The sequence below is a fragment of the Bombus pascuorum genome, chromosome 8, assembly GCF_905332965.1.
Source record: "Bombus pascuorum chromosome 8, iyBomPasc1.1, whole genome shotgun sequence".
NCBI classification, from domain to species: Eukaryota; Metazoa; Arthropoda; class Insecta; order Hymenoptera; family Apidae; genus Bombus; species Bombus pascuorum.
The window spans coordinates 1,981-146,159 of NC_083495.1; the positions used below are offsets into that span (position 1 = coordinate 1,981).

Genomic DNA, 144,179 nt, shown 5'->3' on the forward strand with positions numbered 1-144,179 from the left:
CTGGCGCTCGCAAAACGCGATCGTTCGTCGATTTTTGGCGAAAAATCGCTATAATTTCCGTCCCAATGGAGATATTTCGACGTTTAAACGCTCATTTTGTTCCATTTTACACGCCGAATACAGTGCACGACAGATCCAACGTCGAAACAAGCCCTGGAGCTCGCAAAACGCGATCTTTCGTCGATTTCTGGCGAAAAATCGCTGTTAATTCCGTTTCCGATGGAGATATTTCGACGTTTTAAACGCTCATTTTGTTCCATTTTACACGCCGAATACAGTGCACGACAGATCCAACCGTCGAAACAAACCCTGGCGCTCGCAAAACGCGATCTTTCGTCGATTTTTGGCGAAAAATCGCTGTAATTTCCTTCCCGATGGAGATATTTTGACGTTTAAACGCTCATTTTGTTCTATTTTACACGCCGAATACAGTGCACGACAGATCCAACGTCGAAACAAGCCCTGGTTCACGCAAAACGCGATCTTTCGTCGATTTTTGGCGAAAATCGCTGTAATTTTCCGTTCCGATGGATTATATTTCGACGTTTTAAACGCTCATTTTGTTCCATTTTACACGCCGAATAGGGGTTGCACGACAGATCCAACGTCGAAACAAGCCCTGGGTCTCGCAAAACGCGATGTTTCCCCTCGATTTTTGGCGAAAAATCGCTGTAATTTCCGTTCCGATGGAGATATTTCGACGGTTAAACGCTCATTTTGTTCCATTTTACACGCCGAATACAGTGCACGACAGATCCAACGTCGAAACAAGCCCTGGAGCTCGCAAAAACGCGATCTTTCGTCGATTTCTGGCGAAAAAATCGCTGTAATTTCCGTTCCTGATGGAGATATTTCGACGTTTAAACGCTCATTTTGTTCCATTTTACACGCCGAATACAGTGCACGACAGATCCAACGTCGAAACAAACACTGGCGCTCGCAAAACGCGATCTTTCGTCGATTTTTGGCGAAAAATCGCTATAATTTCCGTCCCGATGGAGATATTTCGACGTTTAAACGCTCATTTTGTTCCATTTTACACGCCAAATACAGTGCACGACAGATCCAACGTCGAAACAAGCCCTGGCGCTCGCAGAACGCGATCTTTCGTCGATTTTTGGAGAAAAATCGCTGTAATTTCCTATCCGATGGAGATATTTCGACGTTTTAACGCTCATTTTATTGCATTTCACACGCCGAACATTGTACAAGCCACATTCATCGTCGAAACAAGCTCTGGCGCTCGCAAAACGCGATCTTTCGTCGATTTTGGCGAAAAAATCGCTGTAATTTCCTTACCCATGGAGATACCTCGAAGTTGAAACGTTCATTTTGCTTCCTTTCATTCAGGGCTTGTTTCGACGATGGATGTGGCGTGTACCGTGTTCGGTGTGTGAAATGCAGTAAAATGAGCGTTAAAACGTCGAGATATCTCCAGCGGGAAGGAAATTACAGCGATTTTTCGCCAAAAATCGACGAAAGATCGCGTTTTGCGAGCGCCAGGGCTTGTTTCGACAATGGATGTGGCTTGTACTGTGTTCGGCGTGTGAAATGCAGTAAAATGAGCGTTAAAACGTCGAAATATCTCCATCGGGAAGAAAATTACAGCGATTTCTCGCCAAAATCGACGAAAGATCGCGTTTTGCGAGCGCCAGGGCTTGTTTCGACGTCGGGTGTGGCGTGCACTGTATTTGGCGTGTATAATGGAAGAAAATGAGCGTTTAAACGTCGAAATATCTCCATCGGGACGGAAATTACAGCGATTTCTCGCCAAAATCGACGAATGATCGCGTTTTGCGAGCGCCAGTGCTTGTTTCGACGTCGGATGTGGCGTGCACTGTATTCGGCGTGTAAAGTGGAACAAAATGAGCGTTTCAACTTCGAAATATCTCCATCGGGAAGGTAATTACAGCGATTTTTCGCCAAAATCGACGAAAGATCGCTGTTACGGCGCGCTAGACTGTCAGTGCGACGTACCTTTCGGTCTGACCGCCGACGCCTATCTCTCTTCAAAACTGACCTGCAGTAACCTAAGGAACCACCATAAACCGAATCTTTTCAACTCAATTTCGATTCATACAAATATTATTCGGTTTATGGTTGGTCATTTGAACAGTCATTAAGTTTTATTGCACTCTCTTGTTAATTACGCGGAAAGCAGATGTGTCCCGTTATATGGCGGGTTTTTCCCAAGAACAAGGACACCCATGAGCCAAATATGCAGGAGTCTTTCTCCTCGCATTATGTGTATTAATATTGGCCAAAAACCAATGGGCATCGCGGATCGTTACCCTCACTATTCTACCGAAAAGTGTGAACCACGAATCCGCATCCTTAGTTCAGCAAGGGTACACCCACACCGAGCTTTCCTCCTAAATAAGACGAGATGGGTCACTCACTGTTCTTCAATCAATCACTCACTGTTCTTCAATCGGTCACTCACTGCTCTTCTACTCCTCAGACAGTCAAGTAAACTGTTCTTCTACCACGCAGACAGTCAAGTCCACTGCTCTTCTACTAAGCAGACAGTCAAGTACACTGTTATTCTACCACGCAGACAGTCAAGTCCACTGCTCTTCTACTAAGCAGACAGACAAGTACACTGTTCTTCTACCACGCAGACAGTCAAGTACACTGCTCTTCTACTAAGCAGACAGTCAAGTACAATTCTAGCCACCGAGGCAGTAACTTCAATTCACGCCAACGAGACAGTCGATTCTTGGCGTCAACATACTTCAGACGGTTCTTGCACTCATTCGGCAAGCTAGTCTAATAGTTTCACACGATATCGGGATTCATCGTGTTAACCGGTATCAATTTCAACATATTTCTATATACGTTCCAAGTGTTGTGAAAAGTGCGGAATAAATAAAAATATATAACTGGAGACTACAGTTATTTCAATATAACCACCCCTATTATCGTAACTGAAATCAGGGGATCGCCCTGCTCGCGGTGTCGATTCGTAGATCGTAACGGGAATTTACGACTCCCGTTGACGCGCCGAACGGAGACGCGTCTCCCCGCGACTGGACGAATTAACAATCGCGTTTTGCGAGCGCCAGTGCTTGTTTCGACGTCGGATATGGCGTGCACTGTATTAGGCGTGTAAAATATAACAAAATGAGCGTTTCAACTTCGAAATATCTCCATCGGGAAGGAAATTACAGCGATTTTTCGCCAAAATCGACGAAAGATCGCGTTTTGCGAGCGCCAGTGCTTGTTTCGACGTCGGATGTGGCGTGCACTGTGTTCTGCGTGTAAAATATAACAAAATGAGCGTTTCAACTTCGAAATATCTCCATCGGGAAGGAAATTACAGCGATTTCTCGCCAAAATCGACGAAAGATTGCGTTTTGCGAGCGCCAGTGCTTGTTTCGACGTCGGATGTGGCGTGCACTGTATTCGGCGTGTATAATGGAACAAAATGAGCGTTTCAACTTCGAAATATCTCCATCGGGAAGGAAATTCCAGCGAGTTTTCGCCAAAATCGACGAAAGATCGCGTTTTGCGAGCGCCAGTGCTTGTTTCGACGTCGGATGTGGCGTGCACTGTATTCTGCGTGTAAAATATAACAAAATGAGCGTTTCAACTTCGAAATATCTCCATCGGGAAGGAAATTACAGCGATTTTTCGCCAAAATCGACGAAAGATTGCGTTTTGCGAGCGCCAGTGCTTGTTTCGACGTCGGATGTGGCGTGCACTGTATTCGGCGTGTAAAATGGATTGGAAAGAGCGTATAAACGTCGATATATCTGCAACGGGATGGAAATAACTCAGTTTTTGCCCAAAACGCAGAAAGATCGCGTTTTTCTAGTTGCTGGGCTCGTTTCGACGTTGAAAGTGGCACGCATTACATTTGACGTATAAAATGGAGTGGAAGGAAAATTTATATGTCAAAATATCCTCTAGCGCGAAGGAAATTACTCATTTCTCGTCCAAATCGCAGAAAGATCCTGTCACACACTCGAGGATACCATCCGCTCAGTAACCAGATAGACCGAACATCCTGCATGCCACATCTTTAAGCAATAACTAAAAAGGCCCCTTCAAAGGGACTTGACCCTCGGTAGAATGACCTTCGTAACCAGCGCAGTCCGTTCTAGCATCTCGAGTCAGTCTGTCTTAATATTCCGAACCACCTGTTGTAACCGTCACTCTGTCCGATTTCTGCAATAAACCTCATTGTCGCATACGAAGCCTACTTTCTTTACCCTGTTTGTGAAAGAATCGTTTCGTTCGAACCGCGACGCGAGGAGATCACCGTCAATCCATTAATTCCGCGATCTTTTATGTCTTCGACGTGACAAAATTGGCGATCCTGCCAGAATCCATTCATCGCACCAAGAGGAAACTTCAACAGGAACTCTACGGATTCTGCAGTGAAGTACCACGGCCACCTCCTTGATCAAAAGAAGGATCTACAAAGAATCTCGGTAAGCTGGCTTTCGAATATTATCGAAACCCTAAACCCGAAATACGTTCTGAAAATAGTAACTCTTCTGAAAGTATCGTATCTATCAAAATGAATCCAACTGACATGAGTACGGCAAAGCAAAGTGAATTAATTATGACCATCCTCGAACAACTTCAAAATCTAACTCACGAGTTCAGAAGCTTTAGAAGTAATACGGATCAGAATATTAGCAGTATAAAAAGATTCACGGAAACTAGTGATAGAAATCGGGCCAAAGAAATACGGGGCCTTGCGAACGCTATGGAAGTGAAGTACGACACCGAAACTGACCAGCCGCTCACGAGCACTCCTTTAGGAACCGGTGTTGACCATGTGACAGACGACGAAACCGACGAACCAAGTATTTCACGAAGACAACAAATTAGTCACGTTACGACTAGACAAAGAAACGACTGCAACGAAGACCAGGTGCTCGATGCAGATAAGGCCATACAAACTATCGAGACACTACGGGGTCGAGATGACGTAGGCGTTGAAGATTTCATCTCATCGGTCCGCAAAGCAAGAGCCAGATGTAAGGCAAGTGATAGAGAGCTATTATTAGATCTTATACTGATCCAAAGAATTACCGATGATGCAAAACGAAATATGCGATATTTAAAAATTGATTCGTTCGAAGACTTGTATTCATGCTTGAGACAGTACGTATTAACACCAACAACTCTCGGCAATTGTAGGGACAAATTGAGGAATTTAAAACAAGGAGCAACAGAAAGTGTGCAATCTTTCAATTCTAGGTTCCGACAACAGCTCAATGAACTGAATTACGCAGTTCAAAACGAAAATCGCACACCAACCGAACGACGCATAGCTATAGATATCGAAGAACGCGAGGCACTTAAGACATATTTACTCAACCTACGATATGAAATAGGACAGATGGTAATAGTTAGCGACCCGAAGAACCCGAACCTTGCCCAACAACTAGCAGCCGATAGAGAACAATGGCTACGGGAAGCGAATCGTGTCGCCAACCACCAAAAAAACCAATCTCACAATACCATGTTAGTACCCAAGCAAAATACTACCGACCCACGACCACAAACTCTTACTCGGTCACTTAACCGACCATTAGACGACCACGTGAAACCGAAGTGTCCCAAGTACCTACGAATCGGACATACAGTCGGAGAGTGTTACGCCCGAAATTTTCCATTTGCCAACCAAGGAAAAATCCCACCTCGAGTAAACCAGGCAACCCAGGAGAACCCAGAAGAAACATTCCAAGAATCAACTGTACCACCGCCGGAAGATTATTATCAATCGTACTGCAACGAAAAGACAGAAAAAGAGCCAGATTTCTCGTCGATACCGGAGCAGGAATAAATCTAATAAAAGAAACCACTTCACTGAACGTCCAAACCTCCAGTCCAAAGACTTTCGTAATGGGAGACGACAAACACACCACAAAAAAAATTTGTAACCTACCTAAACATGTTCAAGAAGAATCATCAATTCCATATAGTTCCTGACGACTTTCCCCTAATCGAAGACGGAATAATCGGACTCCCATTTCTTACGAAATACAGATATAACGTCACTAACGATAAACTGATCTTAGACGAGATCATATTACCGTTCCAAAACACCGATAACGAGATAGGACCAGGCGAAACATTGACTTCAACCCAATACATCGAAGGAAAGCCCACCACAGTATGCTTTATCAACACTGGTAAGCGAGTTTGTCATATTACAAACGAAATAGAAAAACCCGATAGACTAACACAAATTAATAAATTCGCGCGAGTAATACGCACTAAACATATTGACCCAGAACTTCGAGAACCTCTTGAAAAAATCCTAATCAACTATTTAGACGTTTTTAACATGGAAACAGACTCACTACCATGCACTAACTTAACCGAACATACGATCACACTCAAGACAGACAAATCTATAAACATCAAATCTTATAGACCGCCCGAATGTCATAAAAAAGAAATTGAGACTCAAATCAATGACATGCTAAACAAACGCATCATAGAACCGTCGGACAGTCCATATAACGCACCAATTTGGGTAGTTCCAAAGAAATTAGACGCATCAGGTAAACAAAAGTGGAGGATTGTCATAGATTTTAGGAAATTAAACGAACAAACAGACCAAGACGCGTATCCTTTACCGAATTCGGACGAAATACTCGATCATTTAGGCAAAGCTAAATTTTTCTCAGTCCTAGACCTCTCATTAGGATTTCACCAGATAACTATGGAACAAAAATCAAAAAGATATACTGCATTTTCAACTCCACAAGGTCACTTTCACTATAATCGCATGCCCTTCGGACTCAAAAATCCCCCGGCAACGTTCCAACTCATGATGGACACCGCGCTACGGGGATTAGTAGGAAATAACTGTTTCGTATACTTAGACGATATCATAATATTCGGAAGCACCATACAAGAACACAACCGAAATTTAGCTATTGTATTAGACAGATTACAAAATTTAGGTTTAAAGATACAGCCGGATAAATGCGAATTTTTAAAGCCCCAATTAGAATATTTAGGACACGTAGTAACACAAGAAGGAGTAAAGCCTAACCCCGAAAAGATCCAGGCCGTGAAGGATTTTAAGATACCAAAAACCGCGTCTCACATAAAATCATTCTTAGGACTCGTCGGGTACTATAGAAAATTTATACGCAATTTTTCCAAAATCGCGAAACCACTGACCGACCTCACAAAGAAAGACACTCCATTCCACTGGACTGATAAACAACAGCTTGCATTTGACACGCTGAAACAAAACTCTGTGAAGCTCCTGTACTGCAATACCCGGACTTTAAAAAAACATTCACATTAATAACAGACGCAAGTAACGAAGGATTAGGAACAATACTCTCCCAAGACGGACATCCATGCTGTTACATATCCCAAACCTTGAACCCTCCTGAGAAAAACTATTCCACAACCGAAAAAGAGTTATTGGCGATAGTATGGTCGATCAAAAGACTGAGACAATATTTACTTGGTAGAAAATTTAAGATTCAAAGTGATCATCAAGCTTTGAAAGGGCTAAAAAATGTTAAGGATCCCTCATCGAGACTCATGCGATGGCGCTTGAGACTCGAGGAGTATGATTATGAAATAGAATACAAAAAGGGAAAGGAAAACACAGCTGCAGATGCTCTGTCCCAACTGTATCCTATCACCAATGACGAAGTTCAATCCGATTTAGAAAACCCGAACTATTACGACGAATATGTCGACTAGAAAACAAACATCACCCCGGCTCCAATAACTCAAAAGACTAACAGACCACACTTTAAACAAATTACAAAGACCGAATTAGGAGACTTTATCGAGCAGCACTGGTTGCATCAATTAACTAAACACTTTACTTACATATAGGGATAAATGACAATAGCTTTAGCATACTAGAAAAAGTGAACATTCAACTCATGTTAAGGTTTCTAATGACTAGATTTCCTCAAATTAAATTGGTATTTGGAGAAGATTCGCCGGTAGACTACGATAACAAACAAAAACAAACTATACTGCGCGAAAATCATAAGGAAATAGTAGGACACTTAGGTATACACCGCACCGTGAAACGAATACAAGAACACCATCACTGGACAAACCTAGAGCAAGACGTCAAAACTGCGAAACCTGCTAACGAGAAAAATTAAACCGTATTAGGGCCAAAGAGCAACCCGTAATAACTGACAAACCCGTTAACCCCAATGATAAAATCGCAATGGACATATTCGGACCCCTAACCAAAACCAGACGAGGCAACCAATTTATCCTATCTATCCAAGATCAATTAACCAAATATCTCGTTCTCATACCTTTAAAAGACCAAACAGCCAACTCGATCATTAACGAACTCCTGGATCACTATGTATATATATTCTCTGCACCGAAAAGTATCCTCACTGACATGGGACGAAATTTCGTATGTAAACTTATGGATACATTTGAAGAGGCTTTCAAGATTCGACACGTGAAAACCACTTCCTCCCACCCGCAATCTAACGGATCTCTTGAACGAACACATGCTGTGGTAAAAGATCTCATTCGAACTTGTACAACCGACCGACAAAACGACTGGGACGAAAATTTAAAACTAATATGCATGGGATACAATACTTCAGTACACGAAACGACCGGACATACCCTATTCGAACTAACATTTGGACGACAAGCTAACATGCCTTCCTCAATATCAAACACCCCCACTCTAACTAAAGATCAATTATTTAAACTCTGGAGAAACCGACATAACGCTTATATAACGAAAGCAAGAGAAATCACTGAATCAAGCAAGAGGCGGTATAAAAGGGATCAGATTCGAAAAATTATTAAAACACAAACTATATTCCGAGTAAAAGACAAACTATGGGTACATAACGATCACAAAACCAACAAACTAGATCACGAATGGCTAGGACCTGCAGAAATCCTCTTCTCCAATCCACCCACCTATCTTATCGAATATTCCAACGGCCACACGCAAAGAGTCCACGGTAACAGGCTAAAACCATATTTTTCAGGAAGAAGACCATAACATGGATCATTATAACACTTGAATACATTAAAAGCGATCTAGTAGTAAAACCACTAAATTACGCCAACATTTTCTTGGAACACATCGACGATTGCTATCTGTACAACGAACAAATAGATATCACCCTTATAGTAGGGCTTAACGACCCAATTGATCAAGTTAATAGATTACAACGCGTAATAGATTTAATAGACCGTCAATGTAAACCACTTTGCGCTCATACACCAGAAATCTAAAACAGCCTAAAATCTAAGTATAGAAATCTTCAAAACCTGACTCGGCAACTCAAATTATTATTGCATTATAGAAACAAACGCGGATTACTCAATGTCATAGGCTCAGCATCCAAAACTTTATTCGGAACTCTCGACGAAAATGACCTAAAACTCGTTAACGAAAACATCGACACATTATTTGACTCCAACAACAAAATGAAAACAATCCTTAGTGACCAAACCGCACTTATCAAACGCGTGCTAGACGACACCAAAACAGATCAACTTGGAAACCTTGCCAACGATACACACAAAATTGAAAACCACAATGATAGAAACGAAATATTTTTGTCTCCCTAGTAATTCAAACTGAAACCATATCGGAACTCCATGTTAACATCAACGAAATTTTTAACACTATCACATTAGGGAAACAAGGAATCATAAATCCACAAGTTATAGAAGCTGAACAATTCTTAAAAACACTTGACCAACTAACGAGACAAAGCTTTATAACTAATCGTATCGAACCTTCAGTTCAAAACTTTCAACTAATCCTAGATCTAAGTAAATTAAAATTATGGATAAGAAATAACAAACTTATATATACGATAACTGTGCCGGTTTTAGAAAACAACGAATGGAAAATGACTAAGATTTATCCGATACCTTCCAAACAAAACTCTGTATTCATTGCGCCTGTAATAGAAACTGACTTGATATTAAGCAACTCAGAACAATACACCTTTGTCGATAGTCACTACTTAGATAAATATTGTAAACGAACAGCAATCATCCACATTTGTAAAAGAACTCAACCAAGTCATAATAGAATGAACTCACCTGAATGCAGGTCAGAATTAATTAATAATCAACAGACAGTCAGGACTTGCCCGACTGCTGTCTTCAAATTGGAAGGATTGACGTTCGTACCTTTACAGACAGAAAACCATTACATTATTATCCCTACAGAAAATGTGCAAATCGACGTATTATGTAAGACACACAAAATCCTGGAAATTAGACGGCCAAGTTTAATTAGCAGTAAAGCCGGGTGCATAATCACATACGATCACAATATTATGAAAATAGGGGGATCGCATAAAAATATCTCTTACGAAACCAGATTTAAGAATAGTGTATACAGCTTCGAAGAAACAGACGTTCCAATATTAGAGAAAATATTAGAGACAGCTCGAAGAGTAACTCACAATTTTAACCAATATAAAGCCGACCTCGATATGTTGCAAGTGCAAATCAGTACCCTGCGATTTGAGCGACGCATGAATTCTTTGAAGGGATATGGCATATCCGCACTACAAATATTAGGAATCGTAGCCCTAGGACTAGGAACAATATATGTAATGTACAAATATAAAGTTTTCGAATGTCTACGCCGATCACTTCCCAAAAATGTATGTATCAGGATGCTCTGTCCTACCGCTCGCGTAAACAGGATCGATCAAACATCAACAGCACCAAGGACGGTTACTTACCAAAACGTTGCAGATGATAAAGATAACAGGATCATCCAAATCAGGCGACCTACCAGAGCCATACGCTTCAGCGGAGCAAAGCGAATCTAAGAAGGGGGGAATGTCACACACTCAAGGAAACCATCCGCTCAGTAACCAAATAGACCGAACACCCTGCATGCCACATCTTGAAACAATAACTAAAAAGGCCCCTCCAAAGGGACTAGACCCTCAGTGGAAGGACCTTCCTAACCAGCGCAGTCCGTTCTAGCATCTCGAGTCAGTCTGTCTTAATATTCCGAACCACGCTGTTGTAACCGTCACTCTGTCAGATTTCTGCAATAAACCTCATTGTCGCATACGAAGTCTACTTTCTTCACCCTGTTTGTGAAAGAATCGTTTCGTTCGAACCGCGACGCGAGGAGATCACCGCCGATTCGTTAATTCCGCGATCTTTTGTGTCTCCGACGTGACAATCGCGTTCCGCAATCTGCTGGGTTTGTGTCGACTCTAAAAGTGGCTTGCATTACATTCGACGTGTAAAATGGAGTGAAAAGAACGTTTAAACGTCGAAATATCTCCAACGGGAAGGAAATTACAGTCAGTATTTGTTATTTCTTTCCTTTTTATGTGACTGTTTCCCTTTATAAGACGGTTATTTCTTTCCTGCTAAAGATATTTCAACGTTTGAATGCTCTTTCCGCTCCATTTTATACGCCGAATGTAGTGCACTATCTTTTCAATGTGGAAACAAGCTAAGCACTACACAAAATGTAATTGGTAACAACTTTGCTTGTGATACACTGTAATTTCGCTCCTGTGTGAGATTTTTCTACATTCAAACGCTGCTTTCACTCCATTATACGCGCCGAATGCAGTACACCGTCTTTTCATCGTCGAAGCAAGCCCAGCAGCTCGCAAGACACAATCTCTTAACGATTTTGACGAATACTGGCAGTAATTTCGTTCCTGTTTGAAATATTTCGATGTATAAACGCTATTGTCATTCCATTATACACGCCGAATGCAGTACACGACCTTTTCATCGTCGAAACAAACCAAGTACCACACAAAATGCAATTGTTAAGAATTTTGCCAGTGATTCATTGTAATGTCGTTCCTGCTTGAGATTTTTCGACATTGAATCGCTGTTTTCACTCCATTTTACACGCCGAATGTAGTACACGGTCTTTTCATCGTCGGAACGAGCCAAGCAGCTCGCAAAACGCAATCTCTTGACGATTTTGACGAAAACTAGCTGTAATTTCGTTCCTGTTTGAACTATTTCGACGTTTAAACACTGTTTTCATTCCATTTTACACGCCGAATCTAGCACACGCCTGTTGTAGCGTCGAAACAAGCCCAAAACCGCACAAAATGCAATCTTTTGAAGATTTGGCTGAAATTTGGTGTTACTTCGCTCCCGTTTGAGATATTCTGACGAAGAGTCGCTGGTTTCACTCTATTTTTGACGCCGAATGTGGTGCACGTCACTCCTTTCCCATCGGTCTACTCGGAGATCCGTAAAATTGAATCTTTCTGAAAAATATGCGATTTTAGTTATTTTCGTTACTTTTAGAAATATTTTGACTGATAAACGCTCATGTTCTGTCTCCGCATCTACGCATATAGAGAACTTGTATAAATGATATCGCCAGCAGGTATTCAACTTATTATGGAATTTCAAGTATCTTCGCGGTTTTATGACATTCTCTAACAGATAAACATACATTTCACTCTTATTTGGATGCCGAATGTATCACGCGTAGGACCGTTCACTCAGGTATTGGTAGAACTCCGTGAAAGGCAATTTTCAGGAATATTTTATTGAAATATACGATTTTGCATATCTATCTGTTTGAGATTACTCAACGAATAAACGCTCGGTATGCTTTATTTTAGATGCCAAATGCGGGGTACGACATTGCTTTTACATGGTATACATAGTACTTCACAAAATGCAATCTTCTGAAGTAATTCATTGAAATATGCGATTTATATCTTCGCTCCTGTTGAAGTCATGCTGACAAATAAACGATAGTTTTACACTATTTGCAATGTCGAAAGCAGAACACGTCCGTTCTCCCCGTAGGTATACTCGGAACTCTGTGAAATTGAATCCTGAATAATTGAATGACATATGCGACTTCACGTATTTTCGCTTCTGTTTGATATTTTTTGACGGATAGGCGCTCATGTTACTCCATTTTTGATGCAGTGTAAATCCTTTCACACATAACATATGAATGCTTACTATAGTCAAATGCCGTTCGCTATCTATGAACTGGTGTTAGAAATATAATTCCGCGAAAACACAGAACGAATTAGAAGTTGAAGATAAAGTTTAAATTTGACGTTACAAGAAAGAAATCATGGTTCCTGAGAAAGCGAGCCTCACGTTTTCGCCTTACGATTTCATATCCCTGTTTGTTCCAGATATCTCGAAGGAATCATGTGTACTCAGTTCTATACTCACATGTAGTTCAATTTTCTTTTTAAATGTCTGATATCTTGAATTATGCCTTATTTTTTCTCGTGGAGGAAATTCGCACGGACACCCGCCGCCTCTAGGGGGAAGAGCGACGTGGTAGTGTCGGACTCCAACCGACTAAAACCTCCACAATGACCGTCCCTATTGCGACCGAGGAATGCCCGGGAACCGCTGTGGCGACACACCGCCCCCCCCCTCCCGCACACGCTATTCCGTCCATACTACGTCTCTCTCGCCCTCTCCCAGGGACCGTCGTCCGGATCCCCAACCGGACTCTGCTTGGTGCCTCCCGGATGCTGGAAGGTCCAGCACCTAAACTTCATTCCCCTTCGGAGGTCGCTGCGGCTCTGCACCGCCGCGCCCTCGTCGGCCAGGTGGTGCACGGAAATTCCCAAGGGGCGATCACCAACCATCTTAGTACTTCATCGTGCCACGCGCTGCTTAGCCCTGGCGATCGGATGAAAACCAGCATTTTCAGCGCGCTATCTTCGTTAGCATCTTGAATTATGCCTACAAGAAATGTAACTAGAATGTCACATCTTTGTAATTAAAATTTACATTCAATTGCAATACTTATTGCGAATTACAATACAATGAAATCGTACACATTCTAATAATCTTCGAGATCCTTCCTGTAGTTCGTTGGTTAATTTTCATTTTTAATGTATTAAACATTTTCTTGCAGATAGTACTTCAAAATTTATTAACGATAACTTTCTACAAATTCACCGTTTTTACCTGATTTTGCATCTGCTGTGAATAAATTGGAACCCGAACTGACTAGCGCAGTATAAATCATGTGCAAACCGAAAACGGGGGAGTAGAAAAGAAAGTGTGATAAATGTGTGTACATAGAGTATGAGAACAACATCCAACTAAAGGCGTGCAGCTAGCTTGGCTCATGTGAATTTACTAAATACTGTTTATTTTACACCTTCATGTTTGAATAGTTAATCTTATCAGAATACATCGACTGTAAGAACAAGGGACAAGGAAAGCAATTGAAGAAGTACAATAAGACACCTCATAGGATTTATATTTAACAGACCAAATTAAAAAAATAGAAATTAATTTAAACCTCATGTTACAATGCTTGTCTCTCTTTAGACTAGTCGGTAATATTGTTCACTACATTATTATTGAACAAAATTAAAATCTAACTAAAAATATTGAAATCATTACAAGAAACATCGGGGGAATCCTCACTGGGACACATTTACCATATACCAAGACCGTACGATGGGCGAAACTCCTTCTTGTCCTGTGAGGTGATGATGCACATGGGCGCTCAAAATCTCCTCGGGAACCTCCGCAGGCAAACGAACCTTCACAATTATTAGTGATTTGTAGCGGCACTCGACAACAAAACTTCCAGCGGTTTCTGTCCCGTGGCTCGTTACACAAAGACTCTATCCCTCGGACAAGATGATTGCCAGATGTCCAAACATCTTCATGGCATACTTTCAACTAGCTTAAGGACCCGCCATAAATCTTAGGATTTCTCTAGCCAAGCTCCTTCAAACTAAACAAATATTTTTTAGTCTTTGCATTTTCCTTAATTTATTACCTACTATGGAAAGATACGGGAAATCTGGTTAGAATCCTTCCTCAACAACCAAACTAGTATTAGGTTGTCCGAAAAGTTTTTTTTGTGGAAAGATGTGTTCTTATGAGGAAATAATAGACGCACAACGTTTTTTGTTTTATATTATTTTGTCGAATTACGTACAATCCATTTTGTTCTGTTGAGATAAACACTGCGACATTTCACAGACTTGGCTTCACGTTTGTATGAAGGTGCATAGTTATAAAAAACACGTTTGCACAGCTCACTTTCCTAACGAAAACTTTCCTTAACGAATCCGATTATTTCGTATCCTTAGACACACCCATCACAGTTTTCCTCCACAGCATCATTGTCACAGAAAAGACAGTTCTTCGACGTACCTTGAGCAGTCATCATCTTAACCTATACTGCACACTCTGCTCAATCACTACTTTAATCATCGTCTATCATTCGAGTTGTAACCGAGAAGTGCGAATCGTCAATCGCGAGCTCTACGTAAAGTGCCGAAAGCGAGAATTACTAATAAATATACTGTTTAGATATCTCCGAGTGTTTTTTTGACACCTATCACGTCCTATCCACCTCAGATTAAAAACTCGATAGAGGGTGGACACGGCGGAAGCTCCACGGTATCCTCATCAAGCAAAGTCAGATCAATGACTGGAGGGGCATCAGAGCACGACGTCGACGGAAGTTCTGGATCATTTACCCAAGCAGAGAGGAACTCCTTAAACATATTCGCTCTTCGTTTTCGTTCCCAGCACCTTACACCCGCACAGCACTCGCACTTCCTCGAAATATTTTATTAAACCTCTTTCTATTTTTCTTCTTCTTATGCTAGTAAATCACCAAAGATCACCAAAAACGGGAGACAAACCTAAAATAAAATTATTTACTTGCACAAGCGGATCAGAAACCAAAGGAGTCGGTTTCTCTGCACTCATGATCAAGAATAACTCGAAATAACAATTAAATAAACTCATGAAAATACTCGAACACTTAAAGAAATTATGCTAAAGAACACAGAGATGCGTATTAGAATCAGCCGAACAATAAGATGCCCACTGATACGCGCAGCCTTGCGGGCGCTCTCCCCACCACAATATACAGTACAATACGCAGATAACGAAAGTTGAAAGGCTACGACCTTCTCACACGGCATAATTAGTGACAAACGACTGGCACGCACCAAGGAATCAAGTATCGGTATCAGCAAAGATAACCACGTGTTCTGCAGAGTACGACCTATCATCAACTGAAACTAATACTTTTGAAAGTTACACCGGCGAAAACGAAGATTGTCACATGCTCAGAAACAGTAATAAGATAGGCTAGACATCCTGCATGCCACAGCCATCGAAACAATAACCAAATAGTAACGGAATAACCACTTCTGAGATACACCAGACGACAACCTCTCCAGAGAGACTAAAACCTCAATATAAAAACCCTCCCAAATAAGCACTCGACATCAGTCTGTTGTAACACTTTGAGCCGTCACTCTGTTAGGTTTGTATAATAAATTCTATTACCATATACAAAGTTCAATTTCTTCACCTTATTTGTGAAACGTTCGAACCGCGACGCGAGGAGATTGTGACATCAACCACATCTCAATCCGCATCAGAGACCAAGCCACACACCGCGGGCAAAATAGCAGCCAGATGTCTACACATTCTTACTGGGTACCCTCAATAGTCTTAGGAACCCACCATAAATCTTGGCATTTTCATAGTTAAGGTCCTTCAGACCAAACAAGCATCTTTTATTTCAAGTGTCCTTTACATTTATTGTTTACTACTGGAAGATACGGGAAAGTTGGTTTTTCTCACGTTCGGTATCTTCCGTTAGCAACTTTCTCTCCAGGGCGGCTAAGACCCTTCCTAGTCTACCAACCTTCTTATTATCCAATCAAAAAATGTCTATTGCCCTCACTTTCCTAGCCAAAATTGTCCTTAACGAATCAGCTCATCTCGTGTTCTTAGACACTCCCATCACTAGCTTTCCTCCGCCACAACATCGTCGCTAAACTTCACTTATTTTCTATCTTTAGAATAGTCAACATCTCTTTACCGAGTTTCTACCCTTAGACCAGTCGTGTACTTAACTTATATATACGCACCAGTGTAACTAGCTTCTCTATAAAGTTGTTGGAATAAACTGTGATTTATACGTATCAATTCAGTGTATATTAAATTGTGCTTATTAAATTCATTATAAAGTTTGATAAAAAGAAAGTTAATAGTTGTGTTACGGCTCAACCCTCTTGTTTTTATAACTTAAGTCTTAAGTCTAACTTAAGTTTACGTGACAAGATCCCCGGCGATCTATCATTTTCGTGATTTCTTGTGTCTCCTACGTGACAATGGCAATATCGCTTCATAAGTAGATTCCTAAGCTATTTATATATAATTTTAGTTTAGGAAGTGTAGAAGATACCCCCTCAAATGGCTATAAGATCTTTTGATCTCATATTAGTCCATCATCACGGATCAGACTGCGTCTTCGGGGTTAGTCCGAACTTGACAGTCGTCGTGGTAATAGTAATATTACTTTCAAAGTTTGTGAGCCCTATAAGCATGGGATGTGGTAATGAAATCAGTCGAAATGAAGATGAATTTGATTTTTCGTTGTTGAACAACGAAATTATCTCTATTCATAAAGCACTTAATGATAGAGAGGCGGAAAGCAGTGATGAAGATAGCGATGAAGTAAGAGGTGTAAGAAGCTATTTTTGGCGGTTTAGAGATATATTCAATTAATTCTTATATTCTTTATAATTCAATAAAAAAACAGAGAAACGAACGAAGTATGTAAAAACTTTAGTTGAACAATTGTGAAGAGCTTCTGAAGAGCTTGTGAAGACTCGTAATCGAGCTTCTATCTCTAGTTTTTATGAAATCCGATTATGAATGGAAAGCTACATGTTATTCTAACAGGAATTGAAAAGGATTGTAAAGTTTACCCTCAACGAAATAATTCTGGCGAAAGACATCAAACAATATATTATTGTGATACTTGCACAGACAAGCCAAGGATCTTGGCGATTATTTTATAAAATACCATACGAAGAAACAAAATTTAACAAATTTACTTCTTTCAGATGTAAGGGTACATAAAATATTAAAATATAATAGTTTTATACGTTAATTTGTATATGAAATCATTTCAAGTTAGCTGTAAGAAATTCACCAAGTATACGAAAAATAGTCTCGAGTTGCCGAAACAGAAAGTCCTCAACTGTAAAGGATTATTACAGTCCTCGTGAAATTTCAAACTGTTTCGTGTAACACACATAATATATTTATTTACGGTTTCTATAAGTGCTTAAATACTTTTGTGAGTATAGTAATAACTATATAGGTACATTATATGTTGCATACAAAACAAACATCCAAAGTATTATGACGGTAACAAACGTTAAGTACATAATTGTTGTTCATATATTTCATCTAAAATTCAATAAGAATAAGCGATTTTTTTCAGCAGTATGTATAATCTCATACGAGAAACTTATGCAATAGAACTTGTTCACCCACATTGATTTTAATATAACTTTTCAAAGTTCAATATATAGGCATAGATTACAAAAATGTATCACAAATAAAATTTATGCAATTGATATATATTAAAACGTCGGGGAAAAACATCTGTCATATAAATAAAATTCCTTTTTCTTCTTCTAATATCGATTATACGAGCTAAACATAAGTTTAGAAAGTCAATATCGCTCAAACATGTAATCTTTATAACTAAACATTATTATTACAGTCTTTTAACAGAACCTAGCAAACTGAACACTTGACTTTACATAGAGTATTAGATCTTGAGCCTAATCTCTAGAACGTAAATTTGTTATGAATTTAAAAATGTTAGAGTTATAAATACATTTCATAATAAAAAAATTCATGCATACTGATTCAAAAATTATTATTATAAATGCGAGTCAATAATTATTACATCAATAAGTAATTATAATACAGTCACGACGTACACAGTATGTATTTTATATGTATTTCAGAAAGTAAATATTTATTTAAAATTACTACATGAGTTTAATTAAATTATTTGTAAATCATATTTATAATAACCACAAAGATTATTCATTTATTAGAACTTTGAAAATCAGTACTTGTAGAGGATCTATTTACTATATAATATATATTTATAATTTTAACATATTAAAGCTCTGGCAAACTTAATATCTTAATACCATCACTGATGCAGTAATTCGAATATGTTCCTTAAAGTATAAACATTAATGTAATAATTATTACCAACTCGCATTTATGATAACCATAAATGAATAATATGCCAATATTAAGACTAATCATTCCGATTCCTTAGTGGCGTCAATGGTTTATGTGGAGAAGGAATAGGTGTCGCAAAAGTGTTCTGTGAAATTCCTAACATGTTCTCTTTTCCTTTACTATGCACGCGTTTTTCTTCTGCTCTCAATTTTTCTATCATCTTGTGCTGCTGTTCTATTGTCCTCATCTTCGCATATAAATCCTAAAAACAATTTACATTTTATCACATTTATTTTACAATCAATCAATATATATTACATAAGTACCTAAGTACTTATGTATATAATTTAATACTTACAACTAAGAGAAGCAAAGACAAAATAATTAGACCAATGCAAATGAAATCGAATAATACCATTTATGCAATAGAAATAATTTATTTATATACATTTACTATTCTCAGTCAATATATACATATTCTCTCCTATTGTTTAAACAAATAATTCGGGCACACTAATTAGTGAATACTTAAACAACAAAGTGCTAGCATAATTCACACAAAATTATGATATATCATTTATGTAAAATAAAAGAAGCTAAATAGTCTGTCAAATTCTGTACATTATAGCAATGAATAAACACTTATTAATAATAACGCACACAAAAATAAACAGTGAGATGAATTAACATACTATAAATATAAACAGAAAATTTAATATTTTCATTAAATAATTTAACAATCAATATATGTTTCAATGTTCAATGTTTGTAATATTAAAAGATATTACTACTATTATGATAAGGATATCAATTCAACATGCAATATAAAATGATCACAATGCCAAGACAGATAGTTAAACGCACCTGTTCGAGTTGATTGATTTTATCTTTCAGTTGAGATACATGTTTAATTCTTTGCCTGTGATTATGATGACCAACAACTTCAGCGTATTTTTCATGAATTTCTTGATAATCTTTTAGAAGTTGCTCATTATATTTGGAAAGCTTTTTCACTTCACTAAACAGACAAAAATAAATTTATTATTTTATAACTTTCTTAGATTATTCTTATTTTTAGAGGAGAAAACAACGTACTCTTCAGCTGCTTCTCGACGGGATTTTTCTTCTTCAAGTTTTTCTATAATCGTTTTTTCTAAACTTCTCCATCTGTTCTGTTCTTCTTCGAGTAATTCATTACGTTTCTACACAGATACAATATTTTTGAATAAATTACATATATGTTACAAAATACAACAATTACTGTATTTTTTAAAATTCTTTTCTTTATCTTTTTAGATATAAAACATAAAGAAAAGATGATCGATTACCGGTATCTGGCTATCCTTTTCTTCAAGACATTTAATTTTATCAGAAAGTTCTCCTATTTTCAGACTTGCCTGTAAAAATAGTAAAAATAACTAAATTCATATATTTTATTATGTAAAAAGGAAGCATTAATATAGCAATTTCGAGATCATACTTCATTTAAGGTAACTTTATGAATTTCTGATTGATGCTCTAATAATTTATTTAAGTCTTCTATTGCTGTTTCACGTTCTTTCAACTGTTCGTTAAATTTGTTGTTTAGCATATCCACTCGAGAAATTTCGAGTTCTTGAGCATCGTTTCTTTCTTCCAATTTAAGCAGCATACTTTGTGCTTCGGCAAGATGGTTAGCCATTTCTTGAAGCTGATTTTTCATCTAAAATTCGAAATGAGATGATGAAGTAATTTACTTTCCTCTTTAAGCAATTTAGTCACATTATATCTAAATAATTATTACAATTCTCAAATTTTTCACTTGTTAAAATTTTTAATACTTTTGAAGCAAAAATAGAAAATAAAGAGCACCTCAATATTTTGAGCGGTCTTCGCATCATTTTCAGCTTGTAATTTCGCAACTTGTCTGGTTGCTATTTTCTTTAAGTCATCGATTTTAGCTTCGAATACAGATTTTAATGATTCCAATTCGCTTAAACTTTCAGCTTCAAGTTGATCGACCAATCCCTTTTTGGCATCTAATTGATCCATCAAAACATGTACTTGTTCATGTACTATTTGAGAGTTGTTGCGCATAATACTCAGTAAATCACGATGTTCGTTTATGCAATCTTCACCACGTTTTAATTCATGCTGCAATCTTTCCACTTCAGCATTACTTTGAGCCAAACGTTTAGTTAAGGCAGCAACTGATGCTTGATTTTCAGCCATTATAACTTCGAATCTAAATAAAATTTCGTACATGTATACATGTATACATGTGTGTACATACATATATATATAAGTACCTATTTCTAAAAATACATATAGTTCTTTCTGTGAAAAATGATGTACCTCTTTCGTCTAGCTACCATCTCTGCTGCCTCTGCTCGGATTTGATCTTTCAGAGCTCTTAATTCATCTTTCTTTTCTGCTAGTTCAGTTTCTGCTCGATCTAATTCTATTTGTAAGCTTTGGCCAAAACTTTCCTAAATTCGTTTAATCAATTATTACGAGCTGGTACTTTGAAATATTATCTTTATTTTTTATTACGTTTTACAACCCACCTGAGTTTCTGCAGAGTTCTTTAATTCTTCCAGAGTTGTGGAAAGTCTATTAATTTCAGCATCTTTAATCGCCAGTTTTTCGTCTAATGCCGTTCGTTCCATTTCTACTCGCGCTAGACACGCTTTATACCTTTCCGCGGTAAGTCGCATTTCTTCCTCTACAGTAATCTTTGCCTCTCTGATCATAGCATTTATCTAGATTAATAAGTTCATTTTAAAAACTATATGCATACGTTCTTGCAAAAGAGCATAAAATATTCGGCAAACATCACAGAAACTGGAAGAGAGAATACTAAAAGAGATTTCGAAAAAGAAATAGTGTCCACAATAAAAATTCTTTCAGTATAACTCTTTTTCTTCTCGGTATAGTAAAAAAGAATTTCTATTGAACGATTTTTTATTGGGTGTTAGAAGAAAGTACTCAGTCAGTGATGTTTTTTATTTTACGCACGTGTGACCCGCTTACTTTCGCGTCACTATCAGCAATCACTCTTTTTACTCTTTCCTCACATTCGGTACGGCAAGCTGCTAATGTTTCTCTCGTAACAGCTTCTGCATTTGCTACTAATTTATCGGCATGTTGTTTAATTCGTTTCGTTTCTTCTTCGATCTTTTTTCCCGCAGCTTCTTTTACTTCTGATACTTCTTTGTCTCTTGCTATCGTTAGCTACGCAAAAAATTAGTATATGTTATTTCACAAAAAGATTATTATATAACAAACAATGTATGTAAATCTTGTCTATGTTTCGAATTAGAATATAAAAAAAAAAGATAAAACAACATATGTATATACATTTTCTATCTCTTTTATATAATTCAATCTTGCATCCTCCAATTGCTGTTTCAGTTTATATTTTTCTTCATCATGAAGTTTTATTATATCACCTAATTCTTCCTGATGTTTTTTCAAAATAAGAGTATGTTTTCTATGTGAATCTTCTAATTCTTGATGCGCCTCACGTAAACGATTATTAACCTGAATTAAAATAAATGTAGGAAGTTAAGAAAATGTTTCTATTATTATTCAAACAGGTAAAAATTTTAATATTTACATCTTTGGAAAGATTTTGAACGTTTTCCAATTCTTTTCTAAGAAAATTATTTTGTTCGTCAATATCTTTCACTTTTGCTTCAATTTCTATCCTACGCGATATTTCAAATTCGTATTCATTGATAAGGATCATTTTTTCTTTTTCAAAATCGAGTTTCAATTTATTAGTTTCTTCTTCATATTTATATCTAAGATCACCCACTTTTTTCGAAAAATTTTCAACAACTTTTTCATATTCACCCTTTAGTTCGTCTAATTCACATTGAAGGGCAGATAGTTGTCCTTGCAGTTCAAGAACTACATTTTGTCGCTTTTGCAACTTTAACTCCAACTTATCACGTTCCTCCATTAAATCATTAACACATGAATTAAGTTTGGCCTTTTCTTGTTCCAGCAAGCCAACTTCATATTTGTGACTTAATGTTATCTCTTCTAATTTTATTGTTAGTTCTTCAATTTGTATTTCAAGAGATTGAACCTATGAAGAACAAATTTTAAAAATTGTAGCAGAGTTACAATGTTTCCAAATCATTTTAATTCTTCGAAATAAGCAAGTATTTACTCTTTTCACATTTGTGTGTTTTTTATCAGCCAATTCAGATTCTAACGCTGCTATTCTTTTCGAGAAATCCGTGATACGATTTCTAAGATCACCTTCCATAGCTTTTCTTGCTTCAATTTCGCGTTCTTTCTCCTCTGAAACTTCCAAAAGCTGAGAACGAAGACGCTTCACTTCGGTTTGATGTTTTTCTTCGTAACCATTTAAAATTTCTTGTTGCAATTTAGCCTGGATGTAGGAGTCGTTAATAAAATATTTGTTAGAAATAAAATTATACTTCTTGTTAGAAAGTATTTTACAACCATTATTTCTATGTCCTTTCGGTGTTGCTCCTCTACTTCTGTTTGTTTTTTATGCAACTCGTCGAGTTGCAATTCTAATTTCTGCACTTCCTCCTTCATGTCCTCGATATGCTTCTCAAGCTCTTGTATTGTCCTGTCTTTGTTGGAACATTCTACTTGAAGATCAGCGAGTTGATGCTCAAAATCGTACTTCAATTTTTGGTCGTTAGCAGTAATAAGCCCACGTGACTTCACTTTTGAACTTGATCTTGTTTGGTCTCGATTGTGTTTTCGTGGTGGTTGTGGCTGAAAATACATATTGTTACTGATATTAAAATATTTTCTAGAAAAAACATATATATTTTTTCATAATTCATTAACTCTCTGTAAGTTGCGGTATATCCAAGAGATACAGTAATTTGTGCCATAGTGCCAAGTTTTACATAAAAAGTATATGAATATATGAAAAAAATGTAAATTTATTAAAACATACAATCCAACTATATATGCATTTGTTGTGAAAGAAATATAAAATATGAACAATTAAATAATAATTCTGTACATATCTCTCAGATCAACTGCATCCCTTGCAAGATCAATAAAATTTTTTACATCCAATTAATTTCTATTTCGCACCGTTCTAAAAGTAACTGCCACATTGCTTGCATTTTTAGTGCACACTGATACATTACACTCTGCACTGGCAACGCTTTTGTTGTCATGAAATCTCTCTGACTTTTCAATAACAAAACCTTTTACTTTACTATCTAATTTTGGATCATATGCCCCTGGTGGAGGTACATCATCTGTAACAATTATTTCTTTTAAAATATAAATTAAGAAAAGAAGATATATATATATAGTGACTACAATAAGTATTTGTACATCGTTATATTTATTATAGCATATATATATTAATAATATATACTAATATAATAATTATTACACACTAATTAATAACATTCAAGTATATTAAATTTTTCATTTACTAACACTTACATATGATTACAAAAAATTGATGCTGTGGAAATGAAATAGAGGACCTACTAAAAAAACGTTTCATTGGAAAATAAGCTTATGTACAAATACTAATTGTAGTCACTGTATAAAATATATTTTTTGAAAGCTTCATATTAAATAATTTCATAAAAAAATATTTAATGAAATGTGATTCTATAGGTATATTCTTGTTTCTGCTTTCCTGTTATTGTTCATGTATTCATAAAGTGTAAAAGAATTATTTGTGATGATCACGATGATATAAACACTTTTGGACACTCATATATTGAAGCCTAGGGAAACTGTCCGACAACTGAACCGTAAATAGTCGTAAAAAAATCAACATGGAAGACATGAAGGTTTTCGTTCTGAGCACGCATGACACTTTACTCATCTCTGTTTGTCTCACAAGAACACGTACTACTTTGTTATTGACCTTCCATGTTAATTTTTCATGAGTAGACACGATTCAATTTCGAATGGTTTTCTCTAGCAAGTATCGAGACCTTCCTATATGAATGTGGTCATGACAAAAAATTTGTTTACATTCTATATGGGTATAAGTATATATGACTTATGAGAGTATTTGAATATTTACCATGGAGAACTTTCATATATGTATATATATGTATTATGTGCATTATATAAAACATTTTAAAATTTCACTAATCCTATAATGAAACACAATTGTCATGATTACACTGATAAAATTTTGAACTTATCTAAAAATGTACAGTAATATACTATTTATATGAATCTATTGGTGAATACACAAGTTTATATGGTCAAATTATTCATATAATAGAACTCTACTTAATTCTCTCCACTTTGTATAATTTATCACTAGGTTAATCAGAATTCGCATTTACATAAATGGATCCAAATATTTGCTTATAAATACATGTTTTATATGTAGAGGTTGAAATGATAAATAAAATTATGAAATTAAATTAATTTAATTAATTAATTATTAAAATAATAAGAATGCAAAATTCAATCAAAATATACATTTAGAAATAATAAAAAAAACTGTAAAAATCATTTGGCTAAATATAGATAAACAAATACATGTTAGGCATTATATAATCAAAGTAACACTTAGCAATTGTTAAGATAATAGAAGCACGATTGAAGTTCAGTTAGTCAGGCACTAAATAAAATTTACTTCATATAAGTACAATTCATATAAACTTACTATGTACAAACATGTATTTAGTACCTATTACAAACATATATTTATATATACACCATGAAGAGTCACTTTAAACATATAAGACACTTATTACTATAATCCTTAATTGACTGCTTACATACTCTTTTGTGATTCCTACCATATATATATATACACACACACACACACACTGAATATCTTGTAACTTGTACATATGTTTTAAGATTTATTTCAAACATTACCAATACAGCAATGACAGTCAAATATTACTGAAATGCTAATAAAAATTCATGTGTCATGTAAAGTTTTTATAAGTACTCAAATATTTGGATAAGCTACAATAAGTGAAATGATAAATATCAATAAGTTTGAATAAATAATTGTATAAAAATGAAATTCATTTATTTAATTTCCAAACATTTTTAGTTGATTTCATTATATATTGTGAGAAGTGGAAGGAGTAGTAACACAACTAACGTTAGTAAAAAGAATTCCCGTTTCGGTAGGTGTTAGTTTACATAGAGTAAGCACAAATGAAAGACAGCTGTTTCTAAATGCAAGAAACATGCTTTATGAGATCATCGAATTACCAGGTGTTCTCTCTAACGTCCAAACCACCCCTTCTTTCGTAGTTGCGTAACGAAATCGATCTTGTATCATACGCCTTTTATCCCTCTCTCTCTTATTCTTGCATGCAACACTTAATTTTAAGAATTAAATGGCTTCCGACGTCTCATCTTATTTCATTATCTTATATTCGTTTTTATTAAGATAATTGTAAAGTAATTTTATAATTACTATTATACATATACATATTTGCATCAGTAATGCGCGCACACCTTGTAGCAGATAAAAGTTTGAAACCACTACCTTTCTGATAAATTATCGCGCTATGTTGTACATAATAAATAACTAATTGTCCGAAATTATTCGTTATTGAACTCCACTTTATTATAGCCTACTAAATTTCGATACATCAGAAAATAATACTTTTTTTAAATATAATCTCCATACTTGTAATGATCGCGTGCTTCAGTGAAAACAATTCCCAGTTTCCGATTCTTACAATTGGGCATTGGATTCTTCCGAAACGTACGTCCTTTAATGACAAAATCATGACACGCTCATAGAGTTCTTCCACAAATGTTCAGAACATTAGTAGCATAAATTTCATTTTAAAAATCAGTAGCAGTTCGAAAATTATTCTTTTCGGATAACCAATGGATGCAATGGTCCATCTTTACTGTAATTTTTTGATTCATTCTAATAGCATCCATTTCTTTTCTAAAATTTTTAGGTATCATAATTGCTTGCACGCTATCTCAGATCTTTCAATAATATTTGCTATATTTCGGCAAATGGCTTTTTTCTCTTGCGTAGTGATGTAACAAATTTTTTATCTTTTAGGCGTACATTGTTATTATTATAAAGTTAATATGTCATGTTAAATAGACTTTATTATTGTTGGATAAATTCGTAGCACTGCTGTATTTGAATGTTCGTCTTAATGTTTGAACGTTCGCAGCAAATACAGCATCGAATTGTTTCATACTCATTCTTTCAAATACTGTTCATGTTTTAAAAGTCTTGTGGCCGTTCGTAGATAAATTTTGAGTGTATATGTAATTGTAAGGATAACTTTGAACTGTAGGTCATTAGAAACTATAATATAATGCAATAATCTATCAGAAAGGTAGTCTTAAACTTTTGTCCGGTATTGTATATATATATATATATATATATATATATATATATATATATATATATATATATATATATATATATATATATATATATATATAGCTCTCTCTCTCTCTCTCTCTCTCTCTCTCTCTCTCTCTCTCTCTCTCTCTCTCTCTCTCTCTCTCTCTCTCTCTCTCTGTGTGTGTGTGTGTGTGTGTGTGTGTGTGTGTGTGTGTGTGTGTGTGTGTGTGTGTGTTGTGTTGTGTGTGTGGTAAGTTAAATACTACCTTTCTGATAGATTATTATATATAATTATATATTATATAATATATATATATTTATTGTTTGGCTCCACAGCCTAGAAAAAGGATATATCATTAATAATTCTATAATAATTAAACGATCGATCATTCATTATTTTTGTTATGAGATTTTTCTGCTACTATATGTTAAGTTATATTTACAATAACATATATTTATAATTTAAGTTACGTAAAAGATAGAAATAAATAATGAGTTTAATTTTACCATTGACTTCGTTCAAGAAAATCAAGTGTTAACTAATAAAATTCTGTTAATCCATTGAATAAAAATTAATTTTTGAAGATGATATATAAAACACTGTTATAATATACATATATTACTATATAATATATAAAAATATTATCAAGCTTCTATTTTTATTACTATAAAATAAGATATAATTTATTATTTACATAAATTCATATATAAATACATAATACAAGTAATATTTAATACTTTGACAACTATTTCTCAAGTAAAAGACTCATAATTTAGAAGAAAAATTGTTTTCCAATACTGAAACATAATAGAATTTATTATATTGTAATGTCATATTATATTTATACTATAAAAATTATATTATATTTGTTAAATATGTATACTACATACATTATACTGTACTTTCTGATAAGTAAACTTAATTTGTTCATTATAATCAACTGTACTAGTTAACAATAAAGGATGTACGACACTAGAACCAATATATGTATATGTATGTACTTCTACATATAAATAAATAATATTTCATATTGATATTAATATTTTCTAACATATCTTCTATTTACTTCCCGCCAAGTACATATTGTGTAAATATAAAAATTACAAAACATTTGGTAATTTCGAAAAAGTAGGGAGGTAATGAAAACAACAAATTTATAAAATAATAACATTACTATCATTTTACATATATAAGAGAACATACATTATAATGGGCAATAAAGGAAAATAGAGTTATAAAGATATATGTTTACTTACTTTCAAATTCATTAAATCTTTGGATTCTGGCTTTTGAAAATGACATTGTGAAATGTTTTTAACGTATTTTGACAACAGAACACAACAAGAAACTAACAACTTTAAAAATAATGTTAATACTTATCACTGATTTTAGTACGAAGAAAACACTATTCACGGTGTTCGTTACACCACTTCCCTCTTTGAACTGTAATCTTTGAATGAGAGGGAAAGGCACTAGTCACGACATTAACTTCCTAGTCGGATTCAAACATTTCTTCACTCCACCGGTCCTTCTGATTTGAAATAACGGTTATACAAGTTGAACAATAGTAAAATGACGAATCAACGGACATGTGTTATGTAACTGACCAATCAGATAATAGATACATTTCTGCTATGAACCAATCCCGTACCAAAAACTTCGATCATTAAAAAATAAATTTAATGACAATTTACTGACGACATTTAAATGACAATTTATTTTATATATATAAATTGAATATATAATCAACTAACATATACAATTACAAATTTATATTTTAAACTACTTTATTATGATTATAATTAATGTTTATAACATTATATGTTATTTATGATATCTAAAATATTTGGAATTTTTAAAAGTAAATTAAAAATTAAATTGTGGTTTTATACTAGGATATCAAAATTTAAAGTTCAAGAATTTTTGTATACGCTCCTGACAAATGTTACATAAAATCTTAAAATATAGAATATATGATTTTAAAAATTATTATACAATGTATATATAAAATAAAAAATAAATTTATAAAAAAAATTTGGTTAGTGTAAATAATAAAGTTTTGATTTATTTATTTGGATAAAATTTGCCACGTTGTATTGCATAGACCAATAAGATTCGTACATTATCTGCTGTAACGTGCTGTGGTAGAAGATCATTTTTATTTGTACTATATTAATTTATGCTGTTTGTAATGGATTTTAAAACAAGTATTGTACTGTTGGGACTTATTTTAAGTTTAAATTATGTTTATGGCCAATACAGGATGAAAAATGTGAGAATTTAATTACTTTATTACAATTGTTATACATATGGAAATGACAAATTAATTTTTCAATTTCTTAAATTCTTTAACAATTCACTTTAATAATTTTACGCAATATACAAGTTTTCAACATAACAAAAATATGTTTAACCTTCAATCACTCAAAATTTACTTAAATTTCAGTTTTCTTATATTTAATATGAGTAAAATAATATATTTCAGACTCCTAGCTCTTCATTATCAGACCGAGTACAGCAGTTATCAGAATTAGCTCTGACGAGACCTGTGATTAAGTTCAATGGGGCAAAATTTAAAGAATATGTTAAAACTACACCAAGAAATTATTCTGTTGTTGTAATGTTTACAGCTATGGCACCTCAAAGACAATGCCACATATGCAGGTAATTTTAATATTAATTTATCTCCAAACTTTACTACATTTAATGTTAATTAGCCTTTTTATGTTTTTATTTTGTCAGGCATGCAAATGATGAATTTGTAATAGTAGCGAATTCATTCAGATATTTACAATCTCATTCTAAGAAGTTGTTCTTTGCATCTGTAGATTTTGATGAAGGATCTGATGTTTTTCAAATGGTATGTAATACATCTATGCTTATACAGGTTATTCCAGAAGGAAACTAAATAATTTTCATAGTATATTTGATAGGTTACTCTGAATCATAAAAATTATATATGTTAATAGAAACAGGGACCAATATTTAAAGGACTTATAGTACTTATAGTATTCATTAAGAAGAGTAAAAAATATCTAATCTGTCTCCTTTCGGTAGTAATGCTTTTAGCATAAAATCGATTTTTATTATTTATTAGGCTTCCATATCATGATCATATTTCACTTCTGACATAGAAGAATTGGAAATATCAGTACGAGATTGTAATAAGGTTGTATACAAGATTATTAACATCAATGAAGATTACTTCATAAACTGAAACTGTGGTAATTGATAATGTAGCAAAGTGAACAACAATTATCTCAAAAGAACATGAACCAAGTCTCAGTATATATGACCTTGATTCAGAATAATCTATTAAACACATGGCGGAATTTTTGCCTGTGACACACTATGTATATAGGAATATAATATGTGAGAAATAAATGTAAATGTATTTACAATAGATGCGATTAAATACTGCACCAGTATATATGCATTTTCCACCAAAAGGCAAACCAAAACCTGCAGATACTATGGATATTCAAAGAGTAGGATTTGCAGCGGAAGCAATTGCAAAGTGGATATCTGAACGTACTGATATTCAGGTATTTATATATGTATATATATATATGTATGAGTATTTAATCAGTAAGAATCATATTAACATGTTCAAGATGTGTTATAGATTAGAGTACTTAGACCACCAAACTATTCTGGCACAGTGGCAATAATAATGTTGCTAGTACTTATTGGAGGATTTTTATACCTGAGGCGTAACAATTTAGATTTCATTTATAATAAAACAATATGGGGTCTTGGTGCATTGGTAATAGTCATGGTATAAATATATTCATTGAAATGACAATTTATCTTCTAATGTTTTTTTAAAACAGTTCTTTACGCTTACAATGATATCTGGACAAATGTGGAATCATATTAGAGGTCCACCTTTCATACATAGATCACCCAGTGGAAACGTAGCTTACATACACGCTTCTTCTCAAGGCCAATTTATTTTAGAAACATACATTGTTATGATTTTGAGTATCCTTTTTATTAAAGTGTACAATTGATTCATAAAATAAATTTTAATCTAGTTTAACCCTTAGGCATTTGTTGAACAAATAGTATTATATATGGTACTTAATCAAGTAATACAAAAATCAAGGTTTTTACTAAATCATCAAACATTTCCTATTTTTGAAAAATGTTGGTCATAAAACTATATTAAATTTCAATAAGGTCTATTTCTTTTATTTCATAAAGGATTAATGCTAAAATTGATTTGTCTTTTCTTAAATCGTAAATATTCGACAGTGAAATGTTATGGTTTGTGTACTATACAGTTGTTATGACCTTGCCATGGCTTTCTCAATGCATAGATATATAGCTAATATTTTTCTTAACAAAATGTAATAAGATGGAGCAGTGGTACTGGGTATGATATTAATGACTGAAGCCGCTTCACGTAAAGGTGATGTAAAAAAGCGACGAATATTCGCAGCAATAGGCGCTGGATTAGTCGCTATCTTTTTTAGTTTACTGTTATCAATATTTAGGAACAAAGTACAGGGCTATCCGTACAGGTAAATAAAATATTTTTTAATTTGTATTTTATTCTTAATTGATAAAATATTTCCATGTTGGTGTATATTAATATATTTATAAAAACATTAATTATTGTGATGCATGCAAAAATTCTGAATAAATATATCAATATACTCCACTTTTTATATTTTTCTAAGAATTACTATTATCTCGTATCTCAGAGAGGATTAAATTATTTGTTTCAGCTTACTGTTCAAGTGAAAGAATAAATAAATATACAAGAAGTCAATATTTGTATATATTGCAAAGAAAATTTCTCACTTATTTGTCAAGATTAAAAATTAGGATACAAATAATGAATTGAATAAATACTTTAGCTTTAATTATTGTTAAAGTGTTGTATTTTAATCATAATTTACATTTGTTTGTACGTAATGTAAAATAAATTAATATTTAGAATCATATTATTTGTTTTATTATTGTCTTAAGTCACATCAATTATGCAAGATCATTAGCAGCTGGAGATATTATGAGGGCATAACATGTGAGAACTATGAGAAAATAGTGATGGTGTAGACTTACAGGTTTATGTGGACTTAGAATTACCAGAGCCACACTGAAGTATATATTGCTTAATATAATTTATTTCAAATGTTATATAAACATATACATTATTAAGAAGAATAACTATTTCACTCCTTTCGTTTAATTATAATATTGCTTGGTAAATATAATTAAGATTTCTGTAATAACATTATATGTATATAAAAAGAATTTTGTCACACTTAAAAAATATAAGGAAGTAAAATTCTTCGCGACATTGGATAATTTTTAAATGTTTGTATATACCATTTGTGAGTCAGTACAGCAGTAACAGTCTAAAATAAAAAAAGAAATTATTAATTCAAAGTTACATACATACTTTAAAAATGTTATATAATATTTTTACCTGATTAATTATAACCCAAAGTGTAATATAATGAAAATTAGTACTTTGCCATAAGATAATAGAAAGTAGTATATAAATAATTATCTCTGTAAGTTGCAATGCACCTGATATATACTCAAACAGACCACCATGTGGTATTTTATATGCTGTGGAAGTAATTTTTCTATCTTTATTATATCGTAAGTTACTAAGAATAAAATTTGTTCTGAGTTGTACATATGATGATAATACACAAATAATAGCACATATTAGTTGTAAATATGTAATTCTTCTCCAGGAAAAGTTTCCTTCTGAACCTATATGAGGAACATACAGCTTTAAAAGAAATTGGGCTCAATTGATTAAAAATAAATTTTAATCTGATATTTATAAGTGTTGAATTACCTTCAACAAAACCATTAGATTCACCTATGATACATACCAAAGTTCCTATGTAATGTATGTATCCCATTAAGTAATGGCTAATATTCATCGTATTATCACTAAAGATATTTACAAAATATGTTTCATAAAATCGTTTCCAGCAGTGTAAAGTTAAAAGTAGAGTTGCTATAAATGTACTTTCTGATGATACTGCAAACCATTTGTTAAAGGAAATGCTTACTAATAAAAGATAATTTTTATTAGCTTTTTACGCCTAATTTTTACGCCTAATGATCTACGCCTAAATATTCCGTCGTCATTCACATACCGATATACATATTTCTTTTAATCAAGTCAATTGTCGAATTTATTTCTCTTTCAATTTTCGGCGATTTATTTTTGAGCACTTATCCAGACTTTAATAAATAAATTTAAAATTCAATAGCATTTAAATATTTACCTAGTGCTTGTCTGAATGATCCCAAACATATATTTAATATCCATATAACATTTTTGGGACTATTGCCCGTCCATAAAAATTTACAAATTTCTAAATATAAGATATAACTTGAAACTGGTGCAGCCAAAACATAAAAATGTTTAAACCATCTACAATGTTATAAATGATTACTTTTCAAAAATATTGTAATTAACTAATAATATATTGATGAATTTGTTGAAAAGCTACTTTCTCAGTTGATGGGATTTTAATGGAACTTCTTCTAATCACTTTGTTGTGACATACATATAAGAAGAAAAATAATATGCGAATGCATCCGTATATTAATATTGTTCATGAATATGCTAACAATATTTCTTTCTTAATTAAATTATCGATTTTTAAATATCATAAATGTATATAATGTGCTTAATCTAGCTGACACCTATTAATATCAACAGTACTTTATTTTTTCTTAAAATCAATAGAATTCATCCAATCTTTTTTATTATTTCTCTTGTTATATGTACGTCACAACAAAATGATTAAAAAGTGTTCTGTCCAAATCCATGGGTTTTTCAACAAAGTGCCCAATATATTAATTAATTAACATATAATATTATTATTACTCACTTTTTAGGTACTTCTGCATTTTTAATTATTGATTGATAAGTAATAGAGTATTTACCATAACGAAAAGAACGAGTTATTAAAATAGGCAGGTAGGCTTCCATATAAATGATTAGTAGTCCAACAATACCCGTAAATAACGAAGCAGAAATAAATATAATAAGTATAATATTCACTTGCATTTTATTTTAATTCTTACTGACAAAGTAGATGTAACACTGTTTATATTCTGATACGTTTGCTACTACTTATTTGTTCTACTAAACCCACTTTTTTACAAGTTAATAGACTAGAACAAAGTACATAAGTATATTTTTGTATATATAAGTATGATGGCAACTATATACATATGTATGTATTATTGTTATCTAATCAACATTTTATAGCTATGTAATGTAATGGAACTGTTTGAATACTTATCGTATGTACAGGGAGTATAGGTAGGTATATTAGTAGGTATATTAATCTCAGAAGAAATTGTTTAAAACAAAGGATCAGTGTCGATTTGATTACAAACTACAATAAAAAAATTTGCTTGATTTTTGCAAATGACACTATATATTCTTAATTTGATAGAGTTATAGTTGACTCCAAAATGAATTCAATGATTCTACTAAACTATGATTTTCACATTATCTTGAGTTCAGAAATTTTGACTTCTATGATTAGAAACGTCAATATGGAAACTTATTTTATTTATTCATATCTTTTATTTTTTTATTTCTTGATTTTTCATTCATTCACAAATCTATTGGAAGTGTTACATATTTAATGTGCTTGATTCTGACTCGTATCTTAATTATACGGCAGACATACGGATGAAAAATAATGCCTGCTACATTTGCGAAATAATCTTTGCTTCGCATGACAACGCCATCGAAGATTCAGGAACTACAAAACTAGACAACGATAGGAAATGTTCTTGTATTTAAAGGGTTATGCATTTATCTTAGAAGCAACTTAATTACCTGTGTTCGCGAAAATATGTGGGTATGGCAATAGTGTAACATATACGCTTGCAGTGTTGTTAGAAATTTAATTACCCGAGAAGGCAGAGCGGTTTAGATGTTGACGAAAAGGTTTAAATTTGACGTCACATAAAGAGAACACGGTCCCTGAGAAAACGAGCCTCACGTTTTCACCTTCGGATAAAAAGAAGACAGATGTACTGGCTAACTAGTCAAAACTCTAAACTCAGCATGGAAAATAAATTAAAAATTTACAGAATGACAAACAAACAAAAACAATTTGGACGTACGGAATTGGTATTCCACTATGGGGGACAGCATTAATGAGCCACATAAATAAACTAGGCTCGCTACAATCGAAGATACTGAATCGAAGATAATTATAGTCAATGCCCCATGGTATGTCAGAAACAAAGATATACGCAAAGACCTAAAAATACCAACGGTCAAAGAAGAAATCGACAGGTACGCAGAAAAACAGAAGGAAAGGACGGCAACGCATCCAGCTGATTGTTGAAGCGAGCAAAACTCTGATATAAAGAAGATTAAAGAGAAAACACCTCACTGACCTCACTAAAGAAATAAAATAGAAAAACTCGAAGATGATATCTCGCTTAACGAACCACATGTTATTTAGCAATTAAGCTAGAAAAATTTACCAAATGTCCAGCTGGATAAATTGTAAAGTACAAATTAAATAATAAAAAAGAAAAAAAAGACGTTTTAACCTTACCATTTCATATCTCTGCGTGTTTTAGAAACCTAGAAGGAAGCGTGCGTACTCAGTTCTGTATCCACATTTCTTTTTAAATGACTGATATCTTGAATTATGCTTACATAAAATGTAACTAGAATGTTACTTTTTTAAATTAAAAATTACATTCAATTGTAATACTTATTAGCGAATTACAATACAATGAAATCGTACACATTCTAATAATCTTCGAGATCCTTCCTTATATTTCTACCTGTTAATCCCAAAATATGGGATATGTTATCCGTGTTTTCAGATTAAAATGACATAATTTGCTAGATCTGGCAAATCTCCTTTTTTGAACATAAGTACAATAAATAATTACGACAGGATTCAACTTGTTACTATATGCCATGAAATAAAGACAGCAAATTCCTAAGAGGAATTGATTGTAAATACCTTAAGATAAGATAAAAAAAAGTATTATCTAAAGTTAGTGTCCTACTTGTCCATTATAGCATACTATGCAAAACGGTATATTATTATTGTTGAATTTATTTACTACATAATTTCATTTGTTTCATAAAATAATTTTTAATAGCTACTAATCAATAATTTATAGGGATTAATTTAATAGGGACAGAGAAACTATACGTGATCATTACAGAGAAGCTCAAGAACGAATCTGCGATTTTATTCCAGTTTTACACTCCGTATAAAAATTGATGATTTTTCACTATGTCGTAAAGCTTTTTACAGTTTGAATAACTTTTTGCTATACATATAATTATAGACTCGACTTCAGAAACTTCCGAGACATTTGCAAAAAACTGCAGGTATCACTGTAGTGTATTTCTGCTTGTAATTGTGCGTCTATTTGACCGCATACGTCAGTTTGGTTGCCGCTTATCTTCTGTTTGTAACTGTGAATCGGACGAATATAAAGGAACCGTGCACAATGTATACATCCGAGGATGCAACAAATGTCTATTATAATTCACTTAACACGTTGACGCCGGCGGTGGGTCAGACATGTATTTCACAAAATTGGTATAAAATAGGTTTATATTATCTTATCTCAACATTATAAGCAGACATACAATAGTGAAAACATAACAATTGAATATTATAAACTTAACATAATTATTTCCTTTCATCATGCAATTTTTTAAAACAAGTTAGGCGGAGTGCCGGCTGGCTCTTACAACAATCACAATATGTTGTTATTTTTTTGGTTCTTTTCGCGGCATACTCTCTACCTTTTATTCTAGAAATGCGTTTACAACTTTCTTTACATCTATTTACAATATGACCCACTGTCGTCTCACGAAGTAGATAGTGAATTCGGGCGCCGCCCCACGGAGAAAACCATGAATATTGGCGCCGATGTCAACGTGTTAAGATGAAAATCATCAATATATTGGGTTTGGGGTAGATCTTTAAATCTATTTTAATATCATTTTATGCCGTTTGCATATAATAATAACAAATTAATTATAAAAATAATAGGCAAATGAATAATTGATATTATTTTACGAGATAAAGTAATCGTTATTATTTTACGCGTTTTGAGATATTGATAAGTATTGTCGGACGCCACGAGGCGGCCGAATTGGAAAATTTATCCTAATCATAAAATTAATACATTGATTATATTCATTTTTAATTGAATTTAATTGAAATAGACATTTCGTGCAGCCTCTCATATACATTGTGCACTGGATTTTTACGCCCGTCCAAACTTCAGTTACAAACAGAAGATAAACGGCCGGCGACCAAATTGGTGTATATAATACCACGAGCGGATAGCCATAGGTAGAAATATACTGTAGTGATATCAACAGTTCTTTATGAATGCTTGGAAATTAAACGGGACTGGTGGTTATGTGCATAAGGGAAAATTCACAAGGTTGATTTTTATAACATATTCAAAAATTATCGTCTTTGGGGAAGATGGAACAGTCCTATAAGATTACTAAATTTTTAATTAATTGGTATATTTAAAGGTATATGTCCGATACTGTATGTATGTATCTAAAATATATTGTTATATGTTTCCGAAATCTCGAGGAAAAATATTTTAAGTATAATACATATATATATATATGTGGATTAAAAGTTTTATTTCGATTAAATATTTATAGACAAATAGAATTAATTTTGATCACATTACAGGACGGATTACAGTTCCTTACAAAACACGCATAATATTTCATATGCATAAAAAGGCAACAGATTTTTACATTAAAATAAATACGTTTCTTTTCAGTACAACTTTAAGATATTCAATCGAATCAAGTGCGTACTTTTCGATAAAAATGCAAATTTATATGATTTCGAATGGATGCGTTTCGAATTTAAACTTTACTTTAGGAAACACAAAATTATAGTCTTTTTTTGTGTCATTTATTAGTTTTCGACCTTTAACTTCAGGAATGTAGCGGTTCAAGAGTTACTCGCATCTAAAATTAAGCGTTTTTAACGTAATTTACACTCTGAGTTACTTTGCCATTTTGTCTTCTATTTGACAATGAGTCATAATTCATTCAATGAGTGGAATTGCTGGTTCTATAAAAATGTACCTGAATGTGTTATATTATTCAAGTTCCGGGTTAAATGATACGTATTTGTGCCAAATCAAAGTTTTAAAGAATTGTTATCTGAATGATTGTATAATTTTATAAAATGTATTACAATACATAATATGAATATCATTATAATACTTAACATATTGTTATGTAAATTAGACATTTCATATGCTCAAATGTTTCTTATGAATTTTTACTTGCTATATTAACATAAGGATGGAAATTTCTAGTAAATTTCTTAAAAACGGCTCTAATTTTAGACAAGAAAAAAAACCAATGTCACGAACATTTTTTAATTATATTGATATTTTAAATTTATCATAAACATGAACTTCTATCCTGAAAATTAAACAATCATTTTCCAAAAAATCAGGTAAATCTCGTATTCGCACAAATTCTGTATAACCAAAACTACGCTTATTGAGTTCACATATTGGTTTTCTAAATGCTTCAAGATCTGGTCTTGATGAAGTTATTTCTCGGATATCTTTCTCCCGATTATCTGGGTGAACCAAAACAAAGTACATTGTTCCATTGAATGGCCAATCTAGACCATCATCATTTTCTGACTTCATTATATGCAGAAGGAGTGACAGAGATTCAGGATCTTTAGAAGATATGTTAATTCTAGCACAAATCTTGTAACCATTAGGACTCGTATAAAAGCCAGGACTATAAAACATTTTTAATGAATCATTCATCATGGTCTCAAGTTTCTCATGAAAACAATGTAATCTCCAAATATAAACTCCATTACAACTACGTAAAGATATTTCTTCCTGGCTAAATCGTAAAGAAGTTTGCAAAGTTGTGAGTTGAGTTTTGTAATTAGAAATGGTTATAGATAGTTCCTTGTTTTCTTGTTCCAGCACCACTATCCTTTCATATAAATTCCTAATAGAGGATAATATATTTAATTACAATAAAGTATTTAACATGTCCTATAGAAATTTTTTATACAATAGCATGCAAAAAGAATTTACTTTAATAAGTGTTGCCATTCTAATGGTGGTTCATTTTTTTCTATAGAAGTTGTATTTTTTGGTGGAGGATCCCATAATTTAGATTCTGCAGCTATAGCATTAATGTTATTTTTTGAAACAGATAGTTGTGTTAATATGTTCAGGATCATCTATGAAATAGATGGAAAGTCATTTCTATATTGTAACAAAATATGATTGTATCAAATAAAATAAACTAACAATTAAATGGATATTTATATTTCCTTCTAAATGTGCATGTAAATCCTCTTCAGTATGAAAAGTTTTCATGCAACCAACATTCTTAAAGGAACAACAGACAGTTTGTGAATCTGCCAGACTTCTTTTATATGAGCATCCATTTATATGTGCTTCCATATCCATTGGGGACATTTTAATCTCACAGCCAAATTGTTGATAGATACAAGGTATACGTTGTTGTGATATCTCTCTGCTTGTATATAAATCTCTGAATAAATCATTTTCAGATTTTAAACTTTTGCTATCAACTGGACAACAAGCACCTTCTTTTCTAAAATATAAAAATCGGATTCATAAATATAAAATATAAATATAATATGTTATATGTATATATACATATTTATGCATGTTACTTTATAACATCTTGAAATATAACTTACTGAAGCCAAGTGTATATACATTGCGAACAAAATTTATGACCACAAGATGTTAAAACTGGATCACGCAGCCAAGTTAAACAAATAGGACACTCGAATCTAGGTTCAAGGTATTCTTTCAAAGCATCACCACACTTCATATAATAGTTCAGTTACCAGAATAAATGAAACATAATAGGAGTGTTAACACAAAATGGAAAGCAAAGCCTTTTGAGATATACATTGTAATAGCAATGCAACAAAATCAGTTTTTTACAGTTTTTAACAACAAAGAAAATGAAATGAAGTAAATATTACTAATATCTATAAGTTTAAATTCAATAAATATAAATGCACATACGTACAACAATATTTTCTTCAGCTATCTTAACATGATCTTTAAAATTGTCCGACTTGGCCATTTTATCTGTAAGAATTTATAATTTACTATATACACAATAATTATAATCTGTAATATGATACAATTTTATCAGCATAAAAATATATCAGCAAATACGTTATTACTTGCAATTATTAAATTGTAAAAGCAATATAATTTATTTGCAACTATGAATAGTGAAGTTTATACAAGGTATTTCAATTAAATTAAACATCCAAATTATTCTTTCTGCTATTAAAGGTAACAAACAATTTGCTAAAAACTTTAATGGTTTTAAAGCTTGTATTTGATAATATTTGCTTCTTTATAATGCAATGTTATTAGTTAGTAACAAGACAAATTCAATAAATGACTATACCATAATATTGAAGTGATCTTGTACAAGTAAAATGAATTTAAATTGATACAATATAAAAATAGTAAATTAGCATATTTTGTTACATGTTCGACAGATCAATAAATTTCTACAGAAAGCCATGTATATAACTCTACCATTAATTAATATTATATTTATTTTTTCTCCTTTGTTAGCAAATATATAACAACACATTTCGTCATTAACAAATAATCTTTAAAATGATTTTAGGGACACGTTTTTATTATGATTAAGGTAATAATACATTGCATCTTATAAAGAAATAACCCAAAAATTTTCAATCTTTAATTTTGTTATGCATTTTTACATTTATATGTGAGATAGTAATTGTTCCTTATGTTATAAATGTGGTTTAATTGTAAGAGTCCAAATGCGTGCTTTAAATCTATTTAAATTGCCCTGAATTATCTCTTTTCATCTTTAACAGCAACAGAAATAGTTTAAATATCCGATTCAAGTGAGGTACTCTGTATGAAACAATTGCATTGTATATGTATATGTATGTATAATAATTTCTATGTACACATATTTCGAGATATAACATTATGAAGATACCTACAACTATTGTAAAAGATGATATATTTTCTTCTCTCTTTATAATACAATTTTTTCAAAGGTATTTAAGAGTTTGTGGGATTTGTAGCCATTTTTAATTAAATTATGAGTCACTTTTTATAACATGAACATGAGAAAAGCACTTCGATTATATAAATTCGTATCATTAGAGAGGAAATGGGTGTACTCACTTTTATGATTCTGGTTCTTTCTGGGCTAGTGCTGCACCATACGGTCAAGTGCTAAAGGTGGCACATGCAAGCATATACAAGAACCTATAAAAGTATGAACCTGTCCTGTTGAGTTGCGCGTTAGCATAGACAAGAACCTATTGAGTTCCGTGCTACAAGAACCTATTTTAATATTACGGTCTATGGAAAAGTTCATATTTGCTTTTCTGTCCGAGGTAGATAAGTATGAGATTGATCATATAATAATTAAACTAATTGTAAGTTGCCTAAGAAGGAGAAATTAATTATTTATTATATTTTTTTAGAGAAGAAAAGAGAATATTCTCTTTCAAACGATAATAGATCAATGGAACGATGCAATAATTTTAATACATTTTCTATTATACACCATTTAGATTCAATATCAACTCTTGGCACTCTGCATGTTAATCGTACTGGCATGAATATTTTTTCATCGTCGCATGGAACTATTATACATATCTTTTCTTTAGTAAGTACGATCGTGTTTGTTAAAATGAATTTAACGACCTTGCGCATGAGGACATTTACTGTTGTAAAATGTTATAAATTCGTGAATTCCTAAACAATCAAGTGAGTCAAAGTCCTAGTTAGTAGCTATTAGCTTCCTGTAAATGCTGTACACAAATATTGAATTTCTTATCTGCCATAATGCTTCTCAAATTGCCAAACATTACTTAATCGTAGAAACTCACTTTAGTTGATATATCTTAGTTGAAGTGTTTGAATAGTGATCATGTGTATGATAGTTTCATTTTATTTTGTTTGGTGTTTTAACTTTTTGACAAAACTTCGTTTCCGGACACTAATCTTTTTTAACTTGTTTTGTATCTTTTGATAGTATATAATATATTATATAATATATATATATATATATATATATATATATATATATATATATATGTCATAGTCTTTATTTATCAAATATTATATACTATCATTACATACTATTATATATATATATATATATGTCGGAGATGAAAGGACACCGGGCCCCCCCGTTGGAATTATTTGGAAAAAGCCTCAATACTGTAGCATTTACGAAATAACCCAGACACAGTCATTCGAAACTTGAGACAATGAGTTTAGGCTCGAGGCGACAACCGGTCGCCGAGCGTAGCCACGGTCACGGGATGAACGTTTCACATAACAGAGACATAAAGTAACATAGCTTTCCTTTAAAGAATTGGCAGTACAGACACTTGACAATAAGACATTCCAACAGCCCCGCAGCTCGCCACACACAGACCCCATTCTTTGGGCCAGATGATCGCCAGATGCCGATGCATCGTTTACAGTTTATGTTCAGATAACCTGAGGAACCGTTACAAATCTTAGGACTTAGTTAACTAAAGTCCTTCAGACTGACAAACAGTCTTTATTCTATCAGCCTGTAAATCTGTCACCTATTGCGGGAAGTTATGGGAAAACCTGATTTGGTCACGTACGACGTTGCCTGCTAGGAACTCTCTCTCTAGGGCGGCTAGCATCCTTTTCTAACCGCCAACATAGAAATTGACCAATTAACAGCAACGTCTATTTCCCTCACCCTCCGAGTGGAGGCTTTCTTTGACGAATCCGATGATCTCGTGCCCTTAGGCACACCCCATCATAGTTTTCCTCTGCAGCGTCGTCGCGACGGAAAGTCATTCTTTTCTGGCAATCCGATTAGCTAAGAGTCAATCAAGCGTTCCTAGTATCACGAGTAGTAAGTTGAGTCGAACTTAGACTTTGAAGCAAAGTATATTCGTTATCCCGTTGACCGTGGATTCGCTATATCGAACCTAGGGCCATTGTCATTAGCGTCCAGCTACCGCGTCCGATTGTCAATCTTGTATCAGCCATACTTGTGTAATAAATATCTGTGCGACAACCATGAACAACACTGGTGAAGATTCATTATACGCCCCTGCCGTCAACCCGACATATATATATATATATATAATAGTATGTAATGATAGTATATAATATTTGATAAATAAAGACTATGACATATCACATGTTACACCACACGTGTGACATCACATCCGAAATCTAACAGTTTTTAGTATATTTTAGAGACAAAATTCAAATTCATACAGATAAAAGTCTAGTACACATTGAAAATTGTCGGCAGATGTGCATTCACAATCAATCTACATATGTCGGTCCCGTTATATGATGTGATTTATGATCCAGTATTTGCTATTGTGGCAAGGAAAGACGAAAATAGAAAATTTGAAAATATATACTGTTTGTCGAAATATCGTTGACACGTCTCGCGCTTCATACGACCCGCAACGTGAGACAGAAAAGGAATCCGTCATCACTCGCGAATAGTACGAGCCACAACTATAGGCAAATAGAATTAGGAACAGAAAGCTTAAAGGAAACAAAGGATAAGGATTGCGTTTTTTAAATATTAAATATAAGAATATTGAAATCGAAACAAGGAATAATGAGACATCGGCAGACGCGCACCGCCTTGCGCGCCTTCTCCCCATCACAATACCGAGTACGATGAGCAGACAGCGAGAGTTGAGAGATCACGATCTTCTCACACACTATCAGCGGAAACAAGAACTATCATGCACTCAGGGGCAATATCATATACTATTGTAAGAGGAATTAAATCCTCCCAACCCTAGAAGGACAGTCTTTTACTTGTTGCTAGACTACAAAAGATCATGTGTAACGGGTCTCTTATGTCCGGCGCTTGTGCATAAATTTGCAGCATAAATTTGCAGCAAGCCTCAAGGAATTTTTCCTCGGACCGCACCTTCACGAAGATTCGAAGATTCGCTCTTCTTTCGAGAGCAGGGAAAGTCTTCGCCTGCCTTCATCAATGAACGATCGCCGCTTGAACGGAATCACTCATTTATCAACCACGTAGAACATATTATTGTATTCGCCTTTCGTACACTTCGTCTAACCAATATACAGTAGCGGACAAAAGTTTAAGACGATGATTTGTAAACCGGATTACAAACATCTTATACGCATATTGTTCTTCTATTCGGTTTGTCTCTTTGGAATAACGTAGCTGTATGTTTGACCTTCGTAACCTCAGACAGTCAGTTGTTAAATACAAACAATGTAGGAGTTACAACAGTTAGTTACCGCCTAGCACTTGGAAACAGTGGACATTAGTTTAAGACGATCTGTGTAAAACGTGAGTACGAGTACAGTTTTTGAACATTTTGATTCTGGAATGTCAAAATCATTGTTTAGTGTACCTTTTATTGCTTAAAATTCATTTAGGTAGGAACAGACTATGGGTAAATCAAAGAATTTACTTGAAAACGAAAGGGAACAAATCGTAAGGCTGCGAAAGCAAAGTAAAACCTTCACCGAAATAGCAAATATAGTGAACAGGTCAGAAACAGCTTGTAAACAAGCTTGGTATAAATGTTTAAAGACAGGCATGTATTGCGATCAACCGAAAAACGGAAGACCACGGAAAACAACACCGAAAATGGATCGCCGGATTCATCGATTGAGCGAAAAGGATCGTTTTCGTAGTGCAAATAATATTGCTGCGGAGATAAACTATGAAAACGATACACAAATTAGTGCTAGAACTGTTAGGAGAAGATTAGAAGACTTTAACTTAAGAGGACGAAAACCCCAAAAGAAACCACTGCTGAGTTCTAGGAATCGAAAAAGACGACTTGCATTTGCTAAAGCTCATAAGCATTGGACAAGTGAAGATTGGCAAAAGGTATTGTTTTCTGACGAATCGAAATTCAGTCGCGTCTCTTCTGACGGGGTACGGTACGTTAGACGTCGAATTGGCGAAAGTTTGAAAACACAGTGCGTTTTAAAAACTCTTAAACATGGTGGTGGCAACGTTATGGTGTGGGCGTGTTTTTCTCGAAGCGGCCCTGGTCCGATATGTCGTATCAATGGAATTATGGACCGTTTTCAATACAAGGACATACTCAAGAACACAATGTTACCTTTTGCACGCAACAATATGAGTGATGATTTTATTTTTCAAAATGATAATGATCCGAAGCACACGGCTCGGGTTGTGAAACAGTTTTTTCAAGAAGAAAATATCACCGTGCTGCCGTGGCCGTCCCAATCACCAGATATTAATCCAATCGAGAACTTGTGGAGCATCATAAAAAAGACAGTACAAGGTTATAAACCGAAAAATTTGAATGAACTTTACTCTACAATTGAAACAGCTTGGAGTAATATTACGGTAGATCAATGTAAAAAATTAATAGATTCAATGCCAAGAAGATGTACCGAAGTGATAAGAAATAACGGATATTGGACAAAATATTGAATTTAAACAAAAATTGTGCATATTTTTTTACCAAAACTTAATATTTTTTGTGTAGTCTTAAACTTTTGACCGACAAAATATTATACAGATTTCGTTCCTTTTTTTGTAACTTCGCTACTGAGCAAAATATCAAAATGAAATTTTTTTTGTAAGTGTATAAACAAATGCCTAATTAGTTAATACCAAATGTAGAACACTGTATTTATATTTTTTATGGAAAGTAAATCAATTATTTATTTCTTCCATTTCGTCTTAAACTTTTGTCCGCTACTGTATATGGAACAATATAATATATATGTCGGGTTGGCGTTAGGGGCGTATAATGAATCTTCACCAGTGTTGTTCATGGTTGTCGCACTGATATTTATTACACAAGTATGGCTGATACAAGATTGACGATCGGACGCGGTAACTGGACGCTAATGACAATGGCCCTAGGTTCGATATAGCGAATCCACGGTCCACGGGATAACGAATATACTTTGCTTCAAAGTCTAAGTCGGACTCGACTTACTACTCGTGATACTAGGAACGCTTGATTGACTCTTAGCTAATGAGATTGCCAGAAAAGAATGACTTTCCGTCGCGACGACGCTGCAGAGGAAAACTATGATGGGATGTGCCTAAGGGCACGAGATCATCGGATTCGTCAAAGAAAGCCTCCACTCGGAGGGTGAGGGAAATAGATGTTGCTGTTAATTGGTCAATTTCTATGTTGGCGGTTAGAAAAGGATGCTAGCCGCCCTAGAGAGAGAGAGTTCCTAGCAGGCAACGTCGTACGTGACCAAATCAGGTTTCCCATATCTTCCCGCAATAGGTGACAGATTTACAGGCTGATAGAATAAAGACTGTTTGTCAGTCTGAAGGACTTTAGTTAACTAAGTCCTAAGATTTGTAACGGTTCCTCAGGCTATCTGAACATAAACTGTAAACGATGCATCGGCATCTGGTGATCATCTGGCCCAAAGAATGGGGTCTGTGTGTGGCGAGCTGCGGGGCTGTTGGAATGTCTTATTGTCAAGTGTCTGTACTGCCAATTCTTTAAAGGAAAGCTATGTTACTTTATATCTCTGTTAGGTGGAATGTTTATCCCGTGACCGTGGCTACGCTCGGCGACCGGTTGTCGCCTCGAGCCTAAGCTCATTGTCTCAAGTTTCGAATGACTGTGTCTGGGTTATTTCGTAGATACTACAGTATTGAGGCTTTTCCAAATAATTACAACGGGGGGGGGCCCGGTGTCCTTTCATCTCCGACATATATATATATATATATATGTATTTAATCATGAACAGTCTATTGGTTAGATATGATTTTAGGATAGAGTAGTAGGTGTGTGGTAGGATTTTCTTTAGTTTGAACAAAAGTCCTTCATGCCACACTTTGTCGAACGCCTGCTGAATGTCCAGGAATATCGCAGAGCAGTATTTTTTCTTTTCTAAATCTTGGCTGATTTTATGAGTTAGACGACGAATTTTCTCTATCGTAGAATGTTGCTTCCGAAAGCCGAACTGATGATCCGGCATTGTTTTCAATTCCTCTATGAGTGGAAGGAGTCATTTCGTTCGCATCTTCTCAAATAGTTTGGACAAAGTGGGTAGAAGACTAATTGGGCGATAAGAGCGAGTTTCGTGTATTGGTTTTCTAGGTTTAGGGATAGGGATAATTAATAATATTTTCCAGGACTTAGGATAGTATTCAAGGTGAAGAATTGCATTAAAAATAGGGATAATGAGAGCAATCCCTTTTTTGGGAAGCTCCTCAATAACTTTGTTACTTCTAAGTCCATGCCCCGATACTTACCTGGGGTTTAGGCGACGTATTAATTCAATAACTTCCAGAAATGAGAAAGCTTCAATAGGAGAAGACATCTGGAAGTTATTTCGGCGGCAATAGTGGAGGAATGCGGTTTGAAGACATTAGTTAGGTGATTTGCAAACAAGTTGGCTTCTCGTATAGGGCTACGCGCCTATCCACCTTGCGGACAGCGAATTGGAGGGATTATTTGCGGAGGACGAGTAAGTTTCCTGGATGCCTTCCATAGTGAGTAGTTGGAGTCAGCTGTGGGAGACAGATTAGCAAGATATTTTTGGAAACAGTCATTTTTGTAATTTTTAATGATTTTGGTTAGTTTTCTTGTTACGTTATTTAGCTTACGCTTGTCTTCAGACGTTCTATGACTTCGCCATACTCTTCTAAGTCTACGTTTTTCTGCGATTTTTATTAATATGTAATGGGGGTATTCATGTTTATTGATAAATCACTTAGTAGGGGTGGAAGAACGGATCGCGTTTATTATGCTGGTGTATAAATATTCCGTGGCTGCTTCTTCTGTATCTTCTTTTGGTTTTAGGGTTATTGAGGCTGATGTTGAATGATTGAATACTTCCCTAAAGAGCTTCAGTTTGTGAGTTGGTTATGAATAAAACCATTAGGTTGGTTTTCGATAATTTTTGAGTTTATTGTTGCTATGACGGGTGAATGATCTGACGAAAGTTTCACCGAAGAGTTTATTTGGATGTATCTTGGCGAGATGTTTTTAGTTATAAAGAAGTCTAATAAGTCAGGTAGTTTGTTAGTATCAGTGGGCCAGTAAGTGGGTTCGTTTGTACTGAGGTAGTTAAGTCTGTTGGCGTTTATGGATTTCAAAAGATTTTTGCCTCTTAGTGTGATAAGTCTGCTACCCCATTGCGTATGTTTAGCGTTATAGTCTCCTCCAGTTATGGATCTATTGCCCAGGTCTTCGAGGAATTTATCGAAGTTTTCCGTAGAAATAGAATGTCTAGGCGGACAATATACTGCTGATGTAGTGATTGGACTATGCCATCTACTATCGCTACGTCTGTGGCTTGGAGATAGTCATTCTGGAATGATGGAAGCTCATAGTGTTTTATGCTGGTCTTGATGATAATTCCGGTACCGCCGTGGATCTTTCCGCTGGGATGTTGGGTATGGTAAAAGTTATAATCATTTATTTTCAGATAATTTTTATCGGTGAAGTGAGTTTCAGATATGAGCATTATGTCAATGTTTTGTTGTGTTAGGATGAGTTCTAGTTCGTATTTATGCTGAGCTAGACCGTTAGCATTCCAAAGAGCTATGCGTATTGGTTTTATTTTACGTCGGAGCATGTTAATTTGTCCACGATGATTGTAAGTAATGATAGCACGTAATTTATTTGCTCTGTTTGTTTCACGATTAATTTTTCAAGTCTATCGAAGTTATCCGTGTCTTGTGAACTGGGAACACTAATTTGTGGTTGAGCACTATGGATTTTCGGTCTGCTTTGATTTCCTTGAACTACCTGTTCGTAAGAGATTGAAGGGGTAGTGAATTTTTGTGGATTAAGCGCTTGGTTGGTTAGGTCCTTAACTCTGAGTTTGGGGTACTTATTATTATACAAGGTCTTGTAGGCTGTGCAACCTTTATAGTTCGCAGGATGCTCTCCTTGACAGAGGATGCACTTCGCTGGGGTTTCTGAAGATTTAGTGCACTGATCTGTAGGGTGAATACCTGCACATTTAACGCAGCGGTGGTTGTGGTTGCAATATTTTTGCGTGTGGCCGTACCTTTGGCACCTTTTGCATTGAACTATTTCTTTTTTTATAAAAGGTGGTTCAATTTTTACTATCGAGTTCATTAAACGATTGATGCTATAGGCTTCCTTGTTATTTGGTTTTTGCTTTAGGTCGATAAAGAATAAGAATAGCGGATTTTTTGTGATTCTGTATCTTATATTGCTAATGTTGGTTACTTCATGGCCATGATTTAAGAGTTCAAATTTCAGTTCATCTAAGTTAGCTGAGTGGTGGATGTTGCGTAGTACCACACGAAAAGGTCTTTCTTGTTTCAGTTGATATGTGTAGAAGTTTGCGTTTAGAGTTTTTAGTAACTTTTTAACAGAGTTTTAGTATACTTTTTTATTTTTTTGTAGGAGTCTGGATTGGCCGGCAGGATTTTAACCTGATTGTTTTTAATTTTTAGTATGTAATCCTCTTTGCTAATATCTTTCTCGATGGACTTTATCATTGTTTGAATGTCGATAACATCATCAATGAAGATTGGAGGGGGAGGAGGAATTTTTTGTGTGTGTTGAATTGTTGATGCTTCAACTATATGCATAGAATTGTCTGTAGATTGTAATATTGTGAATCTGTTGTGAGTGATAATGTATCTTGTTGTCGGTTCGTTCTGACTAGTGTTTACATTTTTTTTTTTATTGAATCAAGTTTACGTTTTTTGATGCTGTTGGTGTGGTTTGAAAGGTGGGTGATATTATCCTTTTATTATTATTATTCCTTATTATTATTATTATTTTATTATTATTATTCCTTATTCCTTCAAGCTAGTTAAGTCAAATTGAAATAACTAGTCGAGAGGCTACGATTTGAATTAGAGATGAGAAGTGTTGGATTTTCCACGAGTATGTTTAGAAAACACTTGGTTTGTTTCTGTTTCAACTCACTTTCGACGCAGGGTCGTCACTTATTGTGAACTTCACTGGGCACTAGACACACGTGTGCATGCTTCGACAGTCGAAAGAAAACTGAGGAAGTTCAAACATAGTACTTAAATTAAGGATAAAATAAAATCTCTCCTTCTTCTGATTTTGACCCATATATATATATATATATATATCTTGGTCCATATATATTGGTTAGACGAAATGTACGAAAGGCGAATACAATAATATGTTCTACGTGGTTGATAAATGAGTGATTCCGTTCAAGCGGCGATCGTTCATTGACGAAGGAAAGAAAGCTCTTGAAAGAAAGCTCTTGAAAGAAAGCTCTTCGCGAAGGTGCGGTCCGAGGAAAAATTCCTTGAGGCTTGCTGCAAATTTATGATGTACAAGCGCCGGACACAAGAGACCCGTTACACATGATCTTTTGTAGTCTAGCAACAAGTAAAAGGCTGTCTTTCTAGGGTTGGGAGGATTTAATTTCTCTTACAATAGTATATGATATTGCCCCAGATCTAAACTAATGACAGTAATATTAGAAATCGTCAAGTCCTTTGGATCCACAGTCAGTACATACATATATACTCATCACATGTTATGCACTGCATAGTACGAAGCACACTATCTTCATTTAAGTGACTTATACCATATTTCTCGTGATGATATACTCAAATGTTATTTTCGTTATTATTTTTTCTAAGTTTATTGGTTTATTTCTTTAACTGCTTTCGCTCATCGATTTTTATATTTTAATCGTTATTATCAAACGATTAAAGACAGCAACATATATGTATTAGAAAGTAGAAAGTAGTTTTTTCAGTAGACGATATTTTACATGATGATTTTGCTTCGTATGACAATGTTCCAAAACACACGAACATGATTTTACAATTAAATACGCAGAAAGAAATGATCATTAACAAGTTTTGAGATATAAAGCAAATAGGTACTATTTATATATTTTTTTATGTAATGTATCTACTCATTACTAAAATGCTGCATGCAATACATTTTCTAAAATTGTCGAGTAAAATTGGAACGCTTGAAAACACAAGAAACTTAATAACTTATTGCAGTGTACGTGTTTTGTAATAAATTTCTGCTGACGTACACTTGGACATGGTGGAAATAGTCGCCAGTTTTTTTTAATTAGTTACGAAAATAAAGATGATCTGTAAACTTCTATACAGTTGTTTTCAATATTGTGGTTAAAAAAGAGAAATTCTAAATACATTGCTATTTTGATGACTAGGAACTGCGTATCTTGTTAATAAATTGACTGAACAGTTTTTTGAGCAAACTTTCTGTGTACGTGCAGTGAATTCGCGAAAGTATTCAAATTAATTAAATCTATAATAGTTCCCGATAAATAAAGTCAAATGAAATATTACATGAATTGTATCTCCTCCCATCGACTTTTGACTTTCAACAATTAGATACAAGTGATGGCCATCCGTTATCACAAAGCTGTTATGGTTCCATGTTTGTATGCTGATTGTCCGATAATGAAAATGATAATCTTGGGTTATCGGGTGCTGCCTACTTTTCCGATAATTACAATGGTCAAAGATACAGCTCAAGCAAGCTCGAAGACAAATGGTCGATCACTGTCAAGTCATTTGCGGCTGTCACGTTCAACATCGGTGAAAGTTTAACGAGGAGGAAGCGTTTTTTTACGTTACACCGTGAATATCAAGAGAAATTAAGAAGATTGTAAGTTATTTTCTATAATATATCGTATAATAATATTATTATATTATTAAGTTAGTGACGTTAATTATGCAAAGAATAGTAGACAAATAGCATGGGTTGCGAAACATTTTTTTTTTTTCAAATGATTCAACTTCTCTGTGTTTATTTCTTCAAGTCGTGTTGAGATATCAGAATCATTCCGTAGATAAGAAAACTGCTAAAAACAGTAAGCGGTATGATAAGTGGTACGACGAAAAAGAGAAGATTGATCTTTAGAGGAAATATTGTTACATAAATTAACTCGTTTAGATGATAAGATTTCATGTTAATCGGTCTATTTAGTTTATTTTTTTCTAATAAAACGCTGAATAAAATGTTTTGACGATAACTTTGCCAGTAGTTAGTATCAGAATAGTATACCGATTTGTAAATTGTACAAATTAATAATGAATGAATTAGCAAACTATAAATTTAGATTATCCATTAAAAGATATGGTAATAATATATTTTACTACTTACTATTGTATTTACTACATATCTAACGTGTCTCAACTAAATGAAATCAACTAAATGTCTGCCTCTTATGTGAAGGGATAAATGTAACGGTGGAAAGAATTTTTTCTCAAGGCCATTTTTTCGCGAGATTTTCATATATAAAATTAAAATATGAAAAATGAGTTCTATTGATATCTATACATTCAGAGTGAATTATATAAAACAAACGTTAATAATAGTAGGTAAGTTTTTAAAATTACAAGGAATCGATTCCCATATAAATATAACGCACTACTGTTGCTCTCTTTTAAAGTTAGGAAATGTTAGGTTAGGTTATTAGTTAGGCAAAGTTAGGAAATATGTACAAAGAAGGAAAAGGAAACTTTTGAAACACGTCGAAACTAAAGAGGCCAATTAAGTTTTTTTTAAATATTGTAAAATCATACATATCAATATATTTTTATGCGCTGGCCGATGTTTTCCATTGTTCCATGTAGGAATGTATTAAGTTTCTCACGCCAGAAAATCAGCTCTGAGATATTCATTATGACTGTTGTTTTATTTTAAAAGCATATCAGCGACAACACATTTTCTTAACGATATTATGGCCTATAACCCGTCGTTATTTAGCCTTACCATAATTTACGAGTAGAATGAGGCATCGATGGGGACCTCGAACAGGGTGCTTGAGTGAATGTTAGAAAATCGATAGTTGACAACTCGAAATCGTCAAGCTGTGAGGTGAAAGATAGTTTGCTGGTGGCAAGCGATCTGCTAACTATTTTGACTTGAGTGTTTGTTTCTGAATCCAAATTGGTGATCTGATATTAATTTTTCTTCCTTTATTAAAATGGGTACGATTTTGGGAATTCTAGTTGGTACTAAGCTCTCAGCGAGTTTTCTGCTGTCTGCCAGAGAGTAGAAATTTACCAAGGTACTCTCAAATGGGCACACAATTCGACAGTAAGATCACCAATTTGGATTGAGAAACAAACAATTCACGATCGAGGAAATGCACAGGCTCGTCAAACGAAAATTTACTAACAGTAGAAAAGAAACAATACTGTACAGCTCTCTTCGTGGACATCGAGAAAGCATTTGACAAAGTGAACCATGGAAACCTCTTACAAACGATCAAAAAACATTTCCTGGAACAAATCCACCACTTACTCAAATCATACCTAAGCAATAGAACCATCGTAGAAAAAATAAAGGACATATATTCTGAAGTTAAAGAGATCAATGCAGGGGTACCGTAAGGAAGTATTTTAGGACCAATATTATACACACTATACATGGCCGCCACCAACAACTACCAATAGCAAAATACTGACATTCGCGGACGACACGGCCGTATTAGTCAGGCAGACTACTACAGGAGCATATCACAAAAATAGAAAAATGGCTACAAGGAAAGCAAATAAAAGTAAATCCGAGTGAATGCAACCATATTATATTTAAACTACGAAAACAAACTATCAATATCCAATGGAATAGCATGCACATAACACAAAGAAGACAAGTTAAATACCTAGGACTCCACTTAGGCACACAACTTACATGGAAGCAACATACTAAATTAATTTTAGACAAAATATGGATAAGAAGAAGACAGATGTACTGGCTAACTAGTCGAAACTCTAAACTCAGCATGTAAAATAAACTAAAAATTTACAAGACGATAATAAAACTAATTTGGACGTACGGAATACCACTATGGGGGACAGCAGCAATATACACACATAATGTTACATAAATAAACTAGAATCGCTACAATCGAAGATACTCAGAACAATAGTCAACGCCTCATGGTATGTCAGAAACGAAGATATACGCAAAGACCTAAAAATACCAACGGTTAAAGAAGAAATCGGCAGGTACGCAAAAAAATACAAAGAAAGAACGACGAAACATCCAAACCAGCTTGCTGTTGAAGCGAACAAAACTCTCATATAAAGAAGACTAAAGATAAAACACTCCACCGACCTCACTAAAGAAATATAATAAAATTCAAAGATAGCTGGGAGTAGCTATCTATATGTTAGTTAGCAGTAAAGCTAGAAAAATTTACCGAATGTCCAGTTGGATAAATCGTAAAGTACAAATTAAATAAAAAAAAAATTCGACAGTATTCTCGAGAGAAACTACCAAAAGGAACTCTCAAATGAACACTTACAATTAGCATAACGCGTGCAAAGGTCAGTGGATAACGAGTTAGAGCAACTTTGATGAAGTCGCATTAAGACGACAATAGCGATCAGAGGAGCGGACATTTCAGAGCTAAAAAGCTATTACTACGACCGGATGTTGGTAACTAACTCTTTGACGACCTATTCTAAAGTTTGTTGCGGAATTGTATACATATTGTGTTATTTCAATGTATAGAACGTTTAAAGCGGTAGAGATATGCTGAAACATGTGATTAGTGATAGTAATGCGAAGTTCAAAAGGTACTTATAAATTCGAATCAAATCTAATACCGAAGGTTCGTTCTAAATATAGAATCTCGATAGAAAATTTTCTATCAATTAAACAATTGATTTATCTATCAAATATATCGCATTCTGTGTAATTTTGTACTTTCTAATTTTCTATGGTTAAATGCATAAAAATCCGCAGTCTATTCACAAGAAATAATAGTTTATTCATTGTACTTGCCAAATATTCGATCTTTACAAACTGGTTTTAAATCATGGAACAGGAACTTGCAGGTTTAGATAACTATTTTGATATTCGAACGAATCGAGCCATCACAAGTAAGTATATATAAGTACATTACAAATGTAAACGTATCGCAGAAGAACTGCATATAATTAAATCATGAAGTTGTGGATCTTATAAGAAATGTTGTTTTTATAGAATCTATTAATTTTCATTCGGTATCAAGCTAAAATAGATTAATTTTTACAATATCGATATTGAATAGTGGATAGGTCTGATTTCTGATTATTAGAATGTGTCATTGCCTAAAAATCTTTTGTAATACAATAATAATATCAAAGTAATGAAAATAGTTTTTGAAAGAATATTTACACATAAACATATTTAGTGTTCGAAATGTATGAACGAGGAACGATATGTTTGATGTATGACGAAGCATCAAGATTATATCTTGAAATATTTAAGTGGGCAAGGCTTTTTCTTTCCAGTTCTTTCATTTTTGAACCATAAGTCACATCAATTTTTTTTAATGGTAGACAATTCGATCAATTAAGATAACGAATAGCAGATGACTATCGGACTCGACATTAATGCAGATAATGATATTTAAATGTGAATGTATGTATAGTAGCATGTAGAAATACATATAGTAAACAGTAAAATATATTGTTCTTATGTACGTCTTTTAAGATGAACATTAAATTTGATTTAATGATTAATCTGATAATTCCAATTCCATGAGAAGGTGGTAAATATTGCTTGTAAATAATCATTCATCATTAATTTGTACACTTTGTTGAAATGCAAATACTATTTACAAATTGACCAAAATGTCCAGATGTTTATGGATGTTCCAAATACGAAAACAGTAATTTTCACGCTAAATTATAGGGTAATTAGGGCGGAAAGGTTAGCTAAACTAGTATCGAAGGTCAACACGTAAACGGGCGATTTGTCAATAGTAGAATGGAGTAGAACCTCGTTTATCTGTATGGATTGGGGACAAGGCATTTCGAATAGCCGAATATGTAGTTCCTATAATAATGGCTCACTATATCTAAAGCACTCACTCCAATTCTTCTTATTATATACGTAATATTCTTCTTCAAATATTAAAATCTCTAAATCTCTGAAAGTATTTTGGATTAAAACAGATAATTATATATATTAGTATATTTGTTATAAGAATATTTGATTGTACATGTATGTATTTGGTCGCCTGGGAAATTCGTTCCAATTTACATTTCGATTCCGATTTGATATATATTTATGGGATTATGTAAGTGCCATTTTGTTTCACAACCTTTCTCTATTTTTCACGCAACTTGAATATTCCATCCTTCCACAACCTCTCAGGTTTTTCGGCGAAAAACTTTTCAATATGATCTTTCATGTCGACCAAATTCCTTAAGAATCGGAACGAATTTTCCGGGCGATCCAATACAATTGAAATTACTCTCGATTATAGTTCGGATAATAAAGGCTCAGCATTAACTCTTGTTCGTATCGTTGATACGACGCGACCGTAATTTTCAGGTATATAAATAAGGTTCTATCGTATTGTATTGTATTGTACAAAATGCATGTCGTACTCAGTAATTTGGAAAAAATAACTTTCGACAAGTTATAATCTAAACATTCCTCTTTAAACGTGTCATTCCTACTAAACATGCGTAAAAGACGCATACATCCACACATAATGTTTATATTCTTGATTCTCTACGTCGTTTAAATGAATTTCCTGTAATTTTTATCTATACGTCACACTATCAATGATTGTATTATGGAATGCAGTATTAGTAAAATACTACATTTTTACATTAAATACGAAATGCATCAAAAACGGTTTGAATTTCTTTTTCCAAAAATTGTGAGCTAACGATTCTATTATCTTTTGTTAATTATATTATGCGAATACATCGTTATTTTTTACGTGTCTTATTATTATTTTTTTTCATTATCATTATTGTTATGTTTATATATCGGCGATTTAAAAGATTAGTCATGTATAGTATTTATGAAAACACGTGAAGTATATTTGATTATTTTGGATTGGATTTCTGATATAAAGCGTAGTTCTTTTCTAATTGATTTATGTATATATATTTATTTCGCTTTAAAGAAATATGAGATATTTTAATAAAGAATAAAATTTCTTTGTAATTACATACAATAATTATTTATAAAACAGTGTACTTTGTGAATTTCAATGACTTTAAGATCTTTTGTGAACAAGTATAAAATCAACATCCGGAGTAGCTTGATTTAGATATGTATACATATCCGTATGGTGGTAACCGCTGGAATTCTATTTTGAAGATATTTTTAATACAAAAATAATTTTATGTTGAATAAACATTGGCCAAATTTTGATCAAGATGTTGTCGATATTTAAATTGCTGTAATTCCACGAAAAAGAATCGTACAACAGACTACCTAGACTCATTTTAATGGGCGAAACTCCTATTTTCATACCCCTGAGCTTTTTTAAAGATTTCTTTTTGTCGTAAAACGATGTGAGAAATTTATTTGTTAGTTATTTAAGCTAGCTAAAAATATCAGTTTGTATTTCTATATTACTATCGTTTTTTTCTTCTTTTTTTTCAGAATATTTAAAAATTATTAATTTGTACGTAGTTACTTAATTTGTTGAGAAGCTTTTTTAAGATTTAGTGATCACTATCTTTCATCTAATAAAAACTTAACTTTTTTTCAGGAACCTTTCCAGTAAGAATTTCAAAAATAACTAATTACACTATTCAACACATCTCTAATTTTGTAAGCTTCAATAGATGATTCTTGTAGACCTGTGGGATAAACATGAATCTGCAAACCGTTTTTTTTCTCGGAATCTACAGTTTACGAAAAAATCAATTTTGAAAAAAATTGCAAATTTTCAACTTTGGATATGTTTTGTGCTGTTAGAGTGGCGGTTACCGAGTTGCGGTTGGGACGAAAAAATTCTATAGACTCTTTTGAACAAAATGATATGTATTGTTAATGCATTATAAACATTTAAATATGTTCAAATAATGATCAATGCGAAAAGGGCGCCTAATATGCACCCAACACTAGCCAGTGATATCTAAGATACTTTGGTTCAAGAAATCAGCAAGAAAAACTAGAAAATCATGTTTTGATTCTAACGTAAAAGTGTAAAAACGAAGAAGTTTGACAAAACACGTGGCGGCGGCAATGGTACTCAATTTCGGCGGTTAAGGACTGTGCGCGTTTATCGGTTCTATTAGGCCGAACGGCGGGCGAGACATACGCCAACATTGAGTACCACTGCTGTTGTCACTTGTTTCGTCAAACTGCTTTGCTTTTATGTTGGAAACAAAACATGATTTTCTAGTTTTGCCTGATACTTTTCGTAACGAAAATATCTACTCTATGGTGTGTTATAGTTAGATTTTCTGCTAGAACTTTTGAAATAAATTGGGAAATGTAAGCAAAAAATGGCGCGTTCTAGTAGAGTCTAAATCATTTTTTCGTTCCAAATGCAATTGCATAGCTTTTACTCTACAAGCGCAAAATATCTCCAAAATTGAAAATTTGCAATTTTTTTCAAAATTTACTTTTTCGAAAACCGTAGATTTCAAGAAAAAAATGTGTTGCAGACTTGTGTTTAGCTCACAAAAGTGTACGAGAATCATTCACTGAAGGTTACAAAATCGAAAAAAAGTTGAAATTTATTGAACAGTATTGTTTTGATCCATAATTAAGATCGAATAAATTATTTCTTAATAATTTTTTATTTTAGTTAATTTTGTAATAGAATAATAAATAATTTGAATTTTGAATATTGTATTTTACATATTTTCAAGTTATAAACGATATATCCGAAGTATATACAATTGGTTCAAATAAATAATTTCGTGAGCCACAGTATATTGTCACGTACCCATCTATCCAATGCTACATTATTATGAATATTTCGTCTGGTGAATCTTTTCACTCTCGTCTTCTCGCTCGTGAGGTTACTTGGCCCCAGGAAAAAAGCAATAACCTCATTGATGTAGGAATACAGTGGTTCTTTCCGTTCAAGACCGTTATCACAACGGAGCGTACGTCACAAAGCATAACAAGCTGTGTGGTTCGAGGGGACAGAAGTGGTGGAGTGCTTGATCGACTCGATTGAAGGCGACGGTAAATCGTTATTTCGTGTGGATTTGTGAAGTGTCGAGTTTTCATATTGTAGAAGAATCCTTGATCATCCGAACTAGTCGTGATACACATTCTTTAGATAATCAAATAATTTTGTTTCGTATGATTTATATATATTTCGGACAATTTTATAATATCACATATAATATATAACATAACATTATAAACATTAAAATAAACACTACTTATGACATAATATTAAATAAAATAAAATTATATTTCCTAATACTATAATAGTTTTAATATATATTAAGTGAGAGTAAAAATGTTTAGATTTAAATGTATCAATGTATCTGTACATTCTTTATTTTCATTTCTCAATCTTTCTCATTTCGGATCACGCCCAAATTTTTCATTAATTGACGTTTCGATAATTAATGTTTCATTTGAAGCCAATCTGTCAAACCATCTGAATACAACTCGACCACGTGGCTTTGGCAATCGCGTCGTGTTTTATGTTTTTCTTTCGGTATCGCGCGTATGACGAGTGTGACAACCACATCCGTCGACTGTGTCGTTTGCAGTTGTGATAGATGCACATTTCTGTCACTTATCGCGAATAATCGAAAGTTTTAAAGAATTTTTGACCACTAAACATATTTTGGAGATATTGAAAAGGAATATTAGAATCGTTTGTTTAAATAAGTGTAGTCTGTGTATAATGGAGTGTATGAATGTAGTGTATGCGTATAGTGAGTAATGAAATCATTCGAATCGAACGGCAGTTTGTCTTCCTTGCTAATTTTTTTCCTTTTCTTTTTTTTTATTTAATTTGTACTTTACAATTTGTCCAGCTGGACATTCGATAAATTTTTCTAGCTTAATTGCTAAATAACATGTGGATGGCTACCCCCAGCGGGATACCATCTTCGAGTTTGTCTATTTTATTTCTTTAGTGAGGTCAGTGGGGTATTTTCTTTTTAGTCTTCTTTCTATGAAAGTTTTGCTCGCTTCAGCAGCTAGCTGATTCGGATGTATTGCCGTTCTTTCCTTGTATTTTTCTGCGTACTTGCTGATTTCTTCTTTGACCGTTGGTATTTTTAAGTCTTTCTTGCTAATTACGGTTCCTTTTGTGAAACTGTACTACGGATATTGTTCTTCCATAAACTCTTTGACATAATCGTACAGGCATCTCCTTGTTAAAGTTTATTACGTTAATGAATTTTTATCATTTATTATTATCCTACAAAAAGCTGTATTTTTTACTCTCGGTAATTACCTTCAACGTCTAGAATGTCCAATTGTGATTTATACGTTTACAATATTTCTATCACTGTTGTAAATACTTTTTTGTTATGTAGTGTACTGTATATCTGATTTACTTCTATTTAGAAGAGCTATAATTTTCCTTCTTTATGCAGTTTGACAATAACTTCCCATTCAGGCTTGCTTGTTTCCGTTTCTTCTTCATGATTCTTAAATATAAATATAGATACACGTTAAATTTTCATTTCTATTTGCTGTCAAACCCTGTTAGAAGCATATTGGAGATCATTTATTTATATTTAAGACTTTGACTAAATACATGTTTGTAAATTATGTATTCTAAAACACAATGTTCAAATACTCCAGTTACGTAATATTTGTACTTAATTGTAACCTGTAATAAATGTTGTGTAGTTTGTTTAGGTGTAGATGAACTTCTCCTAACTTCACGTATATTTAAATGTACATATTGAATGTATATATGCTAGTATAAGCACAATTTTTTTTTAACAACCCACAATCCATGTATACGTATTAGAATATACATATATTAGTATAGTGATAGTTTTATCAAAATAATGTTATTGGATTATGAGAAAAATTCAATTATCCGAACAATGGTGTCACGATAATCAAATTCTACTGCATTCACCAAACCTCTGAAATGTAGTTTTATTTTGCTATATATACAGATAACTTTCGAAAAATTAGGAACATTCTAAGCGAATTTTCCATTTTTGTCTTCCGTAGCTGAAGAGGTTGATTATTTTGTTTTAGAGTGAATTGCAAGTTAGTTTTCGTAATCTTTACAAATATCACAATTAAAAAAGGTTCTGTATAAATTTTCGATTACAATTGAATTTTCGTGACATTTTATAAACATAAGTTATTATGAGGATTATATATAAATTCTCGTTTATAATTTTTCAATTTGTGTAAATGAAAAAAATTCGATATTTTATTGTATAATAAATTGAAAGTGAATTTTGTGATTTCTATAAAAGTTACAAAAATTGACTACGAATTTTCATTTAAAATCGTTTTGTATAAAAACTAAAAAAATTAAATATTTCAATCTGACAAGTATTGGAAGTGAATTTTTGTGATTTTTATAAACATTTATTATTTATTGTGGACTCTTTTACAAATAATATTTTCTGAGTGTAGTCTTAAGGACTTAATCGAGTTTGTATTATTTTTTACTAAATACTAAATACTCGTACATCTTAAAGTTATGAAAGATTGCTCGAACAGAGCTTCAATTATTGTTCATGACGCAATGTTATCGTGACTATGGGTAACATGAAATAATATCCTCTAATACGTGCGGATTATCCATTTAACTCGGAACCCACGCTCGCTAGAATATATCATATGAAAATGGCAACAGTGTAACATGTATGCTTACTACACAGTCAAATGTCGTTCGCCATCTATGAGCTGTTAGTAGAAGTATAATTAGGCGAGAACACAGAGCGGTTTGGTTGTTGCAGAAGGATTTTAAATTTATTATAATAAAGAGAAGACGGTCACCTGAAATATAATTACAATGTAATTTTTTTTTAATAGAATGAAATGGTTCACATTTTTACAGACATTGAGCTTCTTTCTCTATTCCGTTGGCTAACTTTCATTTTTAATGTTTAAGTATTTTCCTCCACCCCGTACTTCAAAATTGACGATAACTTTCTACAACTTGACCAGTTTTACGACTTACAATACTATAATATACTATAAAACAACATACTATAATATACCTACTTATAATATAATAAAATAGGATTATATATTTGAATCACCTCACTGCCTCACAAAAGTATTTCAACACTTATCATGTTTGTTTTGTGTCTATATTATGTGTATCATATAGAATATTTTGAAATTTCATTTATATATACATATATATATATATATATATATATATATATATATATATATATATATATATATATATAGTTTGTCCCCGTTATGGAATACCCTGTATAAAATATCCAAAGTACAAATGATACTCATTATAATATCTAATAGTAAAACAAATTTCTGCTACTTATAATACACTATATATATATATATAGTGTATTATAAGTAGTGTATTATAATATATATATATATATATATATATATATATATATATTATATTATTTATTTATATTATATTATATATTATATATATATTTTATATATATATATATATATATATATATAGTGTATTATAAGTAGCAGAAGTTTGTTTTACTATTAGATATTATAATGAGTATCATTTGTACTTTGGATATTTTATACAGGGTATTCCATAACGGGGACAAACTATAGCTATGATATGGTTAAAGATAGACAACATTTCATTAGGCAAAACTAAATGGTTGCAAATAATGTGAATGGCCTAGTGTTTATTCCGAAAGCGGAGACGTTTTGAATATTAAAGAACTATTTCTATCTCTCAAATAGAACTAACCTTTTCTTACATTGATCAATGGATCTTTGTATAAAAAAGTATTAAGGCATATATATAATCTGCATATTTTTGCATATCCTATATGTAGATTGCGCGAATTTTTGCATTCAGATATTACATAATTGCACAAAAATTTTTCTCTAATTATAAGAGAAAGTAATAGAGCAACGGTATCCTATCTCTCAGCAGATAGAACCGTGGAATTGTGGTTCTTCTATATGTACGTGTGCAGTATCTGGGATAAAGTAGGAACGTTCACCGTGTGGTTTTGCTGCAGGATCATGGCTGTGAAAGAATGGTTCAGAAGACTGCAGCCTGTCCAATTGTACCTGATTCTGTTTTTCACCACCGCTTTCTTTGTCGTCGAAATGGTCGCCAGTCATGTGACTCATTCGCTCACGTTACTCCTCAATGCCTATCACATGCTATGCAACATTATAGCACTTGTTGGTTGTATCGCCTCCATCAAGGTAAGTTTCACCATAAATTATCCAGCTTATCAAACTATTCCTTTTGACGATCATCAACTATCAACTATAATTAAGAAAATTTCATATAAACAACAAACATATCGTGTATATGAAATGCTTTTTCTCCTAAGTTTTGAATTGATTTTTGATTTGAGTTTGCCGCGTCAATGTTATCCATTAAATTCTGTTGCAATGTTTATCAATTGTATTAAAGAACAAGAGATTTATTACAATATTGAATGATAATGGAAATGATATATGACATATGTGGACTGTAGATTTTTATACAATTATGAGAAATTCGAACATCCAAAAAATGCACAAAATACATGTAATATACAAAAATGTATAATGCTAATAAACTACACATACACGTACAGTAGTCTCTATAGCACTTAATAGATAAAATAATTTTCTATGTATCCTCTATTTCCTAAATCATATTTGTGAAAATACGAATTTACATAAGTATTCGCAGTCTAATGATATGAATTCGATGTTAAGAAGGATTATGACGAAGTATCGAAACTTCAATATTGATTTTATAACATTCGTATTAATTCTATTCTATTTCTTTGCTCCATTGGAATCATGTTCTCTTTTGTTCTTATCATTTTTGGGAATATTTGTACCCTTGAAAAAGACATTTTCTTTCTGTTTCATGAATATGTAACATTTTTCTACGTTTCAGAATATTATTTGATTCGACGATAATAATTTTCTATAGTCTTTTGTACTTTTAAACATATTATTATGTTGTTACTTTTACATTCTGAATAACACATTTTTTTCTATTCTTTATTATATATGATCTATTTTAATAATTTTTTCATTTTTCTTATTTATCAAATCGGTGACATTTTGAATTTGTTGTAAAAACTTAACGTGTGTTTGTACCATTGGATTGATGCTTCAGAAATCTGTTATCTCGTTATCAAAAAAAAAAAAAAGAAAAACACTGAAAGATTTTGATTTCAAAGAAGTTGATTAATTTTATTATAGCACGATGATGCACATGATTTTTCGATCTTCAAACTTTTTAAAAAAATTTTTTTCTTATTTATATTTACAATTTACTTCATTTTTTATACTAATTAATTAATAATAATTTTTAATAATCATGAATTCCGTTAGCGTATAATGTTGTAATGTTTCATTAAAACAAAAATAAACCTAGTTGGTAAATATTATTAAACAAAACACGTGTATTCGTCACTCATGTTATATCATAAAAAATTATCTACTGATTGTTGCAATTAAATTAATTAGGTAATGTATGTTTAAAAAATAATAGTAGATTAGTTATAATTAGACTGCAGGTGTTTATGCGTTATGTTTTCATAGAAAACTTAAAGGTTCAAAACTTTGCAAAATGAACGTGACATAATTTTATTTACTTTAATAAGGAATAAGAAGAATAAGAATGCAAAAGAAAATTTTTTTGTACTTATGAGATAGTTAAAATTTCGTGATTTATGCTTTATAGCAAAACTCAACAAAATGTTTCTCTTCCCATATAACTTGCTTCTACAATTATCAAACTTTTTTATGAGATAGCATAAGTAAATATAGGTGTTCCCTTTAATAATATTTTATTATAAATTAAACAGATATAGCTTCACTTTCTATTTTCGTTGTAACAAAATATTACAAATTGTACACTAAAAAAATTCAGAATTACTTGAAATTATAAATACCATTACAAAATATACTACAAAAATAAATAGTTAATGTAAAATATGGAAAAAATTATAAGTAGAAAGGGAACAACGATTAAAACAAACTGAATAGACGATAAAAAATCGTGTGTCATAAATACAATTGCCTAAAGTTGACTGGTGATTGGTCAAAACCGCTTACGCTAAGCGTTCCAGAGTGAAATGTCTGAAATTGATATAGTTTGTTTTTCGTTTAATATAATATCTAGTATAAACATGTGTAGAGTACATAGTTACAATAGACGAGAGTAGATTGTGTTATCGTTATCATTTCCCGTGATGATAAAAATCTTAATTTGTATTCAATTAAAGTTAATCGTACATATGCATGTTATCTACTTTGTAAAACAAGTCTTACAAAACTGAATAACGTACACGATTAACTTATTTGATTAAGAAAGCATATATTAGATTTCAAATGTTTATAATTCACAGCACAATTATTTACAACTATATAAACTAATTAGAAATAAATTAATATTAGTGATTTATCATTATAAAAAGTAATAGTTACAATAAGTTATAGAATTCATATCAATTTCATATTTCTATTATTATATTATAATCAACAGATAGTATCATTTATTGATAGCTCATTTGCTCTTTCGGGCCTTGAGGGCGTTTGGTTTTACATCCTTATATTTGCTTTTATCGGTAAATCGCTTACATATAACTCTAAAACATAGTAGTAATTTAACATAACCTATACACGTCTATATATAGTAAATATAATTGTTTGTCTTGAGACCTAAATCATTTATGATCTTGTTCGCCATTTATTCCTATTATTTTTAGTATCGCATTGTACAGCATCCTTTTCTTTGTATGGTTCTTTCTCTATCAGTTATTTTAACTCATTCTCTATATTCTTCGTATGCTTCCTCTCCATACTTTTCTATCCTCCCTACTCCTTTTCCCTTTTCTTTATTTTCCTATTTATCTTCTTTATCCAACCCTTTCTTGAACCGTATTTTTCTCTAATACATATTCTCACTCCTCCTCTTCTTTCTGCCTTCATTTCCTTGCACCTACTTCTTCAGTACTCTACAATTTCTTTTTTTCCCTCATACAGTCTACACCTTCTTTTTATCTCTTTCAAACTAAAATTTGTTTCCTTACTCTTCGTTTGCACGTCTGAACCTCGCCATTAGTTTTTGGTTCTTTGTTCCCTCCTTCTTAGATGATTAGTCTGAAGTAGTTATTGCCCTTATCTTCTAGTATTTTCCGTTATATCTCAAAATACTGATTCTTTCATATTGTTCTTGATTCTGTACCTCCCTTGAATCTGTAAATGCGACAATTATTATTAATAAAAATAAACAATAATAAGAAAGAACTTTGTATTGAATTTTATTTCAAAAGTATCTTAAAATATTTTTTTATTCAGTATAAATATTTATTATTTGTTATTTAATTTATGAAGAATAATAATTAATTTAAGTATTAACATATTTCTTTTTTGTAGTATAGTCATCGTCAAAGCAGCATCAGTCACAGTGAAAATAGCGTTTCCAGTTCCTTACGAAATTCAGTAATTTGTATAAATGGCGATGAACGCGGTTCTACGACGTCTTTGTCGACGAAAACAAAGGTAAAAATAAAATAATTCAATTTGTAACCAGGTCGTTCTTGCTTTGAAAATTTAATACAGAAATATATACAACACACCGAAAAGCTTGCAAACAAAGATTTCAAAAGTGAAATTGGGACAGTGATTAAAAATAAATATTTGGTTTGTTAAATATTAATAAATTATTCGATGATTTCCAAAACAACTTTTGGTTTTATCAAGATTTTTTTTTTAAAAAGGATGGTTATGTAATCACGTTAAAAATATAAATATGACAAAGATGTATCTATGAAGAATACAATGAATTAAAGAAAATTAATTTTCTCAAAATATTGGTGAACCTATTCAATTTTAGAACTCAAGGCTCCAATTATTATACCCTATCATTTTAAACTTTATTAAAATATTATTTAGATCTTAGGCTTCTATGATGATTGGATGATATACTTATGGTTTTCCAGATTTCGATCGTGTTCTTAATCGCCTGTCTCACTTTGTGCTGGAAGAAACTGTTTCAGACCTTGTCGTTTAATTTCCTGTTCTGGCGTTCACCTGTAACAACTGTTCCAGATCTATTCCAAAGAAGTGAATTGTAATGTTGGCGAGATATTGGCGTCGACACAAACTACAACACATAATTAAAAGCACGATCGAAACTTGAAGAGCTATTCATTACATTATATTTAAAAAACACGTGAAAGAACAAAAAATTTATTTTTCAGCAATCGCGATCGGATAGAAGGATGAAGAATACATTTGGCTGGGCGAGAATAGATATCGTTACGATGCTTATTTGTTGCGTTTTTCTCGCGTCTTTTTGCTTTTCTTTGTTGGTCGAAGCTTTACAAACCCTGGTGCATATAGATCATTTGGATGAAATGCACCATCCGATGCCTGTTCTCACAATTGGCGCGTGTGGCATCCTCCTTAATGCTTTTTGTTACATACTAATTGGAGGATACACCTTCAATCAGGGTCTTGTTCTCCACGTTACAATGAATGGAGATGTGATACTACGACGGTATGTAATATTATAACTGCATGTCATATGATAACATTGTTCAACACGTACCTAATTTTGCAAACTTCAGTAGACGATTCTTGTAGACCTGTGGGATAAACATGAATCTGCAAACCGTTTTTTTTCTCGGAATCTACAGTTTACGAAAAAATCAATTTTGAAAAAAATTGCAAATTTTCAACTTTGGATATGTTTTGTGCTGTTAGAGTGGCGGTTACCGAGTTGCGGTTGGGACGAAAAAATTCTATAGACTCTTTTGAACAAAATGATATGTATTGTTAATGCATTATAAACATTTAAATATGTTCAAATAATGATCAATGCGAAAAGGGCGCCTAATATGCACCCAACACTAGCCAGTGATATCTAAGATACTTTGGTTCAAGAAATCAGCAAGAAAAACTAGAAAATCATGTTTTGATTCTAACGTAAAAGTGTAAAAACGAAGAAGTTTGACAAAACACGTGGCGGCGGCAATGGTACTCAATTTCGGCGGTTAAGGACTGTGCGCGTTTATCGGTTCTATTAGGCCGAACGGCGGGCGAGACATACGCCAACATTGAGTACCACTGCTGTTGTCACTTGTTTCGTCAAACTGCTTTGCTTTTATGTTGGAAACAAAACATGATTTTCTAGTTTTGCCTGATACTTTTCGTAACGAAAATATCTACTCTATGGTGTGTTATAGTTAGATTTTCTGCTAGAACTTTTGAAATAAATTGGGAAATGTAAGCAAAAAATGGCGCGTTCTAGTAGAGTCTAAATCATTTTTTCGTTCCAAATGCAATTGCATAGCTTTTACTCTACAAGCGCAAAATATCTCCAAAATTGAAAATTTGCAATTTTTTTCAAAATTGATTTTTTCGAAAACCGTAGATTTCAAGAAAAAAATGTGTTGCATATTTGTGCTTAGCTTACAGAAGTGTGCAAGAATCATCTACTGAAGATTATAAAATCGAAAATACATTAAAATTTATTGAACGGTATAATTACACTGCATATGTTTACGTAAATGCATGTTTTTACACAGTAGAATTCAAATAAAAAAATGAAAATAGATTAACAAACTATAAATTTAAATTTCCTACTAAAGAAAGTAGCAATTATATATTTCATTATTTATTATATTACTGTTACATACATTTACTATTTAAATGTTATGTAAGTTATATTAGAGTCAGAAGTCTTTCTATAAGTTTAGAAGAGGTCCCTTAATTTGATTTATAATTAAAAAATTAAAAAGTGATCAAGGTAAAGCGCTTGTCAGTAGCAAAATAATTCTACAAGTGTGCAAGTAAAAGTAATTTGTATACATCGTAATATTTTATTACACCTTTTTCTTATGATTATGAAAAGTAAAATCATTGTATTTCGAAAATATATATTATATTCTTTCGAAAAGATTTTATTTTTAGCTTTAGATTTGTTTGTCCATATAAAATCATATAATTCTTAGTTACGAAGGACGCTATACATATATAAGTATGTATAGACATATACTATAGAAATAGATTTATTGTGAACAATATATTATTTGAAACTTTTGAGCATTTGTGTACGTCATCGAACTCTTCAATGCTTGATATAGAAATTAGAAAAAATATATTATGACCGAACCGTAAATTTCTTTGCATTTATGGAGAAATCCAAAAATGCACAAAATACGCAAAAATATATGAAATATCCTGTGTGTAATATTTGTTATGACACAGTGGATAAAATAAATTTCCGTCTGGGTTCCATTTTTTAAACTATGTTCATAAAAATATGAATTTGCATAAATATCTGCACTCTAATTATGATTTTACTATATACATATATTTTCTTGGTTAATCCAAATTCAAAAGAAATATAGAAGGTTTCCGAAACTAACAATAAGATATGCGTTGTCTACTTTTAGGAATAGTTCGCAGCAAGCGAAAGAAGGTGAAGAACAGTTATCTTTGCAAACTAGGCGAAGTCCTTTGGGTATACCAAAAAGCCAAGGTCTACGAGAAACATGTCGTGATGCTTTGGGCTGTGTTTTTGTTATTCTCGTGTCCATTTTAGTATATTTTACCGATTCTAACGTGGCCAAATACATCGATCCGCTTTTCGCAATTATTTCAGCCATTTCACTCTTCGCACTTAGCTATTCATATAGTAAGTATTAAAATGTAAATAAAGAATTACTTAAAAGATGTTAGATTGGTAACATTAGATATAAATATTTCCAAATGAAACTTTATTCGCACATAGCTTTTTCGAAAGGAAATATTTTGGTTCTATGTTCGACTTATCGTTGAAATGGGTAAAAATTATGCGATTATAAGGCATTTAGTCCGATTCTGATTAACATGATTTTGATCATCCTGCTTATTTGAACAGAGAAAGAAAAAGATTTCTAATTAGAATAAGTGTGATTGTGTGTGTGTGATTGTGTGTGTGTGTGTGTGTGTGTGTATGAAGCAAAATGAAAAATAAATATCGGAAATTTAAAAAGTTAAAAATTTAGAAGCAGTACTTTGAAATTTGAGTATCAAACAGAATTTTTTTTATTTTCTCGCGTTTCATGACAAGGATAAAGGAATAAGAAATAGTTATTGAGATTCTTCAGTTACAACATAGGATTGGGTGTAGTAATTATGTTGAACTCTTAAATACTTTAATCGTCCCATACTTCGACTCTGTTTAAATTAAAGAATATTTCTTCCTGTCTTACAAAAACATTTTTATTATATTAACATTAACTATCGTGATTGATTCAACTGATTAATTCAATTTTTATTCCATTCAAAATTAATCCAATCTCTAGTAAAGTACTTTTTAATTTAATCATGACATGCGTGCAAATTATTATTATAGTGAAAGAATCTGGGCTGATACTGCTGCAAACAATCCCTAATCACATAAACATTGATTCTCTTAAGAGGGAATTACTAGAAGCTTTTCCTGGTATCGTGAACGTACACGACTTACATGTTTGGCAATTAACAGGGCAGAAGATAATCTCTACGGTTCACATCATATTCTTGGATCCAATGGTAAGTTTCCTGCAATGATGGGTTCAAGTACATCGCAAACCGATTCGAACACTAACCAATTAGATTAGAGACTCGAGAAAACGAACTGCTACTTTTTCAAGTTTTAAACTTCAACCTAAATGTAAAAGATTCGAATCCCCTACGAGTACTTTGACTGGTACTAAATAAAAAAAAGTACTCTCATGTACAGTCAAATGCTACTCGAATAGCATTTACTCGAATACCCAAAACTATACCAGAACTTTGTCAGAAATTCCCCGTTTGCTTAAATTCATTTCTCCCGGTTTGTTACAAATGCAAACGTTCAAATAAAATTTATAGGAATCTTATTTATTGCCTATAATTTCTAGGAAATTTGTCTAGTTAAAAGAATTTAATGAAATTCTAATAAAGCATAGTAATGCCTTTTAGACTTTCATGATTTCTTACTACTTGTAAGGGATTCGATTTTTTCGAACATCGAAGTGGTTATAAGTAGATTTTTGGAAGATGCAAGTAGTCCTTCCAAGCTTCGAAATCAATTTGTGACGATCCAATATTTGACAAGCATCATACTTACAATGGACGAACTATTATAAAATCGCGACATTGTGCATCTTTAATAATAAAAACACGAGTAGAAACACAGGTATCATATCTCGAAAGCAGTTAATGCACGGGTATCTGAGGAATTTTTGAGATCATTTTTTTCGGAAACGAAACTTGAAATGAAAAAATATTCTTCATTTCTCGATTTACTTTTGCATGTAACCCCCCCCCCCCCCCGTCCGGTTGTATCATGATTTTGAGGACGCTCTGCATGTTACTAGTAGTATTCAATTCTATGGAGCAAAGTCTTAGTATTGGATTTGATTTGAATGAATTGGTCCATATCCGAACTTGACCCCATCATTACTTTACTCCATTTAGTGGGTGTATTGCATAAGGAATAACACTCTGTTGTACAGGTTTATGCCAGTATTACCGACGAAGTAACAGCCTTTTTCATACAGATAGGAATAACTCAAGTTACAATACAGCCGGAATTTTATAAGGTATGTAAGCAAATATTTTTAAATAGGCATGAATTGTAAAAAAGAATATTAAGAAATCAAACTTGTATAAATATAATGTAAAATGTAAATTGATATTAGATATCTACAAGATTATATATTATACCCATATATATGTTAAAATTACGATAATTCGGCATATTTGTGACTTTCATAGTGCCAAATTATTAATCCAGTTATTGAACTACACATAAATGTTGAATTTTCGTGGTTAAGTGAAAAAAATCGTTCTCTTACGGATTGTTCGACACTTATGGTTCATATTTTGAGTTGTGTAACTTTCGACAAGTATTTTTTAGTGGTTGTAGTTTATAGCACTTTCGATGAATTATTATGATTTTTATTAGCCAAAAACATAAAGAGCGATATTCAGAAAATTGTCCCAAGGAATTATGATAATTTTTAGTATGGATATTTTGAATAAAATACTTTACATCGAATGTTTATTATATTGTCAAAAATAGCTATATAAGTTTATACGTTAATAATGAACGTTTTTATTCTTGGAATGATAAATGATTATTATTTGTTTCCGGAAAATATATTTCTTTCTTGATGAAATTTTCTATTAAATATTTTTGTTTTGTATTTCCTATCAATTAATCTTATCATATAGTAAAAGTTTTCAAGTATTATCGTAACTTAAGATAAGAATTTGTTGACATATATATACTAAACTTAAAAAGTGACACAATTATAGTAGAAATATCATTTTACAAAAATGTCGTAACTTAAAATAATTAAGATTTAGATATTTGAGATTACTGAAAGATCATTAAAAGTGCCACAACCCCATAGAATGCTGATTTTTATAGATTGAGAATGAATAAAAAGAAAATGCCATTCCCATTTTATGTGTGTGAGCATTATATTTTTTTCTTCTATAAATCTGATTAACAGAATATTGTCGTTTTATACGATATGTTAAATACTGAGGCAATTAACACTAAAGTAAAAAACAAGAAGAATCTTCTTTACCTTATTTTCCTTATTTTATTAATTCTTAATTTAACAGTTGAGACCAAATACGGAAAAAGCCGGTTGCTTAATACGTTGTCATGGCGAGCACTGCAGTTCATCTCAATGCTGTTCCAAAGAAAAATTCATCGAAGATTCTTGTTCAGACTTATCAACCAAACAACAAGCACAATCCATAAACAAGAAACTAGAAAAAAAGCAAGTTATTCCAGCTTCCACAAACATCGATCTAAAAAGGTTTACTATCTATGACGAAGAAGGTTCAAAATCATGTCAATCGAACGAAAATCTACCTGCCAGAAGTTCGTGTCAGCAGAGAGATGAAGCTACATACAATAACAAAGATAAAGCGATTGATAACAGTCTTTATGCGATAAATGTAGTAAATGTTAATGATGGAAATTATGTTTCGTGTATTACGAGTCACGATGAACAGAATTTAGAGATAGTATCTTAACTTTTAATTCTGCTGGAATCTGCGTATTTTCATATTTCAATTGTACACTCATATTGATAAATAATTAATGTCAAATTGAATGAGAAATCCTGCACACCGATCTGTGTATTTTGTCCAAACTGAAGACATTTTTTAACGTTAGAAAAAATTTAATTTAATATAGATAACTATGATAAAATAATTAAGTTAATTGTATATTTTACGTTCTTAATGATAAATATTAACACGAGTAATAAAATAGGATGAAATTAGAAATTTTAAAATGAGATGATCTAATTTTAAATCATTATGGCCCTAATGACCCAATGTTGGAAACTAGTTGACTGGAAACTAGTACTAAAGAAGCACTTGCCGTGGTGTCCCGCAGGGTTCGGTATTGGGTCCGTTGCTGTGCGACATCGCGTACGACACGGTACTTCGGGCACCGATGCCCCCGGACTCGGCGTTGACGTGCTACGCCGACGACACGTTGGTGCTGGTATGGCAATCGACATGGGACAGGACAAAGGGTTGGGGCTGGAGGTATTCCCCGAGAAGTCCGAGGAGATGTGGTTTTGCCGGAAGGCTGATTACGGAACGCCTCCGGCGAACTATCGCCTGAGGTTGGCGGGGGCAGAGATCGACAGTCACTGGACATTCGGCGCTCACTTCGAGCGTCTAATACCGTCGGTCGAGGCGACGGCGAACGCCTTAGGACGTTTGCTGCCTCGGCTAGGCGGGCCCGGTGTCAGAGTGCGTAGGCTGTACGCCGACGTGGTGCGAGCAAAGCTCCTCTACCGAGCTCCGATCTGAGCAGAGGACCTGGTGGCCAACAGCCGCAATCTCCGAGCGATCAGGAGACTGCACAGGGCCGTGACAATCAGAATAACGAGGGGTTTTCGCATCATTTCGGCGGCGGCAACGGCGGTGCACGCCGGGCTTCCCCCGTTCGAGCTGCAGGCCTTGAGGTGTCGCGAGATTTATCTCCGCACTCGGGATCTGCTGGGTGGAGTTGGTGCGATGGACGCGGACGCGGAGGCGCGGGCTCGGCGGGAACTGCTCGATAGATGGCGCGCCGGGGCTAAGGGTTCTCGGGGACGTCCGACCAAACGTCCCAGTTTGGACGGATGGAGGCGCACCTCCCCTGACCTACAGGGTGACGCAGGTGCTCACAGGACACGGGTGCTTCGGGGAAGATTTACGCCGAATCGGGAAAGAGGCGACCGCGCGTTGCCACCACTGCGACGCAAGTGTGGACTCGGCGCAGCACACGCTGGAACATTGCCCGGTGTGGGTGTCGCGTAATTTTTGAATAATTACGCAACTGTTGATTTGTAGAATAGTCTTTATTCTTTAGACTTAGTGTTTTATTACAAAGGTCAATATTGTAACTGAATTGGAATTAGAAATGGAACTGTTTGAACGGTCTCGTACCATCAAAGAAGAAAGCTCGGTGTGGGTGTTCCCTTTGGAACTCAGAACGCGGATTCGTTGTCCACACTTTTTGGTGGAAAAGTGAGGGTAACGATCCGCGATGCCCATTGGTAAATGAATTAGGTAGTAAAGACAAGGAGAGCTAGATATGGCTCGTGGGCATCCTTGTTTATGGGAAAAGTCTTATCTTGCCAGGCACCCGCTTTCTCCGTATTAGGTAAGAGTCGAGTGCAACAAACATAAGGACCATCTGTAAACCGAAAATGTTTAAGTGAAGAAAACTGAAACTGAACAGATTCGGTTTATGTCGTCTTCTTAGGCCTGCTGCGAGTTATTAGAACAATGGATAGGTCTTGGCGTCCGGACTACGGGGAATCTCGCAAGGACTGTCACATCTGGCGTACCACATGGCAAAAAGGAAAGTTGATTCGTGACATGGGCAGCGCCGCGACACTCTCTCACCGGGGAAATAGGGCTCGACCTCCCGTCGCCGGCGATTTTTGAAGCACTGCTGACGAGCGAGAGGGGTAGGAAAGCCGTAGCCTCCTTCTGCGAGCTAGTTATGTTGCGAAAAGAGGCGGCGGGGCGGGTGAGGGAGCTTCCCATCCCAAGAGGATTGGCCGACGAGGGCACGACGGTGCCCGAGGACGAGGGGCGCGAGAGCCACCGCGAACTCCGAAGGGGATTGAAATTAGGTGCTGGACCCTCCAGCACCCGGGAGCCACCAAGCAGTCCGGTTGGGGATCCGGACGGCCCCTGGGAGAGTGCACAACGTGACATGGCACGCGCCATTTAAGGACAGAATGTTGTGCGTGGGGGGCCCGGTGTGTCGCCTCAGCGGTTCCCGGGCACCCCTCGATCGCAAGAGGGACGGTCATCGTGGAGGTTTTAGTCGGTTGGAGTCCGATACTACCGTGCCGTTTTTTCCCTTAGAAGCGGCGGGTGTCCGTGCGGATTTTTCCTCCACATAAAAAAAAAAAAATGTTTAACTTATTCTGGAGTCATAATAGTTGAATTCGGGAGTCGATGAAACGATAAAACAGTTAATCATTAGCGATTGACAAAGGTGATAGGCGCGTGTTATTGTTTGTTGCACGTCTTGTGAGAGAAGGGAAAGAAAAGATAGAAGAACAGAAGAAGATCGAAAGAAGGATCGTCTAACAATCGCAACGATCAACAGTGGCTACGTCGCGGCACTTGCTCAGCACCTTATCCAGGCGCTACGCACCTGCGACCATGATCCGCGCAATTTGAGTACAAATCGGATTTTGGTTCGACTCTGTTACGTCGCGCGAAAGGGTCCGTGCGACGTCCCTTTCGGTTTGGCCTCCAAGGCCTACCCCTCGTTACACTGACCTGCAAGAAACCCAAGGAACCACCATAAACCGAAGCTTTCCAGCTTAACTTCTATTTACACAAGTATTTTTGGGTTTATGGATGATTCTCTGAACGGTCCTTGGGTTTATTGCACACTCTTGCTAATTACGGAGAAAGCAGATGTGCCCCGCTAAACAGCTGGGTTTTCCCAAGAACAAGGATACCCATGGGCCATATATGCAGGAGACTTTCTCCTCGTCTTTTGTTTATTAACATTGGCTATAACCAATGGACATCGCCGATCGTTACCCTCACTTTTCTACCGAAAAGTGTGAACAACGAATCCGCGTCCTTAGTTCAGAAAGGGTACACTCACATCGCGCTTTCCTCCTAAATAGTACGAGATGGGTCAGGCACTTCTCTTCAATAACTCGGAGAGTCAAGTCACTGCTCTTACACTCCTCGGACAGTCAACATACCTCGGACTGTTCTTTCGCTCATCGGGCAGTCACGTCTACTATTCTAACACGGTATCGGCATTTATTGCACTAATGCTATCAACCCTCGGGTTAAACATTGTACTGTCCGACGACCTCCAAGATTTTCTGTATACGTTCCACGTGTTGTAATCGGGTATAAATATGTCGGGTTGGCGTTAGGGGCGTGTAATGAGTCTTCGCCGATGTTGTCCATTGTTGTTGCACAAACGTTTATTACACTGATATAGTTGGTACAAGATTGACAAGCGGCCGCGGTAACTAGACGTTAATGACAATGACCTTAGGTTCGATATGAGGAATCCACGGTCCACGAGCTAACTCCTTGTTAAATTCAGAATATACTTTGAAGCACAAAGCAACGTTCGCTGTGACGCTCGGTACATATACTGCACTTAAAGACGATGTGTAACTCTCCAAGGAGATCGCAAGAATAAAAGAATGACGAGAACTTTCCTCTCCTTACGATCGCGTTCGTTTTTGTTGAATATTGACCGGGGATACCAACAAGATTGCAGCCGCCGTTGCTAGGCAGACCCGCGTAGCTGCGACATTGTTCTTGCTCGGGGTTTGATTGTTAACACAACGTGTGTCTCATAATATTGGCACTTCTCTGCTAGGTGGAACGTTCATCCCGTGACCGTGGCTACGTTCGACGACCGGTTGTCGCCTCGAGCCTAAGCTCATTGTCTCAAGTTTCGAATGACTGTGTCTGGGTTATTTCGTAAATGCTACAGTATTGAGGCTTTTCCAAATAATTCCAACGGGGGCCCCGTTGTCCTTCTGTCTCCGACAAATATATTTATATTAGATAACTGTAGACTACAGTTATTCAACCACAACCACCCCTATTATCCTAACAGAAATAAGGGGATCGTCCTGCTCGCGGTGTCGATTCGTATAATCGTAACGGGAATTTACGACTCCCGTTGACGCGCCTCAAAGCGAACGCGTCTCCCTGCGACTGGAAGAAAGTCATATTAATTGCAAGATTATTAGCGACTACTTTAGGTTAAACAATAGCGTTACGACTGTTCGCGGAGAGACGCGATCACGAAGAAACGCGTAAACGAGAGGCGTAAATTCTCGCTACGGTTCGTATAATCGACGCCGCGAATTAGTCGTTCCCCTATTTCGGTTAAGATAACAGAGGTAGTTTAATGAATTTAATACTGTATTAATAGGTTAATATAGCTTGTATATTTAACAATAAATTATATAATAATAAAAATGTCACAAATTATTTAGTGATGAATACAGTTAATGTGTTACAGAAATCTGACTCGACTTTGTGATATCTCTCGATATATTCGTTAGACTTAGGGACTTTATTCGTCAGACCTCTCGATGTATGCAGTTAGAATCTTCAAAAGAGCCTGATTGCCCTTCGATCATTTCTTTGTCTTCTCGGGGAGATGACCCTCACTACGCTCGGATCACACCACCGTTTGCGCCTATGCCACCTTCTTTGTGAGAATAAAATCAAGGACCGAAATCGATGTTTCTAGAATTCGCTGCTTGGTGACAACTATGCGCTTGTGACGCCAACCACATGAGAGACCAGGCCGCGCTTCGGAACCGATGGGGTCATGACGGAAATAAAGATCTGGCGGCACTCGGCGACAATGTATGTCGCCGAAGCGAAGTGCCTAATGAACCCTCAATATCCCAACGGTCCTTTCGCCGAATGTTCGAGAACGCCTAACAAACATGTGGATAGTGGGGATATTGAGGGATGACAAAGAAAAAGAATCAGATTCAGCCGAAAGTCAAGTTGTAAGAGCTTCAGTCTTGAAAAGTTGCGCCTAGAGTTCAAAAGTAAATTGTAGCCAGTGAAAAACAAGTGTTAAGAAATAAATTCTCTTTTTTTTTATTTTTTATTTTTACCTTTTATTTATATCTTCGATTCCCTTTTTTTATTTTACGTGATATTTTTGGAGATCCTGCCAGGATAGTGAAAAGTGTTTGTTCAGAAACCAAAAGACATTCATCATCTACGGAAGATAGAATTATTTGGGACTACGGTCATCCGCAACAACGAAGTAACTATCGCGAACCAAGGGGAATGACAATAAAAGGATAGTGAAAAGTGCTCGTCAGGTAAACGAGACATCCTACCTACGTGGAAAAGGATTCAACGCGGACTACGAGTCATCCTTGACGAGAAATTCACAATCTGCGAACCCAGAAGACCTTTGAAACCGGAAGCATCTACGAAAGCTAACAAATCAAGGTAATCGCTGGATTCATTTTCTACATATAGAGATAGGCAACCTAGCTTCGAATAAGACTCGGACGAAGAGTTAGAAATATTCAGAATGATGTCGAAAGATAGGGCATCCATCGGTAGAAACGATGACAAACTGGGACAAATTATCGAAATGCTAAATAAATTAAACAAACAACAAGAATACTCGCAGAACTAACTTGAAGCGCAAAGACGCATGGACAATATAGCCTGACAAACGAACAAAGAAAACAAACAACGGGCAAAAGAAATCGAAATATTGGGACGTGCAGTAGCCGAATTAGAGGTAGGATTGGGGGACAACCAAGCCACGATAATGAAAGAGGACTTCGAATCAGTCCGCGATGATACATCTCGACGCACCCGCCCGTCGGCGTCAGAGATAGAAGGCGATGACGACGACTCGCAAATGGAACCAAGAAACGCACACCAACAACTTCTGACAGCAGAAAAAGCAGTTAAGTATATCCCGATATTAAACGGTGACGACGACATAGGTTAGAAGATTTCATAACAGAAGTTCGATCAATGAGAAGCCTTTGTTCGGAAAAAGAATTATTACTAAAGGCCATTAAAGTCGAGAAAATAATAGGCAAAGCAGCACAAAGCATTCGAAATATACGGATCGAGAACTATACCGATCTGTTCGATGCATTACGACAGAACGTAGCAGCTCAAGTTACGTCTGACGAATACGCTGAGCAGATCAGGGAACTAAGGCAAGGAAGAGACGAGTCAGTTCAATCCTTCAACATTAGATTTCGACCAGTGGTCAACAAACTAACCTACGCAATAACCAATAAAAACCCACAACCGCTAACACGAAAGATAATGTTCGAGAAGCTAATGCAGAGAGTAAGCCGGATATATCTGAAAGGACTACGTACCGACATAGGAAGGATGGTAATATCGAGCAAACCAGCAACCCTAGTAGAGGCCGAGAAAGAAGCTGAAGACATTGAAAGGTATTTACAGGAAGAACAACGAAGACAAGTACGATCTACGAACAGACACCCAGACAGACGACCCCAAAGCCAGCGATCAACCGCGAACCAAGGAACTATATCACGCAGAAACCCAGTGTCGACGGATGAAAGAATGCAGGCTAAGTGCTTTAAGTGTGGAAAAATAGGACACATCGTACCTCAGTGTTCAAATTTTCAGCCCCAAGTCAAAGAAACCGACCACCTTTACGGGTCAATCAAATGGAAACGGAATCGGACGACATAATGGAGGAACAAAGTTATCGAAACGAGGAATATCAAGGGTCAACACTACCACAGGAAGATTGCTCACCGTACAGTTCGGGAGGAATGACTGACCAGTAACGCACTTAGTCGACACAGGAGCCGGCATCAATCTAATCAAGGAAAATCGACTGTTTTTAGTACAAAAGAACCGCGAACATTTTATATGGGACAAAACAAATATAGAATCGACAAATATGTTATACTTAGAATAATTGGTAAAAGCCATGAATTTTTCCTAGTGCCTAAGGATTTTCCATTCGAAAATAATAAATATTTAGATCAAATTGAAAAATTCAAAGCCATTGTGAGGACAAATTATATCGAACGCGAATTTAGAGAACCTTTAGAAAAGATACTAATTCACTATATAGATGTGTTCAACTTAGAGACAGACCTTTTACCTTGTACAAACTTGACGAAACACGTAATTACACTGAAACAAAATAAAATTATTAACACTAAATCATATACAGGGTGCGCCGTTAGAATCCGGACAAAAGAAGTTTTGTGCAGAAAGTTGTTTATTTAAGTCAATACACAAAAACACATGAAAATGTTGTTATATCTCATTTAAAGGGTCCTTGCTGAGAACTTTTATTCTATGTAACCACCCTCTGCCTCTATGACCTGCTCTATTCTTGCTCTAAAGCGCGAGCACGCTGACTTCAACTGGTCGCGTTTAATTGTCGCGAATTCTGACTCGATAGCAGCTCGTAGGGAGTTGACGTTGGGGTGCCTGCATTTATTAGTTTGTCTCTCGATAACGCCCCACACGTAATAGTCCAATGGGTTTAGGTCGGGACTGTTAGGAGGCCAGAAATCTTTCGACCAAAACATGTCCACATTGTCAGAGAGCCAATTTTGAACAAGATGACTTGTGTGAGCAGGTGCGCCATCTTGTTGAAATAAATACGGCCTTCCAGAAGCCGTAATTTCCATCCACGGCTTTATTACTGTCTTCAGGACCTCCAAATAAACCTCCTTTGTGATTCTTTCGCCTTTTTGGAAGAAGTGCGGAGGCATGACGTCGCCCTCACTTGAGACAACGCTCAAAACGTGAACACTTGCTGGAAATTTGGTTTTGCCCACAACAGGAACATCTTCGAGATTGTGGGCCAGCCAACGGTCGTTCCTCCGATTCACTTTGGCATCCACCCGGCGCGAAGACTTTCTATAATCGCCGCTCTTCTATCGTATTCCGGGTTTTGCTTAACGAGTTCTGTCATTTTGAGGTTATAGAAGACTTATTGACATATTTAACTAACTTCAGAGTCAATCAGCACAAACATCTGAATTCTAATATGGTGGGAACTACAAATTGAATTCTGTCCGAATTCTAACGGCGCACCCTGTAGATCCCCGGAATGCCACAAAGCCGAAATAGAGAAACAAATGAAAGAAATGTTAGACAAAAACATTGTTGAAGAATCAGATTCACCTTACAATTCACCAGTTTGAGTAGTCCCAAAGAAAATAGACGCTTCAGGAGAACAAAAATGGAGGATAATCATAGATTCTAGAAAACTTAATGAACTGACAGACCAAGATGCCTACCTTTTACCTGACATAGAAGACATACTGAGCCAATTAGGGAATGCGAAATTCTTTTCCGCGTTAGACCTATCCTCTGTATTTCATCAAATACCCATGTATTTAAATTCAAAAAAATACACCGCGTTTTCAACACCTTAGGGACACTTTCATTATAATAGAATGCCATTTGGATTAAAGAACGCATCCGTGACTTTCCAACGCATGATGGACACAGCTTTGAGAGGTTTAATCAACAAACACTGTTTTACTTTGCGTGTTTAAGTTGAAACCCACAATAACCATACGGACGACGATGCGCTAACCACTAGCACCGCAATTGACAAGCAATACACCATACCTAAAACAACAGCACAAGAAATTAGAAAAAATAATCGAAAAAACAACAAAGCACCAGGAATCCATCTAATCAATGGTAAAATCTTGACAAACCTCCCTCCAAAAGCGATACGATTAATCACTATAATATTCAATGCAATACTGAGAATACAATATTATCCTACATTATGGAAACAGGCACAGATCATAATGTTACCCAAACCAGGCAAAGACCCACACGAAACAACATCTTACAGACCAATATCACTACTTCCCGTGCTCTCCAAAATACTAGAAAAAGTAATATACGCCCGACTAAAACCAATAATAGAGAAGGAAAAATTAATACCAGACCATCAATTTGGATTCAGAAACAAACACTTCACCATAGAACAAATGCACAGACTCGTCAACGAAATAATACACACAATAGAAAACAAACAATATTGTACAGCCCTATTCATGGACATAGAGAAAGCATTCGACAAAATAAACCACGAAAGCCTAATTCAAACAATCGAGAAACAATTCCCGGAAAAAATATACCAAATAATAAAATCATATATAAGCAACAGAGACTTCACAATAAAAATCAAGGACGCACACTCCGAAGTCAAAGACATCAAAGAAGGGGTTCCGCAAGGAAGCGTCCTAGGACCCATATTATACACACTATACACGGCCAACATACCAACAACTACCAATAGAAAAATATTGACGTTCGCGGACGACACAGCCGTACTAGTCAGGCACACTAATCCTGTAACAGCAGCCACAATACTACAAGAGCACATCACAAAAATACAAAAGTGGCTACAGGACAAACAAATCAAAGCTAATCCTAACAAATGCAACCACATCACATTAACACTGAGAAAACAGATAACACCAAACATCTTCCTGAACGGCACGCAAATAACACAAACAAGGCAAGTCAAATACCTTGGACTTCACATAGATACACACTTCACATGGAAACAGCATATCAAATCAATAATAGACAAAATACATACAGCAAGGAGACGAATGCACTGGTTAACAAGCCGAAAATCCAAATTAAGCACAGAAAACAAACTAAAAATATATAAAATAATCATAAAACCAATCTGGACATACGGAATTCCACTATGGGGAACAGCAGCAATGAGCCATATAACCAAAATCGAAACAATGCAAGCCAAAATCCTTAGAACAATAGTAAACGCCCAGTGGTACGTTAGAAACGAGGACATAAGGAAAGACCTCGGAATACCAACGGTCAAGGAGGAGATTACCAGATTCGCAACAAGATACAGAACAAGAATAGAAACACACCCGAACCAGCTGGCAGCTGAAACGTGCAACACAACAAATATCGCAAGAAGACTAAAAAGGAAACACCCAATAGACCTCATAAAAGATATAACTTAGAAAAAAAAAACGAAGCTGGCACCCCGCTGGGGGTAGCCGCCCACATGCTATATTATTTTTTTATTTATATTTTTTTTTATTCTTCACCAACAAGATATAACACTTTACCAAATGTCCGCAAGGACAAATTGTAAAATAACCAAAATAAAAAAAAAAAAAAAAAAAAAACATATCCTTATATCTTTTGTCAATATTTTCTGTAGCCACTGTATATCTATCGACGAAAAATATTCACTTTAGACACTTTAAAAACAACTAGACACTAAAAATATTTCATCGGATCAAGCAGCGTGAACATTAGTAAATATTAAAAAGAATGCGTGTATGTAGACCTACACATCAAAGTTTTCGAATAGAAATTCTGTGTATCATAAATAAACACAGTTATATATTTTTGGTGAAATTAAATAACTGATATTTATGTTTAGTCCGGAAAGCCCACATTACTCTATATATACTTATCAAATTATGTGTACCTGATTTACCAAAGAAATTAGAAACGTACTTTGTTACAAAATTATTTATGCTCACGTGGCAACACCATTATTACTATGCACATTATTATACATATACACAATATTACTAATGTTTCTAAAAAGAAATTAAAATATTTACTTCATGAAATTCTTGAGATAAAATTATGCTAGAAATTACAAAACCTTCAATATTTCTAATGCCAAGAAAATTTCAAGATATTGTTGATGTTTACGTAAGGGGAGAGGGGTTAAACATAAAATTATAATATAATATCAAGCCTACTATTTTTATAATTTCATGCAGATATAACAGATGTATGTAATTTTTATAATATTGTAATTTATATCTTTTACTTAATGAAACTGAAAGTAAATAAATTACGTTATATTTTAACAATGTTATATATTAATCTGTCAAACAAGTTTCTTAAAGCTAACGTTTTTATTATAATATATTTGAGGAGCGCATGTAGACTTTTGTGATTGATGGTAGATATATCAAATAAAACACTAAATATATTTATTCAATCAAATAATTTATTTTCCAAGTATATTATTATCGAAATAACTTTATTTAAGATAAAGGAACAAAGCAAATAACAAATAAAGTCAACATTTCAATTTGAAAAATTATTTAAATGAAAGCTTGTTTTGATAATACTCAATCTTGGTAGAAATCGTCATTGGTGACTTCAGAGCTTCGATTCACGCGATTAACTTTGACCATTAGGGCAAATGAAGGAGAAGAACGTCGTCTCCTGTACGATGTCGTCACCGATAACTCAGAGAACGAGGAATCGGTCGGGGTGGGGCTTTGTTCATGGAATCGTGGACGTGCGTAACCCGTTCGTTCGCTCGGTTCTTCAGTGAGAAAGCGCGCGTGGAATGCTTTAGTCGTGTAGTATCGTATATTCGTTCCGACGAGTGTTTTCATGTGAATGAGGTTGCCTATATAAGTGCTTCTTTACAAAAATATGAAACGACAGGAGAAAGAGAAAGAGAGAGTATAGAGTAAATAAATAAGAAGGTGCACAGTGTGATAATAAATAGAGAAGATGAAAATGGTACAAGTTCCAAGATCAATCGTGTTACTCGTTGTCCTCGTACTGCATCGAGGTAAATGCTGTTTTGTCTGTCGTCTATATTCTCCTGGTGATCGATTCGTTGTTCAGTGAGGTGTCACAATCACGTGGCCACCATTGAGTCATGCTTGTGAAAACAGGTTACTGTTACGTGCCACATGTCGTCGTAACTTCAATCGCATACCTGTGGGCCTTGCTGCACAATAATTTACTACATTACTACACAAGGTGTTTCAGTAATCATGCTACAATCGGTGAAAACGTAATTCTACGTGAAAAAATTAAGTGAAAATACAGAATAATATTTTTTCATACGGCGTGACGCTTTGTTTTCGATAAAATCAAATTTGGAAATTTCTTTGTTATATCTGAACTTATCTAATTAAATACCGACTGGAGATAAGTAAACAATCAGCAGAAGGTCATTCTACGAAAAAGAATAAGTGAAAAATAACATTTTGCTCCTTAAGATTTCATTTCCAAGAAAATAGTATTTGAACATGCTTAGTTAAGAATTGGCTTTGCCATGCGTACTTCATAACTTTTCAAATTTCATTTGTTCAAAAACAAAGCGTTCTATGAAAAAATTTTATTTTATATTTTCGACTTACTTTTCCACATAAAATCGCCTCCTTGTCAATTGTACCATTATCACTGGGACATTGATTATCATTGATAGGACACTATACAATTAATAAGAACTAGATCGTGGATATTTGTGACATTTCATAGTCTTATGACTACAACTAGGGAAATGGAAGTTAAATAGAAATTTGTTGATTTAAAATATAACAGTAGTAAAAGAATCATTTATTAACTTGTTTGAAATGCAATTGAAGTATAAATTATTTAATGAGAAGTTATTACTTTACAAATAAATATAACAAATATGTTATAGCAAATATGTAAGATCATGTAATAATAGAACAACCTTGATCATGCGAACTAGTCACAACTTATTCTGTTCTGATAATCAAATAACTTTGTTAATCTTTCATATGAGAGATCATTTATTTTCAATTACTCGATTATTTGTTTTTGTTTATTTATTGTATAGTCGTACTTATTTAGAGTTATTTCTTTAGGGAATTATTATTATATTCTATAGGAGTTATTATTAATATTCTTTTCTTTTTGTTTCGTTATACGTACCGTTTCGTTTGTTTAGATATTTAGATTCTGTGATATTGAGCAAATTTCTTATATACCAGTATCACCTTTCAGGTTCAAATGTTGATTGATTTCCTTTTTCGAATGTAATACAAATTTTAATGAAACTGTTGCAAGTGTTCAAGTTTTGTTAAGTTAAATTTTATCCAAGATACTCTTTCCCCGTATTTTGCTTTTCCTCATATTGAGATTTATAGTTAGGAAATAATTGTAGGAGAATTGAAAAATAAAACTTTAATCATATATATATACACACACATACACTCTGTGCGTGTGCGTGCGTGTGTATATATATGTTTTTCAGTTTTGTTTTTAACTTTACCAATATAACAAAGATAGTCTCGAGTCTCATACTCATAACCGCGTTAATGAAATTTCAAAATGTTTCATACAACAATATTCATACAACAATATTCATAAAAGATATTTAAAACCGCGAATATTTTTATAAACCTGTTTATACTATAATGTAAAATATCATTTATACAAATCTGTTGGGGATAAGCAGATACGTATAACCAGGTTATTCGTATATTGTATGTATGTAGTACAAGTTCACTTAATTTTCCTTTCTTATAACATCTGTGATTTTTCGGACAGCTAATTTTACGTTCATATAAATGGACTCCACCAAACATTTGCTCATAAATGTACATATAATAATATTTCGAACCTTATGATTTTGGAAATGAATTTGTGAACACACATAATCGTGTAATTCATTAATACCACGTGAAATAAATATAAATAAATAAATAAAAAAAATTAATTCGAGTAATAAAAAAAATCGAGAAAAACATTTTGATACATATAAATAGACACAAATACATTCCATTCGTTCATGTAATTGGTATGAGTGGTACTCGGCAGTTCAGATAATAAAGATTCAGTCAGCGTTCAGTTATTCAAGCATTAATTGTAAATAAAATTTCGTTCACATTGTTAAATGTTAAATACTTAACGAATTAATATAAATCAAGTTCTACTGTATATAAAGACAGACCGATCTAAAAAAACGTTTGAAACCACTATCGCATGAATCATACAGTATTTTGAAATGTTTTTTCCTGATTCGCAGATATACTAGTTTCGATATGACTCTCTCGTACTTGAGACAGGAGAACTGTGGACAGAAACGTGTAGATAATGCGTAGCAATCATGCAAATTACATAGAAGTATTTGAAGTATTTGAACATTATCTGTTTCTTAATGAATCATCAAACTCGTGACGCTTTGCACGTTACAATAGGCAATAAATCACTGATATAATTTACGAAACGATAACTTTCTGAGATTATCATTTGATTATTGGAAATGTTTTAGTAAACATCTTTCAGTGGCATTTTCGTATAATGTAATTGGGACGTTCAATATTTCTTTTGACTAAATATTTACAATTAATGAGAAATGTTAAAGATATCCCTAGATATATTCGTTTTCATTGTTACATAGAAAGTGACATTATACAGAAAATGATTTGTGCATTTGAATCATGTAGAAGCTATATTGACTAACTCGAAATTCGGAAAGTAGAGCGATTATATCCCATTATTACAAGCATTATTTCTTCAACTTGTCTTGAAATTTATTGTTATTTATATCACTATATTATTAGTAATATTTCATATTAATATTAATAATCATGTTATTTATAAATGAAATTATGGAAATACCATATTTATTTTTTAAGAATGAAATATAATTAAATATATATATATATATACACTCCCGTTGATTGATCTCAAGTATGGGACACCTATTATTTTCATTCGAATTGTGATAATTAATCGAAATTATCAAGAAAACCATTAATCGATCGGAATTTCATATTCATGCAAAATTGCAATCTGGTACACATAACAAAAGTTTGTCAAAACCATTTTCAAAAGTTGCAACAATGTAGTAATTAATTACATGACCCACATATTTTCCTGGCATATTTAAAAAATTTGAAATAAATTAGATAAGGAACGCGAGAGAGTCTATAGAAACCTAAATTTGTATTATAAAACCATTCATAACATGCGTAGGATCAAATAACAAAAAATAGAATAATACGAATATCAAAATTAATCGAAATATATTATTATGTATAGCGATCAGAAACCGTAAAAGATATAGAAAAGGAAAGAAATTAATTTTATCCTACCAAGTTCTAATGAGATTATTAAACATAACGTGGAAAAATCTTTATGAGGAAAAAAGAAGTCAATCTTTTAATTCTGTTTCAAAGAATTGTTCTGTATTGATTAATGAAGGCTGTACTTTACGTGAAATATATTCTTTAGAAAAAAGAAAATAAAAGTTAAGGATAATTATTTCGAAAACTGCCACTATTTCAGATATCGATGATTTTTTAATATGTTATTGGAGGCATCTGAATAACTTTTTCGTATACACGAAATATATCTTATTGTTAGTTTTCGCAGAAAATTGTCGGTACAGCCACAGTGAATTCTGGCTATAATTCTGCGTCCGTGACAGCGTATGCGTTAAATATTGATTGGAAGTAGGTAGCATCACGATGTGGTGACCAGATAAAATAACGCTTAATCCGAATTTAATTCTTATCATTTGTCTATAATTTATATAGGTTGGGTCGTTCGCCGTCACGGACATTATTTGTAAACAATTATAAGCAGAATTCATTGCAGTGATACCGCCAGTTTTTTGCAAAAATTTCGGAATTTGAGAGTCCGACGATAACACGCAAAGGAAAAAGTTGTTCAAATTGTTGATTTTTGTAATATATTAAAAAATCATCGAAATCCAAGATGATTGCAGCTTTCGAAATAATTATTCTAGAATATATCAATATAATTGAGAAAAGGAATTGACGATTAGAAGAAAGTAAATGAAAATTTCTTATAGTTTGTGGTTATAATAATTTATGGTTTACTATTATACAAGTAATTTGCTATAAACATTTTTTATATATAATTACTGCTAATATCTCCAAAGAAAGTAGTTGTGACCAATATTGTAAACTACTCATTTCATTTAGGTCGAAATAATAGTTTCACAGCAATCAATTACGATGTTTCATTGGAATGCATCATGTATCCCAATGAAAATTGACAAATTTATCATTTGGGTCTAAATGATGATGTGAAATGGTCGTGTGCAACGTAAACAATAAAATTTATTATCGATATCCAGTCGTGTGAAAAAAGCGTTAAAAAGACGATATCTATTGACATGAATTCGTGAAATTAGCGACGAGTGATTACGTCAAATTCAATATGTTCTTGTAAATCTGAATACTTATAAATCTCAAGATTCACTTTATACAGTTTAAATATTATGTCACAAATAGATTGCAGATTTTTATGCATTATTTGAATAATTTACAGATACTAAATGCAACATTTAGAAAAACTAAACATGAAAAAATGGATCCTACATATTCAATAAAATAATATAAAAATAAAATGTTGTACAACTATTACTTCCTAATAAAACGAAAGAAACTTTTGGGACCACTTAATACATTCGATATACAGTAATTTGTTTAAAATATTGAACATAGTTTGGAGTAATGTCTATAAAAACAGTACTTTTGTCCATAAAATGTCGAGTATTAGGTAACGGAAATCATAATAGAAATTATTTGAAAATGGCATAAAACAGGCCATTATCAAATAATTAATAAGATAAAGCAACTCAATTTAAAATACGAAAAATAAGTTAACAAAAGTGATACAATTGACATCACAATCTAGAATCCAGAATATGCTTCCTTTGTACATTTTGATGATGGTTCATTCCAGAAAAGAATAATTTTGTTGTTATTCGATCAGAAAAATTGGCCATCTAAATTCATTCGTGAAAAGTGGCATATTCCAAAATATATTAACAGTTTATACTTATGCTAATACTGAAATAATATTAGTTGAAATGGAACTTCTTTCTGTCTAACTGAAATCCGAAAAAAACGATGCAATTTAAATTTATGAACAAAGACGTGTTTACAACGAGAACAGTTACATGAGTTCGAAACTACGAGTTCCTTATCAGAAATTCTCCATTCGCTTAAAATCGCTTTTCTGAATTATCTTCTTAAATAGTGACAAGAACAAACGTTCAATAAAATTGATCCTATTTATCGTTTGTAATTCTATAGAATTTTCCTAAATTTATTAAAACATTTCAATGAAATGGTTATGAATGGTTATGAAATGGTTTCCGAATTCTCGCGATTGATATTTGCAAGAGATTTGATTCGTTCGATTATTGAAATAATTATTGAAGTAGAACTTTAATATTTGCGAGATTAAGACCAAGTGTGTGAACATTTTGTAAATATATACTTAGCAAGTCTAATACAACACCTTATTTTCCGATCAAACGTCTCTTTAATAGTTTCTACATTTTATTTTCATATTATCAAATTTTTATAATCATGTACAAGTATTATTATATGATAGGAAAATGTGTGCCAATCCCTTTTCAAGCTATTATATATCTATAAAGCGAATCTTGTGTATTGGATTTCAATTTATTAATATCTATATATGAATATTGTATATTAAACTTGAACACGTCACTAGTAATAAAACGTTTTTGTGGGACATAGCACAGTTTCGTTCAAATTAGATAAAACGATATTATTTTCACTGTTTTTAAACATTTTTTACAAATATTAATATTTCTATCAATTTTAATTTTGACTTACGTCACTTTTACTTACAATATGTTCTATACAATTTTCTTAAGGAACCTAATATAATCGATAATATTGTCAATATCAGCAAATATTAAATGCTATTTAAGATACAATAATAAAGAAAATAATAAATGGAATAAAAATTTTTATTTCAACAATTATATGGATAGAAGTTGATCTGACGTGTTAATAATTATTCGGATTTTTTGTTTATTCAGTCGATGGTAATCTGTGTGTCCAAACAAGAGAAAGGCACTTATATATATATATCTTATGCTACTTAATCTGCGAGAGGCCATTCGTTTTTCTCCGTTCTTTATCATTAGTAGGTTGAACAGTTCTTATCAAGACTTCTCAATATACAACAATTCCCACGACTTGTGTCTACATTCATGTTTATATACAAAATTATATGTATATACAAAATTCATGTTTTACATTATTTTCAGCGTTACCTTAATTTCACTTAATCGACTTAATTTGACAAAAACAATATATATTTCTCTTTTAAATTTGCTGTTTATTTAATAAATTATTAGTTTGAGATTCTATTATCACTGGTTATTATCAGTGTAAAAACTTTTAAGGTAAAAGTTGTGTAAATTAAATTTGTTTGAATGAAATATTCTAATAATTGTTTATTATTAAACAAAATGGTTGCAAACGATTATTTAAATAATATGTCATTTTACTTGGCTATGCACATAACTTCGCAATAATTATACGTTTAATTTATTTGAAAAACTATTATAAGAAAGCTATCAACAACATACGAAGGTCTACTTTTCTATGATGTGTCTCACGTTTTTCATAAGCATAATGGTACACCTAAAAGTGCAGTGGCATCTTTTAAGATAAAAGTCTATAATTTATATTCGATATCTACTTTATATTAGATTTTTCTAAATATTAAGTATTCTGCGAAAAAAATATTGAAGCACTTGTGTCTTAAAACAACTACTTACAAGGATTTAATTTTAATTTTGTACATGTATAAGCACTTTTGCGGTACATACATTAAATTTGACGACATAAGCCTTTTACCCTATAAGGCGAGAAAAATTCGAGCAAGCTATCAAACTTGAATATGTTTGAACTCTGGAACCTTACTTTTGCTATTTCATGTTTATTATGGAGTCATTAAATACATACAATTTTCATTACACAATATGTTTCATAAGTTAAAAAGCTATAGACCTAAAATCTTAAGTATGGGGTTTTTTTATGAATTTCCTATATGTATTTTATGAAAAATATAGTACACCTTGATAAAAAATAATTATTTCCTAAGTCGTTCGTTATGAATATCCAAGTATTATTATCCCAATAGATTTTTACGTAGACTATTTCAAGTAATTGATATACACAGAAGTAAATATGCATTTCTGTTTAAAAATTTGCACTTTTCAAGTGCACTACTGCGTTTGTAAAAGATGGTATTTCAGTTATTTGAATCACTCTATATAAGATAAAATAAGTGTATATAAGATAATATGTATACGTACATTAGAATATACATGTAGAATATACAGAGTATATCTTACTCTGTATATTCTACAAATCATAAGATAAAAAGTGCACTTGGAAATTATTACACTCGAACATCAAAGACGTCTTTTAATATTTCATTACTAAGATTGATTCACCTATGTTATCACGATATAATGTAAAGATTATACACGCATATTTCTTCTTCTGGTAATAAATAAAAATTATACAGATATTGTAAAGAATATCATCGATAGCAAAGAATTTTGCCTAATAATATCTATCTATTGAAGAATAACTTTTCCAAAAACGTTTTTCTCGTTAGCGTTCACTTGTGATTTATTTATTCACTTTTCTGATGGAACGAGTCTGTTGGTTGATAATGTGGCTGCGTTATCAGAAGAGGAAAGAAAGGACTTCCTCCCAAGAGACGGTTGTACATATATGCGCAGAACCGAACTCGCCTGGCACATGTGCGTTTTTACTGTTTTTATGTAGTAAAAGGATACCAGCAAGAATGGAATGGAACCGATTATCCGCAGGACATTGTGGCTAAAAAAAACCGGCTTTGTTTTGGAATATTTGTTACTCATCTTCCTAGTTTTCGTTACAGAATTGGATAATTAAACGAAACATTTCTACAAAAAAAATGCGTTGTTATTCGAATGTGATTTACGAAAGTATTTGAAAATTTATTATTAGTACAGAAAATATTGGTAATTATTCGGAATAGGAACGAAATGTATTGTCAAGATCAACATTTTAAACAACTTTTTTCTATACATATAATCGCCGCTCGGTTTTATTTTATAAATTATAAAGCAATTTATATTTAACGTGTATATACTATGTGTATCGCTCAACAATTTATTTTATAAATAAAATGTTGTAAATGTAAATGTAAGCAATTTTTCAACGACGGCAGGTGTATTTGTTATATTTTTGACCAATTGAAGATCAGAATAAAATGCAACATTCCATGTATGTAATAACTGATTCATCGAAAACTATTTCACGCTAGTGTTGCGACTAGACCGGATATCTACTACTCTGGACCTTATCAGCTTACAACACATTGGTTTTTCTTTTTCATTTATACAATATTAAAGGTAATTATCTCTCTTGTGAATGAGTTAAGTTTAGATTTAGCTATATAAAAATGTGGCCACTTATTGCTCAATCAAGATTAATTGTGACCTAAATTTAACTAAAGCCTTTTGTGAATACCTTGGAATCTTGATAACCTTGTTCACTTTGATAATCTATGTCTAAGTCATTGAAATCAGTAATGATGTTCCTGTTCCGAATAATTATGATTAACAAGGGATTCACTTGGATAATATTATTTTAGATAAATATTTTTCGGAAAATCCGAGAAGTGTTCGACTCTGGTTGTTAAATCTATGTACGTACAGGAAAACTTTGTCGGGAACAAACATGTTCCTATAGGTAACTATATCGTGCATATAATTAAAAGTCCACTTAATTCTTTTTACTATCTATGGTTTTTCGTTCAGATAATATATATGCGATATAGATGGGATCATGTCACCAATCGAAATTTTTTAAAAATAAACTCCTATTATTTATATATATATTATATATAATATAATATTATACATATATAAATTAATTAATATTATTATAATATAATATATAAATTATATATAATATAATATATATATATATAAATAATAGGAGTTTATTTTTATATAAATTTCGATTGGTGAATTTTTTGGACGAATTGGACGAAATGCGTAACAGTGTTGCGCATCTTATGACTTTGAATATGAATTTGCGCACGTGTAGTTACGAATCGTGTAATTATTTCAACTTTATGGTTTATTAAGTTTGTAACAAAGATATAATATCGGGAAATGGATTTGGACAATTGATACGATATATTAACATGAAATTAATTAAATGCTTTTTGAAGAATAGAATGATAAATGACATATGTACAATATAAGATTGAACTAATTTTAATACATTGAAATGATAAAGAAAAGTGGAAATAATAGATGTATGGGAAAAAATCATTTGACTGAATATTATATAAATGTAAATAATACGTTTATGAAATTGCAGTAACGTTCGATAGTTGTTTAGATAACAAAAACTCAGTTAGAGTTCAGTTAATCAAAGACTATGTAAGTAAAGCTTCGTTTATATAGAGTTTATATAAACGGAGTTATATTACTTATTTGCTTTTTCGATAAATTTAGGATTTAACGTAGAAAATTTTGTATTTTTTTTTATTAGCAAGATCAACAGAGGATGACATAACTACGATAATGGAAGCTGACGATCTTCTTATAAACGAAAACGACCCTTTAGAGATTAAGTGCACCGGCCACGAAAGGATTTCTTTCATTTATCCTCAAGACTTAAGAAATGCGGTAAGTTTATAAAAAATAACTGATGTAATAGTACCACTTCTAGGAACAAACTTCCGAGTAAACGCAATAGCTTTAAACTATCTCAAGATATTGAAGTGTCTCAGATGTGAAATGTTATAATTAGACCGCGAACTTTTATACATTTATGGAAGATTTGCAGGTGAAAAAATGCATTGAATATACATAACATGTAAAAATATATACAATATAAAAGATTCTATCCAATATCTTAATTTCTTCAACTACAGTTATTTTTTTTGTTTCTCCTGTTTCGTAATTCTATCATTCTTTTTATTCTTTCCACTTTTGCATTTAGCTCGCCTTCTCATCTTCTTCTATCTTCCTTTTTATTCTTCTTTCCAAATTATCTAGCTTCTATCCAATAATTTTATTATTATTGTGACCATCTTTCTTCTCGATTTCAGTCTCTTGTTTTCGAATTGTTTAATTATATCTAACATCTCTTTTCTCTCATTTTCCAACGATCTTTTCATTTCCTTTCTCTCTCGTCGTCTGTTTCAAGTCTTTCAATTCTTGTTCCATTGAACAAATTTTTTACCTCATTCTTCCTCTCAAATCTTAAATTTCTTTGATCAAACTCGTTATGGACCTTAATATTTCTGCAATCTTTCTGTTTTTTTATTTTCTTTCCCTGATGCCCTTTTTATTCTTATTCTTATTCTTATCTTCTGTATTTTCCACATTTTTCTTTGTTATTCCCGTCTCTCCTTTTTGTCTTTTTGTCAGGTAGTACTTTTTTCTTCTCTCATACTTCACTTGAATTCTTCCGATTTTATTTCAAAATTCATTTAACATGCCTATCTCTGTAACACCTTTCCTTGCCTGTTTCTGTTGCTTTATCGATATTTGTAAGATATCCATGTTTTGATTTCCTAACTTCTATCTTTTTTGGAGACTGTCCCAATTCATTACCTAACTTATACGTCACTACCAAGATTCGTTCTCTCAGAAAAGTTAACTTTCCTATCTTCGCTTAGTTATCTTTTATTTTTTGTGAACTACACTTGTTCTTTTTTATTCACCTTTATTCTTTGCCTCTATTTCTACTCCCACTTCCATTAAAATTCGCTTTTATTACACGTTCTGTCCTTACACACTATTCACATCATACTTTACATCATACTATTCACATCATATTTGCTTCACAATATTAAACCTACTACGACATTCAGCTTTCCCCTATGTGTTTTACATTTATATCATAACATTATACACCTGTAAAATTTTAATAAACTGTAAAAACTTTAATATTTTTAGTTTATTTAGAATCATTGTATTGATGTATATTTATATTGATTTTGTAGGCTAACTTCCTTTTCATGACTGAAGAGCAGGAAAATAAAGTTATCTATTTATCTATATTTATGATAAACTGAATTTGCCGTATAATTTTCGACATAATTTATATTTCATGAATTAGAATCCTATATACAATACATATTGAATCTTATTAATTTTACCTTATGATGGTGAATTTATTAAATTTCATTTTCATAATATAATAAAATTGTAACAATTTTTAACGTACGTATATACGTACGTTACATACTTATATTTAATACATTAGGAATTTATGCATATATTGAACTTTAATTATATATTGACTTCATTATACCTATTATACCTATTATACCTATAACAAAATTGTATGTTCTTATCTTCAGTTTATTAAATTCTATTTTTATGATAATATTAAAATTGTATTTATTACGTTAAAATTCTTTATTATTAGAAATAGTATTACCATAATCACTAATTATTTTTAATCTGGTAATAGATCGTCACTTCGCCAGTGCATGCACAAGAACACATCGAGCACGGAATTTATATGTACGTATTCCAGCGACGTGAAACTGTTCATGGAGATACAGGGTTATATGGTTGTCCTGGAAATACTTTACAAGTTACCTCACATCCTAACTTTAAAACATCTAAAAGCATGATATATGTTTACGTTCAGTGTAAGTGGATTTTTAAATATTTTTTACCTAAACTATCATCATAAACAAATAGTGGGTTGTTCGGAAAATTCGTAGCGTCTTTTACGATTCCTATACATATGGAAAACACGCACAAAACTCTATGATATATGATTCTAGGGCCCCATAAGTGTTTAATTTATCCTTTGAAGATCCGTTTGAAACTTTATCAATATAATCGTGATAGTTGAATAAGAAATGTTAATAAAATCCCAATATTCTTTCCGATACATGTATATATATTTGAAATATATGATCTATATATATACTAATAATAATTACTAATATAGTTATAATAGTCGAGTCTCGTTGAGTGTTATCGACTGTTGATGAAATTCCAAAATGTTTTGTATAACATACATAATATATTCAAAAAAATTTCTATAAATGTTAAAATATATTTGTGAGCAACTGTATGTTTACTATTTTTACAATATTTGAACGACGCGACGATGAAATGATTACACGGTTCGGGCTAATTTTAACCGATTTTAACTAAATCGAGATAAATTTGTAATTTATGTGATTATAATATGTTAATTTAGTAATTACTGTTCCAGCTACTACAAATGTGTTCGTAGAAGCGAATACCTTTGCTTCACTACATGCAGCAGTCGGTGGGTCCGCCGTGATACCATGCAGACCAACGTCACCTAATTTCACAGTCCAAGTCTTCTTAAACGAGATGGTAAGTTTATTCATATGCGTTTATTATTAATACCTTTCATTCAAATAGTAATAGTAAAAATATTAGACAAATATACCGGAGCGAACACTGTTATTTGTCTTTTGCAAAAAAATTAATCATATTATTCTACAAAGAACATTTAAATCTCCTGTTAATCAGATCTACTAGAATACAATATATTCAACTATACTTATATAGTACTTGAAATATTTATACGTAGTTAAAGTCAAATACAGCAAAAGGTATTGGGGAGGTTTACTTTTATGTGTGATAAATACATATTTTTTCTAATGATAATTGGGAACATAAACAAACCTGTAAAAACTACGTAGATAAGTAAAGCCGTTCATCACATTTTCTCTATTACCAATTAAAAGAACCGATCATTTTCGTTTTCGTATTTAGTTCGAAGGAGGTCATGTTTGTATGTCCTGGCCAGTCTTGGAGCACAACCGTACAAAGTCGCCATGTAAAACATTGTATACTGTACTCCGCTGGTCGTTGCCGTTTAATCTTTTGGCATTAACCATTACAAAACCAAAAATCGATGAACAAAAAAGAAAAACAAAAAAAAATATGTCTAGAAAACATAATAACGAAAATAATATTTGATTATATTATCACGAGAAATATAGTGTAAGCCACTTTAACGAAGATTGTGTACATTGTATGAGATACGATGGATAGGTATGTGCATATGATAACTGCACTGTGAATCCGAAAAATTTGATGACCTTTAATATTACCGTTATTAGTTTAGATCCGGGGAAATTATTTGTATAATGTCATCATTATAGCCAGTCTATAGATCAAAATTAGAAAAAGAGGAGATTTCGTTTTATCGTCAATTTGAGTACTATGTTTGAACTTTTGACTCCTATTTTTGTTACTTCTATGCTTATTATGAAGGCATTTAATACATACAATCTTGATTGAACAATTTACTTTATAAATTAGAAAGTTATCAACCTCAAACCTTAAGTACATGGTTTTGCACGGATTTTCCACACTTGAAATATTTATATGGTATTAAAACCAAGTGCAACAAATACCAAGTGAAAATTTTCAAGATGTTTTATTTTTATAATACATATTATAGTGTTAGTTAACAATTAAAACTTAATGGAATGTAGTTTTAAATTACGCTTTAAATTATAAAATAAATCAATGAATAAAATTAAAATAAAACTTAATCATGAATAAAATCTTTAACAGAGATACGTAATTAGGAGACATTCAGATATGTAAATGGATCGGGCAGAAATATCGGATTGATAAATTCGAATATTAATAATATAAAAATATAAATAAATATTCATTGTATCATTTATAATTGTTGTATTAAAATCGAATTCACTGTGCAGCCCGTGGAGCAAACAAATTTCAATCCGAGAATTGGTCTCACATTGACAAATATCACGTTAAAAGACAGTGGATACTTCAAATGCGTAATAGACCAAACAGATGTGGCTCATGAAATCACATATTTCTTCTTAGTGCAGCGTAAGTATACTTCACAAAAAATGTTAATTTAACTATCATCGTTTATATAAAGACATAAAAAATAACATCTAAAGCCTTAAATCTTATTCTACCTATTTATTGAGAGAATTAAGATATACTATTCTAGTACATAGAGAACGTTTGTAATTTTTATAACTAACAAAACTTCTATTTATTGCAAATAATATGTTTAATAATCATAAAAATAACGATCTAAGGAAAATTGTACATTTTACGAATATTTGTGTCAGAGCAATATCGAACAATGTTTATATTTTAAATTCTCTTAATTGTGTTAGGTCTTAAAATCAATTCTTTTGGCACAAGATAGATTAGTATGTTAAAAAATATGATTGTAAGAAAACGTATGTTACCTTCATATGATCTCTGTATCTGCATCTACAAGAAGAAACACGTCTAAAATTCTGTTCCTATCTGAATCATTTTTATACCGACTATGGAAAAGAAGGAAGGTATCTAGACTCGACATGTATATATATATCTTTTTTCCTTTTTATATATGTTGTCACAACTACTCGGAAATGTCAACCAATCCGAGGTGATTCTTTTTGCACGTTGTAGAATATATTATCTAGTTAGTCCCGTTAAAAATTTTTTTTCGATTTCATCGTTCTAAACGATTTTTTTTAAACTAATATTTTTACGTTTTTCCGGAACGGCTTAACCAATCAAGATGATTCTTTTTGCTTTTCGTAGGGCATGTTCTCCCACTGGTCCACTTATAAAACCTTTTTGCGTTTGTTTTTCGCGAACTATTTTTTTTTTTGCAAGTCCAATTTTTATGTATGCCCATCGATTACTCAGGATTGGATTGAGTTATCAGAATGAAACCGTTTGCGTCTTCTAGGGGTAATTCACTGATCGGTCCTGTTTGCAAAATTTCTCCAATGTTAACTATTGTTATTGCAAAGAATTTGTTGTTCACCAATTTCATTTACGTATGTTCAGTGATTTTTCTACAATTTTATTTATTTCGAGGGAGATGTCTTGTGATGAGTACAAATCTTATTTAGGTGGACGTGCCTTCCAGATTTCAAGGTGATCTTAATTTTTTTAATGCAACTACTTGCGTGTTTTTATTCAGATAAGTGCGTAGTTCATGCCATGACAAATTCATCGATCTATAATATGATTGTAGAACACCAGGCCATTTATTGCCAGTCGAAATTTACCTTCGTTTAATGTCCACAAATGTTCCTTATCCTTTGTATTCGAAATAATAAGCTCGGACATGTATGCATTCATTTATTCTATCGCTAAAAGATAGTTGCGCCTTCTGCAATATTGCAGAAGTAATTTGTTGACAGGTATCCATTCCAATATTATACGACTTTTTCATATTATCAGGGATAGTGGTCCCTTCTCTTATATAAGTCCCTTCTCGATAAGCTTCTCTTATGAAACTTCAAAAGAAAAATTCTGCTGATATCAAATCCGGAGATCTTGGTGAGAAGTGTGTCCTGCTCCCTCTTCGTATCCAACTACCGGGGAACATATTGTTCAATTAGCCATCGTAAATTGAATTGATATCGAAACGAAGAACACGTACTGCTAGTCACGATACTACTGATTCCTTCGAAGCAATTGTAACACAAACTTTGGTAAACGAAATCTTGGAAACGTTTAACAAAGGAAAGTTTTGAACGGCAATAGATGACTCTGAATAACCTTGGTTACACCAACATAGTTAATTCGAGTCGATGAATTCGTTACGGAATGGGGTATACGCTTATCTGGCTTTTATTACATTATGCTTCTATTTATGTTTCATTCATTCACACACAGTTTCATTCAAAAAAACATATTTCACCTTGAAATTTGGAAGGCACATCCACCTAGATAAGATTTGTGACCATCACGAGACGTCCGATCCCCTGCGAAATAAGTTTTACTTGAAACACTCTTTTGTATAACGAATATTTTAGAATTTAGGAGATAATTGCGCGTATTGAGAGTCTACATTATAGAGAAAAGCAAAAATTTATCGCAAACAATTTGTTGAATTTATGATTAAATTTTGAAGTTCGACACTATATATTAATTTTAATATCTTTAATTTAAATTATTTTTTCTATATTAAATTAATTGAAAAATTCGCATTGATTGTAGTTAAGCCAGAATTGCTTGCTCCAGTAATTATAGAAGACACTTTGCGTCACGTAACACGAGGACAAACTCTACATGTAAATTGCACGACAACTGTTGCAGCAGATTTGACTTATGGTTTAATTTGGAGTACACCACAAGTGGTTCGGAAACAATTTATTTATCTTTATTATACAGGCCGTTTTGTAACTAGTATACAACTAAAAAAAAATATGGTTCTTCTATGTGGTGAAAAAATACGTCGAAAATATAAAACAAAATTTTTTCATACGAAACTTTGTTTTTTAGAAAATTGATTTTAAAAGTTGTTGAAAACATTTTCTATTCTATTCAGTGCTCCATTTTGTTCCCTGTATTGACAAAAATTTATATGAACACTCTGTAATGTTCTCAGCGTGCAGTGTTCTGTTGATTTATTTTATCAAACAATCCTTTTTTTGACATTGAATGATATTTGGAATTTACAAATATACGATTAATTTTCTGTGACCCCATAAATTACGGATAAATCGAAATGTAATAATTTTACATCTTGTAATCATCATAAAATTGATTTATAGAAACCAATATGCAATATTAGAACTGGTGTTTCCAATTGACAAAATTTACAGAATTAGTTTATTATTTGATAAGTTGTTTATCTTGATTACCTATTTAATTTCTTAACTGGAAGTCAGGGTAAGAAGACTGCTAAAATGATAGAAAAAATTATGATGTTAACACAATCCGTGATATTTAATTACATTCATATTATTTTACAAATAGAAAAAGAATTTTATTTTTAAATATAAATTTTTTTATATAAAATATAAAAATCTATTCTATTTAGTTGTATAGTTTCTATTACACGATACAATAAACACAAATATATGTAGAGATATTAATCAATTCAACAATTCATTATTCATTCAATAATTAAGAAAAAAATTTAATGAGAGTATATCGAAAACATCTTGCACGTGAATTTTCACACGAACAATGCCTCGTATGAAAAGATTGTATTCCATATTTTTGACTAATTTTTTTACAACCAGATTCACCCTTCCGTAGTGTTTTACTGTAAATCATAAAACTTCTTGTATAATTTTAATTGTCATAGAAAATAAATTTCATGTATAATTTTAGAGCAGCAGGATAAATACTACTAGTTATACTAAAAAATCTGGTCCAGTTGCACACACAACCACCGAATTGATCATAAAAGATGTTAGGGATGAGGACGAAGGGTGGTATGAATGCATCATCAAATCCTTTTATGACTTTAACAAAACGAGAAAGTACATCAAGGTTCATGGTAAGTTTCGCTTTAAATAATTCTCCTATTATAAGATTTTGTATAAAATATTGTTTTGTATATAATATTGTCTTTATTTAAAATAAGTTATTTTTATTTTTTGACGTTTGCAGTATTCTTCTACTTTTTAAATATAGTATGCAAGTCAAGTTCGTCATTAATTTAATTTCAATTTTTATTTTTATTTCTATAATTAATTCAATTTAATTACAATCATGCCACTAAGTATAATGTGAAAACCACAGTGGAAGATATAATAAGTCAAATTTCATGCTTTTTGTAGAAAATTCGATATATTTTTAAAAATTCGATATATTTTGAATCAATTTTCATTCTCTGTCTCCTTATTTGATTTTCCGATTATATATGTGCTTTTGTTGGCCTTACGAATATTTTGTTTATGTTATTCAATTACACCGTCCAACAAATTTTAAATTCTTTTTATCGTTCCGATTGCTATTAAGTATTTTTTACTTTTCATGGTATTTTTACCACTCTGATTATAAATCATTTTCCCATTGCGTCTAGATTTGAGAAATTTGATTTTCAACTAAATTCATACTTTTTAAATTTGAACAGATTATCTCAGGCATAACTATGAAAGATATTCCATTCCTGCTTGGGTCGGAAGATTCTGTAGTCTTTTCCGAATATGTTGATAGTTTTCGGTACACCAGGAATGTTTAAACGATCATTAAAGATGGAGAGACACCAATTTTTACGGATACTTTCCAATTTAACTCAAAAAGTAAGAGCTCGATGTTCCATCAAGCGCGATATAGGTGAGACTTTGAGCTTTGACTTTGGTTTTGCGTATTATTGTCGACATTTCGCATCCGCGGAGCTATTTAGCTTTCTGGTTGGATGCATGTTTCCTTGGGCGTTTTTTCAAGGTAAAAGTTTGCTCTATCGTGGTTCGATTTTACGCTAGATTCTTACTGTTTAAGATAAATTGAAAAATATCCCAAAAAATCGACGTCTCCCCACATTTAAAGACTGCTTAAACATATTCAAACATTTATAATGTATTAAAAACTGATATCTGAGTACTTAGGAAAGTGTACAGAATTTTTCGACACAAACTGAGATAAAATATCTTTTATAGTTACGGCACAAAATTTGTTTAAATTTGAAAAATACGAATTCTTTTTACAATCAAATTTGAGAAAAACTACTTGCAGATTCGTAATAATCGGTAGTGGGCTGTTGAATAATGTTATTAATCACACTTTAGGTTGCTTGGAATACGAGATAAAACTATTTTTGATTTCTTCTTAAATTTACTAAATATCAAAAGTTTTAATAAATGTGGCTGAAAGAATTCAACATACAGATATGTGTAGCATAGTGGATTCATTCTCGTATACGATTCATGATACAAAAGATAAATGAAATTTGAATACAATCTTTTACTTTTAATTACCAAATATATATCTTATGTAGCGTTTAGCTTTTGTACCAAAAACTATTCCGGATATTCATTTTTAGATCCAGAAAACAAGTTTATCAACCTAACAGCGCAGGATGCGAACAGACATTATCAACGTCGAGAAGGTGATAGTGTACAATGGGTTGTACACGTGCATGCCTATCCAGAACCTATTCTTAAATGGTAACAAGTTTTAGCTTAATAGATCACTATTGATAAAATCCAAACATATGTCTTCCAGATAGCAATGTTCAAATAGAAAAAATGAAATATGAGAAATATTTTTTTGATGTTATGTGTGGATAGATACATATGCATGCATGCGCGTGCCTGTGTGTATGTATTTACATATATAATTATTCACACAAGTAGCTTTTATACAAATCGTAGTTAGCAAGCTGCAACTATTTTCTTAATATAATTAAGGAAATAACATTTAATCCGTACATATAATCAGTATTCTATTATATTAGATGCATTCTATGCATTTTTGTATCTTTAAAACTTCCATAAATGCACAAAAATCCACGATTTAATAATAATGAGACTAATTTTTTATAGAACCAAACTTTATTTAAAAGGATATCTAACGTTGTCTTTGGGAATATATTAATGATTTCAACACTAGAATTAAATGGTACGCATTATAGAACTACAGAAGATTAAAGTATTAAAGTTGTATGAAAGAAATTAAACCGTAAGGAATAGGAAAGTTTATAATGCAGTAAAAATGTACTTTTGCAATTTATGAAACTTATACAAAAAGCATAGTTGCCATGGTCGTTTTAACCACTTTTGTAGCTTTCCTATTGATAATCCTATTGATAACCACGACTCGCCTCAATTTCTTATAATACTTTAGAATACTTTAGAATAACATATCATCATTTTTCCTTCTATTCAATATTTATTTGATGTTTGTTATTCATTTGTCATAGTGTTAACAATCACAAAACAAAATTATTCCAATTCCTTCCAATCATTTCAATAAATACTAGACATATCTGAGCTAATTATCGTACTATAAAAATTAATTTCGACAAAATATCACACATTATCAATATAATTTTCCTCCATAAATGTTTATTTAAAATATTACTTATATATATAGTTGCTTAAGAATTAGTATAATTAATAAGTATGTTACTATAGATAATAATTTTTTAGAAACGTCATTTTCACAGGTTTGGACAATTATTCAATATTTCATTGTATTATTAGAATAAATATTAATGTGCACAGTGATATTTAAATTTTTTAGTATAATTTGAACATTTGCCAGGTTAAATACAAAAGGAGAAGAGATCATAGGAGCTTCGCATGACTCAGATAGACCGAAGTACGTAATAAAATTGACACCTAACCATACAATTCTGAAGATTAACCATTTAAATATCGAAGATATGGGAGAATATTCTCTTCAGGCTGTCAACCAAGATAAATTCGAAATGATGAATTTTACGCTCGATGTAATAGGTATGTCAACTCAAAGGCTACGCGTATTTTTTGAGTGGTAAAGAAATGATGTAGTAATAATTAAGATAAATACTCTTCAATCACAATATCAGGTTCAATTATGTCATATACTTATAATGTTTGTTTCATAGAGTTCGAATATTTCTCGTACGATTGATGACCCGTCTAGCTTACTTGACAAGTACATATTCGATTTTCACAAGCTAGTTCGAAACGAATACTTGCAAATTTTGAAAAACTAAATAAATATAACGAATTCAATATTCGAACGATTTGAACTTCTCTTTCTTCCGAAATATTTATAGAGGGCTCAAATATAATCGACGAACCTTATTATTCAATTTTATATTTTTTTAAACTACAGTTCTACATACTATATTTCTCTACATAACCAGCCCCTACATTTATGCATTTATCATATCTGTTCACGAGTTTTAAAATCCCGTTGTTGCAATTCTCCATTGCTACTCTATTTAACTACCAATAACTGAATGTAAATTTCAATTCGTTATCATCTTTAAAATGTCTCCCATTTAGAAATTCTTTAAGCTTAAGAGAGTGGTGAAAATCTCCCACCAAGAACTGTTCAACAAAGCTCCATCCTTACTTACTGAATTACTTTTGTAATATTAATAAATCAAAAAGATAGAAATTATAGGTGGTAGATTTCATTTGTACAATTTTATAATCTTTAATTAAATAAAATATCATTTGTTTTATTACTAAACTTGTTACTATACTATGGAAAAGTTTTTTTTTCATTCGATGAAGATTTTCAATCTTTAAACAGTTTAAACTGAATAAGTGTATAATTTTTGTTTAGCAAGATCTGCAAAAGAAGTTAACCCTCTATATTGATATCTTTTTCAGTGAAACCAGTCCCAATGTTGAAGGTAGAGCCTTATTATGCTCCTAATCAGACGGTAGAAATTTCCTGTGATGTGGCAACCTATCCAGCACCAAACATTACGTGGAGTTACATGAGATGTCCTTATTATCCTTCTTATGAAGACGCGAGCACCATAGAATTACAAGTACGTAATAACTTCTTTGAACTGATGTACTATCCTAAGAATTTAGACAAAATCGAATGTTTCTTTTTTAATTACTTAATTATCTTTCATGCTTAAAATAATAGACAGAATAAATTTATGCAAAAAATCGTTAGATTTTAGTTATAAAACAAGCGCAATCGGATTTTGTAATCGAATCGATGTATTTGTTGAGCACAGTTATTTTCTTTAAATTGTAGGAATTCTTTCTGCGTTTTCGATTTGTCAGTTTCTGTAATATATTTATTATTGTAATATATTTTCTCAATAACTTATCTTGTTTGATAAACTTGCTTTTACTCAACTTTTACACATTATTTCACCGGCTGATTTAATAAATTAAATAGACTTTATATGCAAAAGTAACGATCTATGACACTCTTTTAGAAAAATAAATAACTGAATAATTAAACAAAACGAATGAGCCAAATAGTAATAATAATTAAACGCACTTATTACACAATTTAATAGAATTACTTTGAGTAGTAATTAATTCTTCATCGTAAGAGTTCAAAACAAGAGTTCTCTTAATTTCGTATAGAATAAAACGGAAAGCGGAATGAATACCAGGTTTCGCTCAACTGTGAGGGTGACTATTGAAATGAGCGGCCATCTTACTTGCACCGCGTGTAATCTTATTGGATGCGAGTCTCAAGTTGAAACTATATTGGTTTCCGGTATGTAATCTTTGCTCAAATAATAATTCTAATTGAGTCGTAATTTTATTTATGGGATCACTAAATTTATGCCCATGATATTTGACCTGCTTACTATAATTTATTCTAATAATTCTTACGTCTGCTAAATTTTATTAATTGTTACCTGTGTTAGTATAAAACAACAACAAAATTAATACAATTATTTTTCCTTAATTTTATTACAAATTACAGTAATTATAATATAATAGTAATAACATTATAACATATACCTGATAGCATATACCTAACTTTGCAATAAAAAGCTAAACGATGTAATAGCCAGACTGAGGACTTTTATATACATTAAATATACAATAAATGCATGATATTTATGCGCATAAGATATGCAACATATGTTTGATATAAATTTAACATATCGAATATTATTTACGATGCAATATCTAGCATGTATAGTTTATTTTATAACAAATCACAAGTGCTTTGCTCAAATTTGTATTTATTGACTAGTCATTCATTTTTATGTAAAATGTTCATTTATGTTACAAATATTGGTTTATAACAGAATTTAAGAAATTTTTTTGTACATTTGCTTCTTGTTCACCATACAATTCAGAATATCGGACGCAATAATTTAATTAAATTGAACTATACTATTTCGGAACACAATGGTCTATTTTTGACATTAACTATATATTGCTGTTATTAACAGCACTTAACACAATCATGATAAATTAGATCAACTTGATGAAATAAATGTGACACGCAATATGCAGTATGTCTCTGCATATGTTTTTAAATATAAATATGTATTGCACAAAGGATGAAAAATAAAAAATATATTTGTATAATCTTCTATTAGCACAATAAATTTCTATTTAGATCTCTTTTCTCTACTTGCATTTTATAAAAGTATGTATTTGTATGAATATCCGCGGCCTAATTATAATTGATTTATTAAAAATCCTGGATATTATTACGTTAAACACGGTGTATTATTTGAACATGTCTTTCCTGTTTTCATAATTTTATTTGTATTTAACTTATTTTTTCAACTCTGTATCTAAAATTCTATTTTAAAACCATAGATGGAAGGGGTGGTTTCGGCATAATAAATACGACAGATCCAGTGGTTGAAGGTGACGATCTGGAACTGATTTGTGCAGCTTCTATTTACAATTACACGGATAATTTCGAATGGAAATACTCGGATGACAGTCCCATCGAGCCAAATATTAAGTGTCTTTGATTTTAATCGTACTTTAACAAAAAGAGCGTTCTTTGGATATTTGTCCATTAACCAATCGCTTTTTAAATGTTTAGCCAGGACAACGATCAGACGAGCCAAAACTCGATTTACTTATCGTTCCATTTTGAAGATAAAAAATGTGACAAAAGATGACTCAATGATGTATACATGTCATAATAAAGAGGAAATGGATTACTTTCTTCAAGTACACGGTAAATATTTTATAATATAATGAAAAAGATATACCATCGTCTTTATAGATACTTTATAGATACAAACCATTATATTTTCTATTGCTATTTTATATTTTATTTTCAAAGTTATAGTACAATGAAAAAAAAACGACTTCCTGTTGTTGATTCTGTATTTTTTGACATAATTGTGTCAAATAATTATAATCTGCAAAAAAGTGTAACTAATTGTAAGTGACACAGAATATTGCTAAAACTAGAAATATGTGTATCACATATGTGTATCATTCTAAGATTCCAATATTAAATGAATATAGCTTGGACCTTGAGGTCACATAAGGTCACTGAATCTAAGTGTTTTTGTAAAACCAATTGTTTAATTTCAATTTTTGCTCTGTTCCTTATATTAGTTAAAATTGACCATTGTTTTCATCGATATCTGTCAGTTATATATGATACCCCTAAGTAAGGATCAGAAGCCGAAATTATATTACAGAATTTTATTCCAAGTATATTTTATATGCACTAAATTACGAAAATACACTTCGAACATTTACCACAAGAACTTCTATATCTATAATATATATTTATAAAACATTCTGAAATTTTATATTACCACCGTAATCAGACTGTGGGGCACGATTGTTGTGATTATATTAATAAAAATTCTAAAAATATATATGAAAATTACAAGATATATTTCACAAAAAAACCTCAAAAATATTGAAACAACATTCAGTGAGATCATTTTTAACATTTCTTACTTACTTACTTTCTTCTTGTAATATTGTAATGTATCTTGTAAGTTCTATGTAAAATATCAGATTCGTTTCAAATTGTATCAATATGATAATAGAGTCTTATAATAGTTCTAATGAAGTTCCTAGTTTTAAGTAACACACATAAATGTTCATATTCATGTTGCCATATTTATTATATTCATATTTATATTCATAAAAGGTGTCTACAAATACTATTGTGAGCCTGTTTATTTATAATAACGCAAAACTGTTTAAATAGTTTTGAACAGTAGTGTACATATTAGTAATGAGTTGAAGTACGTTGCATATAGACTTAAACATCGGTCAATCAGATTCAAATCCTCCACAAGTATAAAACAGGTAGTAGTAGTACTTTCAAATATACTAAATGCGACAGATTCGACCTCTCTACGAATATTTTGGCTATTATCCAAATGAAAAAGGTAAACTCAAGTAAAATCGAACACTGCTGGAATAGATTCGAAGCTTTACGGGCACTTTATACTAATTCTCCATTCATTTAAAATCATTTTTTATGGTTACAAGTGAAACCGTTTAAATCAAATTTATGGGAATCCTGCTGATCGTTTATAATCCTATAGAATTTTCTTTAATTTATTAGAAGAATCAATGAAATAACAATTCCTCTCCGGTATTATTGAAGTAGTTGTACATAGATTTTCGAAACTTACGAATACTTATTTCGATGTTCGAAACCAGCTAAGAAGGATCGAATACGAAACATTATATTCAAGTAGTATTCGATCACTATGAAGCGAATCTTGGATATTTGATTTGATTCGTCACTATTTCATCACTAGTATAAACATATAGAGGATCCTAAAATATTTGAATATCTACAGGCAATTTTTCTCGCTATGTTATATAAAGGATTTTAGCGTTAGAGAGTTCGGTTTTCTCCGGTCAAGTAAATATGTAAATGAATCTCTCGAATGCTAATACTTGAATAATTAGATTTTTTATTTAAGGTTTTCTTTCTCTTTCTTTTTATAGATGCAGTATCACCTTACATAATAGAAACTAATTTGAATGAAACTGGAATTATAGTTGATGTTAGCAACCAAGGTCACAACGAATTAGTACTGCATTGTTTTGTAGGTGGAATGCCTAAACCATTAGTCACTTGGTATAGAGTAAGTGGCTGATAATTTGTTACTAAAAATTACTAAATAAAAAAAGTTGTTCATACTCAGAGAGATTTATTAATCAATATTCTGTCCTATATCGCGTTAGATGGATTTGTTACAAGTATTATTACACTGAAGCATAGTGTGACGTTTCAACCTCGTGAATTTTAATGTGACTTTTTCAAATATCTTTTTTGATATGATTCTTATAATTATTATATTATTATGCTTTCTATAATGTACTTCATATATAATATACATTATTATACAATATAATTTTTATTATATATATAATAATACAATATATTATTTAATAATTATTATATATTCTTTATAGGACGATGTACCATTAAAAATAAGCGAGCAATTCATGTACATCCGTGACCACCAAGAGTTGCATATTAATTATCTTCAGGATAATGACAGTGGAGTGTACGCGTGTAAAGCAAAGAGTCGATTGGGATTAGTTCAGTCCACCATAACAATAACAGTGAAAGGTAATTTATTATATCATAACATAACAAATGCTCGATCCTTTTTAACGATAGGTTCCAAGATGTAAAGTCAGATATGATTTGATTCAATTAAGCTTCAACATCCTAACATTCTTGTTTGATGTTGCACTTTGTATAGAATAATCATGTTGTATGAGATGCTAATAATTTTCTGGAAAATGAGACTTGTAGCAAAAAAAATTTTATTCTGCATTTTTCTGGTAACTGACCGCTTCTGTCTAATCGAAAATTATCCAAATGTACTATATTTTACAAGTTTTCAAGCTCGATCTTTTTATAAAATGGAGCTTTCAAAGCAATTTCGTTATTATCTTATTTCGTATCATAGAATCAACCTGACTTTTACCTACCACGAATTTACGCCCATGGTGTACATCTATAGTCCATATATAATAAATTTAATATAGCATAATAATAAGAAAATATGATATACTTTAGGTTTAGTAAAAAAAGGTATTAAAAATGAAAGAATGACTGAAATCATATATGGGTTTATTGAGTTTGCAAAAAGATAGTATATATGAATTAATACGCTACACAACAAAATAAGTTGAAAGAATATACTTTATTCTTTTTATTACTTATGCACACATGGTATCGAATTATGATAATTGTAACTGAAGATATTAGTTTTTAGTACTAACTAGTTTAGTATCAATTAATTGTACAGCTTTCGTATTGTTTGATGAATATAAGTTATATCGTCGTAGAATCCTATGATCCTTAAGCTGTGAATATACACAATACATTTCGCTATTTGTTGTGGCACTAACAATAAGATAAATGGTTTGTCTTAAAATAAACGTAGATCGTTCAAAAACTGATCATAAGCAAATTCGATGACGTACAAGGTAAAGTCACAACAGTGGAATCGTCGATTTTAATTAAATTTTTTCTGATGATTTTAGACAAGAAAGTAAGTCAACCAATATCCGGTTATTTTTGGCAATATGTATTATCTATAAAGATATTTAACGTTTAATTTTCTGATGTTCAAATATACGTAATTATTTAGTGCTACTATAACAGCTGTGGTATATTATAGATTCAATAATATATGAGAATAATGATCCACTTACTAATGTTTCTCTCTCCCTCTTTCATTAGAAAGTTTAACAGATCTAATATGAAATATAAATACAAAAGAAATAATCAAAATATTCATTTATTATCAAGAAAATACTTACCAGATAAAATATGTATTAGTTGGAAAAGAATATCTGGTAGGCAGAAATTTTGGAAAGTAGTTTACGTTCATGTCACAAATAATCTCATGAGAATCTGTCAAGTTTCATTACTTGAATGTTTGGTAATAACAGAATCGAAAAATCGTAAAATATTAATTTAAGTTTGCCAGGACTTACATCGGCCAAATACTGTCTTTCAACTAATATTTAGTTTATTCTCCATTTTCTACTAGACAATAAATGAAAGTCATCATTACTTTTCTTGTAGTTATATCAGATTAATTTAATTTTCCTATATATTTTGTATCCATATCATAACATGTTACATCTGCAAAACTTTAGCTTTTATAGTTAGCTTAGTATTACTGAGTTTGCTTGCAAATTTATTCCAAGAGATAGTATAGAATTTATTTATTCAGAAATATTAGAAATTAGGGTTTCCAATTATTTCTATTCTAAATGATAGGTTTATTAATAGATGGATCTATTTACAACGGATTAAAGAGGAAACGATGGTTATTTAACATGAATTAAGTACAGTAATGTGCTATAATTAAGACAACTAAATAGATAATACACAACTTACAACTCATAGCAACTTGGCAACTCAACTCTCAACTCCTCACAACTCGACTCTTAGTTAACGACTGCTGATTTCGTCTTTATCCCTTAAGAAGCATCCTTTTGTCTTTTCTCATACCACGTACGTGTTCCGTAACCGTTCGCGATCATGATCACGTATGCTTTCCTCCGCGGAACTATTCAACTGAAGGATCGACGACACATTGAAGTTTCTCGACCCTTTCGGCCTGTCGGCACTTAGGCTTCCTTGCAACATTGTTTATATTTCATTAGATTCAGCTAGAATCAAACAGATGATAATCAAGTGATTAATAAGTATTATACATGATATAGTACCACGCCAGAATAATTTACTTATAATTCTCAATGAGAATTAATTGTAAAATTCTTTAAAGAAGAAAAAAGAAAAATTGTTTATAGTTCACCTGATATTTCTTAGACAATTTGTCCACAATACTACAGTAGCACATGTATATATGTATTGTATATAACAATTTCCAAATAGTAGCAACTTGAAACTGTACATTAACACTAGAACTAGCAAAGTGGTTAAAACAATCAATTCAGAATTTTTCATAAAAATTTTGTAGATATTTTGTGAAATGTATAGATAGAAATTTATCTCTACTAATCTCGGCTAATTCTCATATTTATAACACTGCAAAAGAAATATAGTTTTGTCATAATCGGAAATACCTACCAGATAATTGCAAATATTTCAGATAATTGTGTTGTTTCTTTCATCTTCTTGCTCATGAAAAAATATCAAAATTTGTAATGACTCTAACTTCTAAAAATTATAGGGAAAGAACTTCCTATGGGGTTGATCGTGCTTATCGTTGTTTTATTGATCACAGTGGTGATTCTGTTAACCTACTTTACAATCAAAATTCGTCGTGAAAGGGTAAGTCTATATTATTGAATATTAATTAGTAGTCTGCAAATGCTTATAAAATAGTAGGAAATTTGAATGTGAAAAATGCGCAGAATGCATGTAATATAGATGAATAAACAAAATGCTCGAGGTAAAGTAATTATAATATCTAAAAGGTGGGACAGATCTGTATCTAAGTTCCATTTATTTGATCACGTTTCTAAACATATAAATTTGTATATAGATCAAGTATTCTATTAATGTTATAAAATATCCTGATATTATGAAATACAGTAGAATCTTGAATATCGAATCGATTAGAATTAGTCATGCCACAAATTGTTTGAATTATCGAATAATTTTCTTTTTATATAAGTAAAAATCATTTATTTTCTTTCAACTATTTTACAAATATTAATATAATATCTTCAAATAAAAATTTAACAATTTCTCTCACTTCTTATTTTTGTTTTCCAATGTTTCTTACAAAAGACTATACTCAAATTCTTCATTAATCGATCTTCCGATAATAACCAATTGTTGCCTTAATATGTATTTCAATAACTACTATTATATCATTTCCTACATTTCCATATTTTAGATCATGAGAAAGGAATTAATGGAATCAGGATTGATGCATTTCGAAGAAGGAGCAGTAGAATGTTTAAATCCAGAGTTAACAGTAGATGATCAAGCAGAATTGCTTCCTTACGACAGGAAATGGGAATTTCCTCGAGAAAAATTGAAATTAGGTGAGGAATCTCAAGATATATATAATTGACATAAACATATATTACGTCTCATAAATATCTAAAAGTTTTTAATTTTTATATGTTGTCTAATATATTTTTATGCTGAGAAACAATTTACCCCCCTCCCCCAAAATGTATTCATTAGAAAAGAAAGCGATAGAAAACTAGTTTATCTTTGATTCATAATTCATTCATTAGTTGTAAGAACGTCATTGACTTTTTATGAGAAAATTTTTGAGTTATTACTTCCCTATAGCGAAAAAATTCGAGTGCAAAGATTTAATAATCTACGAACTAAAGACAGATTAAAAATACGCAGATGTGTGAACACACACATACTTGCTCGAATGAGAAATATCGAATGTTGGTGATTACCCTTAAAAGTGCTGTTCCGTTCTGTGGAGATTTCCCGCATTCTCGAATCATTTTAGAGAGAAATCGTTTTGTAAGAGTTCGGAGTTGTATAGTACGGGAGATCCCTATCTACACATATATAACATTTATGCAAATATAAAATAGATAAAACATATAAAATAGTATAGTAGTATAGTAGCAGTAAATTTAATACATTAAATATCATTCACGATGTAATATTTAACAATATTTAACAATTCTGGTACATATACATATAATTTGTGTTATAATAAATTACAAATACTCTGTCCAAATTTACAAACTTTAACCAATGATATTTGTATACAAAATGTAGCTCGTTTATCCTTTCAAATATTAATTTTTTTATAAAATTTAAGAAAATTTCCCATACATTTACTTCTTGTTCATCATATGATTCACATTACAAGTAATGATGCGATAAATCATACCGATTTATCCGAATTGAAAATACAAATTACTACGTCTTACGTTTAATCATTCAATATTGCAAATACACTATTTAGCGTGGTTTACACTTGATGTCGATTACATATTATTATTGTTAGCACTTTACGCATTTCCGATAAATTAAATTAATTTGACGAATGAAATGAATATATTGTATAAGTAAATGCTATGTAATATATCTTTGCATACGTTTTTAAACATAAATATGCGAAACATACGCATTATTCAAAGAATACAATATGGAAAACACATTTTTATAATCTTCTAATCACACAATAAATTTTTATCGAGGTTTCATTTCTCTACTTACATTCTATAAAAATATATTATTATATAATTTACATTCTTATATTAATTACAGTACAATAATTACATTTTTACATCAAATATGTGAACATTCACAGCCTAATTATAAAACATGTACTTTACTGCTGTGTCGTGGCAAAAAAGAAAACAAAAGTATTGCGAAGAAGGTGAAACGTTTATTATATAAATTTTGAACATTCTAGACGTAAACCGTAGTTATAAAATTTTAATTAGTTCGACATATCCACCCGACGAGTAAAATTGTATAATTAATAATAAAACACATTGTATATCTTTGTAAATATTTAAAATTCCAAGTAATATATAAAATTTTTTCGAAATTCTGCATTGAAATCTATAACGTATTGAATATTAAATACTGATGGATGAATCCATTTTACTCAAATATTATGATTTTATAAATTGTATACAGTATCCTAGAGAATAAGTGAGAAATATTTTAGGGATGACTTCAGCACATCAAAACAATAAAAAAGATTCATATAAACACATATCCATTTGACATAGTTTTCGTAATTTTCTTGGAGAAAGAGAACTGCTGATTTCAATTAATTATATTATGTGTGTGTGTGTGTGTGTGTGTGTGTGTGTGTGTGTGTGTGTGTGTGTCGGGTTAACATTATGATTAGGGTTAGGGGCGTGTAATAAATCTTCACTGGAATTAGCCATCGTTGTTATACAATCGAGGTAATGTTGATTAGCACAAGTGTATTACAGAATCGACAAGTAACCGCGGTGATAGACACTCGAGATACTAATGACAATGGTCTTAGGTTCGATAATCCACCGTCAACGGGGTAGCAAATGTACTTTTCTCCAAAGTCTATGTTTGGATCTTGGTTAAAATAAAACGTGGAGTATTCACTGATCATTAAAAAGCGTTGCCTCCTCGCTAATGAGATCGTACCAGAGAATGCGTTATCCGTCTCGGTGGTGCTGCAGAGGAAAACTATGATGGGGTATGTGTGTCTAAGGACACGAGAGATCATCGGATTCGTCGAAGAAACCCCCCGCTCGAAAAGTGAGGGAAATGGACGACGTTGCTGTTAATTGGTTAATTTCTATGTTGGTGATTAGAAAAGGATGCTAACCGCCCTTGAGAGAAAGTTGCTAGCGGGAAGCCATCGTTCGTGAGAAAAGCAGACTTCCCGTTTTTCTTATGGGAAGTATCTTTCTACTACGGTAGTAGGTGATAAGACATTTAGTTAGAATAAGACTGTTTTGTCCATTTGAAGGACCTTAGTTAACTAAATCGTAGGGGGATTTATAATGTCGGTCCTCAGGCTAGGTTCTGAGAACTTGTACTGTGGAGATGCATCGACATCTAGCAATCATCTTGCGCGAAGAATAGGGGGTGGTGGTTGGTGGTCTGTGTGCGGAGCCACGGGGCAGAAACCATTGGAATGTTTACTATCGAGTGCCGCTACAACTATTTCTTTTTAAGGAGGGGGAAGCTATACAATTATGCTATACCTCTCTGTTAGGTTAAGACGTTCAATTCCGTGACCGCGGCTACGTTAGCGTCTTAGTTGTCGCTGCGAGCCTGTGGCGTCGGGGTTACCATTATTGTAGCGATTAAGCTGTGAGATAGTTGTCGTTGCTGGCTAGATGATGTCGTGTCGCTGTTGGGGTACTTGCTGTATTTTCTTCTAATTTATGTATCGAGGAAGAAAAATATCGGATTCCGGACGCCAGGATTCGAACCCGCGTCCCGAACGTTTGTAACCAAAGGCGCTAACCACTGCACTATCCCCGTCCAGTCCTAGTTGATGTCGAGTAGCGGTATTCGTTGTCGAATGCCGTCACAAGCCCAAGCTCATTATCGCAGATCTCGGACAATTATAGTCAGGTTGCTTATAAGATTAAAGTGTTACGGATATTCCTAAGAATTGCAAAGGGGAGGCCCAGTGTACTTTCATCTCCGACATATATATAATAATAATCTGTTGCCCAGGTCTTCGAAGAATTTATCGAAGTTTTCTGTGGAAATAGAATGTCTAGAAGGACAATATACTGCTGATATTGTGATTGGACCATGCCAATCTTCTATCGCTATGTTAGTGGCTTGGAGGTAAACCTTCTGGAATGATGGAAGCTCATAGTGTTTTATGCTGGTCTTGTGATAATTCCGGTGCCGCCGTGGGCCTTTCCACTGGGATGTTGGCTATGGTAAAAGTTATAACCATTTATTTTCAGGTAATTTTAATCGGTGAACTGAGTTTTAGATATAAACATTATGTCAATTTCCTGTTGTTTCAGGAAGAGTTCTAGTTCGTATTTATCCTGAGCTGGACCGTTAGCATTCCAAAGAGCTATGCGTATTGGTTTTATTTCACGTCGGAGCATATTAATTTGTCCACGAAGATTGTAAGAAATGATAGCAAGTTATTAATTTGCTCTGTTTACTTCACGATTAATTGTTCAAGTCTATTGAAGTAATCCGTGTCTTGTGAACTGGGAACACTAATTTGTGGTTGAGCACTATGGATTTTCGGTCTGCTTTGATTTCCTTGAACTGCCTGTGCGTAAGAGATTGAAGGGGTAGTGAATTTTTGTGGATTAAGTGCTTGGTTAGGTCCTTAACTCTGGGTTTGGGGTACTTATTAATAATAATAATAAGTACCCTTTGTATAAACAAGGTCTTGTAGGCTGTGCAACCTCCATGGTTCGCAGGATGCTCTCCTTGATAGAGGATGCACTTCGCTGGGGTTTCTGAAGGTTTAGTGCACTGATCTGTAGGGTGAACACCTGCACATTTAACGCAGCGGTGGTTGTGGTTGCAATATTTTTGCGTTTGGCCGTACCTTCGGCAGCTTTTGCATTGAACTATCTTTTTCTTTATAAAAGGTGGTTCAATTTTTACTACCGAGTTCATTAAACGATTGATACTATAGGCTTCCTTGTTATATGGTTTTTGCTTTAGGTCGATAAAGAATAAGGATAAAGGGATTTTTGTGATTCTATGCCTTATATTGCTAATGCTGGTTACTTCGTGACCATGATTTAAGAGTTCAAGTTTCAAATCATCTAAGTTAGCTGAGTGATGGATGTTGCGTAGTACCACGCGAAAAGGTCTTTCTTGTTTCAGTTGATATGTGTAGAAGTTTGCGTTTAGAGTTTTTAGTAACTTTTTAACAGAGTTTTAGTATACTTTTTTATTTTTTTGTAGGAGTCTGGATTGGCCGGCAGGATTTTAACCTGATTGTTTTTAATTTTTAGTATGTAATCTTCTTTGTTAATATCTTTCTCGATGGGCTTTATCATTGTTTGAATGTCGATAACATCACCAATGAAGATTGGAGGGGGAGGAGGATTTTTTTATGTGTGTTGAATTGTTGATGCTTCAACTATGTGCATAGAATTGTCTGTAGATTGTAATATTGTGAATCTGTTGTGAGTGGTTATGTGTCTTGTTGTCGGTTCGTTCTGACTAGTATTTACATTTTTTTTTGACTGAATCAAACTTACATTTTTTGATACTGTTGGTGTGGTTTGTAAGGTGGGTGATATTATCCCTTTGTCACAGAGGAGTTAGAACGGTCCGGTTGTGGTTTTGTTCGTGCGGGCAAGATCTGGTTACTAGTGCCATCTTCGAGCTAGTTAAATCAAATTGAAGTAACTAGTCGAGAGGCTATGATTTGAACTAGAGATTTGAAGTGTTGGATTTTCCACGAGTAAGTTTAGAAAACACTTGGCTTGTTTCTGTTTCAACTCACTTTCGACGGACAGTTCACTTTCGACTGCCGAAGAGTGCAGACGTGCCTGGTGCCCGGAGAGGTCTCTCCATTGAAATCTAACGTGAAAAACAGTGCGCCCGAAAGTGCGAAAAGCAAAGTGGGGAAAGCAAAGCAATGCAGCGGGTGCCACCGCTCAGGATATCGAACAACGGCGAAACATACGCCATATACAAAACCATGGAAGTTCAAGAATGCACAGAAACCGAAATGGAAATCACCCAAATGAGCGACGAGAGAAACACCACTAACAACGATCTAACACAACAAGACGAAAGCTGGAAGGTCGTAACTCCCAGCAAAAGAAGAAAACTAACAACAAACACAAATACTAGGAGGGCCGCAGAAACAGAAAGAAAGCCATAGCTCCAGAAAATTCTTCTACAAAACCCCTTCAGCGCACTGCCACAAGAGAAGGAACCAGACGCAACGGAAAAACCGACAACACACAACAACAAACCACCACCAATCCACATCGACGCGCAGATAATGGACCCCCTCCTCGAACCGCTAAACACCACAGCAGGCAAAGAAAACTACACAATTAAACAATTAAAACTGAACCAGGTATAAGTGCTAACCAACGCCCCAGAAACCTACAGAAAAGTGATAAAGGTGCTAAAAGAAAAAAACGCCGGGTACCATACCTACCAGCTTAAAACCGACAAAAGCTATAAAGCGGTAATGAGAGGACTACACCCAAAGACAAATACAAACAACATATGTGAGGAACTAGCCAAAATCGGACACCAGGTAAGGGTAATAAACAACATAACGAGAATTGATACTAAAGAACCACTACCGCTATTCCTAATTGAACTCGAACCTAGAAACAACAACAAGGAAATCTTCGAAATCAAACAAATCCTAAACACTATAATTAAAGTCGAACCACCCAGACACAAAAAAGACATACCACAATGCATGCGGTGTCAACAATATGGACACACAAAAAACTACAGCAACAGAAACCCGGTGTGTGTCAAATGCGCAGAAAAGCATTTAACAACGTACTGCCCATACACGGGAAAACTAAACGAGGTAAAGTGCTACAACTGCAGCGGAAACCATCCAGCCAGCTACAAAGGCTGTCCAGCCAGAAAAATACTTCAACGTAAACTGTCTCCGCCACTTCGAAGCGGGGCATACAATTACTATCACACACAACAAGATAGCGCAGAAATTGAGACACCAACAAACGTACAGCACTTAACGAATATCAACCACAATAATACCAACACCTCTGGTAGTCGAAGCTACGTGCAAGTAACCAAGCAAATAATACCCGCAGTCAACCAAAACCACAACAATAACACCAACGACGCTACAGAAATAAAAGAACTACTAAAACAATCCATCAAAAACACCCAAATGTTAACAAAATCGATAAGCGAACAAAACGAAGCACTCAAACAGCAATCATTACAAATCACAGCTATGATACAACTGATAACAAACATGCTAAGCAAAAAATAAAAATGGACATACTAAAAATAGCAGCCAGGAACTCTAACAGCCTACAACAAAGGGCCCTAGAAACCAAAACATTCCTGTATCACAACAACATAGACATACTACTCGTATGAGAAACGCACTTCACAACAAAAAGTTACATAAAAATACCGAAACAACCTCAATATATTATCCACAGGAAGACCGACATACTGGCCGACAGACCTGAGCAAAATCCCTGACCTACTCGACTTTGCAGTCACAAAGGGACTAAATGGAAATAAAATAAATATAGCATCCAGCCTCGAGCTTAGCTCCGACCATACACCCATAATAACATACAGAAACAAGCCAATACTCTACAATAACTCAGAGACACTATGCAACAAATCCACCAATTGGCAAACCTTCAAAGAAATAATCGAAAGCAAAATCAACTGCAACATCCCATTGAAAACGCCCGAACACATCGAACAAGCTGTAACGACACTTACAGAAACTATACAAGAAGCAGCACGGGCAACCACTAAACCTGAAACTACCACTATACAAACAAAACAAATCCCATCAGACATCCTCGAAAAAAGAAAAGCGAAAGCAAAATGGCAAAAACATAGAACAAAAGAAAACAAAAAACACCTAAACAAACTCGCAAAGGAAATAAAAAACAAAATAAAAGAGCACAACAACAACGAATTCACAAAGTTCATAGAGTCACTATCTGCACACGAGAACTACAACTATTCACTATGGAAAGCCACAAAAAAAATAAAGAAGATAATAAAACCAGCCCCAGCAATCAGAAAAGCAGACAACACATGGGCAAGAAGCAACGAAGAGCAAGCCGAAGAATTTTCCAACCACCTATGCAACACATTTACACATGCTATATTTATATAGCATGTTTATATAGCTATATTTATTTTTTATTTTTATTTTTTTTTTTCTTCACCAACAAGATATAAAACTTTACCAAATGTCCATAAGGAAAAATTGTAAAAGAACCAAAATAAAATAAAAAAAAAAAAAAAGAAAACTTAGGCACATAACTTACATGGAAGCAACGTACTAAATCAATTATAGATAAAAAACGGATAAAGAGAAGACCAGATGTACTGGCTAACTAGTCAAAACTCTAAACTCAGCATAGAAAATAAAATAAAAATCTACAAAACGATAATAAAACCAATTTGGACGTATGGAATATCATTATGGAAAACAGCAGCAATGAGCCACATAAATAAACTCGAATCACTACAATCGGAGATACTGAGAACAATATTCAACGCCCCATGGTATGTCAGAAACGAAGATATACGCAAAGATCTAAAAATACCAATGGTTAAAGAAGAAATCGGCAGGTTCGCAGAAAAATACAAGGGAAGAACGGTAACACATCCAAACTAGCTGGTTGCTGAACCGAGCAAAACTCATATAGAAAGAAGACTAAAAAGAAAACACCACACTGACCTCACTAAAGAAATAAAATAATCCAACTCACATGCTAGTAGCCACCCACATGCTATATTTATTTTTATTTTATTTTATTTTTTTTTATCAGTAAGATATAACACTTTACTAAATGTCCTTCAGGACAAATTGTAAAAAAGCTAAAATAAACTAAAAAAAAAACCTTTTTTAAGAGACCTTTACCAATCCGAACATTTATGTAGACTCACCTGCCAAAATCATGAAAAATGATTTTTGAACACCCTGGACAAAAATTGAGCTCAGAATAATAAAAAATAAATGAAAATTGTAACAATAATATTTGATTAACATTTTTTATCAAATTTATCATCTTACATGCTCTTGTACTTCGTACTTGTATAGGAATTGAACATTTTAAGCTCTCTTTGTAATTATGAGATGCAATGTAGGTTTCTAAATGAAATGGCGTATAAATAGAATAAGAAATATAAGTTAAGCAGAGTTATGCGTAACTTTTTTTTAAACGTATTGAGCATAAGAAAAATACTAAAAAGAATCAGATTTTATAATATTTAGCAATTAATTTTTATGTTTAACTAAAAATTAAATTAACTATGTAAATTTATCTAAAAGAATATTATACATGCATTGATTAGATTGTTTCTTTGTTAATTAAATTATTGTAGGTAATTATATGTTTTTAATATTATTATTTTATCAACAGTACTGTCACATTTATTGGTTTACTAGTGATATTACTACTCATTTGTTTGTTTACACTTGAAAACTTCTTTTTTGTAATTATGCATATGTATTGTATGGTTGCATGAAATTAAATTACTGGTATTGTTTTCTTATTTTAGAAATGGTCTTTTAATTTTCTTGTTCAAAAAATTCTTTCTATTGAAAACTTCTGATACTTTTTCTCAAATTTTGTAAATCTCGCACTGCTTGATCTGTCAGTGTTTCAATATCTGTTCAACATCTGTTTCGACGATGAATACTTCATTAATATTTTTATTATACACGAAAAACAATTGTTCGTTATCCTCTATATCGTATTGTTATGTGAAATAATCAAATAATTAGCAAACATATTTGGAAATATTTTATTTTTCGAATAAGATTGTAATTGATTTGAAAGTAACTTCATCTTCGAATAAATTTGTTATTTTATTATGAATAATCATTCGATCTATTATTATTATTCGTAATAATCAAATATTTGGCAAATAAATCATTTGAAAATAATTAATTTTTCAAATACGATTTCATTCATTATTTCTATTACAAATAAAGAGTGTCCAACCATGATTAGCATTATAATGCTTTTCCAATTTAAACAAGATTATGTCAAATAAGATACAAAGTTGTAGGTATTAATTATATTACTTTTATGGCGAAATAGAATTTGATGGTACGTACATACCTTGATTACGCAAAACGTTTAACAGGGAAACAATTAGGAAGCGGGGCTTTTGGCGTTGTTATGAAAGCGGAAGCAGAAGGAATTTGCGAAAACGAACCGATAACGACTGTGGCTGTAAAAATGGTTCGGCGAACAACAGTTCCAACTTGTGTTCGTGCGCTTGCCAGTGAGTTGAAAATCATGGTGCACCTTGGAAAGCACTTGAACGTCGTTAATCTTCTCGGTGCTTGCACGAAAAACATTTCTAAACGTACGTATCTTATAATAGATCTAGGACTTACTACAGTAATATGTATAGCATCCGTATAACGCAGTACTTGCATAACAAATAAAGTTGAATCAAAAAATTGCTACCGTGTTTAGCGTGATTATAAAATCGCTTAAAAAGGCTCTATACCCTGTGGCCTCAAATTATTCAATAAATTCTATGACTCAAAATAAGAGGAAAATCAAGAATCGTAGCACAATTTTTTGAGTAAATCGAGTTTAAAAACTTGTCAAGTATACAGTATAAATTTGCCTAATTCCTAGCTTGAGAGGATAATCAAGAGGATTATTCTAGATTTAAAAATAAATTGAAAATATAGAATAACATTTTTTCGACTGGTCTTATTTTTGAGAAATATCAACCTAATAATTTGTCAGGTTTAAATACCTTGTTTCTTTGCAAGTGTCTTAATGCTTATGAATGGAATTATACGTATCGACACATCACAATCCCAGGAACAGAAACTCTTTGTATTAATTTAATATTAATTTAAAGATATTTTAATAGATAAAATCACAAAAATCTCTATCTAGAGCTTGCTGATTGTTTTTCACGTAAATAGATCTATTTCTTAAACTTAATAGCATTTTCCTTCATTATTTTTGTAAAGGTTGTGTTATATCTTTTTAAACCATACCTAAACATCTAAGCGATTCTATCATCACTTGAATAATGTTCCTTGAATATTTAATGTTTTAAATACTCTTTATGTCTTTATGATATATTCATTGTAAATAAAAATCAATTCTTAAATGTGAATTTAATATTAGCAAATAATAAATAAATTTGTATATTTAATTATTAATAATTTAATTTTATTTAATTATTACATTTTGGTTAAAATACATGAAACTGTTTTTCAAAAGTTTGAATTTTTTAACTATAATATTTGAAATGAAATTTGAATTCTTTTGACTGAAGTCTCATTTTTTAGAAATAATATTAACCTAATAATTTGCCAAAGACTAATATTTTTTAGGTGGAGTTTAAACTTTAATCTTGATAGTTTTCTGATCTTCTTTTAATAGGTGAATTATTAGTGATCGTAGAATATTGCCGATTTGGAAATTTGCACAATTATTTGCTGCGGCACAGGGCTGATTTCATCAACCAAATTGATCCTGCAACAGACAAATTCGATCCTACTATCGGTTTAGATCTTTTAACTAGATCTGTTAGTGTTAGCAGCAACAACAGGTTTGCTTTTGTTTTTCACTGCCACATAAAAACTCATATCATAATAATATCCCTATTTATTAATATACTCGTTGATAATTGCTTACTTTATTCCATTGCATAATTAAATGATCGATTGAATGCAGCTCGTGAAAATGAAAATGTGTACAATTAAAATCTATATGTATAAAATAACCAACTCCCACATTGTGTGTTAATATTCTAACGAACTATTAGCAGTATCCTATAAATATTTTAATCTCAGAATGCAACACTGTGCTTAACATTAGAATATTTGAAAACGAAAAAATCATACAGTAAAACCTCTCGTATCCCAAATCTTCAGTCGAATACCATAATATTAGAGTTTCCTATTTTCCGAACATTCTTTCACTGGAATAGAACTTTTACTAATAATTAGATTGCGGATGTTGATGCACTTATAAGAAATCTAGACTATAGCATGAACACAATATGTAGAAAGATATGAAATATCCAAAGTAGCTATAATACATACTTCATACAATACTAACTGAGTTAATAACTCTGATCACCTTAAATATCTCTGTTCTTTCTACAGATATGGAGTGACATTATTTACAATAGTTTAACGCTACAGAGGGTGCTATAGTATGACGGTAATGATATTTTTGTAGGTTGAGGGTTTTTGAGCATTTCAAAACCATCTCCACTTTTTAAATTATTTGCTATAGCTTTTTATTCCTAGCAGAATAGAGAATGTTTATTTTAATTACGATCTCAACGAGCCTTAATGCAAGGTCATTCAATAATAAATAGAAAATAACCAACAAATCTTGCAGCATAATAAGAGATGTCCGAAGTGGTGGCTATTTGCATCAATGCAACTTTGAATTCGTCGGATTGCCAAAACGTCGACAGAAATCATTTGTCTAAATATAAATATAAGTAGACACAGATACATTTTAGATGTTCATATAACTGGACAATTGTTCAGTTAATAGAAATTCAGAGTTAAATTAAAAAGGCAATAAGTAAAATTCCGTTCATATAAATCAAGTTCGTATAAATGGAGTTGAGTAATTATGTACATTAGAGTATTAACTCGCCGATTTCGGTAATTTTTAAATATGTTGTTCAAATTGACATTCTAAATAATTTTTCCTCATACATATCACCGCCGCTAAGTTTTCAAGTTATAAAACAACTTACGTTTCATACTATAAATATTATTTAACAATTTTAAAAGATTTTTGTTCTATAAGGAATTTTTCAATGACGGTTTTCGATGAATTATTGCGTGTTTTACCGTTTTGAAAATCAGAATAAGGTGCAACATTCTATATCAATCGATTAAAAAATATAAACTAAAACTTTTCTATTCTCGGATTAGTTTACAAGAAAATCGAGTTTGAAAATTGATCAAATATGATTACTTGAATATGGCTAATTCCAAACTAGGCAAGAGTAAATAATCGACAGGAGGTCATTCTATGTATGAAAATAAGTCGAAAATGCAGAATAAAATTTTCTCTCAAGACGCCTTATTTCCGAAAAAATAAATTTGAAAATTTATCGTACGCATGTAAATACTAAATGGAAGTTAGGTTATCTAGTCGGTAATTAGCCATGTTCAGTATACTTGATAAATTCTCAAACTCGATTTTATCAAAAATTAAGCCGAAAATGAGAAAATTTTATTTTATATTATTTTCTTATTTTTCTATAAGGAATCACGACGTGCCCACTTTTACGTGTATTCGGCCGGACCCTATATATACATGTGTATAATATATACACTTTTACACTTAATATATACACTATATATACACTTGTGCGGTTGTAGAGTTCATCAGAGTGAAGAAGCTATAGAAAGAGCTTTTTCCTCCTACCGCTTTACTGAATGGGTGAAGAGAAGAAGGAGCCGCCAATTCAATTGTAGCTCAATCAATTTATACATTTGATATACACATATTTTTCTCCTCTGTTTCATTTTCTTTGTATCTTCTTTATTTATACAACAATATGATTACCTTTTTATTTAAGTCCTTTTGCAATATCTCGCAAACTATAGCCGAGCGACGATTATATATATATATATATATATGGAAAACAGTCAGAATTTGACCTCGACAACATACTTCAAAATCAATGGAATCGATGAGGTGTATTTTATTCTATATAATTACCTAAATTATAGCACTATAGTTTGGATATAGGAAGCTTTACTGTTCTTGTATGTCCCATGTTTTTTAACTTATTGCTGCACACAATTAGCAAGCTATTACACATTTTTGCTTCTTTCCACCCTTGATCCATAACTCTGCTATTATAATATAGAACTACTGATGCTGTGCATGGGGTTACGGTGTTAACAAATTTGTGTTCTCTTTTGTTCATACGACAGGATAAAATACGTGGCATTGTCATTTTCTCGCAGTCGTAGCGAAGATTCAGCCACCGAATCGGCAACATATCAAACCTCTACTACAGATTCTCAAGGAATTAGTATGTCGCCAGATGGCTGTGTTCTTAGTAATAATTCCTCTCAACCAGGATGGAGATCTAATTATCGCGGTGATTACAAAGATCACAATTTGAAGCCAATCTGCACGCAGGATTTGTTATCCTGGGCGTTCCAAGTAGCGCGAGGAATGGAATATCTTAGCCAAAGAAAGGTACATTTCAATAATTTCTCTTCTTTTTTACTCGTTTATTTTGCTATGTATATAAAATAATAAAGGATTATAATTTACGTCATAATTATAGGAAAATGTAAACTAAATGGATTAGACCAAGATTAACTGGAAAATATTTGTATGTAAGAATTATTTACAGCGCCATTCACTTAATTTGGAACTCTCAAACACGAGAACTTGGACAATAACAACACATTGTAACCAGTACATGTAAGCTTGCTATCATTATTATATATCGGCATCCACCATCTAATTTACGAGCTGCTTCTAGAACTAGGGTTACATAGATCATGTCGTTTATTGAAAAGGATTGACTCTGAGTATCTGAATTTTATATATGTACATACATAGCTTATAGACAAGAACACAGAACGAATTCGGTTGTGATCCCTTGTGGTGGAAGGTGCTTTACCTGAAAGATAATTATGCACAATGTTATTATTCGCATTTTTACAAACATCATGGCCCTTTTCTACTCCGTTCTCTACATTTCATTTTTAACATATTAAACATTTTCTTCTCTGCTGTAATTTAAAATTTATTAACGACCACTTATTATTAACGCTCGATGTATCTGGATCTTCGTATCTTGATGCGATCACAAATACCGACCACAACAGTATCAAATAAACGAGAGTAATAACACATCACTCCTCATAGTCAGGATACAAAGACCCAGTCACAATATCGAACGTAGGCACCATCCGTCATAAGAGACCACAACCAAAATCTTGCCTATAATCTATGTATGTACATATACATATAGAATTCAGATGCTCAAAGTCACCTATTTTCAATAAACATGATTTATGTAACTCTAGTTCTAGAAGCAGTTCATAGATTAGATGATGGATGTCGATGTATGATAGTGGTAATAAGCTTACATGTAACCAGTGTGGTCATTTTCCAAGTTCCCGCACGTGTGAGATCCAAGTTATGTAAATGGATGCGAAATGAAACTTGAAGTATATCATGATAACTAAAAAATATGTCTGATGAAATAAATTCTAAGCTATCAAAAATAATAGAAAAATTTTCAAAGCGCAATATAAAAGTAGTATGAAATGGGAAAGACAATAATCTCATTAATTCGCTAATTAAATTATGAATATCAGTAAATGAAAAATATAAACAAAATCATTTGCTTGAAATCTAATTTAATAATCATTTGTAGGTGTTACACGGTGATTTGGCCGCGAGAAATATCTTATTAGCCGAAAACAACGTAGTGAAAATCTGTGATTTTGGCCTAGCAAAAACTATGTACAAGGATAATAATTATAAAAAGAAAGGAGGAGGATTGTTACCTATAAAATGGATGGCCATTGAATCGATTAGAGATCGAATTTTCTCAACGCAATCGGATATCTGGTCCTTTGGTATAGTTCTATGGGAGTTCTTTACATTGGCTAAGACACCTTATCCTGGAATGGAAGCTGAGAAACAATATCAGAAACTGATTGAGGGATACAGACTGGAACAACCGGAATATGCTACTTCTGAAATGTGAGTTTAATTTATTGGATTGAGTGAAAAGTTCGTGTCGTTTTTTCAAAGTCAAGTTACAAGACGATTCTCTTTTTTTTCAATGTAACTTTATCCAGTAAGGTATTCTTCATTTTTGATATAAACCTTTCGCCATCTTTTAGATAGCTTTATTATACCATTGTTATAAAATTTTGCAGATCTTTGATTATTAACGATTATTTTATTATTATTTTATTTACTCCTTTTAGTCTTCCAAGAAATTGAATATTTAGGAATTAATCGTTAAGGAAGTTTTGTAGGGACTGGAATAAATGGTAATTGGAGGGTGCGACAAGACAACCCACCCGAACTGTATCAATTTTTGCCTACTAGCCAAAGACATGCGGTTTTGCATTATTTTAAAATGATTACCTTAACCAATTCTGGATGCTTCTTTGCAATTGTTGCTTTCTATCACTTCAACTGCGAGCTGTATACATCCGAAGTAATTGTTTGATTTTTTGAAAGGAACTCGTAATACAGAATTCCCTTTTAACCCTACCATGCGTGCAGCATAAACCTTTCCGGATGAAGATCTACTTTTGGACTCGATAATAGTGGTTCACCTTGTTTGTCCATTGACCATGATGAGCTTTTGCCATAATATTATAAAAGATTCACTTTTCTTTGCCGCTGACTATTCACCTCAAAAATGGATCATTTTCGTTCTATTTGATCAAAGAATCGCATAGGGACAATCCAATCTATCAAATTGTTTTCTGACAATGTATGTAGTCCCCAAATGATAAGATAATTTACATACCTACCCAAGCTTGTATAGATATTTCATGGTGAATCTTTGCAATATTTTATGTAGCTTTGTAATCGCTCGTGTTATATAACGATGGTTGTGTTCATTAATCAACGCATTTTATGAAAGACAATATAAACACCAGAATACCGCTTCACTTTTATATTCCATACATTAAATTTGACAAATTAAAATTAAAATATCTGCTAGACTAGTGGTTTCAGGGTATAAATTGGTTGATACTCTTTTGTAGATAATACTGATCTGTGTCGATCAATGCATTAAAATATCTATAATTGTATTTTAAAAAATGTATGTCACCTTCATATAACGTGTCCGTCTCGAAAAAAAGCACTTACACCAGACTGTGCCCCCCCCCCCCTCGAAACTATAAACTGCTTATCTAAATTATATTTTTCTACATGTAGTGTACGAATAATTTGTATTTATAGATTTGAACTAGTCATCCTGTAGATATTTGAATCCCAAAATGCATGATTTAAAATAATTCTTAGTTTTAATATTATAAAACTTTGCATATGGAGAAGGGAAGACAGGTCTCCTTAAAATCCCTGAAACTGTTTTCATCGATAATTCTCCGACACACGGTTTCACTGATACGAGACTTCACCGACAATAGCTTCGGCAATATTAGTACAGAGAAATACAAAAGAATTTTTACTTGTGTAAATTTACTGTCGCAGATATTTGATGGTCGGTTGTCTTACGGCGGTCGGATTAAAAAGAATTAACCCAAGCTCAGTATGCAGTACAAACTGGCTAACAATTAAATAAGTTATTGTTATAAGTTTGATTTCAATTAATTTACGCTAAGTTTGTATGAAATTTCAACGCAAATCAATATCAAATCCATGGTCTGTATTAGGTTTGGACATTATTAATCCGGCTGCCACAGCACTGTAAAGCGGCCGGCAATCATTAACTACTCGAATAACTATTCCTACGTAAGAAAAAATCCTCTCTTATTTCCTTGTGCTAATAATGTTAGTCAGTTAAGGGTGTTATCGGAGAAAACAGTTTTTTTTTTTAATTTTATTTTGGTTATTTTACAATTTGTCCTTATGGACATTTGGTAAAGTGTTATATCTTGTTGGTGAAGAAAAAAAAAAATAAAAAATAAAAAATAAATATAGCATGTGGGCGGCTACCCCCAGCGGGGTGCCAGCTTCGTTTTTTCTAAGTTATATCTTTTATGAGGTCTATGGGTGTTTCCTTTTTAGTCTTCTTGCGATGTTTGTTGTGTTGCACGTTTCAGCTGCCAGCTGGTTTGGGTGTGTTTCTATTCTTACTCTGTATCTTGTTGCGAATCTGGTAATCTCTTCCTTGACCGTTGGTATTCCCAGGTCTTTCCGTATGTCCTCATTTCTAACGTACCACGGGGCGTTTACCATTGTTCTAAGGATTTTGGCTTGGATTGTTTCTATTTTGTTTATATGGCACATTGCTGCTGTTCCCCATAGTGGAATTCCGTATGTCCAGATTGGCTTTATGATTATTTTGTATATTTTTAGTTTGTTTTCTGTGCTTAATTTGGATTTTCGGCTTGTTAACCAGTGCATTCGTCTCCTTGCTGTCTGTATTTTGTCTATTATTGATTTGATATGCTGTTTCCATGTGAAATGTGTATCTATGTGAAGTCCAAGGTATTTGACTTGCCTTGTTTGTGTTATTTGCGTGTCGTTCAGGAAGCTGTTTTGTGTTATCTGTTTTCTCAGTGTGAATGTGATGTGGTTGCATTTGTGAGGGTTAGCTTTAATTTGTTTGTCTTGCAGCCACTTTTCTATTTTTGTGATGTGCTCTTATAGTATTGTGGCTGCTGTTACAGGGTTAGTGTGCCTGACTAGTACGGCTGTGTCGTCCGCGAACGTCAATATTTTTCTATTGGTAGTTGTTGGTATGTTGGTCGTGTATAGTGTGTATAATATGGGTCCTAGGACGCTTCCTTGCGGAACCCCTTCTTTGATGTCTTTGACTTCGGAGTGTGCGTCCTTGATTTTTATTGTGAAGTCTCTGTTGCTTATGTATGATTTTATTATTTGGTATATTTTTTCCGGGAATTGTTTCTCGATTGTTTGAATTAGGCTTTCGTGGTTTATTTTGTCGAATGCTTTCTCTATGTCCATGAATAGGGCTGTACAATATTGTTTGTTTTCTATCGTGTGTATTATTTCGTTGACGAGTCTGTGCATTTGTTCTATGGTGAAGTGTTTGTTTCTGAATCCAAATTGATGGTCTGGTATTAATTTTTCCTTCTCTATTATTGGTTTTAGTCGGGCGTATATTACTTTTTCTAGTATTTTGGAGAGCACGGGAAGTAGTGATATTGGTCTGTAAGATGTTGTTTCGTGTGGGTCTTTGCCTGGTTTGGGTAACATTATGATCTGTGCCTGTTTCCATAATTTAGGATAATATTATATTCTTAGTATTGCATTGAATATTATAGTGATTAGTCGTATCGCTTTTGGAGGGAGGTTTGTCAAGATTTTACCATTGATTAGATCGATTCCTGGTGCTTTGTTGTTTTTTCGATTATGTTTCCAATTTCTTGCGCTGTTTTAGGTATGGTGTATTGCTTGTCAATTGCGGTGCTAGTGGTTAGCGCATCGTCGTCCGTATGGTTATTGTGGTTGCTGTTATTGATGTTGTGTGGTGTAAATGTGTTGCATAGGTGGTTGGAAAATTCTTCGGCTTGCTCTTCGTTGCTTCTTGCCCATGTGTTGTCTGCTTTTCTGATTGCTGGGGCTGGTTTTATTATCTTCTTTATTTTTTTTGTGGCTTTCCATAGTGAATAGTTGTAGTTCTCGTGTGCAGATAGTGACTCTATGAACTTTGTGAATTCGTTGTTGTTGTGCTCTTTTATTTTGTTTTTTATTTCCTTTGCGAGTTTGTTTAGGTGTTTTTTGTTTTCTTTTGTTCTATGTTTTTGCCATTTTGCTTTCGCTTTTCTTTTTTCGAGGATGTCTGATGGGATTTGTTTTGTTTATATAGTGGTAGTTTCAGGTTTAGTGGTTACCCGTGCTGCTTCTTGTATAGTTTCTGTAAGTGTCGTTACAGCTTGTTCGATGTGTTCGGGCGTTTTCAATGGGATGTTGCAGTTGATTTTGCTTTCGATTATTTCTTTGAAGGTTTGCCAATTGGTGGATTTGTTGCATAGTGTCTCTGAGTTATTGTAGAGTATTGGCTTGTTTCTGTATGTTATTATTATGGGTGTATGGTCGGAGCTAAGCTCGAGGCTGGATGCTATATTTATTTTATTTCCATTTAGTCCCTTTGTGACTGCAAAGTCGAGTAGGTCAGGGATTTTGCTCAGGTCTGTCGGCCAGTATGTCGGTCTTCCTGTGGATAATATATTGTGGTTGTTTCTCCTGTTGTGTTTTTCCAGGGTTCTACCTGGAGGTGTAGTGATTCTTGATCCCCATGTTGAGTGCTTTGAGTTGTAGTCTCCTGCTGCGATATACTTGTCGCCTAATTGTTGGAAGTATCCTTCACACATTTGCGCTGTGATTTAGTGTCGCGCTGATGCATATACTGCTGACAGCTGTAGACGATTGCTGCTAGTTTGTACGGTAACGGTAGTTGCTTGTATGTGTTCTTTACTAACTTGGCTGTGTAGGTGGTGTTTAATGTCGTTTCTTATTATCACTGCGGTCCCTCCGTGTGCTTTTCCTGAGGGGTGCTTGGTATCGTATATGGTATAGTGCGGTATTTTGATGTAGCTTTTTGTTGTGAAATGCATTTCTGATACGAGTAGTATGTCTATGTTGTTGTGGTACAGGAATGCTTTGGTTTCTAGGGCACTTTGTTGGAGGCCGTTAGAGTTCCAGGCAGCTATTTTTAGTATGTCCGTTTTTACTTTTTGCTTATCATGTTTGTTATCAGTTGTATCATAGCTGTGATTTGTAATGATTGCTGTTTGAATGCTTCGTTTTGTTCGCTTATCGATTTTGTTAACATTTCGGTGTTTTTGATGGATTGCTTTAGCAGTTCTTTTATTTCTGTAGCGTCGTTGGTGTTATTGTTGTGGTTTTGGTTGACTGCGGGTGTTATTTGCTTGGTTACTTGTGCGTAGCTTCGACTACCAGAGGTGTTGGTATTGTTGTGGTTGATATTCGTTACGTGCTGTACGTTTGTTGGTGTCTCAATTTCTGCGCTATCTTGTTGTGTGTGATAGTAATTGTTTGCCCCGCTTCGAAGTGGCGGAGACAGTTTACGTTGAAGTATTTTTCTGGCTGGACAGCCTTTGTAGCTGGCTGGATGGTTTCCGCTGCAGTTGTAGCACTTTACCTCGTTTAGTTTTCCCGTGTATGGGCAGTACGTTGTTAAATGCTTTTCTGCGCATTTGACACACACCGGGTTTCTGTTGCAGTAGTTTTTTGTGTGTCCATATTGTTGGCACCGCATGCATTGAGGCATGTCTTTTTTTTGTCTGGGTGGTTCGACTTTAATTATAGTGTTTAGGATTTGTTTGATTTCGAAGATTTCCTTGTTGTTGTTTCTAGGTTCGAGTTCAATTAGGAATAGCGGTAGTGGTTCTTTAGTATCAATTCTCGTTATGTTGTTTATTACCCTTACCTGGTGTCCGATTTTGGCTAGTTCCTCACATATGTTGTTTGTATTTGTCTTTGGGTGTAGTCCTCTCATTACCGCTTTATAGCTTTTGTCGGTTTTAAGCTGGTAGGTATGGTACCCGGCGTTTTTTTCTTTTAGCACCTTTATCACTTTTCTGTAGGTTTCTGGGGCGTTGGTTAGCACTTATACCTGGTTCAGTTTTAATTGTTTAATTGTGTAGTTTTCTTTGCCTGCTGTGGTGTTTAGCGGTTCGAGGAGGGGGTCCATTATCTGCGCGTCGATGTGGATTGGTGGTGGTTTGTTGTTGTGTGTTGTCGGTTTTTCCGTTGCGTCTGGTTCCTTCTCTTGTGGCAGTGCGCTGAAGGGGTTTTGTAGAAGAATTTTCTGGAGCTATGGCTTTCTTTCTGTTTCTGCGGACCTCCTAGTATTTGTGTTTGTTGTTAGTTTTCTTCTTTTGCTGGGATTTACGACCTTCCAGCTTTCGTCTTGTTGTGTTAGATGGTTGTTGGTGGTGTTTCTCTCGTCGCTCATTTGGGTGATTTCCATTTCGGTTTCTGTGCATTCTTGAACTTCCATGGTTTTGTATATGGCGTATGTTTCGCCGTTGTTCGATATCCTGAGCGGTGGCACCCGTTTCATTGCTTTGCTTTCCCCGCTTTTCGCACTTTCGGGGGCACTGTTTTTCAATGTCCGATTTCGACGGAGAGACTTCACTGGGCACTAGGCACACGTCTGTACTCTTCGGCAGTCGAAAGGGAACTGTTTGTTTTACTTGCCTCTTATTTTGGTGAAATTAAAACTGAAATATTTTTTAAACTAAACATTTTCGTATACGAATACCTTTACATTTTTTTATATGGAGTAAAAAATACGCATCGACTAATATATAGAAAGATATAAAGTTCCATGTTAAAAAATTACGGAAACATCTAAATCTCGAAAAATATGGCCATGAAGAAAATTGTATCATAATATGTGTCTCTCGGAACAAAATAATTCATTCCTTAAGCGTTTCCGCATATCATAATATCATTAAAAATAACAGAGAATCGCTTTGTAACAGAATTATTGATGTATTTGTACGTGTATGTACATATCGGATATTTTCAGTAACTCTGTTACAAAAAGATTATATTATGTACACACATATACATATATGTATATGTGTCTCAAGTTTTTTTTATTATGTAGTGTTAGCGCTTTTTGGGAAAAAACTTAAGAAAACGAAAAGAAATATTTTAATTAAGAAATATCTTAGTATTTTAATTAGTCCGCAACAGTCACAACCTACTGAATCACACCATTAAATATAATACAATCAGCATATGACTTTGTAAATTTTGCACACTTTTTTCATACTTTACCCACATGTATCTACATATAGTGGTGGACAGAAGAAAGTTTAAAACTGATACTTGTATATGAGTATAACTAAAATTTATATTAAACATCTTTTCTGTACATTTGTCTATCTTAAGATACACGTTTATATTATACATTCATTTTTCTTGTTAATCATAGTTCAGTTTTATAAAATTGCAATGTTTTATCCCACCTTTCTCTTTAAACTTTCTTGTGGACGTCACTGTCTATAACATATACACAACACCGTTTGACACAAAATAGCCTGAGACATCATATATCATTTTTGTAATACGTTATTATTAACATATATAATGGATAAAACAATTAATAATTTTTGATTAACCTGAGGCTATAAAAATTCTTTTTCTCAAAAAGGAAAGAAACCATTTTACTCTCGTATATCTTTACATCCTGTATGTATTATAATATTACAACTTAATGTTGTGAATATATTACAGATATGACATAATGCTGAAATGTTGGAAAGCCAAGCCTACCCTACGTCCGAGTTTCACAGAATTGGTACAGGGTATTGGCGAATTATTAGAAGAAAGCGTAAAAGCGGTAAGTTTGATGTTAACAATTTCTTGATATCTGCCAATCTATTTACTTTAAAATTTAATTTCTAAAATCCTACGTTCATTTATGGCCGCTCTGTATAACATATATGGAAAATTATTGTCTTCACTGATATGAAAAATATTTATGTTTCATCTTTCATTATAAAAACTATTATATTTGGAAAGTTAATTACGAAAAGAAGCATACAAAATAATAACGTAACTTTACTATACTTACCTTTGCTTTTACAATAATAACAATATTTGTGTATTTTCGTCCAGTCGCGGGGAGACGCGATCGCGTTGAAGTACGTCAACGGGAGTCGTAAATTCCCATTACGATTATAAGAATCGACACCACGAGCAGGACGATCCCCTTATTTCTTGTGGTATAATAGGGGTGTTTGTTGTTGAATACAACTGTAGTCTACAGTTATATATATATGTCGGAGATGAAAGGACACCGGCCCCCCCCCCTCCGTTGGAATTATTTGGAAAAGCCTCAATACTGTAGCATTTACGAAATAACCCAGACACAGTCATTCGAAACTTGATACAATGAGTTTAGGCTCGAGGCGACAACTGGTCGCCGAGCGTAGCCACGGTCACGGGATGAACGTTCCACCTAACAGAGATATAAAGTAACATAGCTTTCCTTTAAAGAATTGGCAGTACAGACACTTGATAATAAGACATTCCAACAGCCCCGCAGCTCGCCACACATAGACCCCATTCTTTGGGCCAGATGATCGCCAGATGCCGATGCATCGTTTACAGTTTATGTTCAGATAGCCTGAGGAACCGTTACAAATCTTAGGACTTAGTTAACTAAAGTCCTTCAGATTGACAAACAGTCTTTATTCTATCAGCCTGTAAATCTGTCACCTATTGCGGGAAGTTATGGGAAAGCCTGATTTGGTCACGTACGACGTTGCCTGCTAGGAACTCTCTCTCTAGGGCGGCTAGCATCCTTTTCTAACCGCCAACATAGAAATTGACCAATTAACAGCAGCGTCTATTTCCCTCACCCTCCGAGTGGAGGCTTTCTTTGACGAATCCGATGATCTCGTGCCCTTAGGCACACCCCATCATAGTTTTCCTCTGCAGCGTCGTCGCGACGGAAAGTCATTCTTTTCTGGCAATCTGATTAGCTAAGAGTCAATCAAGCGTTCCTAGTATCACGAGTAGTAAGTCGAGTCCGACTTAGACTTTGAAGCAAAGTATATTCGTTATCCCGTGGACCGTGGATTCGCTATATCGAACCTAGGGCCATTGTCATTAGCGTCCAGTTACCGTGTCCGATCGTCAATCTTGTATCAGCCATACTTGTGTAATAAATATCTGTGCGACAACCATGAACAACACTGGTGAAGGTTCATTATACGCCCCTACCGCTAACCCGACATATATATATATATATATATTTCCACCAACTTACAACACTTATAGCGTAGACAGGAATTATTTGACTTCGTCGTGTCGTTTGACTTCGTCGTGTCGGAAAGTATAATGGGCGATTAACCCGAGGGTTGATAGATTTGACGTGTTGAGTACCGAGAACTTGACTGTCCGAGGATTGATAGAACAGTAGACTTGACTGCCCGATGAGTGAAACAACAGTAGACTTGACTGCCCGAGGAGTGTAAGAACAGTAACAGACTCGTCTAGTACTATTTAGGAGGAAAGCTCGGTGTGGGTATACCCCTTTTGAACTAAGAACGCGGATTTGTTGTTCACACTTTTCGGTAGAAAAGTGAGGGTAACGATCCGCGATACCCATTGGTTATAGCCAATGTTAATAAATAAAATACGAGGAGAAAGTCTCCTGCAGATGTGGCTCATGGGTGTCCTTGTTCCTGGGAAAAATCAGCTATTTCGCTGGGCACATCTGCTTTCTCCGTAATTAGCAAGAGCGTGCAACAAACACAAGGACCGTTCAAAGGACCATCCATAAACCGAAAATACTTATATGAATAGAAGTTAAGTTAAAAAGATTCGGTTTATGGTGGTTCCTTGGGTTTATTGCGGGTCAGTGTAACGAGGGGTAGGCCTTGGCGACCAGACCGAGAGGGACGTCGCACGGATCATCTCGCGCGACGTAACAACTTGTTTTATACAAAAATATATCTACTTTGTATCTTAAATATGTTAATTTTCACTGCAATCTAAATATGCTGTACTTTGTGACAAAATAAGTGGGGTAGGGTACGATTATTTGAGATACAAGCTTCAATATTTTAAAATTCAACCTTGAACTATACGTAAAATAATTAATTTCTATATTAAAAAGATTACTAATATGTGTAAAATACATACTTGTGAGGAATTAAAATTTTATTACAAGACTATAAAAGTCTGTAAGTTTTCAGGCTTAACAAGAAAAAATATTAAGGATGATAAAGTGATAGATACAGTTATTTGAATCAGAAAGGAGATATTATATAAGAACTAATAAAATAAATAATAATATAACTTCTAGAAATAAAGTAATGTACACACATTACTAAATTATAATAATAATTACATCTAAGAATTTTAACATTGATTAACAAACTTCTTAGTTTTTTTATATTTTTTTATTTATTTTTTTATATATTTTTGTAGAAAACTATGGTCGAACTATCAATATAAATACTCGATATATTTCACACCATTCACACCATTAATTACACCACCAACAAGTTAAACAGTTTGCTTTCAAATGTAAATCACTCAAAAATTATCCATAACCGAATTTGATGAATTATGAAGCAAATTGTATTATAGCTTCACTCAAATGTGATACTGACTCAAACGAGTCCCTTCATTCATATTAAATTTTGTGTTGGCGGAAGGTCAAATATGTTGATATTCGTAAGAAGTGGTGAAACGCATTAAAGGCAAAAATGGACTAACTTAAATCTAACCCTGATTTAACGAATTACATTATATTATATGAGTTTAATTCGGGCAAAATAAATTCCTCCACTTTCGTGTAATTAATTTAGTTTATTGGAATACTATATTCATTCAGAAAATATTTTAGCTTAAACTATTTTTCATCTCAATATCTCATATGTGTTTCTTTACTTCTAAACTGAAACATGCTGTTCTTCACAAGACTAATAAAATGTATTATTTTACATAACATATTAAAATTGTATTAAAATTGAATTGAATCTATATTTAATGCGCCAGAATTTTACTAAATCTACTATACAATAAAATTACTATCTTCCATAATATTTAATTAAATTTCATTAATATTTCAATAACATTTAATTATATTTCACAGCATTTTGTACGTCGTTATAATCTAATTATAATACATTAAATATCTATCTGATTCGCAGCATTACATCAGTCTAAACGATCCTTACATGGACATGAATACGACGCTACTGGAAGGTGGTCGGAGCGACTATCTAACTATGCTCTCCGCACCTGATCACGCAGCACTCTCTTCTCCCATCCACGATTATTCAAACTTGCCCGCTTCAAACACAACGTACCTGTGCATGAGTCCCACTAGCCAGAGTGGGTACGATTCAGAAATATTCAGTCCTAGACCTAATCAAGAGAGAACGCACTTCAAATTTCCGATCATTTCCGATTCAGAAGACGCTGTAGAATTGTCACCAATGTTAAAGAAACCAGAAGAAGAGGATCCTTATATGCAACCAATTAACGTACACGCGCGGCGAGCGGAGTTCGTCCGACAGCAAGAGACAATGAAGAATCAACCAATAGATCATCAGCCCATCAATAGGGATTTCGCATATTGTAATACTCCACGAAATGTTCAGTTGATAGATTTAAACGAGAAAAATGAAAAGAATGAGAAGGATTCTGACGACATTGACATATTAAATACTGGAAATACGTTATCAAAGAAGGATTTTATACCAGCCATCATTAGGACACAGGGCAATTACGTAAACATGCCGAAGCAGAAGAATGACTTAAGGTTAGACATGCCAGCCAGTTTTAGCAATCCTAGTTACGTGGTGATGGCTAATTGCGAAAAAGATCAGATGAAAGTCTGAACCTGTGCATGAACAAAATTTGACAATTGTTCTATAATGATGATTAACTGAAGGGAATGTCTATTTCAGGCGGGCTTTCATGGATAGACATGTGGATATGGATATGGTAAATGGAGAAAAATGAACAATAATACATCTTTTTACTGTCTCCTACCGATAGGATCTGATACACTTTGAAGTAATTAGAATCTGTATACAGTGGCTACAAAAAGTATTTATACACTACTGTACATATTTATTAGTTTATTAATTAGTTAGGCCCAAGTATATAAAATTTTGTGTCATTTAATAGTACATATGCACTTTTATATGATTGTAAAAATTTAATAAGGACTTGATTTAAAAAATGCTTTGTTGGGTATGTAAGGGTATGTGCAAATACTTTTTTTGTAGCCAATAAATGTGACAAGAAAATTGAATCACTTTGAACATGATTTAAATCTCAAACTGTGTCCTTGTTGAAACAACAAAGAGAAGTTCTATTGCCTGTTGTTGCTGCATGTTTCAAACAGTATTCAATAAATATCAACTTGTAGAAACATTTTGTGTACACTAAAGCAACATAATTAGAGAAGTATATAAGTTTTAGTTTCAAAGTAAAATTTACTTCCAGTTGTCCACATACAAATATGTCATAAAACAATTGAAAAAGTGTATATACTAAATTTTTTTTTTTATTTTATTTTTGGTTATTTTACAATTTGTCCTTATGGACATTTGGTAAAGTGTTATATCTTGTTGGTGAAGAAAAAAAAAATAAAAAATAAATATAGCATGTGGGCGGCTACCCCCAGCGGGGTGCCAGCTTCGTTTTTTCTAAGTTATATCTTTTATGAGGTCTATTGGGTGTTTCCTTTTTAGTCTTCTTGCGATATTTGTTGTGTTGCACGTTTCAGCTGCCAGCTGGTTCGGGTGTGTTTCTATTCTTACTCTGTATCTTGTTGCGAATCTGATAATCTCTTCCTTGACCGTTTGGTATTCACAGGTCTTTCCGTATGTCCTCGTTTCTAACGTACCACGGGGCGCTTACCATTGTTCTAAGGATTTTGACTTGGATTGTTTCTATTTTGTTTATATGGCTCATTGCTGCTGTTCCCCATAGTGGAATTCCGTATGTCCAGATTGGCTTTATGATTATTTTGTATATTTTCAGTTTGTTTTCTGTGCTTAGTTTGGATTTTCGGCTTGTTAGCCAGTGCATTTGTCTCCTTGCTATCTGTATCTTGTCTATTATTGATTTGATGTGCTGTTTCCATGTGAAGCGTGTATCTATGTGAAGTCCAAGGTATTTGACTTGCCTTGTTTGTGTTATTTGCGTGCCGTTCAGGAAGATGTTTGGTGTTATCTGTTTTCTCAATGTAAATGTAATGTGGTTGCATTTGTCAGGGTTAGCTTTGATTTGTTTGTCTTGTAGCCACTTTTCTATTTTTGTGATGTGCTCTTGTAGTATTGTGGCTCCTGTTACAGGGTTAGTGTGCCTGACTAGCACGGTGTATATACTAAATGAACACTTCTTTCTGTTGTAAAGTGCTGCTGTATATTGCTTATCTCTTCTCTTTTTTTTAATTTTACCATTTCAGACAACAACAGACAATAAGCAGTAACTTTTGTTACTGGCAACTGTTACTACATAAAAGATATAACCTAGCAAACACGAATATGGCACCCCGCTGGGGGTAGCCACCCACATGCTATATTTATTTTTATTTTATTTTTTTTTTACCAATAAGACATAACACTTTACCAAATGTCCTTCAGAACAAATTGTAAAAAACCAAAATAAACTAAAAAAAAAAAAAAAGAAAAAAACTGTTACTGGGCAGTAAACATATTCATTTAGGAATATGTTCACATATTCATAGGAGTTTTGAAAAGTATTGGTTAAAGTGTTAAAGCAATTGCTTAGTAAGCGAATAAACAAGGTTCAGAACAGTGAGCAACAACAATTGCTCAAGTTGCTTCAGTTTTAATCAGTCTTGTTTGAAGGCCTTGGAAATTTTGGTAGCATATGAAAGCCAATCTTAAGGATATCTACTGATAAACCTACTAGTTTACAGACCTTGAGAAATATTCTGTTGAATATTTTAAGCACTTTCATTTACTGTTGCCTAAGTGGTACATTGACATAAGGTATTAACTCATTATGGGCCAATATTGCATTAAATTAAATTAATGCATAATATTAAAGGACCATTAAAGATTGTTTAATTAGTTTACATCATTGAATTCTTCTTATTAATTGTGGCAAAGAGAATACAAACGGCTTGTTTAATATTCTTTTGCTACTACTTCTTCACAAAGTAGAATCCATAGTTTTATGGAATTTAAAGAATTAAGATTGAAAATTCAGGACTTATCAATATTTATCAGAATTTTAAGCTTTGGATTGTGTTTAAAATGATTTGAATCTTCATAGTTTTAAAAAACTTTGAATAGTTTCAAAGTTGAGAATCAAATAACCATCACTACTGTTTGCTATTAACGTGCATGAGGGTGAGCTCTTTCTTACGTGTGCATGAGCGTGTATATGTGATTAAACAAGATGATTGATTTAAATATCACTTTTTGCATTTGTGCATGTTGTTCCATCTTTAATGTGCCATGACGAAAATCATTTAAAATGATTTGACGAACGAGATAAAGAACATATGTATGTTATATAATATATATGATTGATCTTTTTAACTTTGAATACTCATAACTTTTTAGCTTTTGAATACTCATGAAAAATTTCATTAATATGAGCAATACTGCATGATAACCTTTCGGAAAAGAGACATATTTGACAAAAATGACAGAAAATAAAATTGTGAAGAATTAAAGATACATAATTATTCGTTTTTCAAAATTAAACATTCTAATGTTATTATCTGATACAGGAATATATAAATAAAATACTTTAATTTTTTATGTTAATTTTAAGGCTAGTTGAGGTAATAAAACAAAAAAAGAAGAATGAACTTACAGAAAAGTTCTATCCTCTCTAGTTTCGATAATGTTGAAATATGTTATATAAATCAACATTTTGGGCAACTTTTTCCTATACATATAACTAGAGGTTTCGGTTAGTTTCCAAGACATTTGTAAAAAACTGTCTACATCACTATAGAATTGATTGTAAATAGTCTACCAAATATAAAAAAAAAATCACTATAGTAAATTTTGTCTATAGTTGTGTACCTGTTGCCACTTATGCGTCAGTATTTTATAAACGAGGGTCAGTCAAAATTTAAATGCCTCGTGCACAATTGGATATGAGAGGCTCCAAAAAGTATCTGTTGTAACTTATAACTAAATTAAAAGCGATAATGATCAATATATTGGGTTTAGGTGTGAGTTTGACTTTTTAATATGGCCGTTACAAGATAGCCAAACAGACATTGCTTGGAGTCTCACATGTCTAATTGTAGATAGGAAAATTGTATATAGGAACAAATTATGCAAAATGTTGATTTTTATAACATATTCCAAAATCATCGAAATTGGAGAGGATGGGGAACATTTCTACAAGTTCACTACTTTTTAATACCTGTTTAAGCAATTGATACATCGCATACGAATCGAATCTTCTTTCGAAACTAACAGAAGAAATTAAAAATTTTAAAATACGTTATTAGTATGCATTTATTGATAAATTACCGTTTCTAATATGATTTAAGCATTAGTCATAATCAGATATCGTACACTTCGAAGGATTTGGAAACAATTCCCTAATTTTTATACGCCTTTTTATATTAATGTTCAATTAATGTTTAATATACTTATGAAATCTATTATTTGATTTTAAACGATTTTATTTATTTTATCATCTCTCCAAAATGAAGACTATCAGGAGAAAAATATGCATACTTTGTACTTCTTCATAAAAGATTTTATATATCATTCATAATGGGTTATATATCAATCCTATATTACCAAAATTATACTGTTATTTGATTTTAAGATTAGACATATATTTTTTTCATTATTATGATCATTTCACAATTATCCAT

At 33.0% G+C, this 144,179-nt stretch overlaps 7 protein-coding genes across 17 annotated transcripts in view; 4 read left to right on the plus strand and 3 right to left on the minus strand.

The window, feature by feature from the left end:
- Positions 1-17,819: 17,819 nt before the first annotated feature.
- On the minus strand, positions 17,820-28,819 carry LOC132910095 (hyaluronan mediated motility receptor-like). 6 transcript variants are annotated; one of them, XM_060965549.1, is made up of 15 exons: positions 28,562-28,819; positions 24,067-24,236; positions 23,452-23,736; positions 23,153-23,377; positions 22,592-23,068; positions 22,333-22,515; positions 21,991-22,206; positions 21,540-21,734; positions 21,328-21,461; positions 20,845-21,217; positions 20,474-20,695; positions 20,322-20,390; positions 20,089-20,195; positions 19,858-20,011; positions 17,820-19,255 (listed from the first exon to the last, which is right to left on the minus strand). In XM_060965549.1, the coding sequence occupies exons 1-15, from the start codon at positions 28,605-28,607 to the stop codon at positions 19,070-19,072; spliced, it is 3,042 nt and encodes a 1,013-aa protein (XP_060821532.1). In that variant the 5' UTR covers positions 28,608-28,819; the 3' UTR covers positions 17,820-19,069. The 6 variants fall into 6 exon arrangements, with proteins under 6 accessions (XP_060821532.1, XP_060821534.1, XP_060821528.1 ...); XM_060965551.1 differs by having other exon boundaries at positions 22,006-22,206; positions 28,562-28,818; XM_060965545.1 differs by lacking the exon at positions 28,562-28,819 and adding an exon at positions 26,191-26,318.
- Positions 28,820-29,414: 595 nt separating this feature from the next.
- Positions 29,415-32,255, plus strand: LOC132909842 (tumor suppressor candidate 3). The gene is made up of 8 exons (XM_060964966.1): positions 29,415-29,577; positions 29,791-29,969; positions 30,048-30,165; positions 30,710-30,850; positions 30,931-31,071; positions 31,139-31,289; positions 31,666-31,831; positions 32,039-32,255. The coding sequence occupies exons 1-8, from the start codon at positions 29,485-29,487 to the stop codon at positions 32,052-32,054; spliced, it is 1,005 nt and encodes a 334-aa protein (XP_060820949.1). The 5' UTR covers positions 29,415-29,484; the 3' UTR covers positions 32,055-32,255.
- A 166-nt stretch (positions 32,256-32,421) lies between these two features.
- On the minus strand, positions 32,422-34,954 carry LOC132909843 (polyprenol reductase). Its single transcript, XM_060964967.1, has 5 exons — positions 34,178-34,954; positions 33,566-33,714; positions 33,127-33,315; positions 32,743-33,038; positions 32,422-32,671 (listed from the first exon to the last, which is right to left on the minus strand). The coding sequence occupies exons 1-5, from the start codon at positions 34,354-34,356 to the stop codon at positions 32,579-32,581; spliced, it is 906 nt and encodes a 301-aa protein (XP_060820950.1). The 5' UTR covers positions 34,357-34,954; the 3' UTR covers positions 32,422-32,578.
- A 2,986-nt stretch (positions 34,955-37,940) lies between these two features.
- On the minus strand, positions 37,941-41,562 carry LOC132909841 (TNF receptor-associated factor 6-like). Of its 2 annotated transcripts, none has more exons than XM_060964965.1 (6): positions 41,544-41,562; positions 40,387-40,448; positions 40,046-40,176; positions 39,627-39,936; positions 39,408-39,556; positions 37,941-39,318 (listed from the first exon to the last, which is right to left on the minus strand). In XM_060964965.1, exons 2-6 carry the CDS (start codon positions 40,441-40,443, stop codon positions 38,721-38,723), a joined length of 1,245 nt encoding a protein of 414 aa, XP_060820948.1. In that variant the 5' UTR covers positions 40,444-40,448; positions 41,544-41,562; the 3' UTR covers positions 37,941-38,720. The 2 variants fall into 2 exon arrangements, with proteins under 2 accessions (XP_060820948.1, XP_060820947.1); XM_060964964.1 differs by lacking the exon at positions 41,544-41,562 and adding an exon at positions 41,357-41,537.
- A 2,999-nt stretch (positions 41,563-44,561) lies between these two features.
- LOC132909844 (uncharacterized) lies at positions 44,562-45,786 on the plus strand. Its single transcript, XM_060964968.1, has 2 exons — positions 44,562-45,244; positions 45,652-45,786. The coding sequence occupies exons 1-2, from the start codon at positions 44,815-44,817 to the stop codon at positions 45,690-45,692; spliced, it is 471 nt and encodes a 156-aa protein (XP_060820951.1). The 5' UTR covers positions 44,562-44,814; the 3' UTR covers positions 45,693-45,786.
- A 6,040-nt stretch (positions 45,787-51,826) lies between these two features.
- Positions 51,827-73,355, plus strand: LOC132910152 (uncharacterized). 3 transcript variants are annotated; one of them, XM_060965655.1, is made up of 8 exons: positions 51,827-52,009; positions 63,250-63,442; positions 66,626-66,751; positions 67,453-67,751; positions 69,652-69,893; positions 70,596-70,774; positions 71,722-71,808; positions 72,842-73,355. In XM_060965655.1, the coding sequence occupies exons 2-8, from the start codon at positions 63,254-63,256 to the stop codon at positions 73,259-73,261; spliced, it is 1,542 nt and encodes a 513-aa protein (XP_060821638.1). In that variant the 5' UTR covers positions 51,827-52,009; positions 63,250-63,253; the 3' UTR covers positions 73,262-73,355. The 3 variants fall into 3 exon arrangements, with proteins under 3 accessions (XP_060821638.1, XP_060821640.1, XP_060821637.1); XM_060965657.1 differs by lacking the exon at positions 51,827-52,009 and adding an exon at positions 60,036-60,316; XM_060965654.1 differs by lacking the exon at positions 51,827-52,009 and adding an exon at positions 61,622-62,068.
- A 10,953-nt stretch (positions 73,356-84,308) lies between these two features.
- Positions 84,309-144,179, plus strand: part of LOC132909840 (vascular endothelial growth factor receptor 1) — a 61,183-nt gene continuing 1,312 nt past the window's right edge. Inside the window, exons 1-24 of one of the 3 annotated variants that reach the window (XM_060964962.1) lie at positions 84,311-84,857; positions 94,411-94,547; positions 96,346-96,529; positions 97,108-97,235; positions 98,600-98,738; positions 100,869-101,008; positions 101,991-102,159; positions 103,648-103,771; positions 104,871-105,064; positions 105,935-106,098; positions 106,658-106,793; positions 107,861-108,011; positions 108,100-108,233; positions 109,988-110,127; positions 110,459-110,618; positions 113,209-113,309; positions 113,881-114,031; positions 123,273-123,497; positions 124,544-124,712; positions 127,078-127,348; positions 128,544-128,875; positions 136,061-136,166; positions 139,495-140,108; positions 140,257-144,179. The exon at positions 140,257-144,179 is cut by the window's right edge and continues 1,312 nt beyond it. In XM_060964962.1, the coding sequence (XP_060820945.1) occupies positions 84,797-84,857; positions 94,411-94,547; positions 96,346-96,529; positions 97,108-97,235; positions 98,600-98,738; positions 100,869-101,008; positions 101,991-102,159; positions 103,648-103,771; positions 104,871-105,064; positions 105,935-106,098; positions 106,658-106,793; positions 107,861-108,011; positions 108,100-108,233; positions 109,988-110,127; positions 110,459-110,618; positions 113,209-113,309; positions 113,881-114,031; positions 123,273-123,497; positions 124,544-124,712; positions 127,078-127,348; positions 128,544-128,875; positions 136,061-136,166; positions 139,495-140,108; positions 140,257-140,311 (4,185 nt within the window). In that variant the 5' untranslated portion in view covers positions 84,311-84,796 and the 3' untranslated portion in view covers positions 140,312-144,179. Of the gene's footprint in view, positions 84,858-94,410; positions 94,548-96,345; positions 96,530-97,107; positions 97,236-98,599; positions 98,739-100,868; positions 101,009-101,990; positions 102,160-103,647; positions 103,772-104,870; positions 105,065-105,934; positions 106,099-106,657; positions 106,794-107,860; positions 108,012-108,099; positions 108,234-109,987; positions 110,128-110,458; positions 110,619-113,208; positions 113,310-113,880; positions 114,032-123,272; positions 123,498-124,543; positions 124,713-127,077; positions 127,349-128,543; positions 128,876-136,060; positions 136,167-139,494 lie in introns of all 3 variants that reach the window. The other 2 variants (XM_060964961.1, XM_060964963.1) reach the window with 2 other exon arrangements.

Excerpts from the sequence above, each read along its gene's own strand:
- LOC132910095 (XM_060965545.1), bottom strand. The coding sequence starts at position 26,260 with ATGATACAAGATCGATTTCGTTACGCAACTACGAAAGAAGGGGTGGTT. Across the intron at positions 23,378-23,451 it reads GAAAGGACATAGAAATAATG|GCTAAATTGCAACAAGAAAT; the intron begins GTTGTAAAATAC and ends TCCTACATCCAG. Across the intron at positions 20,696-20,844 it reads AGACCGCTCAAAATATTGAG|ATGAAAAATCAGCTTCAAGA; the intron begins GTGCTCTTTATT and ends TTCGAATTTTAG.
- LOC132909844 (XM_060964968.1), top strand. The coding sequence starts at position 44,815 with ATGGGTAAATCAAAGAATTTACTTGAAAACGAAAGGGAACAAATCGTA. Across the intron at positions 45,245-45,651 it reads AGCTCATAAGCATTGGACAA|AACTTGTGGAGCATCATAAA; the intron begins GTGAAGATTGGC and ends AATCCAATCGAG.
- LOC132909842 (XM_060964966.1), top strand. The coding sequence starts at position 29,485 with ATGCTGTTTGTAATGGATTTTAAAACAAGTATTGTACTGTTGGGACTT. Across the intron at positions 30,166-30,709 it reads GATCTGATGTTTTTCAAATG|ATGCGATTAAATACTGCACC; the intron begins GTATGTAATACA and ends TATTTACAATAG. Across the intron at positions 31,290-31,665 it reads ATACATTGTTATGATTTTGA|ATGGAGCAGTGGTACTGGGT; the intron begins GTATCCTTTTTA and ends AAATGTAATAAG.
- LOC132910152 (XM_060965654.1), top strand. Across the intron at positions 66,752-67,452 it reads CTTTGTCGACGAAAACAAAG|CAATCGCGATCGGATAGAAG; the intron begins GTAAAAATAAAA and ends TTTATTTTTCAG. Across the intron at positions 70,775-71,721 it reads TCATATTCTTGGATCCAATG|GTTTATGCCAGTATTACCGA; the intron begins GTAAGTTTCCTG and ends TCTGTTGTACAG.
- LOC132909841 (XM_060964965.1), bottom strand. The coding sequence starts at position 40,443 with ATGGCCAAGTCGGACAATTTTAAAGATCATGTTAAGATAGCTGAAGAA. Across the intron at positions 40,177-40,386 it reads TAGCTGAAGAAAATATTGTT|TGTGGTGATGCTTTGAAAGA; the intron begins GTACGTATGTGC and ends TATTATATGAAG. Across the intron at positions 39,319-39,407 it reads GAATGGCAACACTTATTAAA|GAATTTATATGAAAGGATAG; the intron begins GTAAATTCTTTT and ends ATCCTCTATTAG.
- LOC132909843 (XM_060964967.1), bottom strand. The coding sequence starts at position 34,356 with ATGCAAGTGAATATTATACTTATTATATTTATTTCTGCTTCGTTATTT. Across the intron at positions 33,715-34,177 it reads AATGCAGAAGTACCTAAAAA|ATGGTTTAAACATTTTTATG; the intron begins GTGAGTAATAAT and ends ATAACATTGTAG. Across the intron at positions 32,672-32,742 it reads TTTGGGTTATAATTAATCAG|ACTGTTACTGCTGTACTGAC; the intron begins GTAAAAATATTA and ends TTTTTATTTTAG.